This window comes from Platalea leucorodia (genome assembly GCF_965183815.1).
Source record: "Platalea leucorodia genome assembly, chromosome: Z".
Lineage (NCBI taxonomy): Eukaryota > Metazoa > Chordata > Aves > Pelecaniformes > Threskiornithidae > Platalea > Platalea leucorodia.
In genome coordinates, this window is record NC_138858.1 from 54,518,484 (window position 1) to 54,624,690 (window position 106,207).

At 45.7% G+C, this 106,207-nt stretch overlaps 2 protein-coding genes across 3 annotated transcripts; both read right to left on the minus strand.

Annotated features, from left to right (window-relative positions):
* Window positions 1-30,375: 30,375 nt before the first annotated feature.
* Window positions 30,376-48,396, minus strand: FKTN (fukutin). Its single transcript, XM_082337240.1, has 10 exons — window positions 48,328-48,396; window positions 47,952-48,133; window positions 46,611-46,670; window positions 42,978-43,181; window positions 41,198-41,475; window positions 39,597-39,729; window positions 37,774-37,903; window positions 36,520-36,653; window positions 35,469-35,596; window positions 30,376-31,406 (listed from the first exon to the last, which is right to left on the minus strand). Exons 2-10 carry the CDS (start codon window positions 48,054-48,056, stop codon window positions 31,193-31,195), a joined length of 1,386 nt encoding a protein of 461 aa, XP_082193366.1. The 5' UTR covers window positions 48,057-48,133; window positions 48,328-48,396; the 3' UTR covers window positions 30,376-31,192.
* Window positions 48,397-52,671: 4,275 nt separating this feature from the next.
* FSD1L (fibronectin type III and SPRY domain containing 1 like) lies at window positions 52,672-83,121 on the minus strand. 2 transcript variants are annotated; one of them, XM_082336605.1, is made up of 13 exons: window positions 83,033-83,121; window positions 78,465-78,560; window positions 77,494-77,625; window positions 74,046-74,167; window positions 68,720-68,841; window positions 64,533-64,742; window positions 64,100-64,198; window positions 62,222-62,348; window positions 59,550-59,582; window positions 55,737-55,834; window positions 55,010-55,261; window positions 54,592-54,680; window positions 52,672-52,808 (listed from the first exon to the last, which is right to left on the minus strand). In XM_082336605.1, the coding sequence occupies exons 1-13, from the start codon at window positions 83,045-83,047 to the stop codon at window positions 52,689-52,691; spliced, it is 1,515 nt and encodes a 504-aa protein (XP_082192731.1). In that variant the 5' UTR covers window positions 83,048-83,121; the 3' UTR covers window positions 52,672-52,688. The 2 variants fall into 2 exon arrangements, with proteins under 2 accessions (XP_082192731.1, XP_082192732.1); XM_082336606.1 differs by lacking the exon at window positions 59,550-59,582.
* Window positions 83,122-106,207: the final 23,086 nt, after the last annotated feature.

The window sequence follows — 106,207 nt, forward strand, 5'->3', positions numbered from 1 at the left end:
CGGAGCTGGAGAACCGCTGTCCCATCTGCCTGGACAGCTGGGAGGAGGCCAGCTACGTCCTGCCATGCCTCCACCAATTCTGCTACCCGTGCATCTTGCGGTGGGCTGAGAGCAAGCCCGAGTGCCCCCTCTGCAAGAGAAGAGTGCAATCCATCATGCACTCGGTGCGCGGGGACAACGACTTTGAGGAGCATGTCATCCCACCACCTGCAGCACCACCAGCGGTGGTCGACTTGGCCGGAGGAGCTCCTGGACACCCAGGCTCCCACGATCTCCATCGCCCTGCAGCATCCCAGCCATCAGCTGCGGGGCTGGTGCCCGGGGCTCCCGTGGGCAGCCTGCAACCCCACGTCTGGGCGTTCCTCTTCCGCGAGCACCCAGCTCTGCTCCGGCCCGTGATGCTCTGGCTGCGACAGGAGCTGTGGCTGATCTTCGAGGGTGACGGCTGGGAAACATCCTCAGCACAGAGGCTCGTCCTCTCCATCCTGCAACTCTTTGGCCTGGACGAGGAAATCCTGTGCCGGCTGCTGTGGCCTGCCCTGGGCGGGCACACCAGGAGCTTTGTGCGCCGGCTGGTTGACACCATCGTGGACTGGTGCAGCGGGGAGGCCCGACATCGGATGGGCCTGGAGGACGGCCGTGGTGCCGAGGAGCGGGAGGGTAGCCCCGCAGCTGCCCCCGGCTCCGCTGCCTCCCCAAGGGGGTCTCCTGCCCCCAGTCCAGCCCCCTCCAGCAGCCCTGAGAGATCGGAGGCAGAAGAGCTCCCCAGCACCTCATCGGCTGCCCTACGTGGGGGTCCCGGCAGCCCCCGCTCTGCCCCCGTTCCCACCCGCGGGGAGCAAGAAGAGCCGCAGCAGGACCCGGAGGAGGCTGTGCCCGGGCCCTCCACTCGCAGCCGGGGCAGCGAACGCTCTCCCGGGGGGCCCCGGCGAGCCCCGAAGAGGAGGGCCGGCAGCCCTGAGGCCACTTCACCTCCGAGCAAGAGGCCACCGCGGGAGGGCCCAGAGGAGGCTGTGCCTGGGCCCTCCACTCCCAGCCGGGGCAGCGAACGCTCCCCTGGGGGGCCCCGGCGAGCCCCAAAGAGGAGGGCCGGCAGCCCTGAGGACCCCTGCCAGCCCCCCAAGAAGCCACCCTGCCGTGGGTGACACTGGGAGGCTGCCCGAGGGGCTGGGCAAACCGCATCTGCACCGGCAGATGGGGCTCAGGCTGGTGGGCAAGAGATCCCGGTCCCCTAAATCTAATTCTTGTGAAAGAAAAGAAAAGAAAAGAAAAGAAAAGAAAAGAAAAGAAAAGAAAAGAAAAGAAAAGAAAAGAAAAGAAAAGAAAAGAAAAGAAAAGAAAAGAAAAGAAAAGAAAAGAAAAGAAAAGAAAAGAAAAGAAAAGAAAAGAAAAGAAAAGAAAAGAAAAGAAAAGAAAAGAAAAGAAAAGAAAAGAAAAGAAAAGAAAGGTGTGAAAACTGCAGAAAAAGTCTCAGTATTGCGACCAATCGCCGTGGCGTTGCTATCCCCACCCGTGCTGCTTTCTGCCCCTTTCTTCACGTGTCCACTGAGCCCTACTGCCTCCTCCGCCCAGCAGCCTTGCAAGCTCGGTACAGCGCACGGAGAGCGAGCACTGCGGGTCAGGGACAGAGCAAGGGTTTCCTGATGCATGTCAACGCACAGAAATGGCAATGCCGTCAGGCCGCTCTGTCTTCTCCTCTCCGCAGAGTCTTTCCACACGTGTGGGTGGGCGTGCTTCTTCCCAGGAAAGGGAAGAAACGTGCAGTTTATTCTTCTCTTTGGTTTTGAAAACCAATGCCTGCAGCCATGAAGGCCATGCTGGGGGGCTTGTTCTGACGTGGCCGTGGAAAAGCTGTACGGTTCACCGCCAGCAAGGAGACCAGTAGGCTCTCAGTAGTAGTCTAGGTGTAATTCGTAGACAGTACAAGAAAAGAAAGGATTGAAGACCGCAGAAAAAAGCCCCCAGCTTTGCTAACAATAGGACAGGGTGGGATGTTAATGGCGGCGGCTTCTGCTTGCTCGCCTTAGGGTCTCCCTGGCACCTTGCTAGGATTTGCTAACATGCGTTCAGTTCTTGAGTTCTTGCCCTTTCCTCGTCATCCTCTTTTTTCTTCAGGATTGAGATTAGATCTGAGTAGCATGCACGCTCCTCAAGTCCTGGGACGGTTTTGCGCATTCTCCAGCATGCCGCACGCCTCAGGAGCCTGCAGGGTCTTTGCTGCACAGTACCACCTCTGCTTGTGCAAGGGGACAGTGCACGGTGACCAGGTCATACCCCTCAGCCGAGTCTAGCGGTGTCGCAGTGCCGACATACGCTCCAGGCCCTTTCCTTGCACATCTGCAGCGCATCCTTTCTGCTCCGGCATCCCAGGCGCTGTGCAGAGAGGGCGGCTGCCTAGAGGGCAGCACGGAGATGTCGTCTGTCCCTTCCCAGTGCTTAGCAAGTGGCCCCAAAGCTGGGCAGGATCTGCTCTGCCCAAGGCAGGAAAATTAGTTGACAGGCTGCTGCTGGGAACGGTACCCCACCAGCCTGCTCGAGCTTTCCCCGGTGCAACACGGCTCTTCTGCGCTGCGGTTTAAACCTAGTGCTTCTGCTTTACCACAACAAGGCTTCAGCTTTCCTTGAAACCTCTGGCTTTTCCTCTTGCTTGGAGCAAGAAGAAACCAATTGCTTAGTCTGTCTGCAGAGGTCTTTCAGCAAAGGCCCCTGTCCTAGACACGTTACGGGCAGGCTCTTTTACGCAAGACAGCGGGGCAGCAGGTTCAGGAATAACTCCTTTTTCCCAGTTGCCCCCTGCCAGCTCACGCTGACAGCGACCAGGCGGAGGTAGGCAACTTCCCTGTAAAAGACGGGAGGATTGCAGACAAAGGCGGCTGCAGGCGAAGCATGGCAATTAGAGGCTGCTGGTGGACTCGGGGCCCTGACTCCCAGGGTTCTAGGAGTCTCGAGCCTAGTCCTCGCCGCAGTGCTCTAGTGGCAAGCGTCCAAGAGCAGAAGACACTGTCCTGGACACACGGTTATAGGCAAGGCTAAGGGACCTGTGCGTTAGACAAAGGGGTGTATGAGATGCAGAAGGGCACAGATTGTTTAAGGGGCTCCCACCTGCATCTGCTGCCTCTTGCCTCCAGCGCCTGGAGCAAATCTTTCACGCACAGATGAAGACCATGCAAAGCCCTGCGTAAGGCCATGGCCGACACTTGAGTTTGGCATCCCCTAGTTCAGGGTGCCTTGATACCCATTTCAAGCCTCCACTCTCCAAAACGTTCTGGGGTTGTGGGGCTTTTTTATCAAGGCCAGCTAAAAATCAGGTCCCATTGTAAAGCTTCTCTCGCTCAGCTGCGCCCATCAACACAAAAGGCGGCCCAAGGAGCGTACAGCAAGCAGCGCCGATGCTATGTCAGTCGAGTAGTCCTCCGGGAAGCAGCTCTTTTCATGCACATCTCTACAGTAAAAGCTCATACGCGGTATTTCTAGCAGCTTTATTTCTTACTGGAAGAAGGAACAATTGGGTAACGCTTAAAAAAAGAAAACTCTCAAACACAAGTGAGCTTCAAGAGCGTCCCGTGAGATTTCATTTCGCCTTACCCAGCTGTAAGACGGCAGCTGTCTTACTCTGTGAAGCCACCCTAAGTGGTCCCTTGTCTTCACAGGGGTCAATTTTCTTCCTACTTGGCAGCCCAGCAAGCCCAGTTTTCATTCACGCCAAATCCTCTTTCGCTCTGGCACTGCTCCAAGGGATCTTCACTACCAAATACCTCTTCGGTATGTTGTCCTCCTGCAGTACCTTGGCTTAGTGTCGCGGCCAACACAACCTTTATGCCAGCGGGGCTTTCTTCCTTACCGGCAAGGCTCAGCCTACTTTCAGTCTGGCCGGCAAGGTCTGCCAGCGACTTCTACAGAGTCTGCCAAAAGTCACTCCTGTCAGCCGCATTCCAGTTTTTGCCAAGTTTTTGATGAGACCCATCACCATGGGAAGGTCTGCTCCAGGACCCCAGCGCTTGGCTGTCAGGAAGACACTGCTCCCAGCAAAATCCCTTCCCTTCCCTTCCCTTCTCTTCTGTCCCAGATCACTCCAAGGGCCTTGGGCGGACTCTGGTCAGCATCTGTAGAACCGCAACAGCATAGCATCACAGAACCATAGAATGGGCTTGGGTTGGAAGGGACCTTTCAGGATGACCTGCTCCAACCCCCCTGCCACGGGCAGGGACCTCTTTCGCTAGATCAGGTTGCTCAGAGCCCCGTCCAACCTGACCTCGAACACTTCCAGGGATGGGGCATCCACAGCTTCTCCGGGCAACCTGTTCCAGCGTCTCGCCACCCTCGCAGTAGAGAATTTCGTCCTTCTCGCTAATCTAAATCTACCCTCTCTTAGCTTAAGTACAGACCCCCAGCCTGTGTCGATATTGGGGATTGCCCCCACTCGGGTGCAGACCCTTGCACGGGGCCCTGTTGAACTTCACGAGGTTCACTTTGCCCCACTTCTCAAACCTGTCAAGGTCCCTCTGGGTGCCATCCCTTCCCTCAAGCGTAGCAGCTGCACCGCTCAGCTCGGTGTCATCTGCAGGCTTGCTGAGGGTGCCCTCAATCCCACTGTCGATGTCCTTAATTAGGACATTGCACAGCACCAGTCCCAGTACAGACCCCCGAGGGACGCCATTGGTTACTGATCTCTCTTTGGACATGGAGCTGTTGGCTGCGGCTCTCTGGATGTGGCCAGCCAGCCCGTTCCTTGTCCGTCTCACAGTCCACCCGTCAAACCCATAGCTCTGCAATGTAGCGACAAGGATGTTGTGGGGGGACCCTATCAAAGGCCTCACAGAAGTCAGGAGAGATGCCACCAGTTGCTCTTCTCTTATCCACCAACGCAGTCCCTCCAGCGTAGAGGGCCACCAGATTAGGCAGGCCCGATTTGCCGTCGGTGAAGCCACAGCCTTGGCTGCCTCTAATCGCCTCCCTGTCTTCCGTATGTTTCAACATGTCTTCCAGGAGGATCTGCTCCATGATCTCAGCAGGCACGGAGGTGAGGCTGACTGGTCGCTAGCTCCCGGAGGCCTCCTTTTTGCCCTTTTGAAAAACGGGCGTGATGTGTCCCTTTCTCCCTTTCTCAGGGACTTTGCCTGACTGCCACCGCTTTTCAAATACGACGGAGAGCAGCTTAGCGACTACAGCTGTCCGTTCCGTCAGGACCCTGGGATGCACCTCATTAGGTCCCACGGCCCTGTGTATGTTCACATTCCTCAGGTGGTCTCGAACCTTGTCTTTTCCTACAATGGGAGGAACTTTGTTCCCCCAGCCCCTGCCTTGAGGTTCAGAGCCTCGAGAGATGTGGGAGGAGAGATTACCATTGGAAGAGGGGGCAAGAAAGTTCCTGAGTCCCTCAGCCTTCTCCATGCCAGTTGGCACCAGATCCCCTGTCTCAGTTATCATCGGGGGGGGGGGGGGGGGACAATTTCTTTTGTCTTCCTTTGGTGACTGACGGACCCGTAGAAGCCCTCTTTGGCATTCTTCGCATCCCTCACCGAATTCAGCTCCAGCTGTGCCCTAGCTTTCCTCATCCCACCCCTACGCTCCCAGGCAGTGTCCCTGTGCTCCTCCCAGGGTGCGTGTCCCTGCTTCTGCTGCCTGCGCATTTCCCTCTTGGCCTTCAGTCTGACCAGGAGGCCCTTACTCAGCCATGCTGGTCTCCTGCCTTCCTTGCCCCATTTCTTGCAGATGGGAATCGAGAGTGGTTGTGCTCCAAGACAAAATAGCTTTAGATAGCTGCCAGCTCTCTTCTGCTCCTTTATCCCAGAGGGCAGTTTCCCACGGGGGTCCCATCCACCAGTTCCTTGGAGAGCGGAAAGCTTGCTTTCCTAAGCTTTAGGGTCCTGACTACGCTTTTCGCCTCGATCGCCCGTGTCTCTCCAGATCACAAATAGGGAGAAGGACAGTTCTGCTCTCGCTTTTCTCCCTTCCCCAGCTCTGTCCGCGAGAGGCCATCTTGCTGCAGCATCAGGCTCCGAGACACCGGAGGGAAGATGAGACTACGATGGGTTATTTCCCCAGCCAATTCAATCCACGGTGCTTTTTTTCATTCCTAGGCGCTCGCCACTGGAGCAGTGACAGAAAGATAGCTTGGGACTCCGCAGGAGGTGACAAGGTATCCATAATCATGTTGAGGGCCAGGGAAAGGGACAGCACTGTGAACTTTTGGTGTTACGCTGCCTGACGCAGAGAGGGATTTCTCTAGTCTGAGGTCTGGCAAGCGCAAGTTCTTTGAACTCTGGGAGCCAAAGCCTTGGAGTCCTCAGACTGGATGAGAATCACTGCCAGGTGATGCAGCTGTGCTGATGCAGAAGTGATGCAGGTGTCCACGCAGGGCTGCGTATCAAGAGCTCTCTACTGCAAAGTCTCCTGATCCTCTTTCCGCTCATGATCCCCCAGCGCAAGCTGAGGTCTGACGGGGAAAAGGCTGCACCTTCTTCCCAGAGCGCTGGGGCTCTCTGGCTGGCGCTGTGTCCCCCCATCGCCCTGCAGACTCCGAGCGGGGGAGGCCGGGCCCCTTCCAGCCCCTCCCTGGCCCAAGAGGCATCAGGAACCGAGCGCAAAAACCCGTCTGGAGAAGCGACGGCCTCCTGCGGCGTCTCCACGGCGGGGCAGGCGTGCAAGCACCTTCGGGAAATGGACACGCAGAGCTTGGGGCTGGAGGCATTGGTCTGATGGCTCTACAGGCAGGAGAAAATCCCCAACAGCGAGCCAAGTCCTCCCCGTGGGAGGAAGCAGGGGAGCCCGGAGCTGGCCAGCGGTGCTGGGGTGTGGGGAGAGCCTGTGGCACTTTGTCCCACAGCCTCTCAGGGAGGCTCGAGGCGTTCCCGAATGAAGCCTCTTGCCACGTGTGCCTGGAGATGCCTGCCACGGCCAGAGCGAGCTGACGGGGCCCTGGGAAGACACGGCCGAGGCCTCGCTGACTGGCCTGAAACACCGATGGCGAGCACGAGACGAGAGGTGGGGGGATGGAGTGGGCAGTGGCGTTGGGGTAACCCCAGACGCCTGTGCCGGGGCCGCAGCGCTGCCGGGGCGAGCACCGTGGGCGAAGAGGGCCTGGCGTGACCTCCCCAAGCGATGGGTTCTGAGGTCACCGAGCGATGGACTGTGATGTCAGCTAGCGATGGACTATGACGTCCCCGAGCAACGGATTGTGACCAGGCGTCCCTCGCTGCTTATATTCGGGCGCGGAGTCTCACCCAGCCGGCTCGTGCCCACGCTCCAGCTGAGCGAGTTCGCAAGGTCTGGAGCGCCGTGCAAGGCTGTTGCTGGTGCTGGTGTCGTGCTCAGGCAGCGGTTCACTGCAGCTCTTGGTGCCCGACCCCAGAGCCGTCAAAGGATTCTCCCCGGCCGTGGCAGGCTCAGGCAGCCGGGACAGCCAGGAGGCGCGCTCGCGGCAGCAGAGGTGAGCTGTGCGGGGAAAGGTCAGCCCGGGGCGGGGAGGTGGGAGGGTTTCCTTCTTGAGGGAGCTGGGCATTTCTCGCAGCCCTCCCTGGCCCAGCCACTGACCGTGGCCTCTCCTCCCTTTTTTAGCGCGACACCGGCTGCTGCAGCGCCGGTGAGAGGCAGCGGCTCGACACCGCCAGCTCTCCCCAGCCCACCGCAGCACGTGGAGAGCATGGCCACGGAGCTGGAGAACCGCTGTCCCATCTGCCTGGACAGCTGGGAGGAGGCCAGCTACGTCCTGCCATGCCTCCACCAATTCTGCTACCCGTGCATCTTGCGGTGGGCTGAGAGCAAGCCCGAGTGCCCCCTCTGCAAGAGAAGAGTGCAATCCATCATGCACTCGGTGCGCGGGGACAACGACTTTGAGGAGCATGTCATCCCACCACCTGCAGCACCACCAGCGGTGGTCGACTTGGCCGGAGGAGCTCCTGGACACCCAGGCTCCCACGATCTCCATCGCCCTGCAGCATCCCAGCCATCAGCTGCGGGGCTGGTGCCCGGGGCTCCCGTGGGCAGCCTGCAACCCCACGTCTGGGCGTTCCTCTTCCGCGAGCACCCAGCTCTGCTCCGGCCCGTGATGCTCTGGCTGCGACAGGAGCTGTGGCTGATCTTCGAGGGTGACGGCTGGGAAACATCCTCAGCACAGAGGCTCGTCCTCTCCATCCTGCAACTCTTTGGCCTGGACGAGGAAATCCTGTGCCGGCTGCTGTGGCCTGCCCTGGGCGGGCACACCAGGAGCTTTGTGCGCCGGCTGGTTGACACCATCGTGGACTGGTGCAGCGGGGAGGCCCGACATCGGATGGGCCTGGAGGACGGCCGTGGTGCCGAGGAGCGGGAGGGTAGCCCCGCAGCTGCCCCCGGCTCCGCTGCCTCCCCAAGGGGGTCTCCTGCCCCCAGTCCAGCCCCCTCCAGCAGCCCTGAGAGATCGGAGGCAGAAGAGCTCCCCAGCACCTCATCGGCTGCCCTACGTGGGGGTCCCGGCAGCCCCCGCTCTGCCCCCGTTCCCACCCGCGGGGAGCAAGAAGAGCCGCAGCAGGACCCGGAGGAGGCTGTGCCCGGGCCCTCCACTCGCAGCCGGGGCAGCGAACGCTCTCCCGGGGGGCCCCGGCGAGCCCCGAAGAGGAGGGCCGGCAGCCCTGAGGCCACTTCACCTCCGAGCAAGAGGCCACCGCGGGAGGGCCCAGAGGAGGCTGTGCCTGGGCCCTCCACTCCCAGCCGGGGCAGCGAACGCTCCCCTGGGGGGCCCCGGCGAGCCCCAAAGAGGAGGGCCGGCAGCCCTGAGGACCCCTGCCAGCCCCCCAAGAAGCCACCCTGCCGTGGGTGACACTGGGAGGCTGCCCGAGGGGCTGGGCAAACCGCATCTGCACCGGCAGATGGGGCTCAGGCTGGTGGGCAAGAGATCCCGGTCCCCTAAATCTAATTCTTGTGAAAGAAAAGAAAAGAAAAGAAAAGAAAAGAAAAGAAAAGAAAAGAAAAGAAAAGAAAAGAAAAGAAAAGAAAAGAAAAGAAAAGAAAAGAAAAGAAAAGAAAAGAAAAGAAAAGAAAAGAAAAGAAAAGAAAAGAAAAGAAAAGAAAAGAAAAGAAAAGAAAAGAAAAGAAAAGAAAAGAAAAGAAAAGAAAAGAAAAGAAAAGAAAAGAAAAGAAAAGAAAAGAAAAGAAAAGAAAAGAAAAGAAAAGAAAAGAAAAGAAAAGAAAAGAAGGGTGTGAAAACTGCAGAAAAAGTCTCAGTATTGCGACCAATCGCCGTGGCGTTGCTATCCCCACCCGTGCTGCTTTCTGCCCCTTTCTTCACGTGTCCACTGAGCCCTACTGCCTCCTCCGCCCAGCAGCCTTGCAAGCTCGGTACAGCGCACGGAGAGCGAGCACTGCGGGTCAGGGACAGAGCAAGGGTTTCCTGATGCATGTCAACGCACAGAAATGGCAATGCCGTCAGGCCGCTCTGTCTTCTCCTCTCCGCAGAGTCTTTCCACACGTGTGGGTGGGCGTGCTTCTTCCCAGGAAAGGGAAGAAACGTGCAGTTTATTCTTCTCTTTGGTTTTGAAAACCAATGCCTGCAGCCATGAAGGCCATGCTGGGGGGCTTGTTCTGACGTGGCCGTGGAAAAGCTGTACGGTTCACCGCCAGCAAGGAGACCAGTAGGCTCTCAGTAGTAGTCTAGGTGTAATTCGTAGACAGTACAAGAAAAGAAAGGATTGAAGACCGCAGAAAAAAGCCCCCAGCTTTGCTAACAATAGGACAGGGTGGGATGTTAATGGCGGCGGCTTCTGCTTGCTCGCCTTAGGGTCTCCCTGGCACCTTGCTAGGATTTGCTAACATGCGTTCAGTTCTTGAGTTCTTGCCCTTTCCTCGTCATCCTCTTTTTTCTTCAGGATTGAGATTAGATCTGAGTAGCATGCACGCTCCTCAAGTCCTGGGACGGTTTTGCGCATTCTCCAGCATGCCGCACGCCTCAGGAGCCTGCAGGGTCTTTGCTGCACAGTACCACCTCTGCTTGTGCAAGGGGACAGTGCACGGTGACCAGGTCATACCCCTCAGCCGAGTCTAGCGGTGTCGCAGTGCCGACATACGCTCCAGGCCCTTTCCTTGCACATCTGCAGCGCATCCTTTCTGCTCCGGCATCCCAGGCGCTGTGCAGAGAGGGCGGCTGCCTAGAGGGCAGCACGGAGATGTCGTCTGTCCCTTCCCAGTGCTTAGCAAGTGGCCCCAAAGCTGGGCAGGATCTGCTCTGCCCAAGGCAGGAAAATTAGTTGACAGGCTGCTGCTGGGAACGGTACCCCACCAGCCTGCTCGAGCTTTCCCCGGTGCAACACGGCTCTTCTGCGCTGCGGTTTAAACCTAGTGCTTCTGCTTTACCACAACAAGGCTTCAGCTTTCCTTGAAACCTCTGGCTTTTCCTCTTGCTTGGAGCAAGAAGAAACCAATTGCTTAGTCTGTCTGCAGAGGTCTTTCAGCAAAGGCCCCTGTCCTAGACACGTTACGGGCAGGCTCTTTTACGCAAGACAGCGGGGCAGCAGGTTCAGGAATAACTCCTTTTTCCCAGTTGCCCCCTGCCAGCTCACGCTGACAGCGACCAGGCGGAGGTAGGCAACTTCCCTGTAAAAGACGGGAGGATTGCAGACAAAGGCGGCTGCAGGCGAAGCATGGCAATTAGAGGCTGCTGGTGGACTCGGGGCCCTGACTCCCAGGGTTCTAGGAGTCTCGAGCCTAGTCCTCGCCGCAGTGCTCTAGTGGCAAGCGTCCAAGAGCAGAAGACACTGTCCTGGACACACGGTTATAGGCAAGGCTAAGGGACCTGTGCGTTAGACAAAGGGGTGTATGAGATGCAGAAGGGCACAGATTGTTTAAGGGGCTCCCACCTGCATCTGCTGCCTCTTGCCTCCAGCGCCTGGAGCAAATCTTTCACGCACAGATGAAGACCATGCAAAGCCCTGCGTAAGGCCATGGCCGACACTTGAGTTTGGCATCCCCTAGTTCAGGGTGCCTTGATACCCATTTCAAGCCTCCACTCTCCAAAACGTTCTGGGGTTGTGGGGCTTTTTTATCAAGGCCAGCTAAAAATCAGGTCCCATTGTAAAGCTTCTCTCGCTCAGCTGCGCCCATCAACACAAAAGGCGGCCCAAGGAGCGTACAGCAAGCAGCGCTGATGCTATGTCAGTCGAGTAGTCCTCCGGGAAGCAGCTCTTTTCATGCACATCTCTACAGTAAAAGCTCATACGCGGTATTTCTAGCAGCTTTATTTCTTACTGGAAGAAGGAACAATTGGGTAACGCTTAAAAAAAGAAAACTCTCAAACACAAGTGAGCTTCAAGAGCGTCCCGTGAGATTTCATTTCGCCTTACCCAGCTGTAAGACGGCAGCTGTCTTACTCTGTGAAGCCACCCTAAGTGGTCCCTTGTCTTCACAGGGGTCAATTTTCTTCCTACTTGGCAGCCCAGCAAGCCCAGTTTTCATTCACGCCAAATCCTCTTTCGCTCTGGCACTGCTCCAAGGGATCTTCACTACCAAATACCTCTTCGGTATGTTGTCCTCCTGCAGTACCTTGGCTTAGTGTCGCGGCCAACACAACCTTTATGCCAGCGGGGCTTTCTTCCTTACCGGCAAGGCTCAGCCTACTTTCAGTCTGGCCGGCAAGGTCTGCCAGCGACTTCTACAGAGTCTGCCAAAAGTCACTCCTGTCAGCCGCATTCCAGTTTTTGCCAAGTTTTTGATGAGACCCATCACCATGGGAAGGTCTGCTCCAGGACCCCAGCGCTTGGCTGTCAGGAAGACACTGCTCCCAGCAAAATCCCTTCCCTTCCCTTCCCTTCTCTTCTGTCCCAGATCACTCCAAGGGCCTTGGGCGGACTCTGGTCAGCATCTGTAGAACCGCAACAGCATAGCATCACAGAACCATAGAATGGGCTTGGGTTGGAAGGGACCTTTCAGGATGACCTGCTCCAACCCCCCTGCCACGGGCAGGGACCTCTTTCGCTAGATCAGGTTGCTCAGAGCCCCGTCCAACCTGACCTCGAACACTTCCAGGGATGGGGCATCCACAGCTTCTCCGGGCAACCTGTTCCAGCGTCTCGCCACCCTCGCAGTAGAGAATTTCGTCCTTCTCGCTAATCTAAATCTACCCTCTCTTAGCTTAAGTACAGACCCCCAGCCTGTGTCGATATTGGGGATTGCCCCCACTCGGGTGCAGACCCTTGCACGGGGCCCTGTTGAACTTCACGAGGTTCACTTTGCCCCACTTCTCAAACCTGTCAAGGTCCCTCTGGGTGCCATCCCTTCCCTCAAGCGTAGCAGCTGCACCGCTCAGCTCGGTGTCATCTGCAGGCTTGCTGAGGGTGCCCTCAATCCCACTGTCGATGTCCTTAATTAGGACATTGCACAGCACCAGTCCCAGTACAGACCCCCGAGGGACGCCATTGGTTACTGATCTCTCTTTGACATGGAGCTGTTGGCTGCGGCTCTCTGGATGTGGCCAGCCAGCCCGTTCCTTGTCCGTCTCACAGTCCACCCGTCAAACCCATAGCTCTGCAATGTAGCGACAAGGATGTTGTGGGGGGACCCTATCAAAGGCCTCACAGAAGTCAGGAGAGATGCCACCAGTTGCTCTTCTCTTATCCACCAACGCAGTCCCTCCAGCGTAGAGGGCCACCAGATTAGGCAGGCCCGATTTGCCGTCGGTGAAGCCACAGCCTTGGCTGCCTCTAATCGCCTCCCTGTCTTCCGTATGTTTCAACATGTCTTCCAGGAGGATCTGCTCCATGATCTCAGCAGGCACGGAGGTGAGGCTGACTGGTCGCTAGCTCCGGAGGCCTCCTTTTTGCCCTTTTGAAAAACGGGCGTGATGTGTCCCTTTCTCCCTTTCTCAGGACTTTGCCTGACTGCCACCGCTTTTCAAATACGACGGAGAGCAGCTTAGCGACTACAGCTGTCGTTCCGTCAGGACCCTGGGATGCACCTCATTAGGTCCCACGGCCCTGTGTATGTTCACATTCCTCAGGTGGTCTCGAACCTTGTCTTTTCCTACAATGGGAGGAACTTTGTTCCCCCAGCCCCTGCCTTGAGGTTCAGAGCCTCGAGAGATGTGGAAGGAGAGATTACCATTGAAGAGGGGGCAAGAAAGTTCCTGAGTCCCTCAGCCTTCTCCATGCCAGTTGGCACCAGATCCCCTGTCTCAGTTATCATCGGGGGGGGGGGACGACAATTTCTTTTGTCTTCCTTTGGTGACTGACGGACCCGTAGAAGCCCTCTTTGGCATTCTTCGCATCCCTCACCGAATTCAGCTCCAGCTGTGCCCTAGCTTTCCTCATCCCACCCCTACGCTCCCAGGCAGTGTCCCTGTGCTCCTCCAGGGTGCGTGTCCCTGCTTCTGCTGCCTGCGCATTTCCCTCTTGGCCTTCAGTCTGACCAGGAGGCCCTTACTCAGCCATGCTGGTCTCCTTGCCTTCCTTGCCCCATTTCTTGCAGATGGGAATCGAGAGTGGTTGTGCTCCAAGACAAAATAGCTTTAGATAGCTGCCAGCTCTCTTCTGCTCCTTTATCCCAGAGGGCAGTTTCCCACGGGGGTCCCATCCACCAGTTCCTTGGAGAGCGGAAAGCTTGCTTTCCTAAGCTTTAGGGTCCTGACTACGCTTTTCGCCTCGATCGCCCGTGTCTCTCCAGATCACAAATAGGGAGAAGGACAGTTCTGCTCTCGCTTTTCTCCCTTCCCCAGCTCTGTCCGCGAGAGGCCATCTTGCTGCAGCATCAGGCTCCGAGACACCGGAGGGAAGATGAGACTACGATGGGTTATTTCCCCAGCCAATTCAATCCACGGTGCTTTTTTTCATTCCTAGGCGCTCGCCACTGGAGCAGTGACAGAAAGATAGCTTGGGACTCCGCAGGAGGTGACAAGGTATCCATAATCATGTTGAGGGCCAGGGAAAGGGACAGCACTGTGAACTTTTGGTGTTACGCTGCCTGACGCAGAGAGGGATTTCTCTAGTCTGAGGTCTGGCAAGCGCAAGTTCTTTGAACTCTGGGAGCCAAAGCCTTGGAGTCCTCAGACTGGATGAGAATCACTGCCAGGTGATGCAGCTGTGCTGATGCAGAAGTGATGCAGGTGTCCACGCAGGGCTGCGTATCAAGAGCTCTCTACTGCAAAGTCTCCTGATCCTCTTTCCGCTCATGATCCCCCAGCGCAAGCTGAGGTCTGACGGGGAAAAGGCTGCACCTTCTTCCCAGAGCGCTGGGGCTCTCTGGCTGGCGCTGTGTCCCCCCATCGCCCTGCAGACTCCGAGCGGGGGAGGCCGGGCCCCTTCCAGCCCCTCCCTGGCCCAAGAGGCATCAGGAACCGAGCGCAAAAACCCGTCTGGAGAAGCGACGGCCTCCTGCGGCGTCTCCACGGCGGGGCAGGCGTGCAAGCACCTTCGGGAAATGGACACGCAGAGCTTGGGGCTGGAGGCATTGGTCTGATGGCTCTACAGGCAGGAGAAAATCCCCAACAGCGAGCCAAGTCCTCCCCGTGGGAGGAAGCAGGGGAGCCCGGAGCTGGCCAGCGGTGCTGGGGTGTGGGGAGAGCCTGTGGCACTTTGTCCCACAGCCTCTCAGGGAGGCTCGAGGCGTTCCCAAATGAAGCCTCTTGCCACGTGTGCCTGGAGATGCCTGCCACGGCCAGAGCGAGCTGACGGGGCCCTGGGAAGACACGGCCGAGGCCTCGCTGACTGGCCTGAAACACCGATGGCGAGCACGAGACGAGAGGTGGGGGGATGGAGTGGGCAGTGGCGTTGGGGTAACCCCAGACGCCTGTGCCGGGGCCGCAGCGCTGCCGGGGCGAGCACCGTGGGCGAAGAGGGCCTGGCGTGACCTCCCCAAGCGATGGGTTCTGAGGTCACCGAGCGATGGACTGTGATGTCAGCTAGCGATGGACTATGACGTCCCCGAGCAACGGATTGTGACCAGGCGTCCCTCGCTGCTTATATTCGGGCGCGGAGTCTCACCCAGCCGGCTCGTGCCCACGCTCCAGCTGAGCGAGTTCGCAAGGTCTGGAGCGCCGTGCAAGGCTGTTGCTGGTGCTGGTGTCGTGCTCAGGCAGCGGTTCACTGCAGCTCTTGGTGCCCGACCCCAGAGCCGTCAAAGGATTCTCCCCGGCCGTGGCAGGCTCAGGCAGCCGGGACAGCCAGGAGGCGCGCTCGTGGCAGCAGAGGTGAGCTGTGCGGGGAAAGGTCAGCCCGGGGCGGGGAGGTGGGAGGGTTTCCTTCTTGAGGGAGCTGGGCATTTCTCGCAGCCCTCCCTGGCCCAGCCACTGACCGTGGCCTCTCCTCCCTTTTTTAGCGCGACACCGGCTGCTGCAGCGCCGGTGAGAGGCAGCGGCTCGACACCGCCAGCTCTCCCCAGCCCACCGCAGCACGTGGAGAGCATGGCCACGGAGCTGGAGAACCGCTGTCCCATCTGCCTGGACAGCTGGGAGGAGGCCAGCTACGTCCTGCCATGCCTCCACCAATTCTGCTACCCGTGCATCTTGCGGTGGGCTGAGAGCAAGCCCGAGTGCCCCCTCTGCAAGAGAAGAGTGCAATCCATCATGCACTCGGTGCGCGGGGACAACGACTTTGAGGAGCATGTCATCCCACCACCTGCAGCACCACCAGCGGTGGTCGACTTGGCCGGAGGAGCTCCTGGACACCCAGGCTCCCACGATCTCCATCGCCCTGCAGCATCCCAGCCATCAGCTGCGGGGCTGGTGCCCGGGGCTCCCGTGGGCAGCCTGCAACCCCACGTCTGGGCGTTCCTCTTCCGCGAGCACCCAGCTCTGCTCCGGCCCGTGATGCTCTGGCTGCGACAGGAGCTGTGGCTGATCTTCGAGGGTGACGGCTGGGAAACATCCTCAGCACAGAGGCTCGTCCTCTCCATCCTGCAACTCTTTGGCCTGGACGAGGAAATCCTGTGCCGGCTGCTGTGGCCTGCCCTGGGCGGGCACACCAGGAGCTTTGTGCGCCGGCTGGTTGACACCATCGTGGACTGGTGCAGCGGGGAGGCCCGACATCGGATGGGCCTGGAGGACGGCCGTGGTGCCGAGGAGCGGGAGGGTAGCCCCGCAGCTGCCCCCGGCTCCGCTGCCTCCCCAAGGGGGTCTCCTGCCCCCAGTCCAGCCCCCTCCAGCAGCCCTGAGAGATCGGAGGCAGAAGAGCTCCCCAGCACCTCATCGGCTGCCCTACGTGGGGGTCCCGGCAGCCCCCGCTCTGCCCCCGTTCCCACCCGCGGGGAGCAAGAAGAGCCGCAGCAGGACCCGGAGGAGGCTGTGCCCGGGCCCTCCACTCGCAGCCGGGGCAGCGAACGCTCTCCCGGGGGGCCCCGGCGAGCCCCGAAGAGGAGGGCCGGCAGCCCTGAGGCCACTTCACCTCCGAGCAAGAGGCCACCGCGGGAGGGCCCAGAGGAGGCTGTGCCTGGGCCCTCCACTCCCAGCCGGGGCAGCGAACGCTCCCCTGGGGGGCCCCGGCGAGCCCCAAAGAGGAGGGCCGGCAGCCCTGAGGACCCCTGCCAGCCCCCCAAGAAGCCACCCTGCCGTGGGTGACACTGGGAGGCTGCCCGAGGGGCTGGGCAAACCGCATCTGCACCGGCAGATGGGGCTCAGGCTGGTGGGCAAGAGATCCCGGTCCCCTAAATCTAATTCTTGTGAAAGAAAAGAAAAGAAAAGAAAAGAAAAGAAAAGAAAAGAAAAGAAAAGAAAAGAAAAGAAAAGAAAAGAAAAGAAAAGAAAAGAAAAGAAAAGAAAAGAAAAGAAAAGAAAAGAAAAGAAAAGAAAAGAAAAGAAAAGAAAAGAAAAGAAAAGAAAAGAAAAGAAAAGAAAAGAAAAGAAAAGAAAAGAAAAGAAAAGAAAAGAAAAGAAAAGAAAAGAAAAGAAAAGAAAAGAAAAGAAAAGAAAAGAAAAGAAAAGGTGTGAAAACTGCAGAAAAAGTCTCAGTATTGCGACCAATCGCCGTGGCGTTGCTATCCCCACCCGTGCTGCTTTCTGCCCCTTTCTTCACGTGTCCACTGAGCCCTACTGCCTCCTCCGCCCAGCAGCCTTGCAAGCTCGGTACAGCGCACGGAGAGCGAGCACTGCGGGTCAGGGACAGAGCAAGGGTTTCCTGATGCATGTCAACGCACAGAAATGGCAATGCCGTCAGGCCGCTCTGTCTTCTCCTCTCCGCAGAGTCTTTCCACACGTGTGGGTGGGCGTGCTTCTTCCCAGGAAAGGGAAGAAACGTGCAGTTTATTCTTCTCTTTGGTTTTGAAAACCAATGCCTGCAGCCATGAAGGCCATGCTGGGGGGCTTGTTCTGACGTGGCCGTGGAAAAGCTGTACGGTTCACCGCCAGCAAGGAGACCAGTAGGCTCTCAGTAGTAGTCTAGGTGTAATTCGTAGACAGTACAAGAAAAGAAAGGATTGAAGACCGCAGAAAAAAGCCCCCAGCTTTGCTAACAATAGGACAGGGTGGGATGTTAATGGCGGCGGCTTCTGCTTGCTCGCCTTAGGGTCTCCCTGGCACCTTGCTAGGATTTGCTAACATGCGTTCAGTTCTTGAGTTCTTGCCCTTTCCTCGTCATCCTCTTTTTTCTTCAGGATTGAGATTAGATCTGAGTAGCATGCACGCTCCTCAAGTCCTGGGACGGTTTTGCGCATTCTCCAGCATGCCGCACGCCTCAGGAGCCTGCAGGGTCTTTGCTGCACAGTACCACCTCTGCTTGTGCAAGGGGACAGTGCACGGTGACCAGGTCATACCCCTCAGCCGAGTCTAGCGGTGTCGCAGTGCCGACATACGCTCCAGGCCCTTTCCTTGCACATCTGCAGCGCATCCTTTCTGCTCCGGCATCCCAGGCGCTGTGCAGAGAGGGCGGCTGCCTAGAGGGCAGCACGGAGATGTCGTCTGTCCCTTCCCAGTGCTTAGCAAGTGGCCCCAAAGCTGGGCAGGATCTGCTCTGCCCAAGGCAGGAAAATTAGTTGACAGGCTGCTGCTGGGAACGGTACCCCACCAGCCTGCTCGAGCTTTCCCCGGTGCAACACGGCTCTTCTGCGCTGCGGTTTAAACCTAGTGCTTCTGCTTTACCACAACAAGGCTTCAGCTTTCCTTGAAACCTCTGGCTTTTCCTCTTGCTTGGAGCAAGAAGAAACCAATTGCTTAGTCTGTCTGCAGAGGTCTTTCAGCAAAGGCCCCTGTCCTAGACACGTTACGGGCAGGCTCTTTTACGCAAGACAGCGGGGCAGCAGGTTCAGGAATAACTCCTTTTTCCCAGTTGCCCCCTGCCAGCTCACGCTGACAGCGACCAGGCGGAGGTAGGCAACTTCCCTGTAAAAGACGGGAGGATTGCAGACAAAGGCGGCTGCAGGCGAAGCATGGCAATTAGAGGCTGCTGGTGGACTCGGGGCCCTGACTCCCAGGGTTCTAGGAGTCTCGAGCCTAGTCCTCGCCGCAGTGCTCTAGTGGCAAGCGTCCAAGAGCAGAAGACACTGTCCTGGACACACGGTTATAGGCAAGGCTAAGGGACCTGTGCGTTAGACAAAGGGGTGTATGAGACGCAGAAGGGCACAGATTGTTTAAGGGGCTCCCACCTGCATCTGCTGCCTCTTGCCTCCAGCGCCTGGAGCAAATCTTTCACGCACAGATGAAGACCATGCAAAGCCCTGCGTAAGGCCATGGCCGACACTTGAGTTTGGCATCCCCTAGTTCAGGGTGCCTTGATACCCATTTCAAGCCTCCACTCTCCAAAACGTTCTGGGGTTGTGGGGCTTTTTTATCAAGGCCAGCTAAAAATCAGGTCCCATTGCAAAGCTTCTCTCGCTCAGCTGCGCCCATCAACACAAAAGGCGGCCCAAGGAGCGTACAGCAAGCAGCGCCGATGCTATGTCAGTCGAGTAGTCCTCCGGGAAGCAGCTCTTTTCATGCACATCTCTACAGTAAAAGCTCATACGCGGTATTTCTAGCAGCTTTATTTCTTACTGGAAGAAGGAACAATTGGGTAACGCTTAAAAAAAGAAAACTCTCAAACACAAGTGAGCTTCAAGAGCGTCCCGTGAGATTTCATTTCGCCTTACCCAGCTGTAAGACGGCAGCTGTCTTACTCTGTGAAGCCACCCTAAGTGGTCCCTTGTCTTCACAGGGGTCAATTTTCTTCCTACTTGGCAGCCCAGCAAGCCCAGTTTTCATTCACGCCAAATCCTCTTTCGCTCTGGCACTGCTCCAAGGGATCTTCACTACCAAATACCTCTTCGGTATGTTGTCCTCCTGCAGTACCTTGGCTTAGTGTCGCGGCCAACACAACCTTTATGCCAGCGGGGCTTTCTTCCTTACCGGCAAGGCTCAGCCTACTTTCAGTCTGGCCGGCAAGGTCTGCCAGCGACTTCTACAGAGTCTGCCAAAAGTCACTCCTGTCAGCCGCATTCCAGTTTTTGCCAAGTTTTTGATGAGACCCATCACCATGGGAAGGTCTGCTCCAGGACCCCAGCGCTTGGCTGTCAGGAAGACACTGCTCCCAGCAAAATCCCTTCCCTTCCCTTCCCTTCCCTTCTGTCCCAGATCACTCCAAGGGCCTTGGGCGGACTCTGGTCAGCATCTGTAGAACCGCAACAGCATAGCATCACAGAACCATAGAATGGGCTTGGGTTGGAAGGGACCTTTCAGGATGACCTGCTCCAACCCCCCTGCCACGGGCAGGGACCTCTTTCGCTAGATCAGGTTGCTCAGAGCCCCGTCCAACCTGACCTCGAACACTTCCAGGGATGGGGCATCCACAGCTTCTCCGGGCAACCTGTTCCAGCGTCTCGCCACCCTCGCAGTAGAGAATTTCGTCCTTCTCGCTAATCTAAATCTACCCTCTCTTAGCTTAAGTACAGACCCCCAGCCTGTGTCGATATTGGGGATTGCCCCCACTCGGGTGCAGACCCTTGCACGGGGCCCTGTTGAACTTCACGAGGTTCACTTTGCCCCACTTCTCAAACCTGTCAAGGTCCCTCTGGGTGCCATCCCTTCCCTCAAGCGTAGCAGCTGCACCGCTCAGCTCGGTGTCATCTGCAGGCTTGCTGAGGGTGCCCTCAATCCCACTGTCGATGTCCTTAATTAGGACATTGCACAGCACCAGTCCCAGTACAGACCCCCGAGGGACGCCATTGGTTACTGATCTCTCTTTGGACATGGAGCTGTTGGCTGCGGCTCTCTGGATGTGGCCAGCCAGCCCGTTCCTTGTCCGTCTCACAGTCCACCCGTCAAACCCATAGCTCTGCAATGTAGCGACAAGGATGTTGTGGGGGGACCCTATCAAAGGCCTCACAGAAGTCAGGAGAGATGCCACCAGTTGCTCTTCTCTTATCCACCAACGCAGTCCCTCCAGCGTAGAGGGCCACCAGATTAGGCAGGCCCGATTTGCCGTCGGTGAAGCCACAGCCTTGGCTGCCTCTAATCGCCTCCCTGTCTTCCGTATGTTTCAACATGTCTTCCAGGAGGATCTGCTCCATGATCTCAGCAGGCACGGAGGTGAGGCTGACTGGTCGCTAGCTCCCGGAGGCCTCCTTTTTGCCCTTTTGAAAAACGGGCGTGATGTGTCCCTTTCTCCCTTTCTCAGGGACTTTGCCTGACTGCCACCGCTTTTCAAATACGACGGAGAGCAGCTTAGCGACTACAGCTGTCCGTTCCGTCAGGACCCTGGGATGCACCTCATTAGGTCCCACGGCCCTGTGTATGTTCACATTCCTCAGGTGGTCTCGAACCTTGTCTTTTCCTACAATGGGAGGAACTTTGTTCCCCCAGCCCCTGCCTTGAGGTTCAGAGCCTCGAGAGATGTGGGAGGAGAGATTACCATTGGAAGAGGGGGCAAGAAAGTTCCTGAGTCCCTCAGCCTTCTCCATGCCAGTTGGCACCAGATCCCCTGTCTCAGTTATCATCGGGGGGGGGGGGGGACGACAATTTCTTTTGTCTTCCTTTGGTGACTGACGGACCCGTAGAAGCCCTCTTTGGCATTCTTCGCATCCCTCACCGAATTCAGCTCCAGCTGTGCCCTAGCTTTCCTCATCCCACCCCTACGCTCCCAGGCAGTGTCCCTGTGCTCCTCCCAGGGTGCGTGTCCCTGCTTCTGCTGCCTGCGCATTTCCCTCTTGGCCTTCAGTCTGACCAGGAGGCCCTTACTCAGCCATGCTGGTCTCCTGCCTTCCTTGCCCCATTTCTTGCAGATGGGAATCGAGAGTGGTTGTGCTCCAAGACAAAATAGCTTTAGATAGCTGCCAGCTCTCTTCTGCTCCTTTATCCCAGAGGGCAGTTTCCCACGGGGGTCCCATCCACCAGTTCCTTGGAGAGCGGAAAGCTTGCTTTCCTAAGCTTTAGGGTCCTGACTACGCTTTTCGCCTCGATCGCCCGTGTCTCTCCAGATCACAAATAGGGAGAAGGACAGTTCTGCTCTCGCTTTTCTCCCTTCCCCAGCTCTGTCCGCGAGAGGCCATCTTGCTGCAGCATCAGGCTCCGAGACACCGGAGGGAAGATGAGACTACGATGGGTTATTTCCCCAGCCAATTCAATCCACGGTGCTTTTTTTCATTCCTAGGCAGTCGCTCACAATCTGCTGTTTCATTTATTATTCTGGATGCCTGAGAGAGGCAGCCTCCTGCTAAAACAAAATGGTATCCACCTGCTGCAACTACATAGCTGTGGCTGAAACCCAGACAGAAGTGATAAAACCTCCCTCAGTGCACACCAACACTCAGACTGACCTCCCACAAAATGGAAGAGCTGCCCAGACCCAAAGTTTCATGGCACTCCAGAACATGAAAGTCTTCTTAGGGTCCAAATACAGAGGTGGATGTCATGGTTGCAAGTGTGCCCAGCTGGATTGACTCTTCAAGCCATTAGCCATGTTACAAGAGGAGCTTAAGAGACAGTGCTGTATCTGGGAATCTGAGCCAGATATTGATGTGTATGATGGTATCATGCGCTGTCACAAGTTGAGCGACAGCCTTGCCTTAAGTCTTTGCAAAGGGAAGGTAAGCTTGCTTCCAACGCCAAGCTGACAGACTCAACGGACTCACAAGACAAAGGAGGCTGGACTCTTGTCTCTGCTCGAGGCAGGAGGAGGAATCTTTCCCTTCCCCCTGAAGTGCCCCTGCGTAACAGATATGCCCTAGGTCTGGAGAATGAAGAGACCATGAGTAACATGCAAGACCCAGGAAAGGCTAACCATGCAAAGTTGGTCCAACCACTCACTTGCATGAGAACCAATGCCCCCAGAAAAGTATGTAGGGTGTTAGTAATTGGAGACTCCTTGCTGAGAGGCACAAAAGCACCCGTTTGTCGTCCAGCCAATGTCTCTAGAGAAGTTTGCTGCCTGCCAGGAGCTCACATCCGTGATGTCATGGAGAGGCTGCAAGCCTGGTAAAGCCTGTGGACTCTCACCCGTTCCTACTATTCCAAGTAGGGTCAAATGATGCTGCAACAAGGCAACTCAGAAGTATCAAGAGACCTTACCTTCCTCAGAACGATGTTAAAGGGATTGGGAGCACAGGTGATGTTCTCCTCTATCCACTTCATTGGAGAAAGAAGGTCAAGAAAAAGGAGACGAATTGAACAGATGAATGACTGGCTGCATAGCTGGTGCCATGCTCAAAGTCTCGGCTTCTACAGTCTTGGGCATACCTTTGAGAAACCGGGCCTGCTGGCAGCTGACAGGGCTCAACTGACCAAGTGGGGCAAGAGTGTCCTGGCCAACAAGCTGGCTGGACTTACAAACAGAGCTTTAAACTAGATTTAGCAGGTGAAAGGGATGGCATTCTAAGCACTAGAGAAGAGCCAGGGGCTACTGAGGCATTAGGAAGCAATAGGGAAACACCTGTGAATTGCCTGAAGTGAGTTAGGGCACACCCCTCTAAAAAGGTGATGTGGCCAATAGCCCACCTGAGGTGCCTCTATACCAAAGCATGCAGCATGGCAAACAAACAGGAGGAGCTGGTAGCCACTTCCCAGATGGAAAACTATGACCTTATTGCTATCACAGAAACTTGGTGGGATGAATCACATGATTGGAGTGCTGTGATTGATGGCTATAAACTATTCAGAAGGGACAGGCAAGGAAGGAGAGGTGAGGGAGTTGCCCTCTTTGCCAAAACCAGGATTGATTGCACACACCCCTCTTTGAAGAACAGTAATGCTCAGGTCGAGAGCTTATGGGTGAAAATTTGAGACCAAGGCAACAAAGGAAACTTTGTGGTTGGTGTCTACTACAGGCCACCCGATCAAGGCGAGGAGGTCAATGAAGAGTTCTCTGTTCAACTGAGGAAGCATCATGCTCGCAGGCCCTGATCCCGATAGGAATCACCCAGACATCTGCTGGAAAAGCAGCACAGCGAACTGCAAGCAGTCCTGGAAACTACTGGAGTGTGCCAAGGAGAACTTCCTAGTACAGGTGATGGAGAGCCCAGCCAGAGGAGAGACACTGCTGGACACACTAACGTGGAAGAACTTATCAGAGAGGTGAAGACTGGACGTAGCCTGGGCTGCAACAATCATGCCCTGGTAGAATTCTCAATCTTGATGGGTACAGGATGGGTAAAAAGTAGAGTCAGGACCCTAAAACTCAGAAAGGCAAACTTTCAGCTGTTTTAGGATACTAGTGCATGGGCTCCCTTGGGAAACTGCCCTCAGAGATGAAGGAGTGAATGAGAGCTGGGAGATATTTAAAGACATTTTTCTTAGGGCACAAGAGCTCTCAATCCCAACAGGCAAGAAGTTGGGCAGGAGCAGCAGGAGGCCAGCTTGGCTAAGTCAAGATCTCTTAGCCAAACTAAAACACAAAACCAAAATGCATAGGCAGTGGAGACAGGGATACACATCCTGGGGAGATTATAGGCATATGGCCTGGGAGTGCAGGGAAGGGATCAGGAAAGCCAAGGCACATCTAAAGCTGGCTAGGGATGTAAAAAATAACAAGAAGGGTTTCTTCAGGTACACAGGACAAGAAAGGAAGATGAAAGAAACTATGAGCAAAATGGGAGACCTGGCTACAACTGACAAGGATAAGGCTGAGGTACTCAACAAATTTTTTGCCTCAGTCTTCACTGCTAAGTGCTCTAGCAACACCACCCAATTCACAGAATGCAAAGGCAGGGACTGGGAGAATGAAAAGGCATGGATTTGATGGGTGGACAACTCAGTGGATAAGGAATTGGCTGGATGGTCACACTCTTCGTGGTTGGTGTTGCAGTCAATGGCTCAATTCTGGGTGGAGACCAGTGACAAGTGGCGTCCCCCAGGGTTCTGTATTGGGACCAGTATTATTTAACATCTTTGTCAGGGACATGGACAGTGGCGACTGAGTGCACCCTCAGCAAGTTTGCAGATGACACCAAGCTGAGTGTCAAAAACCTCATGGATTTCAACAAGGCCAAGTGCAAGGTCCTGCACATGGGTCAAGGCAATCCCAAACATGGATACAGGCTGCCCAATGAGTGGATTAAGAGCAGCCCTAAGGAGAAGGACTTGTGGGTGTTGGTTGATGAGAAACTCAACATGACCCGGCAATGTGTGCTTGCAGCCCAGAAGGCCAACCGTATCCTGGGCTGCATCAAAAGCAGCATGGCCAGCAGGTCAAGGGAGGTGATTCTGCCTCTCTACTCTGCTCTGGTGAGACCTCACCTGGAGTACTGCGTCCAGCTCTGGGGCCCCCAATGTAAGAGAGACATGGATCTGTTGGAGAAAGTCCAGAGGAGGGCCACAAAGATGATCAGGGGCTGGAGCACCTTCCCTATGGGGACAGGCTGAGAGAGTTGGGGTTGTTCAGCCTGGAGAAGAGAAGGCTCTGGGGAGAACTTATAGCAGCCTTTCAGTACTTAAAGGGGGCCTACAGGAAAGATAGGGAGGGACACTTTATCAGGGAGTGTAGTGATAGGACGATGGGTAACAGTTTTAAACTGAAAGAGGGTAGATTAGATATTTTGGAAAAAGTTATTTTCTATGAGGGTGATGAGATACTGGGAACAGGTTGCCCAGAGAAGCTGTGGATGCACCCTCCCTTGAAATGTTCAAGGCCAGGTTGGACTGGACTTTGAACAACCTGGTCTAGTGGAAGGTGTCTCTGCCCATGGCAGGGGGGTTGGAACTAGATGATCTTTAAGATCCCTTCCAACCCAAACCATTCTATGGTTCTACGATTCTATGATTTATCATTAGGGTACATTTTCTTTAACCTTCCTTTTCTGACCAAAGGCTCAGGGGGATCTCATTAATGTATATAAATACTTGAAGGGAGGGTACAAAGAGGAAGGAGCCAAGTTCCTTCCAGTGGTGCCCATTGACAGGATAAGAGGCAATGGACAAAAACTGAAACACAGGAGGTCCCTCCTGAACATTGGGAAACACTTTTTCATTGTGATGGAGCACTGGCACAGGTTGCCCAGAGAGGCTGTGGAGTCTCCATCCTTGCAAACATTCAAAAGCCATCTGGACGCAGTCCTGGGCAACCAGCTGTGTGACCCTGCTGGAGCAAGGGGGTTTAACCAGCTGACCTCCAGAGGTCCCATCCAACCTACACCACTCTGTGATTCTGGGATTTTTTTTCTCAAGTTAGAGATCCATACCTACGTGTAACGTTTTACCCCAATGCTACCTGGCAAACCTGGACTTCCTAAAATAAGCACCATTAATCACTCTTAGGACAGCAAACTAAACTTCTGAGAACAGCACCCCTAGCCCACTAACATTATCCATGTCTCATAAGATAAAGATGTTCTACTGGGTCTCTCAGAAGGCTGAACTATGCAGGCCAAATATTGTTCAGATCCCATAAAAAAAATAAAAACAAAAAACCACAAAAAGTAAGAAAATAAAGAAACCAAAAGGAAGCAAAGAAATAAGAAAATAATTTCCGAAACTCAGTAGGGCCATCTTCCAGGTAACGGCAAGAAGACATGCAATTATAGCATATCTTCTAGACATTTACCGACGAGCCACATTCTTGAAGGCCTCCAGAGGCAGAGATACTACGCCCTTCCACAAACTATTACCCTCTCCTTAAATTCCAAAAGCTTTCCCTGCAGTTCAGTCTGATCTTCCTTGGTGAAATTTAAGCTTCTTCATTCTTGCATTATCAACCAAGTGAACAGGATGGAGTACCTGCCACATCCTTCTCAGCCTAAACAACCCCAGTTCTTTCAACATTTCCTTGTAGGTGGTTTTGTATAGCCTACTATTTTCCTCTCAACACTCCCCAACTGGTCCACCACCTTAACAGGTAACAGGTGAGGGCCTCCACTGATCTCTATACACCAGCTAAAATGCTAAACATAGTAAAAAAAAAAAAACAAACAAAAAAAAAACAACTTTCATCTCACTCTTCCTGCAGATGCTAGCACTCTTTCTACATCCCACTTCATTTCCTTTGGTCACAACATCATCTTATGTTACTATGTATTCAGCTTGTTACCAACCATAGCTCTAAATTGCTTTCAGTTTCAGAACTAACCTGAATATCTTTGCACAGCGTGGTACTGTGTCAGACACATTACTGCCCTGAGTGACACCAATGTCCTGTGCTCCTGCAGTCTGAAGTACAGGTACATTGTGCCCGCTAAGATTCAAGCTAGTTACTCTGACGATAAAAGAAGTTTTAGGGCCAGAAGAGGAACATTATGGGCACCCAGTACGATCTGCAAAACACCAGGCATAACATTTCACCTAGTAAATTCTGGATGAAGTATTAACTTGTCTTTTAAGCTGCAGGAAAGATTTATTTCAGGAAAACAGGCACAACAACAACAGTGTTAGTTTCCCTCCTTTAAGAACAAAACTTTCATTGTCCCCTCCTTTTTTGAAGAGGAAAGCTTTCACCCATGCCCCTTAATTACAGCAGTGACTTGGATTTGATAAGACTCATTCAGCTCATAACTCACATGCTCTGCTGCAGTCTAAATCAATACGACATTCATGTATAAAATTAGCCTCAGTAGAGAACTCCCCATTAGGCAATCTAATACTATTAAGCAAGATTACCAGCTGATGTAAATCAGCTGCTGGTGGATATTTACCAAAACAGAGGATGTAGATCATTAAATGCAAGTGCTAGAAAGTCTTATGTGCTTGCATGCAGTTTTCCAAGTTCCTGCATTTTGTTCTGCAAAACATACTGTGATAGAATTACATGAAGAGAAAGAAAACAAGCTTAAACAGTGAGGTAGCTGCCCCTGAATTTCTTGAACTGCTGTGTGAACTCAGAGAACTCTACCAAGGAGTAATAATGGACAGAACTAAGTTCCTGAAAGTCACTGCACCGTGACAAGCCAGTCTTTGGAAGGAAGGAAGGTATCTATATATTACAGAGATGTTACTCCTTTAACATCTCATTCATCTGTTCAAAACAAACAATTCCAACTGGCAGTGCAAAGCAGAGACTGTTCTGCTCTTGAGTTGACAGACTTTAAGACTTTCGGCGAAGGGAAAGAATTCTTAAGCAGCAAAGGATGCAAACTGGTTTTAACACCAGGAACCAGCATCTCACAGACTGTTTCAAGGGAAAGGGCATAACAAAATCAGCTGCTACTTCTTCATTTGGACAGCAGAGACAGACTCGACCATGTTTTCAGGACTCTCTCCTATCTGTATCATCACAGTTTCGTCTACCTTCCATTTCCAACTTTAAAAGAAGAGTGGGGTGGAACATACACAGGCCCTTCCTCTATCAGAAGATTCCTTCCAGACAGATCAAAAGCATTGGCATCTCCCTCAGGCGCTCACTGCCCTGCGTGGCCAAGCATCATCTGTTCTGTGCAGGAATTACGAGGCTGTTCTACAGCCTCAGTTTGGGTCAAACATCCTTTGGAAGAGCTGCACAGTACTCGTGTTGTAAACAAACACCTTTTTCAAGTGTTCAAGATGCTGTGGTTTCCTATCATTTCCACAGCAGGGTGGCGATTCACCATCACTCCCAGTATAAGCTCTAGTATCTGATTCTAGAAACGTAACCTTTCTTAAGCTCATATACAAACAACGATCCCAGTTTCCATTTTGTAAAAGCAGAAAGTTATTGAAAACTGCTACAGAATCATGGAATATAGGAACTCCCTCCAGCTGGAAGACAGGATTAACTACAGTCAATCCTTAACTACAGTCAGTCTTGGCTGACATTTGTCTGATGCGTTCAGAGACCCCCCAACGTCAAAGGCTTCACCCATTTCCACATGTAAAATACTCCAGTATTCTACGCAGGCAACCTCAATTTGCATTCCTCCCATTTACTTCTGTTTCCTACCCATCACAGAAAGGGAGCACATACATCCCTTCCTTTTTGTAACCATCTTTTACAGCTTTTGAAAATGGCTCTTTATGGTCCCCTCTCTTCAGGCCAATCTACTTCTTCAATCTTTCTTTGCAGTTATTCCAGAGCTTTGAACATCTTGCTACTCTCTTCTCAGCTCGTGGGGATTCCTTGCATGGGTTCTGCTATCTTTAAGTTACACATAGGTAATGTGCTTCATTTGCTACATGAAAATCAAGGTGCTTCACATGTTGTTGTTTAAGACCTTAAATGCATGCCATTAAGAGAATTTAGAAATTACCCTCCTCTCCAGAGCACTTTCAAAATGAAGGTAGTTAGGAAGTTAGGCAGGTAACATGGAAGTAAGAATCCATTGCAGATGAGGCAAGTCAAGAGAATCTAACAGGAAACAAATGCCTAAATCTGGGTGATCCCGTGGGGAATGGTAAGGCTTCAACCTCACAGCATGCCTTCGAAGAGCACCGGTTCTATGATGCTTACACCGCTCCTTGGGACACAATCCGACGAGCAGGAAATCTGCGGTCAGGGCACTGCACAAAGCATGACAGGAAACATGCAGAAGTGCAATGTGTTTGTGCAGTTGCAGGATCCTTTCTTCTACACATGGGCACCTGCCTTATTCCAAGTCTCTTTGTTGTGTCAACGTATCTTTATTAAAAAATAAAAGCTCAAGATACACTGCTTATTGACTGTCTAAAGAAACAGTTCAAAATTCTTCTCTTTGCGTTATGTCACGGTAACTGCACTGCAATGAAGTGTGTTAAATGCTGCCCAAGATGACAAAACAAAGTATGAAACAACATCTTGAGTTGCAAATTAAGATTATCCTTCTTTTAATCGGTGTTAAATATACACTTGTATCTTCTGAAAATATTCTAATCTGAAGAATAACTTACAGGTATAATCAACTATTTAAGACATCCTCCGTTTCAGGGACATGCATTTTTTTCCATTAGTCTTTCCATCTACAAATACAAAGTCAAAGATTTGACAGGATTATAATTTTCTGAGAGTATCTTCTTTTTCACTCCTAAACATCACATTTGAGAAACATACAGGCTTATTGTATGTTATTAAACAAACAAGTTCACAACAACAGAATTCTGAAGACAAAAACCATAAGGGCACTGGCTTTTTTCATTTTAAGGAAAAAATACAAAAGATTCTACCTGAGAAATTATCCCTTATGATGTAATATTTACTTTACCGAGTAAATGGCATTAGGAGGAGTTTACATCTCTCTCTCCTTAATTAGGCAAAGCTAACAGAGTTACCATACCAATTGAACAGCCAGCATGACAAGTTGTTGCCAGAAGCTGAATAACTTACTCCAGTGCTTCAGTGGCAGCAGACCACTGGAACTGAGAGGACTGGCAGGAAAAAGCACGTAGCACACTCCAGGACGAAAACAGCAGGGAAGCCCCAGAGTGCACCCGGAATGATAGAGCAGTAAATCCGCCACACGGCAGTAGCTATTTCATCTCTCCAGAACTGTGCACCTTTGAACTGTACACACAGCCAAAAACTGCAGATCAACAGAACGCAAACCACAGACTCAACCTACCTCTACCCACTGAAAGGTGGAAAAGCTGCGACTCATAGATAGCCTTTCTGCTTTAGCAAGGAAAGAATGGATACCAGTTTGTTGCAAGTAAACGTATGCTCCATTCAGCACCTTGACACTGGTTCACAAACACTTGCTCTGTACCATATATTATAGCTGTAACTCACACCAGAAGCTCTAGTGCCCTTGTCTTCCCTGCACAGCAGGACTGGAACAAACTTGGACACACACGCTCATATGCAAGCTATTATCCCTCTCCAAAATACCGAAAAAGAAAGCTTATTTCATTGACCAAAAGCACAAGCAGAAGCAGGAGGAGAGAGTTGTCAGGCTTCCACTTTCTTCCCATCCAAAGCCTACTGTTACACTAACACTTCACTTGCAGTTATGCTACTGCAAATTTGATGGAACAGTTGGTATTTGTACACACTTCTGCTTACACTTAGAGAAAAGAGCTGCGATTCTCTGTTCTATGAGCCTATGTTAAACAGAAAACTATGAATACTCCCATTTTGATCTACTTGTAAGAAAACAGGGATAGCTATAATTTTCTAAAATGTAGCCAAAACTTCTACATAGAGAACACACTAATTGGGACATCAAAACCAGAATATTTATTTTTTCATGGGAAAGGCATCCCTATGGCATGCACCTTCATGTTCTTAAAAGAGAAAAAAAGAAGAAAAAAGGCAGATAACATTCCCTGTCATAACTGCATGCAGTGGTTAGTTCACAAAAAACCCAACTGTTACCAGAAGATCTCTGACGTGGATAGTTTCTCCTTCCATTCTTTTAGTATTACACCATTAACCAATACCTCCTACATGTAAAGCAGGTGGGTCACACGGGTTCTGTGTAACAAAGATTCCACTCCCAAGAGCAACTTGTTACATACTGTAGGGATACATCAGTCTCCGATCAAGCACATGTGAGGTACTCATACCTCTGGTGTTTAAAAGTTGAATATTCACAGGATCTCCTCTGAAAAAAGAGGAACTTCTTTGGGATTTTTCCATCCTATCCCTCTCTTAAGCTTGAGAAGTGAACAGTCCCAAGCTTTTGATGGTCCCAGGAAAGTCTAAGCCGTCTGGCCACTCTTTACATTTAAGTAGTCAACTTCCCGTATGTTTACTGCAACGCTTCTTCTCTATTCCCTTTGTGCAGCTTTTCTTTCAGCTTCCCTTCTCTTCAGTTGCCACGACCTGCCTTTAATCTTTTCCTTTAACTACCTGGAAGATGCATGATGAAGGTGAAAAAAAAAACCTGTTAAGGAAAAAAAAGGTGAACGCCTCCTTAGGAAACAGATGAGAAGTTATGAAAGGAACAGATCTTGAAACTGTCGGTTTGTAATTTCCTGTTTCCCGAAGGCATCAAGGATAGCAGGCATGCTCTATTAGCAGTCAGGTGGTCAGTAGATCTGAATAACATCGTCCCATTCATCGACAGGCCAGATACCATTATACTGCACGTTGGACGGTGAGCTCTTCCAGTCCCACGTCTTCACAGGAACCTTCCAGTCTGGGCCATAGTTGGCTTCAACATACTGACGGGTTTCACAGGGCACGTGTACCTTGAGTTCTACAAATTCAGTCCAACACAGAGTGAACTTTGGAAAGAGATACCTGTGTCAGAACAAAAGAACATGGTCACTGGCAGAAGACTGAAATACACCTCTAAATAAATTCATGGAGAAAGCAAGCAACTGCAGAGTGGCCATGTTATATTTATAATAATTTTTTTCGTTATTTCATAGCTTCCTATCTATGAAATATTATTTACATTCTGGACAGAGGTGTTTTTATCAACAGTAAGTGGTTAACGTTTGCCACCTGTTCTCAGGAAGGAGCATTTCTAATTCTTTTTCTGCTTATTCCCATATAATTCTGCCACCTATAGGAAATCACTTCATCACTGTTTCTACTTTTCCACTTACAAACTGGATTTAACAGTTACCTCATTTAGAAGGGTGTCAAGAGGATGATACAGGTTATCTGGTAGGGGAGATTTTGAGAAAAGCAGCATTGAATACTGCATTATGAGTCAGGCCGTTTTTAAAAAAAAGTTTTTACCTGTCTTCAATCTTACCAAACAAAGCATGCAATTCCCCTTCACTGCCCACGTTTAAACATGGTGCCAGACTTGGAGTGGCTGCAAAGAATTAAGGTACTGCTGTCACGCTGTACTTTCTGAAACAGTCTCAGCCCATTCAAATTTAAAAAATAACTTATTCTACCAAACTGACCTTGTTCTGTACCTGTTTTTTTCTGTAGAAGGGCCAACATAAGCCTTACCTCTAAGTATGCTTACACCAGTGGAAGTTCACAGGTACATTTCACAGTTTGATGAGAATGACATCCTATAGGAGCCCCGTGTCAAGAGTTGATGTGTTAAACAAGTAAATACCAAAGACTATGTACTATTCCTGCAGAGGATCACTCCCACTTCTGAAGCTGTGAATTCTTCCACAGAAGAAAAGTGATCTTAAAATTCCTTTTCACAGGTTAAAATTAAAGCATAAGCACTTACACCTTTTGAAAAAGAACATTGAAAGATTTGTGCATTTGCATGAATTAGAAACCCTGTGTGCCCCTCTAAGCATAAAACTGATTTTATTTCTAAGCGCTGAGCAAACAGTTTCAGAAAATAAAATAACCTTGCTTTTATGCCTTAAATGGAGGGAGAGAAAAAAGTGATCAAGCACTTTTGGATATATATCCAGAGATTACTTATTAGTTCCAAACTAAACTAAAAAGCAAAAAAACGCCAGCTACCAAGGGGAAAACACAGTAAACAAACTTTATTAGTTGATCTATAATCATCAAATAGCTATTATTTATCTGTTATTAACCCAGAAAATTGTTCATCTATCAGAACTGAAGTGGGTGTGCACACGCAAAAGCCATCAGCAAACCACTAAAATAATATATCCTCCGGAGAGTGAATTCTGAATAATAATTCTAAGGAGAACCAATGGATAATTTAAATAAACTCATCTGCAAATTAAAAGGTCAGCTGGAAGTTTCACCAAAATAATTACTTAACTATTATTAATATCAAATGTTTACATTCACTGATGAAAAATGTAGCTTTCAGCGATGCTTCACACTACTGGAATCCTTGCTCATTGTTTGTTCATTCCAAGTGGCTGGGATAAGGCTATGTACTCTTGTACATATACACTGCTCACCATTTTTTCTTCCAATTTCAGTCTCATCAATCTTTGGACATAAAAGTACTGATAAGATTTTATGGTTACACAAAATCCTCTATGTTAAGAACCTACAGAATTAACTCATTTTAAGGATTAAAGCATACAGTATAGATTTGATTCACAGATTCAGTTTTTGTAAATACTTATTCTCTGCTGAAGAATGCAACCGTCCAGCATTAGTTTTGTAACCAAACAGGAGGTCTCAATTGCTGTAACTCCAAGACAAGGAGCATGTACACACTTGCTTGTGTCTGCAATGTTGAGGAAGTATTTGTGTACATGAAAATGCAAACCAAACAACCAGACTTGTGAGGTTTAGAAACGAGCTTTCCAAGGAAACAGAGACTAAAAATGACTAATGAAAAATATTTTAGTCTCTAAATGAGAAATACTTTCATTCTTCATACTTTTATTTAGCAAGATGTATAGAAAGTATGTCTGTGCAAATACATAGCTTTCTGAAGAAAATGTCTTTTACCCTTCATTTTTAAAAACATAAATATCTTGGAATAGAACTCCCTCCCTTACCTGTGATCATCTAGTAGCAACCAATATCTCTTCTGATACCACATAAACAACTGGTGAGATTCCTTTATTCCTAATTCCTAAATTGTTAACATGGACTTAGGATTCTGCATGATCAAACAACCACTTCTCTTTTGACTGACCTCCTCACTTTACTGTCCCCCAGAATTTTGAAAGGACTGAAGACCAAGCAAAATTGAGGGTCATTCTGGTGTTTCAGGCCTACAGATCAAGCATGCTAAATCATCACATCTTACAGCTAAAAAGCTGTGATCTTTTTTCGCTTTCTGAGAAGGTATTTGGAATAATATGTATCTGGAATTATTTGGCTAAGCTTTCTGAACAGCCATGTTCTGTCAGGGCTTGGAGCCTTTATCATGGTAAACAAGCATTTTCTTCCTCCTTTTCTGTATGGATTAAGTAAACTATGCCTAAGAAACATCAGTTCAGAATTACAGGCTTCTTTACACTGCTATGTCTAAGCAAATTAGTTCTTATTGAACTAGAAAGCCATGTTTGTAAACTTTGAAAAAAAATTACCACCAAAAATAAGTACTAGGCTACAAGAAAAGGAAAGTGGTTTATGAAAGCTGGAGTTCCAAAAGAGCTGTAATATCCTAGGATACAGGAGCTGGAGCACAGCACAGGTTCACATCTACCTTCTATTCTCATACATTGGACCAGTCACATCAAAGGGGGGACAAAACAGCTCTCAAGTACCTAAGGTCTGATGCTACAAGGGAGTTTTGAAGGAGCATGTCAACTCCACTGGCACAGAAACAGCTATTGCAATTTAGACACAACAGAAGCACAAAGAAAGGAAAGGAATTTATTTATCAGCTTCCTCCTCAGAATGCATCACACAAAACCCTCCAAAATCTTGTACGGAAAAGCAGACATTAAGCCTGCTTTGGAAAACCATAAAATTGTTGCTGTATTCTAAGAAAAACAATCTGCAACATAGCACATTTTCTGTGGGAATATTCCAAGAATTCTTCCGTTAGTCTCTTTTCTAAGTGTGCCTCTTGACCCTCGTCATCAAAATATCTTCCCCAATCTCTGTTTATCACTTCAGAACAAAGATAACTAAGACAAGGACTCAGACATTATCACCATCTGGATGACAGTGTACACTGAGTTCCCATTAGCTAAATACAAGCAAATGCAGTTCAGGCAAAATATGAAAGATAATGAAATCCTATAGAAGTCAAGAAGGTTTTCAACTAGTCTGCAACGGTCTCCTTCTGAGTTAAGGTGGGTGATGGAAGGAAACAAATGTAGTTATCAAAACCTATATTCAGTTTGCTGAGTAGATTAGGAAGCTGTTGCACTTATTTGCTGATTTAATACTAAGAGGTATGAAGCAAGAAATGTGAGATCCTACTTAAAATTCCGTTTTCAGAACATGCACAACAAGGTCTGCAGTAGTCATCTGCGCTGCTGTCACAACATTACAGTCAATAAAGTATTCCAAATCATTACCACAAAATCCAAAACTATGGGGTTTACTTTGCAAGGACAGTTGAGGCTTTCTGCCATAACTATCTGTCATTGAGACAGATGCCTAAGGATTCATTCTTTACTGCAAAATTAGTTTGTGCAAACACAGTTTTAGAGACTTCTTCCTCATCTTAGCTGTTTGTTTAACTCAGAGCTTGTCACAGCCCAGGTAAGATCTGCTTGATACATGACATGCCAGCACCGCTTCTGATTTCACGAGGGAATTGACATTTGACAAGCCCAGCACCTCTCTAGGAAGGCCCAGTATTGTTCTCTTTCTACTTCTCTGGTCTCAAAGCGCAAAATCTCCACTGATTCTCCTCTGATAACTGCCTTTTCCACAAAGAGCACAGACTTTGCCAAGCAATAACACAACACACAAAATGCCAACACTAAACACTAATTTCTTCAATTTCTTTCCTATTAGAGGTACAAATCCAGTTCATACTTAAATTTCTTGCCCGATTTGGCCTGAGTTCCTCCATTCCATATGTGGTCATCCTCTTCATAGAAGAAGAAAATATCAAGTTTCACATCATCTTCTCCCTGGAAAGAGAGTTCCAAGCTGTCTTCTACCTGCAAGACAAAAATACACACTGTATATACTCATAAAAATACAGAGCTACTTATGTCAGCAGGTTTTGGAAAACAAATTTATTTTGGTCAAGTATGCAAAATGACTCCTATCCTAACTGAAGAAAATACACTAATTCTGCGATTTTTTTTTTTGATTCCTTGAAACACTGGAAATTTTCTGCACCGCGGTGGGACTACCTTCTCTTTCTTCCCTTTAGCTCCAAAAGCTTCAGCACCATCTCCTTGTCCTCCACCACAAGCAAAATAATCTCAGTGAATAAACACATGATTAGTACGTGTCTTCATTTAACACACTTCCTCTATGATAAAACACTCACTAGCACCAGTAATGATATTATCACTCGAACTGTATTTATTCCCGTACATGAACATATTCCTGTAATTGTGTTTCTTCTCTCTACCATTCTGCAGCTTACACTCTGAAAAACCTAAACAAAGATCCACATAAGCTAATAATGAACAAGCCCAGTGCCCACCTCAAGCCATCCTTCCCTTTCTGCTAGTTTTACACACAGGGCTACAGATAATCTCAGAGCCATCACCAATCCTCCTGTGTGACAAAACTCATCCAATCTCAAAGACTAATTCTACCTTGATTCTTAAGATTCCCTAGCACCACTGACACAGATTAGACCCCTTTAAAATTTATTAAAAGCTTCTTCTGAGGTGCAATTCAGACTCCCCAAACAGGGCTGAAGCTATTAAGAAAGGTGTTTTCTCATACACTGTCCAAGAAAACACACAAAAATCAACAAGATTCTATGTTTAGGTAAAACCCTAATGAGTAAACGTCTGCCAAGGACACTTCAGATACCCACTTCTACATAAGTGATTTGCGTTTATACTCAAACTTATGAGCCTACAGAAAGACACATGAAGCAAATTGTTCACTATCTACACACCTTGCCAAATTTGTGCTTCAGTGGTAACCCTGCTTTCTGAAAGGCTGGAATGATATCTGCTTTGTAGTCCCTTATAAAGATTCCCAAATCCACATCTTTGCTGTGAGGAATGACATTGCACTGTCTATACCAGCCTGAGGAAAAAAAAAAAAGGGGGGGGGGGAAGGGGAGGGGGAAAGCTAGTTAATTCAGGGACATGAGAAATATATCAACAGAACAAAAGCAACATAAAAATGAACTGCCATAAGGTCACCAGGCAGAGATCTTTGAGTTATCATAAACCATAAACAATACTTCTGCCTTTCTCTAGTATGAAATGAACCACATCGAAGAAAACAAATATTACTGCACTGACAGCTAGCTATTTCCTCCAGAAAGCCAAGAATTAGAGAGAAAACACCAACTCTTTCAAAGATAAAATATCTGCAGTTTTCTAATCTGTCTTTAAAGAAAATATATTCTTTATCTGGGCCCAAATCTAATCAGCAATGAACAGTTAGGGGACTACAGCTGTGCTTTTAATTTGAAACTATTATTTTAAACAGTATCTGAGATGTTAATCACCTTTCAAGCACCATTGCAAAACAGTAAAACACATGGGACATCCTTTTGTCTGCTTCATTAAAGCAGCTTTTAATAACTCTTCATTCAGAAAATTATCAAATGTGCACACACACGAGTTTTCAAAACCTATTTCAATAATAAAAGAATCTTTACCAGTGATAAGATACTACTTCCACCTTTAGCAGAATTGAAAACTTGCAGTACATACTCTAACAGGCTGACATTTTATTAAAAGGATGTGTTTTAAAATAAGTAAATAAATGTAAACTATATTTTTAAAGTCAGCGATAAGCACGAAATTGTATGGGAAGAAAAAATCAGGTGAGAGTCTACATGAACAGCAGAAATATGTGCCCATCACTGTGTTTTCCAACTGGCACTTCAGTAAATTCTAAGCCACACAATTTAGGGAACTGCTGATTACTTTCTAAGAGTGATCAACACAGGTAATTGCTAACAACATTAAATGCTTCACTGGAAATTCGCTCAGCACCTCAAAGGCTCAAGTTTCTAAAGAAAAAGCATTTTGTCAGGAGCAAAAAGGCCTATTTCAATACAGCTAATGTCACATATTACCTTCCAACTTGGTACATTTAGCTGCTAACCTCAGCTGACATCATAAGCAATAGAAGATGAAATGTTTAACATTTCAGATGAGTTTAAAAATGCAATATAACACAAATGTTTTACCAAGGCATGTTCCACTGCTCAGCCAGAACTTTACTCCTAAGTTATTCAGTGTCAGGGCAGCCAGATGGAGCAAGGATTTTGCTTTTTTTCTAAACTCCACTGCATCAAGAGAAGCATCATCAGGATACAGCTGGAAGGCAAAGGAAGATAAGCAAGCTATTGCCGAAGAGCAAACTTGTCCCTTCATTTTTCTGTGTCCTAAGAAAAAATGACCTTTAAAAATGGACTTAACTCATATCTGGGCAGTATCTGTTTTCACATGTACAGCCCAGTTTGAGAACATGCACTAGAATGACAAGTTAAAATTTAAACTCTGAAACATCAACCTGCAGTTCTTCCAAACTAGCTGAATGTAAAGTCACAGTAAAAGAGAATAAGAATAGATGTATTAGACACTGATTCTCAGCACTTGGCAACACCACAGATGAACCCTAGTTCTGCATGTGCTGAAGCCAATACCCACAGCCCAGGGGAAAACAGCGACAGAATTAGTTACTTCCAGCACATTAGTTTATTTGGTGCCACCATGTGTTACAACTGGATGTTGACAACTTCTGCCATATAGTAGAAACAATGTGAACAGAAAATCATGCCCATCTTTCTGGTACAACTGTGGCAAGATCTTCTGTAATGCAAAGCCAAAAACAACATGGCAGTCTGGGCAAACATTACCAAATCAAACACAGGAACAACGCACCACTCAGCGTCATGACTGATTTCATTAAGAGCTCTTGGGCAACAAACAGTTGAAATGAATACTTACTTTTCAAAACAGATGCCAGCTGCTTATTTCAACATTAAACCTCCAGCAAAGTTCAATATACCTTCTGGGGCACATTTTCTCTGCCTGTGGCAATTCCTGCCTGGAGGTTTTAGAGCTGAAGTGGAGCATGCTTACAATTTCTGTCCTGTACAGGTGCAGTGACAACACACAGGTACCCTTGGGTATAGTAGTTGTCCTGTTACACGCACAGGGAGCTACAGCCTACTAGGCTGAACAAGGATGGTCTTCCCTTCCCTGAGAACTCCCTTCCCCAAGACCTCAAATGTCTGAAGAATGGAACCTCTAGTGTCCTCTTTTTTCCTCCTTCCACAAAATCAGATATGGCTCAAATTCAGTCACCTGATTCTGACTCCACAGTCTTAATTGTGGTAACTCTTGACCAGTTTATATCTTGGCCCTTTTCAAGTTAGGACAAAATGCTCTCCATACTGCAGCAGAAAGTTTTCTACCATCTGCTATATCAGGTAGCAATATTTTTAAAATAATGCTCTAAACAGTGGTGAAAACATTAGCTTACATGGTCAAAAAGCAATGAAGTAAGTAATTTTGGAATGAATCAAATAAACCGAACTAGGAACATGCAACTGCAGTGCATGGTTCAAAAGAATATAACATGAAATATTACTCAGAACTTTGAGAATTGCCATAAGGAAGACTTTCAACTATAAACATACACAAGATCTTAGACTTATTTACATGAATTTTACTTATTTACTTATTTAATATTTACTTATTTACATTTTCTATTTAACAGTAGCAATGTGTGAAAACCATGGACATGCTGGTTACCTCTTATTTCCAAAGTTTTGGAAAATGAAAAAAAATGTCCTCAGAAGTAAAAAAGACAGACCATGATTTTCAGTTAAAGTTTTAGTTTTATTACCACTTACTAAACTCTGTGCATTGAGTCTCAGAGGCTGTATTTAGCTTTATGTATGCAAACAGTCCCACATCTAGGTAAAGAACAATGAACTGTTTGTAGGTTTGGGTCAATCAGTGAAAACATACATCTCAGAGACACTACCTGATTACCACTAACCTGAAAGAAAGCCCGAGCTTCTCTGTACCTACATTCAAGAAATCTAGAGTGTGACATCTGTTCTAGAAAACTGGATGGATTTTTTGGAATTTGAACTTTTAAGTCATCAATGGAAACAAGCAGAAGTTCTGGCCTGCAGGGAAAGAAAGATGACACATTACCCCATTCAATTCCTTTACAAACTACAGGACACTTTTTCATCTAGCTCAAGTTAAAATCTTAATGCATACTACTGGCAGTGATTCCTCTGTCCAAATGCACCCAAAACCAATTATAAAAGAAGAACAAGAGCTTCAACAAATTCCTCATACACTTCCGAATTTTGTTTAAAAAGAAATTCGATGCCCATAGTTAGTCAGACCACTGATTCCTTTACTGACTCATGATGTGCACCGAATCTGTTCAGAGCTGTTGTTCAGTGCATTTGAAAATTCAGGCTATTTATTTGGTTGTCTAAAGTACAGCATGCACTTAAGAACCAAATTTTACCCTGTTCTTTGAAGCTATTCACATTTAAAATTTAAAAACTGTTCAGCCTTCACAATGAATGAAATGTGATATTTAACAGCTTACACAGTCGATTTCAAATGTTTAGGCACACAACCGGTACAGATTCCATGTTTTAAAAGGAAGAAAGAATGATGTCAATTTTAAGGAAAAAGTTAAACAGATTTATTTTGATCTGTGAAATTTTTGGCTGTTTTTCTCTGACTTATGACATATATACATACCCTACAGGAACAATGTTCTCAAAGCCTAGCGGTATGCACTTAGTTTCAAAAATAGTGACAAGATTTGCCATGATCTGTATTTCCAGAAATGCTGCTATTGAAAGCATTATAAAAAAAAGCAGACATTTACAGTAACTCTACCAATGTAATGCAAAGTTTAAGCATAAGGCTATGGAAAAATAACACCACCAATTCAAACATTTATGCAAGAAAGGAGTCCCCTCAGCACGTTAAGAGCATGGGTTAGACACAATGATTGGCACATGTCTTTGTGGTACAAATATCACCTCTCTTTATTCATGTTCTTTAACACTGGTTATTTGGACTATTATTGAATGGATTTCTGTTGCTTCCCCATTTCATTTAATGTTCCATATCTGTATTCAAATTTTGGACACATATCATTATAGAAAGAACACCAGATATGTATCAGCTAGTACTAAGTTTCTTTCTACTTCTACTTTACCCCTGTGTTGATAGCACAGATGGCTATCAACAGATTTCAAACTTTTAAACATATTAATGGCAAACCACTGACTGTAGCAGAAGATCCTCTGGTACATTCAACCTCAGTCATGACTATTTCTTCTTCTCCTCTCACCTTTCTGCCTGCTTCGACCTGGCTACACAGCAATTTACTTCCTCTAAAATGTAGTTCTTAATTTATAAATGGTGGGAAGCTCTTCTTTTCAGGTAAACAGAACTGGATTTACCTCCATACCTTAATTTACCTGCACTTTGAGAGCTGAAATATACACGAGCTAAATTTTACAATCTGACTTCAGGAAAGAGAGTAATTTTATACACAAGAGAAAGGAGTTATTTTGGAAGTGCCATTATGGCTTTTTGCCTCCTCTGTTATGAACTCACTTTTCATACGCTCCAGGGTAGCGACCAAAGTGGAGTTTCCGGAAAGGCACAAACTTTCTGTCCATATGTTGCTTGAGCCTCAGGGGGCCATGCCAGAGATAATTACCACTCCTCTCATAGAAGACCACCAGGTGAATGGCATGAGATGCCAGTTTAAATATGTAGTGCAAGGGTATTTCAATCCCAGACAGGTCATCCATCCCATCCAAGCGGGGGTCCTTGTTTATAATCTTTAGCCATTGGAACCCCATTTTCTCAGCAGTTCTAAAAAGGCCCACCTGAAAATGAGAGAGAGGGAGAGAGAGAGAAACTAAAGATCAGAGAAACCAAAATTGAATGCTAAATGCTTATTATTAACTGATTTTATTCCCAATTTTCATTTTCTAATCAGACTTAAGCACAAACTACTCAAAAATTTCTAAAAACTTAAAGATCAGCAACCACAAGCAATTCCAACCATGGTATTTCCTTGTCTTAAATTTTGTCCCTCAAATTATTCAATAAAACAACAAATAAATGTTGTAAGCCGTGCTTGGACTAGGTTTGCTCCTTGCCATAGCACCCTTCTCTGCACCCTCAAACTGTTCTCTCAAGTTACACTTGTGCCGAACTTGGCATTTTTAAGTCCTCGAATAATGATACCACTAATACAAAAACGATTACTGCAAAATCTTCTTTTATTATGTACATAATAAATTTGTCTAAATCTCACTAAACACCGAATGTTGCACTAGGTAACAGGCTTTCATATTTCCATAAAAAAAGGGAATGAAATTCTGGCTGATAAGAAAAGAACCAATCAGCATCTGAAGACCCTTTCAGTTACTCCCCCCCTTGAAGTGTTTTATACAGGCATATCAGCTTCTCCTCTGGATGCTACAGATACTATCAATGAGCCACAAAGGAATGGGGGGATGGATTTATGTTAGTGTGCTGCCACACAACCTTACTCTCAGTGTCTTTAACTCCTTTACAGCTACAGGTAAAACAACTCCCTGATCAGAACCAGAGTGCCACCACTCTTCACTTGAGTGGGACTTCTGCAGTAAAATAGTCACAGACCATTTTAGTCTTCTGCTTTTTCTTAAAAAAAAAAAAAAAAAAAAAAAAAAAAAAAGCTGTTTGTCACTGGTATCTTTAGTCTGTATAAATTATTCTAATAAATGTTTCCAGATGACACTTAATTGATGGAATTAATCTTGGATTCCATTTTGTCCATCACATAGTACGCCTCTATTTTTAACACATCCGTTTAAAAGTCTCAGAACACCTAAGAAAAGCAGAGATACCAATACACTAAGTGACAAAATAAAATGGTGTTAAGTACAAGGATGTACTAAAAGAAATGTAAACCAGCAGACATTGATAATCTTTCTAGCCTGGTTACATCAATACCTGCATTTCCTCCTTGATAGATCCCCAAACTCGAGATTTATTACAGCTGTATCTACATTACAGGCTTAACATTTTCCTTCTTCCTTTCTAACAGACCACCTTCTTTTTTCTTTTTGGTGTGGCCTCTTACTACAAGTGTTTATGAATATTGCAGACAGCTTCTAAAAACTTTTAGTTATCTGTAAATGACTCTTAATGTGTCCAGGCTAGTGCCTGGATACCTTTTATGTTAAAAAGAAAAGTTTCCTCTACCAATACCTTTATGAGATTTCCTCGCAATGAATTCAGAGGCCTTGATACAAACATGAAAGCATTATGTCACAAAATCATAGAACTGCTGAATGCATTACAATACACAAATGTGAACTGAAGAAAAGGCACTTACTTCATGTTTCCAGGTTTTGTCCAGTAGTGCAAACGTAGTAAAGTCTCTTGGAGCACAAAAGTACTTGCACTCTGGACTAGGACCATTAGGAGAACTTCTGATCCGTTCAATGTCTTTATCAACCAGTCCCAGAATCAAAGGATCGATCAAATACACCGGTATATTGTGACTGGATATTAAACCTAGGAATTTCCTAACCACGTGCTGTTTGACAGAGGATAAGATTAGAAGTTAGAAACACCATCTTTAAGCATACAAAGGTTAATACCTTAATGCTCTTTGACAGAAGGAAAGAAAACCCAACCCACTGACAGAAGGAAATCTTATCTCCCAATACTTTTTCTGAGTGTGTACTTTACTTCCATGAACAAGTGTGGAAATGGAAATTTTCTCTTTCAGAAGAACAGGCTGCTCTCAGGCTTACCAGATCTCTAAAACTAGAGGAAAAAACTTTCAGCTTTGATTATAACTTTCTACAAGTTAAAGCACTCTAACACTAGAGTGCTAGACCTGAGAATGGACTCTAGGCTAAACTCGAGACTCTTTCCAGCCCTAGATTGAGTTAGAAAGCACTTGAATCAACTAGAGATTACAGGATCAGCACATGTGGGTGCTGAGGGAGCTGGCTGATGTCATTCCGAGGCTGCTCTGCAACAGCTTGAAAGGCCACAGTGGTCAGGAGCTGTTCCTCAAATCTGAGAAAAGGTAAATCTCATGCAGTCTTCAAAAAGGAGTATCTGGGGAACTCTGGTCACCTTAATCTCAGTCCCCAGGAACCTTCTGGAGCAAAAGCCCCTGGAAAGTCACATCCAAGCACATGAAGGACAAGAATGTGATTGGGAAATCCAGCCAAAGGCAAACTGCACCTAATCAGACTGACTGCCTTTGAAGAAATCTGTGAGCAAGGCAAGAGCAATGGACACTGTTCATACCTTGACTTTAGCAAGGCTTCTGACCCACTCCCAAACGGTATCCCCAAACCTCAGGCACGATGTCTGCTGTATAGGAAGGGTGATTCAGTGAGAAGGTAGGAAGTGAGTGCTATCCAGTCTTTGGATACTAGTGTACCCAGGGAACTCAACCATAGCAACATTGCATAAGGGGTTAAAAGCTGTAACAAGAAGGTCCTGTGGCTGGTGAGAGGATTTATTAACTTGACTCAGTGAAGAATTTTGATCAAGTACATTTAAATGTCCATGGCACACAGAAGATTTACAGCAATCACAGCCAACCTGCTATTAAAAATGTAGCTGATGTACTTAACTGTAACAGCTAAATTTAATGACTTGAAGTACCATTCTACTTAGAAAAAAAAACATTTGCTTAGAACAGCACTGTCAGGCTCTACGTCTGTTACATCTCAAGGTTTCCAGAAGAGGTGCGATAAGGGAAAACAATGGCCTACTGCCCAAGCTACCTGTTGAGCAAGCTGACCCTGGCTTTCTAACTGAAGCTCTAACCTTCCTCCTGTCCGCTGCTAAGTCTGCTCAACAGACTCCACAGGCCAACCTCCAATTCTGGCATGGGGCTTCCGCTTCAGAGCGGCATGAAAACGTGAATGAAGACAGAATGTGGATCAACAAAGAGAATTTAGGCAGCAGCACTACATGTGCTGCACAGGCAGAGGCAAGGCTACGCTCTTAGATTTTAACTATATGGAGCTGAAAGGTAAGTGATGTGCTAACATTATTTCTGTAACTAAAACTAGCAGATCAGACTGATGAACATGAAGCAAATCTGTGCAAAAAGACCTGCTTCCCCCCCGTCACTTTGTGCTGATTTTGGCTGGGATAGAGTTAATTTTCTTCATAGTAGCTAGTATGTGGCTATGTTTTGTATTTGTGCCAGTGTTGGTAACACAGGGATGTTTTTGTTATTGCTGAGCAGTGCTTACACAGAGTCAAGGCCACCTCTGCTTCTCACCCCACCCCACCAGCAACTAAGCTGGGGGTGCACAAGAAGTTGGGAGGGGGACACAGCCAGGACAGCTGACCCCAACTGACCAAAGGGATGTTCCATACCATATGACATCATGCTCAGCACATAAAGCTGGGGGAAAAAGAAGGAAGGGAGGGGACATTCGGCATGATGGCATTTGTCTTCCCAAGTAACCATTACACGTGATGGAGCCCTGCTTTCCTGGAGATGGCTGAACACCTGCCTGCCAATGGGGAGCAGTGAATGAATTCCTTGCTTTGCTTGCGTGCTCAGCTTCTGCTTTACCTATTAAACTGTGTTTATCTCAACCCACCAGTTTTCTCACTTTTACTTTTCCGATTATCTCCTCAGTCCCACTGGAAGGGAGTAAGCGAGCGGCTGTGTGGTGCTCAGTTACCGGATGGGGTTAAACCACAACACACTTCTCCAGGGAAACAGAGGCTTCTAGCTGACACTTAAATAATTGGTAGAAAGACATGGTGGTGATGTCAAGCAGCTAAGAGAAATGTGTTCAAATAGGGTATTTTGGACCCATCATGCAAGGACTCTGAAGAAAGCCTGAAGTGCAACAGGTCCCTGACAGGACCATGGAGCATTCTGCTTTTTTACTAATGATCCTGTAAGATCAAGGTAAAGCTTAATGAGAACTCTGTCCGCAGACAGGCAGATGGGAAGCTCACTGTGACCATGTCACCTAACACCCAGTAGGTGGTTCCACGAGGTGCCACTTCCAAAAATAGTGAGACATTCCTGGTGCAAGCAAGCAGTCCACAGAGCAGTTGGTTTGGATCATTCCCAAGAACAGCTCTTAACCAGAGCACCTTTCCTCTTGCTCAGCAGAAAAAAGGCTATTTAAAATAGCTATTTTGCTAACTAGCAACATTATCCTATTGCATTCAAAGTGAAAGGCAGACAGCTCCCAGGGCACCTTTCTCTTTAACTGTCTGTGCTGTTCTTCCGCTGGGAGATCTGTTAACAAAAGACTTCTGTAAAAGTGTTTCCAAACAAATGATAACTGTAAATATAACGGAGCTCCTGATTGCCCGAGGCAAACATGATGTTTTGTTTGCAGTCAATCCTGCAAACCTTAATTAAGACACAACAAAAAATATCCCATTTCAAGTATCTAATGGCACTTCTAACACTGCTCCTGAACACTGGAATACAGCAACCAGTGAACGCTGAAACGTAACATTTTCCTGCTTGTGAAGAGCTTTATGACCCAACATAAGCAAGTAACACAAAACACTGAGCAGCAGGTTAAACAACTGGAGTGAGCAAAGAGGTATTCTGTGACCTGAGACTTGTAGCCGATTCTTTTACCATGCTACTGACTATCAAACAAGCTGCATGTCAAATAAGACAATCTTTTCAATACTCAGTCTGAAAGAACACAAAAGCCTGGATCAAAACTTCTGTATCAGAAAGAACAAGTTTTGCTTCTTAAAATATTAAGAACACTACTAAGGACTGCATAGGCAAAGGCTGCTAAGCTGTAACCATTTCTCAACTCCATTTTAAACTCATGTTTTGAAACACTCCATAACTTTACTCAGGGAAGAAAGTATCTCTTAGTCCTTAATACTTGAAAATCCTCAGTGAAGAGGAAAGAGAACTGGACGCTGAGTTTGCAATTCCGTGTGAGTTCTCCGAGACTTGCAGAAGACCTGTATGAACCAATGATGTTGTACATACCCATCTAGTGCTGTCCTGGCCTGAGTGGCTTCCTCGGAGTTTTGAAAAAACTGCTCCATTCTATCAAAACCAAAGAAGGGGAGGAGGAGGGAGAAAGAAAAGAAAAAAAAAGTAAGTTTCAGTTGAATCCTTGCTTGGGACTTCTTAACAGGACATTCAGGGGCATTTATCCAGTTAGCACTTTATAATTATGGCTGTGGTTATACCTCTGGTTACTCAACTACAATACTGAATGTGAAGTCATAAACAACTGCTCTGCCTTAGCGCATTTAGAAGGACAACGCAAGCCTTGGGGACTTACAGACATGCAAGTATTGCATGCTCAGGCCTTGGGTTTCTAAGTCAGTGTGCCAGTAAATGTAAATATAGGAAGATGACAAACACTGTTTGAGGACTATGCCTCAGTCTTTCCAGATGTAATCCTAGAGAATTAAATTTGAAAGAGTATACTCATATCATAAAGCTCAGTTAGTGGCTCAGCTTTCAGCTTTTCAGAAGTACGAAGAATTTCCCATTCACAGCCTTGCTGTTTAAGATCAGAAACTGTAAGAAAGAAGTCAAAGGTTGCGGTACCACCTAGCACTAAGACTGCCTGCATTTATTGAGAATGTCCTCAAATAAAAGAAAACAAACTCAGGAAACATGATACCTACGCGGTTCTTCTGTAAAAATAAAACGAAGGTATACAGTTGCAAGGAGTTCCTTTGTTGAATCTGCACTGCAACTGTAAACTATGAAGCCATCAAAAAAACAGAGTATTTCATTTACAGTAACATTTATCTCTTGTTCTGTTACAGAAAATCACACTCATCTAAACATTCCACGGGTGGTATAAAAGCAGGATTTAATCTATAACATCTAAAAAATTATGAACACTGAATCACAAAGCGCTAAGACAACTGCGGAAAAAGCTGGGTTTTGTTTTAAAAGCACCACTGTTGAAAAACCTGCAACCAAGAAGTGCTGCCTTCCTTATTTCTTCAGAAAAGCTTTGAGACAGCGCTTGGTTTGACTTTCACTGTCACTTAACAAGAGTAGGAGGGCTTGTGAAGACTAAAAGCCTTGGTGGCTTGAACCGCAGCTGGGAACACCGAGGGGCATTTCATCTGAGGATCAACGGGACACAGCGACTTGAGTCTCGGGCTGAAACCCGACTGCACCCCCCGCCCCCAGAAAGCGGCTCGGGCTGCCCGGCCGCTTCATGCCCATGCCATCGGGATCGCTAGCCGTATGAGGGGAGTTTGGGGGTGGCATTAGCGCTGCTAAAGGACTCCGAAGAGAGCAGGCGTTGTACTCGGCTACTCCACAAAAGCAAGCCTGTGCAGGACAGCGCGCTCTTACCTTCTGCGACAGGTAGAACCTGTAATAGTAGAGCTGGAAGAGGAGGAAAACCAGGCTGCTCAGAGAAAGGAGCCCCAAGACCACGTTCTTATTGATTTTCTGCATTAGTCTTCGGGGCGCTCTCGATCACCGCCTGGAAGCAGCGCGGCGTCGCTCATCTTCTCCGGTCTCGCAGCTCCTCCCTGCGCGCCGGCAGCGGAAAGCGGGGCGCTGAGCAGGCCGCGCCGCCAGCCCGCCGGCTGCAGCCAGCGGGCCCCCACCGGCCGCCGCGGCGGCCCCCGGGAGCCCCGCGGGGACCCCGGGGATCGGCCCCGCCCCGCCCGGCTCGCCCCGCCCGGCTCGCCCCGCTCCCACCCGCCGGCCCGGCCGCCCTTACCGCGCTGCCGCTCCCCGCCGCCGGCAGCCTTTCGCGGCGGCCGTAAAGCGCCGCCCGCCGCCGTGCGCGCATGCCCGGCGAGGGCCGGCCCCGCCCCGCCCCGCCCCGCCGGAAGACAAAAGGAGGACAAGTCAGCCACGTCAGATTCCAAACCTCTTTATCAATACAAAAAGCTCGCGTCACACACACGTCAAAGACATCAAAATACTCCGCGGGCTGTAAGGCAGCGCTGCCACCCGGCGCGGGCAGCGCGAGGCCGCCCTCCCGGGGGGCGCTCCGCAGGGGTCCCTGAGGGGCGGCCCGGGGCCGCTGGGCGGGCCCCGCACCGCGCCGGCGCTGCAGGCCGATGCACGGCGGCGGCGGGGGCAGCGGGCCGCGGAGCATCGCCCCTGCCCAGCCCGGGGCCGAGGCGGGGAGGGAGAGCCCCCCCCGGCGTCCCCGGCCAGCTGGGCCGCGGGAGCCGCCCCGTTCAAGCGAGGCGGGGGCGGCAACCACCCAGAGACCTCGCTGCCGCTGTCTGCCAAACCACGCATCACCTTCCTAACCTGTGATCCGTACCAGACTGAAACACAGTATAAAGCAAGTCGGGTGTTCTTCCTGAGGGAACCGGTTAGCGTCCCCAGTCTTAATATGAAACGGCAGCAACATGGGAGAGTGCAAGGGGGGGGGAAAAACACGATTGGTACGTTAACCTCTACGCTTTCTGCTTAGAGGATGGCTGAAGAAACAAACCTGTCACCCTCTGCCATCCGTATTTGGTATCTGGAGAAGCACCTATCACCTTGGATGCTTTTAAATCATCCCTTCTGAAATCAACATCCCTTGTTGCAGTTCATACAGCTTTCCACAGAAACAATGAAAGCTACAGTCTTCTGATGTATTAAGAACTTAAGGGAAACCTTCAGTTCCTCACAAGTTATTCTGAAGTTATTTTAACTCTGAAAAACTACCAGTAATCAGTATTTTAAAAAAAATTAACAAAAAAAAAAAATCTCATTTTGGTCATACAGAAGAGAATTCTTGTCTAGCCACCAAACAGCATCAACTCCAGAGCAGGCAGGCTCAGAGAGGATTAAAGTCACCAGGCATATTAATACATAGTGTTAACTACAGGGCAAAACTACAGACCTTCAGAAGGTCTAATCCATTGCCAAAGAACAACCTCTCCAGTCCCTGAAGTAGATTCCCCTGGGAAAACGTAACTTCACAAGCTGCATGCATCCCTCTCTAGCTGCACATACAAAGAGTGCATCAACTGCAACAAAGTATCACCAATATACCAGTACCAGACAGACACTAGCTCAGAAAAGAGTCCAAAAAAAAAAAAATCTAAAGTGCTTAAGGCAATTCTTCATATCCCCATTTACTAAAAACAATTGGACTATCTGTTAGCAGCAAAAATTTGACATCTGTGCAAACTATTATATAACAAATTCATCCTTTAAGGGTAAAAAGTCACATGTTAAGTTCATCTAGGACATCAGTTAAACTAAAACTTGCAAGTCACAAGTCACAGTATCAAATACTTCAAGCTTCCCTCTAAGTGTTAAAGAAAAATTACATTTTTACATTGTGCATATCAAATTTACCTTGCAGGTTGCACTACATCTTGCTAAAAAACCTTCATAATTTAAATGCTCTTATGTAGGGTTGGAGATTACTCATGGTTCTTTCTCACTATGCATTAACTTATTGTAAACATTCCCTTTCCTTCCAAAAAGGGAAATTTAAACAGGAGCTGTAGCTGAGCACCTAAGATCAAGCCGACGACTGGGCAGTGTGAACAGGTACTAGCCTATTTCAATGTCTGTTTACCACAGTCATTCAATACAACAAGTCTCGGAACAAGAGGCATCTGCCTTAACCCTCCTCTCTCTGAACAGCACCAGGGTCCAAGCATGCAAGTCTCACTCCCTCACATACCACTGAATTCATAGCAGCTGAGACCCTAGAACTCCCAGTCAGGTGTTCACTGCAGTAAAAAGGAAAGAAATGAAGAAGAAATATTTGAGATTACTACACAGACGTAGTAATAACATGGATAATAACAACATTTGTAGATAATGTGTGAAACAGATTCAGACACTGTTCATTTCAAGACCCAAAACACTAAACTGGCAGAGGAAGGTACAGTTAAACTGGGATTTGTTTTGCACGTTCCTCTGCAAGAGATTAGAGCTGGCTTTGTTCACAATGCAAATGTTTAGAGATGTTCAAGTTCCAGATACGAAATGAACATTAAGGGCTCAACTGTCCTGTCGACATCATATTTCTCAAGAGAAACAGAACTTTCTAGAGCAGGTATTGAAATTAAGAAGAAAAATTTAAGTTTTACACCGAACATCATAACCAGTTTATTACGAGTTATTTCAAGGAATTTCTCCTCCTCTTGAGAAATCCTGATGGACACAAAGGACCCATTGATACTAACAAGATTTAACATGATTAGATGGTCATGTTTTTACAGACTAAAAGATACAAAGAAGAAAAAGTACCATGGCCCTGTAGGAAAGGAGCCAACTTATTATGGATCCTAACAGCATGAATTTGAAACAGTTTTCAGGTGATATTAGGAAAAAATCTTCAGTTAGGAAACAGTTGATTCAAATGTGTATCTGAAAATTATTTCTAGGCTCCTGGACTTGATCAGAGGGAAGAAAGCAGGTTTAAATAGTCTATAACATACAAGTCATTCTCATTGAAAAGTTGAGATTTTCCATGAAGAATATAACATGATTTTTTTTAGTTCTCCCACTACTATGAATCATTCTACTATTGTTACTAAGCTTCCAACTAGGAAGTATGATGATGGAACACCCAGGCTCATCATTTCTCTTGATTTGTGGATGGAAGCATATTACCGCAGATCCAGAAGCAGATCATATGTTAGCTGGCAAAGCATTTGCTCACTCTCCGCTTTTTTCCTTGCCCTTAAAAAAGGGAAAGGCATTAAGCTGAAGGCTACAAAGACATCCTTTAAAATATGATCCTCTGAAAGCCATTCTCATAGCCACATATACATGGCATATGGTACAAGCTAGCAAGATAAGAGTGGGATGCTATATATATATAGCATATATATATATATATATATATATATAAAAAAGCTACATTTCTGCTGGATAAAGAAATCATGCAATTTTTAGACTTCTCTGGTTATCCAGAAAGTTCCAGGAATCCTCACTAGGGTAGTCAGAACAGATAGCAAAACTTCATGCCTGGGCTCAGAGGGTACTGCCCTATGACCAGGAATTTACTGCCGCTTCCACTCAAAGCCAGCTTCGATATTGACACAGGTGTTTTGAGAAAGTCTTAGCCAGCCTTGAAGCTGGCTTGAGAAAAAGCTGAAAGATGTTCTAGCAACAGCCCCTCACCTCTTCTCCAGGCAGATGCATTTGAACTGAAGCTCTCACACCCTTGCTCCCAGTCTCAGCTGCACTGCAGCTCTGCTATCAACAGAAAAAGACGTAATTTGTCATTTGCATCTGACGAACAATGTGAATTGCCAATTATCAGAATCCAATTAGAATAATGCCACAAAACTGGAAAGCCAAGAGATGACCCAAAATTAAGAGCTTCTGAGAGAGCAGTACCATGCTGTATTTTTTTAAAAAGCTCTGGATTTTTGGTTCTGAACCTCTTACCTGAAATACTTCCTAGGTCAATGGCTGGCTATCGTAATGCATCTTCATTAAGGACATAAAAATGTTTTTAAATACCTGTAAATTTTTACATTTTCTGTAATTCATGATTCACAGGAGCCGCACTCTAAATATGATATTTAAATGAGTTTCTCATGGGAAATAGGAGGATTTTGTATCAGAAAAAAAACACAGACTGCTCTTACTCTTTCTTCATATCAGGCCTACGACTTATAATATTCTTTTGAAATCATACTGCTGTGATATTTTGCCAGGTTAGGCTAGCAAATCAATATTCTTTTGAAATACATGTTTGATATCACAAGTTCTAATAGGAAGCCCAGTAATAATAAAATATATAGTCAAGTAATTCGTGTCAGGAGAGCTAAGAAAATGGTATTTGTTATATTCTTCATAGAAAAATAATATTCATAACAAAATTAATATTCAAGCCCATAACAAAATGCTTAAATACAGTATTAGAAAAGTATGTAGTTACAGCTCTTGATTTCTCCACTTATTTTTCAAATAGGCAACCATTCAGTTTTCTGTCTGACATTTCTGTCTAACACTTCAGCCCCAAAACTTTGCACTATCAGTACCCAGGCTTTAAACAGCAGTAGATAGCAAACCCAGTTTAATCCAATGCTCACAAGCTTCTGTGAGTAGCAGCTACACAGAAAAAAACCATTCAACAATAGAAATGTTTAATAGACATTACTAGGCAATATTGTTTAGGCTGCTTGTTGAACCGCTCAATCCATTTTCACTTTTCTGGAGCATTTTCACAGCACTTGGCACCTGCAACCCAGTACTGACTGTAAGTCCACCACACCAGATCTAAGGGAGAAAAAAAAAAAAAAAAAATCAATATTCTGAACATTATGAAGCATCTACATCTCTCTTCTCCTGTCCCACAATGGACGTAACACAAAACTTACCCTGCAGCTCACTTGTTTTCTCACTTGCTCTCTAGTTGCAGCACTCCGTAAAACATTCTAATTACACAGAAGCTAATTTTTAAGACCATAAAGTCTAAGATGCTTCACATACTATGCTTTATGACTCTAAGTTTATAAGCAAGTCTAAGATCTAACACTAAAAGATTTGATCCTAATAGGAAAACTTCTTTGAAGGCTGATGTGCTAGCAGCAAGTATTTAGAATGACAATATTCTCACTATGTATCTGAAAGCAGTGCTTAGTTTTAGCATGACATGGCAGAATTATGCCAATGTAAACATAGTACCAAAAAAAAAAGTTTTGAGAAGCTTCAGGTGCTTCACAAGTGCCACTGACCTCTATTCTACAACTGAGTTACATCAAATAATGTATCTCCATGTTTATGAATAAGTTTGAGAGCTGTAATTAAGTAGCTTGTCATCTTTACTTTAAGTGTTCAGGCTAACCCAAGGAGTGCCTATAAGACTGCTATCACTAAGTACTAGGGGCTGTATGAGATACAGACTAATAGGCTGAAGTGTGGTAAGCATTTCCGTGGATGCCTTAGGAACTGACTTAATGAGTCAGCCTTAGCAATGCTAGAGGGATGACTAACACATGTATCCCAACCGTTCTGAAGCTATTCCGTTCCCTGTATGTTGAATGGGATCAGTAAGGCAACTTGCTTAGTCACCTCCAAATAAATAGCTATTAAAAATCCCAACTCCTATTGTCAGTACATCTAGCCAACAGTAGAAATTGTGAAACGAATTCTGATACAAGTGAAAAATCAGGTGTTTGGAAATGCTAGATGTAAGGCTGCCTGGGCAAGTTACTACTTTTCCATTCCTCCTCCATGCCCAAAAGAAGAATAACTTTATAAAGTGTGATTAGGCCAATTAAAAACTATCATGCTCTGTTTTCTATGGGCTGAGTTACAAGAGGCTAGAGATCAGTGTCTAGGCAGCTGAGTTGTCAGTATGAACTGGCATGCTAGCCTCCTCCGGATTCTTAAGTTTTCCTAGACCTATACCCTGCTCCCAAAGTATGATGCACTTTATGGCACCTTATAATGCAGCTGAGGTCTCCAAATCTATTTACCGAACAAATTACTTAAATCATTAAAGGAAAACCAATACGCAGTAACTAATCCTTTTCCTGTGCATGTTTTTGCAAGGTTTGAGTCTTTAGAATTGCAGCAAGTTTTCACTGATTACCTTAGAGCCACAAAAAAAGTTATGCAGACCAGTGAAATGACTGGCAAGAAAATCCCACTCAGTTTTTAAAGATTTGAAAGCTAGAAGTCTTGTGTCTGAGAGGGAAGCACCTGGTGGTGCTCAGTCTCATGACACCTGCTCTGACAGCTTGCAGCATCTTGGGCTCCCATCTGCATCAGTTCACATCAATTATTGTAGCAGGCTCATCAGCTACCGGAATGTGTATTAATTTACCCTGCAAAAGTTTAATGACTTTTATTTACATAGCTGAGACATCCAGGTGCAGAGTTCTCCTACTACAGTGCAATTATAAGCACCACATGAAATCAAAAAAAAGTTAAACATTTTTAAATATTATTAGTCAGCCAAAAACAGTGCTCCCATTTTCCTCCTTTAAAAAACAAGTAAGTCTTCAGTAAACTGAATTCAGTGCTAGAAACTGAACAAAATTTTATAGATACTGACCATGAAGCCTGGTAATAACGGCTGGGTAAACTTTGTTCTGAAGGTGTGTAACAGCTTCTTTGAGTTTGCATTATAAAATGTGAGCTGACCTAAGAGAGGCAGAAAACAAGTTGAAATACACGTTTAAATGCTAGTGCTGTGCAACTTCTTATAAAATTGATTCTTTTCCAGGGAAAGGTTTCTAGAACACACTAAATACAGTCCACACGACTAAAATTCTCAGTTAGTCGCTCTGTCACATAGATGAACCCAGGTCATTTGACATTACAAGCACTATTACACAAACAGCTCTGGGCCTTATTTTCATAAGGGACTCTATTAGTCTGGAAGTAACATACTACTTTAGCCTTGTACTGCTTCAACTTGACAGGGATAGCTAACTAAGTTTTTAGGTAAATCTCATAAGATTATAATTTACCTCCATCAAAGTCGCAGTATACTCCTATTCTGTCTGGAACAGGTATATCAAGAGTCTTGGTTTTATTATTATGTTTTGCTGAAAATGTGGTTTGCAGCCAGTTGTTGACATGGATGCACCAGCTTGAATTAGTCTTTCCCAGCTGGTCAAACTTCCCCAGGTTTCTATACGTTACTCCCACGCTGTAGGATTTGCAGTCCTTCTGGGCTCTCACCTCCCAGTAATGCTGTCCACTTTCAATAGCAGTATCTCCTACCAAAAAAAGAAAATACATTTAGTTACTACAATTAAGTGTACCTTACAATGCTTGCTTCCTTATAGGAACCGGTGATGTCTTCCCCGTTTTATTTTAAGGTGAAGGCTTAGAAATAAAAAAAATCTGAACTACAAGGAACAAAAAAAAAAATGTACAAGAAAATAGACTATAAATATAAAATAGAATCAAACAGTTTTTACTTACCCTCATTGAGACAAGATACATTTAACATTGATTCACATTTAATAGCAGTGAATGTCAGTCACTAAGAGCTTTGTAATAAAGAGCTTCAACAGACTTGAAGACACTTGCTGTATTACAAAATTTGGGTGCTATATAGGCAAAACTACCTCTGTGCAGGACAGCATCAAGTACACAGCCTTGAACAATCACAAGTTTTCCCTCAAATTCTTACCTAATGTGCCCTTCCACAGCATTACACTTGTAACAGAGGTAAAAAGTTCACCTTACCCAACACTGTGTATGATTCACCAGTAAAGTGATCTCTGCCAGCCCTCGGTAAGGATCTCGTGCTAACAGATGTCCTCTTTGGAGACGGTCCACCACTTCTAAGAAGAAATGAGCCATTCAAGATTAGGACGCAATGACAGAAAGGCACACTCAAACAAGTTTTCCCAAGTCAATTAGGGTGCAATAAACATACATAAGCTATTGGAATGATGCATTAGTTCAGCCACTTAACACCTCTAACAGTACGCATGCACAAGAACTGAAAGAGAAGAGATGACAGCCAGAAAAAAAATACAAGACATCGTAACAAACAAGTTCAGAGGCAGCTGAGAAATTAAACAGGAGGAAAAAAAAGCAGATGTGTGGCACATGGTTTGAATGAATGCCTGTATAAAAGTGTTTCGCCTATACTATGCAGAACCTTAGAAAATTCATGTTTCTGGTTTTCCACATAAGATTTCTCATAAGTCTTGTAGATCAACTACAACAATCAGATAAGTATGAATACACTGCTGATATTCAAGGCCAAAATGCCTAATTTTCACTAGAATGTAGATACCAGTGAATGGGAAAATAACATCAGTTATGTTAAAGGTAGGTTTTTCAGCACATGTATGGCTTGTGTAAGCAATAACTGAAATCCCAGGAAAAAGTATAACCCAATGAAGAGTGAAAGGAATAAAATTGTGATAATTTTATTTCAAAATACACACACTGAAGATGATATAAAGCCCAAGAGTGTTGAATCTAAACATAATTTATACTAAAAAAAGATGACGTGAGACTTCCACAGTTTCATGTCTCACAACTCTCCTGAAAAAAAGAAAAAATCAAACACCAAAAGTACATTGAAGGGTGGGGATTTTATTTATGTTAACTCTATCAAACACTACAGAAAAGAAAATTGTGTCAAAACACAATGTGCTGAGAAGCACAGAGCAACTCCTCGACAATCATTATAAAATTTACGAGTCTAATCCCAATCAAGGAAGGCTTCGATTTTCTAATCATACTTTTCAAAAGCATTCCCAGGAAGCAATAGCAAAATAAATGAAGACACACTTTGCTCTGGAGAATATTCTAATGAGCAATCAGTTGCATAAAAGAATAATTTTAACCTAATGAGGTTTTCAAACATTTTACCTCAGTTATGCCCCCCAAAATAATTCCTAGCAATTTAACCATTAAACAAAATGAAGACTATTTGCAAATTACAGTGATTATTAAGTCTCAGTAGCCAGGGAACCACGTCTGGTTATTGTTTTAAAGGTGATCAGTAGCAAAGGATTTTAACTCCTCAGAAATAGCTATGCAGTTTGAAGTTTAATTTCACTGACAAAAAATGTTAAAAGTACAAAATCAGTCTGTGAAATACACATGTGAGAAGTCATTTTCAAATCCTCATCCTCTGTAGTCTATCATAGATTAGCCTTAGCATTACTACACACTAAACAAAATTTTCTCTCCAGCTTTCCCTTCAGCTACCATTTGGTAAAGTTAATTGCTACTTAAATGTCCACTAATACAGTGAAGTTTAGCTCGTTTCCTTTCTGATTCATTCAACACTGATTTCAAGTTTTCTGGAATTGTTCTCAAATACCATTTCATAAAGGGTTAGAAAATGTCCCTTTTGCCTAATACTTTCATTAAAATAAAGTCACATAGGAATCAAAAGCTGAGTGGTATTAAGCTGTCATACATAAGTATGCTAGAATCTCTGGTCCATCTTCATGACTAAGTTTGGTTTATTCCAGTTACAGAAGTCTACAAGAAATCACAATGAAAAGGTTGTCTGCTTTAGCACTACCATTTATCATATAAATTTGACAGTACTGATGAGATGACAGCTACACTTCTAAACTGCTTCCAAGAGTTACATGAAGGGGGTAAGTGTATATCGTGCGAGTGCACCACATGAAATGCTTTTGAATTTTGTTAACATGGAGGAAGCTGTAGTTTACTTACCAAAGAAAAAGGTAACAAGTGATAGCATGAAAAAAAGCAAAGCCAAGAATTAAAGCATAATTTTGAGGGGAAGCATCACTCTGCAGATTGCATCTTGCTTCAAGTGCATCAAAGATCATTCACTCACACTTCCAAATAAAGCTGCTGAAATTTTTCTATTAGATACAGTATAAATGAGTTATGCAGAAAGCAATGTGGCCATTTAGAGAATCATCATAAGAAAAATGCAGGTGCTTTGTTCGTATTTTCTCAAAGTTAGAAAGACATTTAAAGGTCCTCAATACCATTTATTTTGTTCAAGTCTTCTGTAAATGACCACCACATGTGCTTTGCCCACTCAAAATCTAACAGCCTTTGACAGTTCAGACAACAACATTAAATATTTGGTATAAAAGTTTGAAAAAACAGTTTTGGTTTGTTTTGTTTGTTTGTTTCCAACCCCGCCCCGTGCTTAAGTCTCCTTTCCAATAGGGAAAGGAAGGAAATTTTATAGCAGAAAGTCTGTTTGGTGCCCCTTTTCCAATACAGCAGTTTTCATTAGCTAGTATAGTAACTGATGTGTTTCTTCCACTATTCAGTGACCAGATATTCTCATCTTATGGTTAGGGTTGTTGCCTCCAGCACTGCAGTTAGTCTCAGTTTTCTTATTCATTTCAGCAAATAAAACATATTCCAAGCAATATGTATTCTCTTTTGGAGAAGAAAGGTCAAGGAGAGATATCAGAAGTTATCCATGGAGGGATATCAGAAGTTACCCAGAGGCTGTTTTCTAGTCTAACAAATACGTTATAGATCATTTAGCATTTTATTGCCATCATGTCTTTCCAACCCTTGAAAGCTTTACATTAGATGTTTAGAACAATTATACTGCAACTTTTTCCACCAGCTATGGAGCTAGCTTCAAATTTTCCCTCTAATGCAGAGAACGTCACACACATACTCTTAACAGAGAACAAAAGCCTCCTGCAAGAATCAAAGCTCATCTAAATCTCCTGCTAGAAATGGTCAGCCTGAGATGCCAAGTTACACATGTGACCATGTCCTTCTACCAAAACAAAGGCCAGAACTAGGGAAGTTCTTTACTGACAACTACAAAGAGAGACCAAGGTTTAAAACTCCCAGAGTTTGTTGAGCAGGTACTGATATCTCCAACACAGCTTTAAAACTTAGTTTAGCATAAGTTGATATGCTTTGTGTAGTAAGGCTATTGACACTCAACAACTTCAAAAGCTTGTTTCACCAACACGAACTTCTCTTTACTGCTGACCACAAGCCAAAGATATATCTACCTGATGGATGAATACAGAGGAGTAAAACCTAAAAGAAATCAGGAACTTGGGCATTTGTTTTGGTCCAGGTAGATGACATCTGTTGCTCTTCCCTCATCCACCAATGCTATAACCCCATTGTACATGGCCACCAAATTTGTCAGGCACGATTTGCCCTCAGCGAAGCCATGCTGGCTGTCACCAATCACCTCCTTATTTTATATATCATATCCTTATTTTAGATATACTTTATATATTATCTCCTTATTAATGTATCTGTAAATAACAGGGATCTTTGTATCAAAACTAGAATACATAATGCTCTTCCAACCATTGCAAATCTGGTCTCCCACACACTACAATGCATCCTTCCAGGCAGATTGTTTTCCAGTCACTGGAAAATATATACATAATCTCTATGAATCCAAATTAAACTTCAAAATAATTTTTAAAAGCATATGTGTCCTGCTACTGATAAAGGCTATTAGATTTATTTCTCACTACATCAAGCAAAGTAAAGTAGCATAGACTCCCAACAAAATTAGGTGCTAGATCCTAGGAGTAAGAGGTATATTGTCACCTTCTATTGCTCTTCAGCAGAGGATTCTGGCCACTGTTGACATAAATAAGTAGTCATTAAACAACTGCTCTATTACTACAGAAGTTACCCCCGTCTTTAAGATGCCACTAAAACTTACTCTACCATGCTTCTGGCAGTATATGCCTATAGGGAAGGTGTTTGTTCATAAATTATCTCAAGCAGGGCTCTTCATACTGAAAAGCGCATGTTGAAAGTCAATTAATTGCCTTTGAGGAAGAAGTAACCAGCTCTGTGGACAAGGCAACAGCAACAGACACTGTTCACACCTTGACTTTAGCAAGGCTTTTGACCCGTTCCCAAACCTCAAGAGGTGAGATACAAACTGGGTAGTGGGCCATAAGCTGTGTACAGAACCAGTTGAACACCAGGCTCACAGCTATGGATAGTGTTCTCCAGATGAGAGAACGCCACACAATAGGACAGGCTGTGGGACAACTGAGGGAAGAGCAATTCTGCAGAAAAGCAGTAGGGAGGTGACAACAGGTGGACAACAACAGTGGACAACACACTGCACTGTGCCCTTGTGGCAGAGGTGGCCAACCACATCCTGGGCTGTAGCAGTAAGACAGCAACCAGGAGGCCAAGGCAAGCAACTGCTCCTCTCAATTTGGCACTTGTCAGACTGAGCCTGAAGTCCTGCATCAAGGTCTGGCCTGCTCGGGACAATACACTGACATACTAGAGCAAGTCCAGTGGAGGGCCAACAACACAATTAAGCTACTGGAGCACAGGAAGACAATTGGCTTTGCTCAGCCTCAGGAAGACAAGAGCTAGTTGTTGTCTTTAACAATGTAACAGGAAGGTACACAGAAGATTGAGCAGCCTTTTCTGAGAGGGGTGCACACTGATAGCTGAGAGGCACCTGGTACTCATTGCACCACAGGAAATTCCAGTCAGATATCAGGATATTCCTCCTCTCCTATGAGGGTGTTCTGGACTAGAGGCCCAGCAAGTTAAAACATTCTTCATCCCTGGATACAGTCAATGATCAGCCAGAGTAGACTGATCTAGTGATGTTCTTCCAACCATATTTATTCAGTGATTCTGAATAGCACAAAGCTAAGTGCTTAACACTCAACAATCTACCAAGAATTTTGTTGAAGTTGCTTAAGAGCTTTTCCTAGATGAAATTAGTTGGTAAATATATTCAGGGCTACCACTTTTACAAGAGTTATGTTCCACTATCCATTATCTTTTGCTACTGGCTTGTTTTACTGATACCTTTTCCTCACCAATGACGGTTATGAGATAAATTCAGACACCACCTATAGTACCGATTTTATTTAATCTTACCTTTTTCAAAAAGACAAAGCAGCCATGTCTTTCCTTATATTTTATAGTAGGAAAGTTGTCTATTCACCAGTATTGACCTGCAACACTACTAAACATAGAATTACATTGGGTTGCTTGCTGACATTTACCTTATCTATTGTATTGGGTTTACGTGGCAAGGTTTGGGGGGGGGGGGGGGGGGGGGGGCAGCTGCACAGGTGGCTTCTGTGAGAAGATGCCAGAAGCTGCCATCATGTCAGACAGAGCCAGTGACAGCCAGCTCCAAGATGGACCATTGCTGGCCAAAGCTGAACCACTCAGCGACTGTGGTAATGCCTCTGTGATAACACATTTAAGAAAGGGTAACAAATGCTGTGCAGGAGCAGCTGGGAGAGGAATGAGAATATAGCCACCGTGCAGCCTGTGGAGGACCTCACATGGGAGCAGGTGGATGGGCCCTGAAGGAAGCTGCAGCCCATGAGAGCCTGCGCTGGAGCAGGCTCCTGGCAGGACCTGTGGACCCGTGGAGAGAGGAGCCCACACTGGAGCAGGTTTGCTGGCAGGGCTTGTGACCCCATGTGGGACTAACACTGGAGCAGTCCATTCCTGAAGGTCTGTACCCTGCAGAAAGGGCCCATGCTGGAGCGGTTCATGAAGGACTGCAGCCCGTGGAAAGAACCCTACACTGGAGCAGGGGAAGAAGGTGAAGAGGAAGGAGCAGCAGAGAAAACGCATCATGAATTCACTGCAACCCCCATTCCCCCTCCTCCTGCACTGCTCAAGGGGAGGAGGTAGAGAAGTCAGGAGTGAAGTGGAGCCTGGGAAGAAGGGAGGGGTGGGGGAAAGGTATTTTAAGATTTCTTATTTCTCATTATCCTACTCTGACTTTTGATTGGCGATAAGTTAATTTAAATTTCTCCAACTCAAGTGTTCTGCCCATGACAGTAATTGCAGAGTGATCTCCCTGTCCTTATCTCGACCCACGAACCTTTCATCATATTTTGTCTGCCACTGTCCAGTTGAGGAGGGGAAGCGATAGAGCAGCTTGGTGGGCACCTGGTGGTGAGCCAAGGTCGACCCACCACATCTACAAGTTGTTTCAGTACCTTGAATGATACCCTAACAAATGTATTTTAAAAAGAACTAAATACCACTTAATGATTAGGACACATTTCTAACAGCTTCCATAAATAGCCTCCACATCTGTGTGACATGGCAAGGGAAATAAAAAATTAAGATTTCTTCCAGAAAAAGATTTCTGAATGAAAATTCCTTTGGTGCTTTAATTCCTCAAGTGCTTTAATTCCCCTTGTCCTCTTCCCTTAACTGCCAGTGAGACATCCCAGACAACATAAGCATTTACAAAATAAAGTTCTTACCTGCTTTTATTTTCCTTCCCTTTTATTTTTTCTTGGCCTTTGCCTCCAGTAGGATCCCATTCAACATAGGTATCTTCAACTTTCAAGTTTAGATGAGATGAAGTACTGTCCAAACTGAACACAAATGCTGGTCAAGACAAAATGCAAAACAGTGAAATGGTATAATGCTCTCTCCCAACAGCACCTATTCATAGAAAATGATAGAAGCAGTAGTAAGATTGTAGCAGAGTACTATTCGACTTAGTAGAAACATCAGCTTTTTAGTCTGATGCTTGTAATCAAGGTAAGGAGCCCTTTAAATAAAGCCCAACTATCTACCTTCAGTGCATAGGTTACATCAAAGTAAGTTTTTTCATCTTTATAATGCTGCAGTATCAGCAATTAAATTCAGCTAGTGCTTTCTGCCAGTTACAGCCTACTCCCTAGATCATTACAACCATGAATGATTTAAAAAGGTATGCTTATTTTCCGTACCTTGCAGCACCGATTCTCCAGCAAGGTGTTTATGATTAATAAGGACTGCAGACTTGGAGAATACTAAATTGACAGGGTAGCACATACAGGCAGACAAGAGCTGAACTGTGAAGTCAACTGCAGAACAGTAGAGGACGCATGCAACTAGAAGAGACTTGGCATTTGTTGCAGCCAAGTCCTTCATCCAAGAAAACAAAACTAATATAACATGCCAAGTTCCCTAAAGATGTTTATTTACAGGATATTCTGTCAGCGTCCTAATACCATCAGATATTACAGTCTGATTCTGAAAGAACGTGTATGTGAGATTTTAAGAGTTGAGAGCTCAACAGTACACAAGTCTAAAAAACAATAAGGTAAATGCATGCATAAGGATACTGAGTTTCTATGGGCTGATTATTAAAGAAAGTGAACTAAATGGTCACAGAAAAAATGAAAATAATATGGGAAGCATGGTAACTGCCCAAATAATCAAAATCAGAATTATTTTTCTGGTACTGGAGTAAGGAATGTAAGTGGCTATTAAATGGATACTATATATCTGACAATGAGTGTTGCTTAAGAGTATTAAAATAGTTTTAGAAAAGTTACCAGAATGCCCATCAGCTCATTCAAATTCCATATAGCTTTGGTTTTATGAAGTAACATTCACAAGTAACAGAATTTATGTTTTAATTATCCAGTTCATATCAGTCATTTTGCTCTTTACACTACAGACTTGGCTATAATTAAAGCCTCAGGATCATTACCTCCACCACAATAGTTAAGACTTGTGTTCTGTCACAAAACATCACTTCCATGAAATTGTTCTTCTAGTTTATTTACAAAATGATGTTAGGAAGCCATCATCCTCAGACCAACTGATTTCTAACACAATGACTTAATAACTTTAGCAATTTGGAGCTGCCTATTCTTTGAATATTGACAGTGATTAGAATCTGCAGCTACTAAGTCAAAACTCCTTTTCAGCGCATTCTATTTACAGAAAGCTATTACCTGTCACATGCCAAGTACCAATAACCAGCCAACTACACCAACCGTTTAGATGCCCTAAAAGTCCTACTGATGCTAAGCCACAACGTTTATCTTCTCTTGCTATATGTTGGTATGATGTAGCAGCACATAATACTGACAATCCACAGTTCAAAACAAGCAATGTCAAGCTCTGTTGAAGAAAGTTACATTAGTAACTCATTCTTAGTATCTGAGTGCTAAAAGTCCAGCTCTGTGCCAATAAGCTTCTTAATCCTTTACAGAAATGGTTGTTTTCCTTTTCACTTAGGAAACATGTTTCAGCAGTGCTCATGCAGAAGCAGACTTAACACACAAGTTCATATATGAAGACAGAACAGTAAGCACAGGGTTTTCACTACATCTAAGGTTATAGAGTCTTTCAAATTTTACCTTTGGTTTCCAGAGTCACAGGATCAGAGTATTCTCCTGCCACAGCTTTGTTGCAAGCTTGTACTCTAATGTTCATGTATTTTGTATCAAATTTCAGACCTAAAAAGGGAATGTTTAGAAGCTTGAATTGATATTAATTACTGACAATTTTTACAAGACTAAGATCTATTCCATGTAGCTGTCCTCCATTTATCTCAACCCGCAAAAAAAAAAGCATAAATATCAGTATGAACTTAATTTAAGACATGATTTTTTACAAAACCTTTTGACAAAAGTTAAAATAAAAGGCAGAGCCATTATTGTACAAAGTACCCAAGATTAATGTGAAAACAGTGGAAGCTTCATTACATACAGGAAAATGGGTATTTTGCAAAACTTCCAAGCATAAAGAGTTATATCAATATTCTTGGTTTTGAAGTATAAAAACATTTACCTGATAGTGTATATTCATTAGCTTTAATATAGTCTATCAGTTCCCAACGCTGTTCATCTTTTACTCGAGGAAGCCCATCAAAGTTGGTTTTCCTATACTCCAGTACAAAATGATCAATTCTGCTGTCTTCTTCAGGCATTCTCCACGATACTGTTATGCAGTTATCAGCAACCAGACATGCTGCTAGATCTATCTCCGGAGCTTTAGGGACTGCAGAAATACAAATATACAGATCAGTTTAAAGAAGAGAATGAATGGAATATTAATTTGTTCTCCTTGGATTTACAGAAATTGCCCTTGGCCCGGTAACTCTCATTCCTTTCAGAGGATCTATTCCATTAGCAAAGCATAATAGAAGACTAGGCATATCGCTTTCACTTAACATGCATTTTACAAAAGAAGAAATACGCATTAGCTCTAGAGTGAACATTTGCATCACATTTTCCAGATGTTTGTTGTGTCAGGAAGTTGGGGTGATCCCCTTCTGGAAGCAGTAAGAAGGACATGCTAGAGTAGAGTGGACTTACAATTATGAACCTACATTTAGAATAACACTACACAGGAAGAACATTAAGAAGTAAACTTTTATTTCTGAGTCTTTGGAAGGTAAGTACAGCTGCAGCCCTCAAACGGAATCACTTAAGTTTACTTCCACCACTACAGATAACTAACAGTGTAATAGTTTCCACTAGCCAGTCAGCAGTTACCTAGTTTTCTTTCCTGTTCATCCTGTGTCTTGAAAGAAGGGGAAAGAATTAAAGAATTCCTAAGATTCACTAAAGAAAAGACTGAAGTTTTGCTTATAGACAATAGAAGCCTATTTCCGTGAAATCAAAGAGCACTTAAATCACTGGAAAATGTTTTTCAAAAAAAGGCATTTTCATACTCTTCATAGTGTTCAAAGTACATTCAAGGAAGACTTCTGCTGAAGGAACTGATAAAGATTTTTTTATTGTTTGCAGTTTTTGGAGGAAGAATATGCAAAAGCTCTTCCTTTGTTTCAGCATTCACAAAAGCTTGAAATAGATATAAAAGTGGCCTGCAAGTCAATGCATCAAGCAGGAATATCAAAAAAGTACAATACTCATGGATCTGTGGAACTGATAGATCTGCAGATTGTTTGTCAAAAGTCATCCCTTTCCATAACACAGAAGCCCTTAACTGTGTTGTTCTGTATAGTTATGTCCCAGTGACCAAGTCCTAATTACCTACAGGTTGCCTTTATGCAGCTGAAACAACTATTTCTTGAACATATTGTTAGCTATGATTCCCCTCCACAACGACTGATGACAATCAGAATCACATTAATTATGGCTGAGTCATTTAGAGATGTGTAATTCTACTATCTAGATACAAACACCTCCTAGCTATAGCAGGTCCACTAGAAGCAGAAGGCCTTGTTTGCTTTATGCACACTACTTCACACCTTCCTACACCTTCTCTTCATGATCTGTTCAAATATTTTAACCTAGCACTATTGAAACACACCCTTTTACCCCTCACATCCCTGCAGTTTAAGCCAAGCAGGAATTACACCGAAATTGGTGGCATAGGTTTAAAATGCTTGAGAACAAAAAAGCAGCATAGAAGAGACCGAAAAGCAAAAGTATTCAAGTCTGTACTGGTTTTGGCTGGGACAGAGTTACATTTCTTCATAGAGACTTGTCCAGTGCTATGCTTTGGATTTGTGATGAAAACAGTTTTGATAAAGCAGGCTGGGGGTGCACAAGAAGTTGGGAGGGGACACAGCCAGGACAGCTGACCCCAACTGACCCAAGGGATATTCCACACCATATGACATCAGGCTCAGCATATATAGCTGGGGGAAGAAGAAGGAAGGGAGGGACCTTCAGGGCAGTGACATTTTGTGTTCCCAATTAACTGTTACACATGATAAAGCCCTGCTTTCCTGGAGATGGCTAAACATCTGCCTGCCAATGGGAAGCAGCCAATGAATTCACTTATGTGCACAGCTTTTGCTTTACCTATTAAACTGTCTTTATCTCAACCCAAAAGTTTTCTTCCCTTTACCCTTCTGATTCCCCCCATCCCACTGTGGCAGTGGGGAGTACGCACACAGCTGTATGGTTCTTAGCTGCCCGCCAGGATTAAACCACAACAAATTCTCAACTCTTCATCACATGTATTTGCCATCAAATTTCAAAGTCATCCAACAATAACTTGAGAATAACAACAGTAAGATCCCTTCTTAGACAAAAGAAAAAATTAAGATGAGGACAAGTATTTCAGAACATATACCTGTAAAGCTTAGCTACCTACCCCAATTATTTTTGTCATGGTATAAGATACCAGATAAAGAGGCTTCCATGTGTTTGGACTGACCAAGTCTTCAGCATAATTCTGGCAAGCAGTGTTCAAATGCCTGCATTACCACAACAACAAATCTGTTTTCAACTTCCCACACTAGGGCATTAATATTTCCTGGTGTATGAAGGTCTATCAATGCTCAGCACAATTTTGCCTGCAACAGTTTGAGCTATCAGTATTTGGTGTCCCAGTAATTTGATAGCTTGACACTACAGTAGAAGAAAGCAAGATTGATACACAGACAGATAATTTTCCTGTTTACAAATCAAAGGCCCAAACAATTTCCTACGTATTTGATAAGGAAAATGCATGTATAAGATGGGTCATATTAAGTAATATCTTCACCTAGATATAAGACTTCGTTCATGCTTGCCTTTAGATCTTTACACTCCCTTTCCTGCTAAACAGGTGCACTGTGATCAGCTTACCTACCTTGTTTCCTTATCTGTGAAATACAGAGCAATGATTGCCACCCAGAATCTAACCCAGCAGGCAGCTAAATGCCACACAGCTGTCTGCTCACTCCCCCCACAGTGGGATGGGGGAGAGGATCAGAAAAAAGGTAAAGCTTATGGGTTGAGATAAAGACAATTCAATAGGACAGAAAAAGAAGGGAAAATAATAATAATGATAAAAGAATATACAAAACAAGTGATGCACAATGCAATTGCACACCACCCACTGACCAATGCCCAGCCAGTTCCCAAGCAGCGGCCCGGCCCCACCCCCCGCCCCACCCCCCCCACGCCAACCTCCCGCAGTTTTTTGTTCAGCATGACATCATATGGTATGGAATATGCCTTTGGATCAGCTGTCCTGGCTGTGCCCTCTCCCAGCTTCTTGTGCACCTCCAGCCTCCTCACTGGCAGGGCAGTATGAGAAGCTGAAAAGTCCTTGACTAGGGTAAACACTACTCAGCAACAACCAAAACATCAGTTATCAACATTGTTCTCATCCTAAATCCAAAACACAGCACTACACCAGCTACTAGGAAGAAAATTAACTCTATCCCAGCCAAAACCAGGACAGACTAAAAGGTGAATTTCTGCCTAGACACTGCTAGCTGACCACTAAGGAATAATGTTCATTTACTACACCTGCTACCACATACTGTATCTCCAGCATACAAGATAAACAGGCAGAAATGTAAACTGATGCTACCAAGTCTTTAACAGATTTGGATTAGTGACCTAGAGACAAAAGAATTTACATCCCTGCCAGGAGTATTCTTGTCAATATATTCTTGGTATCAGTCAAGGGCAAAGTGGTTTAAATAGGAAAGCAACATGAATAAAGACACATGAAAGACATAGTGGAATACTGCACCTAAGTTTACTTTTGAACAGTAACAAATAGGTGCATCAATACACATTTTGTATTATGGTAGTATCACTGCCCTAGTAGATTATACCTCTCTTGCATTTCAGACCATATCACCACTCTTGTGACATATTAGCTTACAGTTCCATGCATAACACTACTGCAGATGACTAGGACTTCAGAGTGTCACTAAGCATCAAGCTAGCAGGTACAGTCTTGAGAAATTTAAGATAACTTCCGAAAGTACAGAGGAACTGACAACTCAAGAAAAACATGGTCTGGAAGACTCATTCTCACTTCTGAGATCAATGTTATTTTCTGAAATGCTATATTATGTAGATTTTGACACGATAAAACTAGAAAACTCTTTTACCCTCAAGGTATTCAGCTTAACATCCAATGAATAATAATGAATTTAGGTACTCTGAAAAATCTGCTCATTAGGGTGTAAGAGGTATGGTTTTGGTTTGTTTGTTTGTTTTAAATATAGTAAGTTATTCAAGTAGTAACAAATTAAACTCACTGCATACAGTTTTTACCTGGCAAAAACTTCACAGCCTGGAGCATGCGCCTTTCCAGAGCGAAGTCCACCATCAAATGAGTCATACTATCACTGACCTTTGGTTTCAGAGAGATGCGGAATGCTGAAGCCATTGTGACTCTAAAGTCAAGAAAGCAGCATTAGCAAAATGGATTTTGCATTGTTTAAGTTCTATAGCCATTTTCAAAAACAGCAATCAGATAATCTGTATTGTTAATGTCAAACTGTTAGCCAAAATACTGATCAAAGATCAGAACATTTTTCTAGTAGAAAACTGTTTACCATTTAGGACAGACTCCAAAAGAGAGAGTTTTCCTAATGTCACTGTCTCAAAGAGAATACGGTGCTATGTCCCAATTGTTCCATATTACTAGGCAAAGAAATACTAGAAGTGACTACAGAAGAGCTTAAATGTCTTTTACTAGTGAAAAAAAACTTGGATAGGAGACAAAACTCACACACCACTTCACACAAAATCAGGAAGTATGAAAAATCTAAAGCACTGCAGAATCAGGATCACATTTTTATATACTTAGAAATCTGAAACTTAAACCTTTAGTTTAGAAAGGTCCAAAGACTTTTCTGCTCGACAAGATCCACTCATTACCTCCAAAGTGCATTTTCACGTGTTAAATATTGCTCAGAAGGCATTTATAAATAGCAGTGAACAAGCTGAATATTCTGATTTCATATCTACCTCTGATCTTATCAGAGGATGAAGAACCATTTAAGTTGCAGACACTCTATTGCTTTGGAACATGCAAGCATCAGATCAGTCTTACAAGATACACTGAAGCACAGCTCCCATTTCCACTTTTGAAATCTTAGCTCAGTCCTTATTCTGAATACTCCTAAGACACTCCTGTACTCCATTAACTACACCACCAAAAAAAAGGAGAATAAATCTCTTGTATAGTTCTGTCACTCTGAAGACATTAGGCCACACAGCAGCATTTGAACAACATTGATTCAGACAGCACACAGGTCCTAACTTCTCCTTTAAAAAAAAATAAATTCTTAACTAGAAAGTAATATACACACCACAAAAGAAAGTCAACTGCAAACAGTTGTAACCAATTTACACCCACAGATCTGTGGCACCTTTACAACACCTAATAGCTCACAGGAAGTGATACACAGTAAGTACTTCACTAGTATTAAAAGAGATTGTGTGCTAACTACAGGTACATTAAAGAATGGTGAAAAACAAAAAATTCAGGTAGTGAAGAAGGGGGAGGAAATACGAGGTTGAGTATTAAAGTTATAGGCATGTCAAGAGTGACAAGCATTACAATTTTGGGATATAATACGCATCATAAAAGATACAGGTCAACTGATTTCCCAAGACAGAGCTGACGTTCTGAAATTCAGTATGGGCTGCCGAGCAGATTCCGCTGCTTGGCCAGATGGGTAGAGTAAATCTCTCCTTAAGGAAGAATAATCCTCTGATTAGCAGTAAGAGCACACTGAGTAGTCAGCTTCAGACAGCTTTTTAACTTCTGTTTAGGGACCGATCTTAGACAAGAGAACCATCCACAATTGATTCAAAAGGATTAGATCACACAGCATTTCAAGAAACTACAACAGTAATAGGATGCTTATTACAGATAAAAAGTATTAAGATTCCTATCGCTGCCACTATCCCTCTGATTTGTTAAGGACACTAACTCTTTACCCTTGGAAAAGCAGAGATTAATTTGTCTAGCAATTACTCATTTTACACAAAACGTGATAGAATTTAGACAATCACACCCTTCCTTGAAAACCTGTAAATTGAAAGTCATCCTGTTTTGTCCAGAAGAGCAGCATATGCTGGAAACACCCTGTGAGCTGTCTTTCAAAATATTATGCACATTATAGTAAGTTTTCCGAACCAGGAGGTCAGACTCTCAGAACGTAGTTATCATTCTTCCAACTGAAGAAAAATTGCCTTAGCATTTATTTTGAAACAGTGAAGTTTTGCTTTCTAAACAATAGTTGGAAGACACAGTTCAAAGAAAAGCTACCAGAAATAGCAATTTCACTGACATTAGTCAGAGTGATGTCACCAGAAATATTTCAACAGCTACAAGACTTTTTCCTTCGGCTGGGGCTGCATGGCTAGAAGGCGCGTCCCCTGGGTGGTGGATAGGGGATCCCTCTCTGGAGGGTGCACCGGATAAAACTGAAGAAGGTGCCGCGAACCAACGCAGCCTAAGGGAAGGCCACCCTGACAGAAAAACCACTGGCCCTCCAAGTCATGGGGGTTGGGCAGGAGGCCAACTACCTCCTCCCGGAAAAAAAAAATAAAAAGTTGCAGAAACGACGAGCATCAACTCGGAGATGGAGAAAATCAGTAATGAAGTGAGGAGGAGGAGATGGAACTGGATCGGTCGTGTCTTGAGGAAAAAACCAACAGAAGACTGCGCTGTGGCCCTTGGGACTCCAGAGCACGCAGCCGCAGACCGATCGAAGTGGAAGAACGATGCTCACGCCTTGTGTGCCTCCTGGCACTGAGAGAATTCAGATTCAGATTCAGACAAGACTTTTTACATTCAAATGGAAAATTAGCTAGCAAAAGTCTGTAAGTACTGAAAAAAACAACAGATTTTCTCATAAGTTAAAGGGGCAGAGTCAGCCTGAAACATTGTTAAATTTCAGCCATCAGGTATTAATAATAAATCAGAATTTTATTATTAATAATATTTAATTATATACCGTATTACGATATACTTATATATACTTAAAGAAATAATAATAATAATAGCAGCTGCTGCAGAGGTCTACTTCCTTGCACTAAAAATATCTTTCTCTTTATTAAGGTATGAAAGGCCAGCAGTCAGCAAGGAAAAACACCACATGAGAAGCACAGAAATTTTTAGTTCTCTCGAAAGTTGTGATGTCACAACAAACACTTAAGAAAGAGTCAATGAATTTGATTTAAGCTGACTATGACCCTTTCAACGTAAACGCATTTTCAAGGATAAGATTAATTCAAAGACACAAAAGCGATAGACTTTGTACTGTACCTATCTTTGATCTGTGTGGCAGCCTTGATGCACGTCAGGGAGAAGAGAGAGAAAGTAGTTAGTATTTCCATGCAAGTATCAATGGCAGTAACATGCAAGAAGGCTAAGAACAATCTCAGCTGTATTGCTCAGATTTGAAGATCAAAATGAGTTTAACATTTTCATCAAAATAAATTTTTCCCATAAAGCATGTTAATAGTACTGATTAGGACTGCAACAATGTATCACCTGGGAAAAAACTGATCTCAAGAACCACACCAAACCAACTCCAAATTACTCAACTTCCTGGGTGTGACTTTGTCTCTTCAGATTTCTCTTAATCAGTTAAGTTACTCTCTGTCACATTTTAAAAAAGCTACACAACCAAGTCAGTAAAATTTAACTACCATGGTATTTTCTGTGAAACTATAAAGTCCTTATTAGTGGCATGTAACCATACTTGACTTGTTTGGCTATATATCACAGGATGTATATGCTGACAAAGAAGAAAAAATAGGACTTGCTTTAACTTTTCCTCTGAAAGTTATTGTACTATTCCAACAATACTTCCTAAAAGGCTCTCTCCCTATGTCACTATTCAAAACCACAGAACACAGTTTTTCCCAGCATTTAAATGATACCACTGAAGCAGATGCAGAAGTGGTGATGGCATATTTCAAAGATAAACATTAACTACCATTTGGAAAGACAAAATCCCTGTCCTTCAGCAAGAGGAACTGCAAACCTAAGACAAAACATGATTGTTGAAGTAGCGATGGCTTAGTTAGGTCTGTCGAATCCATGCTTGGAGTTAACATTGCTACTTCATCTAGTTGCTATTCAGCTGAACTACTTTCCCTTCTAAAGAAGGGACAAGAAACATCACATGGCTTCCCAGTTTAAAGTCAAACAAAAGTGGAGGACTTCCAAATTTTCATTAAATACAAAGCACACTCAATGAAAAAAAAAGTTACAGTTGTCCCTGCTATAAAACCAATATACATTCCTAAAGTGGGAAGCAGGAAAAAAACCCTAAGTGTTTAGAAATAATTTAACTTAAGAGGTAGCTTTGTTTTACCTCAAACCAAAGTTATTGTAGGAACTACTGACGGATTTTCTGACATGACAGTTGTAGACAAAACAGAGCTACTTAAAACCAAAATCCTTCTTCATAACCTCTACACCTTGTGGAACATGTGGTAGCCAGGACCCAATGAACAGTCTTCTGCAAGACAGTCATGGCTTAACTCCTTTGAATTTAGTTTGTTTCCAGGCTGCTGACAACGAAGGCTATCAGCCCATCTCAGATGAGCTGCCCAGCACTGTCAAATCACATCCTATCTAACCACTGAACCCTCCTGTGCACTGGCATTCATGTTCTTTTGACTTCCAGGTAAGCCAATTCAGTGAACAAAGCCACCAAAAATCTAACATAGAAAAAAAAATTAAAATAATCTTAGTTTAGTCTTACACTAGTTTCTCCTGAACTGATTTACTAGAGGACCCAAAGAAAATTTGTGCCAATAAAAGAGAGTCAGGGCTCTGAGGATTATTATAGCAAGCCTAGCATGCTGAGTCAGTGTATATGTAGAACTGTTTTATTAATTTGTAAGTCTATTCTTCCAGTTAAATACATGTTGCCTTACTTACAAGTCTGTTGTGGTAAAGTACACATTATTTGTATTGGAATCACAATGTGAGGACCAAATCAGGCTCTCGCCTACACGATATACAAATGCATTAGAAGGTTTTGGAGAATAGAGGAAGAGTTGCCCTGAATTCAGCTTCCCAAGATCTTTCAGGATAGCTATAAAGTTCAGGGTGGGAAATTAAAGATCCACAGCTTGCATGAAGTTCTGCAAAACAAACATCTTGCCATCCACAGATGACTGCAGCTAAAATACAGAGACTCTCTGCAAGCGTTGTGTAACAGCACTGAGCAACTGACAGGTCACTTACCATGGCTTTGAGTGCTGGCCATCACACATTTTGTAAGTCTTGGTTCAGTTTTAGAGATTAATTTCACCCTCACTTTTTGGGTTTGCTTACCTAGCATCAGTGAAAGTTTGCTTAACACTGACAGTTGTCCAGGAGAAGGCATTCCTTTCCCTCCCACCCTCACTCTAAATAAGAAAAAAACCCAACTTATTTTATTAGAGACCGCATAAAAATTCAAGACTATAGTGCTTGACTTGGCCTCCTCAACAGAGCATGAACTGTATTTTTATATGCCTCTCCATCCTTACTGTCATTATTCCTGGTAAGTTTGCAGGGTCCAGTACAGTAATGCAAAGGATATTTCAAATTGAGACAAATACCAACATTTGCCTTACGCACATCTGTTCAATGTTTTCTACCTTTAAGAATTCCACAGGGTCCTTTATGTCCAGTGACTGTGCAGCAAGTTCCAGCAGCTCTTCAGAACTCTCTAGGGCAGTACTACACTGGCTAAGCTGATCCTGAAGCAAAAACAAAAAGAATAATTTGATGCTCTTATATTAAAAAAGTGGTTTAAAAACTACCAGTACCAGAACTACATGGCTTTGCTATGCATTTGTAACAACATCGCATTAACTAGAACTTCACTGTGCTTGACAAGTGCACAGTGATAAGTGGCACATCCTATAAATCCAAAGGGGAAAAAAATTGGATAGGTGGTGAAGCCTGATTTAAAAGCCGATTTCATTTTAAGGCCTGTTTCCCCCAACATCAGGATTTCAGAAGCAAAGAAATGCTTCTGTCTATGTGCACTACAATGTCTATTTACAGAACTGCACTTCATCAATGAACCGATACTGTTTAATGTAGCAGTAGCCTTGAAAAAGGCAATTATTTTATCCCCAACCAGCTCTAGAATTGTCACAAGACAATCCTGAAAATCAATATTGCTGTATAATAAATGGGGATAGTAGAGGGTGGGGAGCAGAGGAAGAATGGCAGGAGAGGAATTTCTTTCAGGATTACCTAAAACTCTAATGAGTAAACTACTATTCCCAGTATATAAAACAGCCCACAGAGAACTTCCGGTATTACATACTATGGGTATATCCCGAAAAAGATGAGTTTTGAATACACTGCAGGATCCTAAACATACTGTAGGTTAAACAAGATGTGCATTTTAAACCTGCCAGCAGCTTTTGCATAGCCATTCAACCTACAGCTGGTTTTGTACTCATGTGATACTTAACTGTAATATCTCAGAACAAGTCAACAGCAAGTAATTATTTTTCTTTAAAACAATTCAGGAAAGACAGCTTGCTCTAAAGTTGTCACTGTCTCAAAAGCAACCAACAGTTGCATCAACTTCAAGAACAGACCTGTCTCAAGCACTTCAGAAGTGTAACTAGTTTTGGCAAGTGTGGTGAGTTGACCTGGGCCAGCTGCCAGATGCCCCTCAGATTTACTGTTCAAGGATAAAATAGCAACAAGGAAACAGTCCAACAGCTAGAAGTTTGTATGCAGTTTCCAGATAACTTCTGAAGCATGCCATTAATACAAGTTGTCATTCATCTAATACAGCTGCTCTCCTCTTTGGAGGACATCCAATGCTGACAAACTCACGATATACCATGATATTGCCAAAATGTCCAAGGCAAACACCTCAAAAGAGAGAAGCAAATGCCAGAGGCATTTTCAGACAGCTTTGCAGAAATGACACAGTAACTGGATGCTTCCATTAGCATCTTATTGAGATGCATCTGCATTTTGGAGTTAAAAATAAATACTTCAGTGTCATCAAAATACACCGCTCCAAAATGAAGCAATATATTTTTCAAAGCAAGGGTTTAAGGAAAATTTCTATTTTCAGCCTTACCCTCCAAAGAAATTGTTTGGGAGGGATCAGTCTAAATATTAAATCCTCATCCTTTTCCACCATTATGTAGCCCCAATATTTTAAGGTACAGCTTATTCTCAACAAGAGCATCTAGTCAACTGCAGAAGACAGCACAAGCACTTTAAGACGACAATAAATTAAGCAAGTCCATTCCTTTAAACAGGATGTTTAGACCTCACTCAAGTTCCTTGGTTTCCTCATACAAAGCTAATTTTCAGTTCCAGTCAAAGATAATGGCTTGCATTAATACCTTCAATGCAACAGTTTTCATATGTTAGTTTGGTTTGGTAGATTGGCTGTTGGGAAAAGCACTCTTGGAGTGCCTCAGTGACAGAGGAAGCCTGGTCTGTCATCAGGTAAAGAGAATGTCCTTTGGGCCTTCAGTTAGAGAACAGCCTCAGCTGAAAGACAAGTAGGGCACTTAACAACTGTGCCAGTGATCTGTAACATTCCACTTGTCCTCATCCTCTTCTGACTAAGTAGCAGCTCAGCTGTTCAGCACAGACACCAGGCAGCAATTCTCGATACAGCTGTACCGCACTGACAAGCTTTCAGAAGAACTTGGTTCAACCATACCTGAGCTTGATCAAATTAGATTATCTATCAGGAAATGAACAGATATTAACAGAATTAACAGAATATTTCAATGGTCAAGTCAAACTGCCAGGTGAGTAGCTATCAAAACAGTTTTCAGTTCCAGAATCATTTCTTGCGAGACTAACTTTAGTTTTTCTTCACTAGAAGGCAGAATAATTGATACATGCCACAGCTGAATTTCTCCTGTGAGCTGTTCATTGAGAAGCACCGATTCTTTAAGCATTTAAGTCCTAAGCGTCCCTGAATGTGGGCAGATTTCTATCTGTTGAGAAACTTCAAAAGGACTTAAAACAGATATATGGGGAGAAAGATTAAATTGGAGGTGGAAAAGTGCACTTATGTGCTTAACTTAAACTGTGCACTCAGAAGTTCTGGAATGTTTTACACCCAGTCGTTACATATGAACATAAAACAGACCTTATAATGAAGTCTGTGGAATTTGTTCCAGGAAACTGCTCCTAGAACTTCTTCAAACTGACTAGACACAAGGACGAACAAACACCTTCCTTATTGCTTTGCATAAGCAAAAAGAACTAGACAGAAGAATGCTGCAACTAGGATCATTTAAAGAAAAAAGCAGGAGAAACAGCTTCTGCTTAAAAGATTTAACTGTGCTTTGGCCCATGCAACTAGACTTTCTGAAAGCTAGAGCCAACTTGCTACACGCTACTGGAAAAACATAGATGTTACATGTGTTTCAGGAAGTCACATTTTTGTTTCTGTTTCTCCGAAACCCATTGGAAAGATTCTCCTGCATGAAATCACGCAACTACAAGCTGGTGAAGTTCACATAGTGGGTTTAGTAGCAGACACCAGCGTAACCTGTTCCCAAGCAATTCCCATATGTCTTCCAGTGCGCTCATAAAATTTGCTTGATGTTAACAAGTGGAGGATGGCCGGTTCTGTCAACAGGAGACCAGCCTTTGCGCGTAGGATACCTGGCGTGATTCTCGACTGTAAGTTCAAGCTTGAGCAAACCACTTAGGCATGTCTACAGGTCCAGATGCTCATATTCCAAACTGGAGAAAGAAACCAATTTCAGTCCAGAAGCTGTTTGAAGGCAGCAAACATATCTAAGTCCTGCTCCTGTGCAGCCACTCTCCACCTGTAAGCTCTACAGGTAATACCACTTCCTTTCTACATAACAATGTTGAGAACATAAATAGGCTAGAGACCATGAAGTACCCTAGAAGAAAGGACTAGAGCAGTACTTATATCAAAGAAAATATTTACCTTACACTTACTGCATTTCTTGCAATGCTACCAAAATCTCACTTTCAGTTGAGATTTAAAATTGCAGTTTAAAACTGCTTCTGCTCAGCTGCAAAAATTTACAGATGTAGTTATAGTTACCTGCAGAGCTTGAATTTTACGAGCCTCTTCCTGCTGAATAGTGCTAGCCATACTCGCCTTCATCTCATCCAATATAGAATACAGACCATCAAATTCTTCATCCAACTCGCTGATTGCATTAGAAGAGTTCACCTGAGAAGAGAATTGAAACTGCTGCAATTTGTATTGGAAACAATGCAGACTACTCTTTTAGGCTGAAAGTCACATTGTTTGCCCAAACATGCTTTGCCATGACCACTAGATACCTTGTGACTGCTCCTCACCTTATCAAAAGGGAAAAAAAACATTAGGAATGATGGACACCTCCTAAGCAGACTTTACATCAGGACACTGTAGACTGAAATCCATGAAAATTCCATGATACTCAAGCTTGTACAGAACCAACATACTTGGCAACTTTGTTCCATGCCAAAAGACCTCGATTTCCCTCTCACAATTACATATGGATTGCTAGACGTTTGCAAGGAGGTAGTTACCCAGTTCCACATTAAATGGTTTCATGCGATACTAAAAACTGCACTAAAGAGGCCAGCTTAAAGATCTGCTGGATGACTTACTTTAACACAAAACAAACAACTTATGGCTTATTGATAGGCTAAAGGAACCTAAACTTCATCAAGCCCAACAATTTGCAGCTACTGAAAAGAGAAAGAGCAAAGAATTTTCTCTCAAGTGTCAGGATGGTCTCATTTTTCAGTCTGCCAAGCAAAAATGTCTTGCATCAAAATCCAGATTCTCTCTTCCACAGAAATCAAATCCTACAATAGCTTTTTGCATGAAAAGCAAAACCACCATACCTTTCAACTACTGACAGACTTAAATAAAACGTTTTTCTATCTGGTTCCTACATGAAGATGTATTTTAAACTTGACTCTTATAGCCCATCCCTTACACACTATCCAGTTTGAGACTGACAAAACTGGAAAGTTGCTCCCCTCTCAGCTACAACCTATGAGCCTTAATATATATACCTGAACATTTTTTATTGTATGGTTCAGCATGTCAATGAAGTTGTGAATTTCATCATTTTTGTTCGCTAGAGTAGAGACAATCCTTTGCAGAGTCTCCTAGAATTACAAAAACAAGTGAGAGAAGTTGTAAAAGAACCTTGTAATGTTTTTAAACATCACCATTTCAACATATATGGAAATTCATCATACACATTCCAGTTGTGGTGAATTCAAGTCTTATTCTGATGGAAATACATTTTGTTAGAAAGGAGAAAAAGTATCAATGGTCTAAGCAGCATTCCACCAAACTAAGTATCTCCAGTTGTTAGTTTAAGAGAAATCAAGAATCAGTTTTATGATACGCCACTGTTTCACATGTTTTGCTACCCATGTTACTGCAACTCCTAAGGCACCCCACTCCACCATACACAACTTCCCCAGATGAGAAAGAACTGCTTACACAACCAAACAGAGAGCGAATAAAGAAAAAAAACAGCTGGTAAAAGTTAACCCAGAAGAAAAATTAGCATTTTCCATTGCCAAAAGAAGCTAGTGTTAAATAACTAAGCTGACAGTTTATTCTAGATACAGAATAAACCTGTAACAGTGATTTGTAAACTTATTCTACGAGTGGTAAAACATTCTGGCGAATAATTTATATATTCCAATTAAAAGTGACCTCAAAGAGGAAAGCTTACTGATAGCCAAGAAAGAGAATCAACATTATATCTGTGGTGTACTACTCCAGGTATTAAAAGGCACTAGATTCAGCTTACAAAACACATACTACGGAGGCAAAACTGTTAAGCACATCAAAATGTATTTTTAAATCAAATAAGACTACCAAGTCTAATTTTGTTCAGTAGTCAGTCACATATTCTAAGAATTTGACAAAAACACATCAATACTTCATACTTAAAATGAAGCCAAGTTGTATAATTAAAGCTCAGAGCATACCAGCATATGTAAGTAAAAATAAAGAACAAGGTGAGGAGGTAACTAAGAATTTTCTGTTATTTAATTCAGGCTGGTTGATAATAAGTTCTAGAAACAAATCTGACTCTAAAATGCTAGATTTGGCTCTTTAAAAAAAAGTAAAGTCTATCTTAATTATAATTATGACATTATTAATCAGTTGGACTCAGAGTTTCAAGTTGCTCAGCTTAACATTGTTACTTGCCAACATTTAGGAAAATGAGGCATGGGGAGCTAATAAGCACACCTTAAAAACAGCCAGACCACCAAAAAGATGTTGCAGAGGTCCCTCCCATAAGCAATTTCTTAATAACCATCTACTACATTTGCTAAAAAGCAAGAAAAATATTTTACCCATTCACAACATCTACAGCAAACCTCGACACTACGTCCCATGTAAGGAATCCCTCCACTAGTCCTAAGCCATGCTCGTACCTGTTTCTTCTGACCCCTTCCCTCAGCAGTTCTCAATGAATCTGCAGTGATGCATTTATTGGTACTCCGGCCCATTCCCTGTTTGCATAGCATCATGCTCACAAAGTTAAACCACTAGCAGAGGAAAGTGAAGTTTCACTGCTTTTACCACAGGTGGTGTGATGGTGTTACGTAAGAATATAACGGACTGGCTAGCAATGACTGAAATTGAGACTCCGAGGAAGAGAAACAAGACCAGATTGGCTTCTTTCAGAAGCCAAGGGTATAGCAAGTCTTGATCACTTCATCACAGAATCTTTTCATTGTCTGGTTAAAACTGAACATGCTTAGAGACAATTTTGTACGCATTAGAATGGCAGATGAAACACCATTGTCCAACCAGCTGCTTCTGCACTCACTACTGACCAGAGGCAATTGTTTTTGCATGTCAGACAGCCTGCAGTTAAGCCTGAGATCCTATAAACGTAACTGTCAATTCGGATGAACAAGAAAACTCCCAATCCTCTTTCAGCTAGGATTTTAGGGCTTACTCAGCTGCACCACATGGAAAAAAAAAAAAATTAGTCTTCTTGTACATAGTACTGAACAATGGTTTTGGTTTCTACAGCTACATACAATTAAAGGAAAAGATGTACATGCGAGGAACGCTTAGAAAGCCTTTACACGGCCAAATACATGGCAGCAACTGGAAGATCGCCGTCAAACAAGGTTTTCCACTACATCTAAAGTTAAAGTCAACTGACCAAAAAGGGATCAGTACAGCTCTTTTTAAGTAAGCTACCAATTTCTCCAAACAGAAATTGCACCAGGTTGGGTCAAACTCAAACAAGTTTAGAGACCTTCTACACACGCAGATGCAAGAGGCCTAAAAACATCCACCAGCAGTAGACAGGATTTTTCTTAAATGCTAATGCACAAGTCACCAGAACAGAAAGTCAGCTTTTAGGAATCACTAACATATAATATTTTCTAATGTAATTTTCTAACCACTAATATGTAAATAAATAGATTTTCTTCCAAACATACCAACACATGGCAAATTCAAAACACTGCACTGTTGCCATTTCTTCCTTTAACGGGAATTTCTGAAAAGTCACTACCATTACATGTAACGGAAAGGGTGGTAGAAAAATTGCCAATGTAAGCAGCAGTTGAGGCTTACATTCTAAGCTACTTCATAAAAGAATTACAACAGCACCAAGCTCAGTAAAGCTTCTTGGTATTTCTACACTGAAGGAAATTTAAATCTATTGCCCACTGATGGATGCACTATTTCGTAGAATCCTATCACAAATAATTTTTGTTTAGTTTTCTCTCTGGCTAGCATGTGTTAAGTCAGGTCAGTTTCAAATTCATTTTCAAAACATTATGACATGTTTATTACAGAAGTCATTTTTGTTGCTATCAGTGAGCTTCATACTGCTATTCGCTTTTGTGTCCCATTCTTATTCTCTGAATCTAATACATTCTTTGCAGAAAAAAATGCATGGCATTCATAAAGCAACAGTGTAGATGCACAAGGGATGAAGAACATAAAAGGATATGAAAGAGGACAGGAGGCCCTGCAACATGTGGTGGCTTGTAGTCTTGCCAGGAGCATAAAAGCAGACAATATATCCTTCTTTGAATAGTTAGTAACTAACATCACAGAGCACCTGTTGAAGCAGATGGGCACCTCATAAAAGTTAAAGAGTAAGCTTCGATAAACTAAACAATTACATCAGTTCTGTTTACGAAGCAAGTTATCAACTTGCTCAAGATCATACTTAAGTCTTATGACATGACTGGATGCAGAACAGAGTTTCTGAAGCAGCCTCAGGCCTAGGACAAAATCCTGCGTCATACTAACCTTCACGTGCAGATCAAATTTCAAACAAGAGGACATACTTACTTAGCCTCCATTAATTTAATCTTCTGCACTTGTCCACACGTTGAAGTTGCCAGAGTTTGAGGGAGTACTTAAGACAATACAGGTGACAATAGCAAATTAACAAAGTATTGCAAAATACACAATCAACTGCAATTTCACTACCACATTCAGAACCTCTGAGCAGCACTGAAATTCAAGTATGATCAATGACATCAGGAACATCCACCTAGAGCACCCACAACAGCTGCAGCCCTTATTTACCTCTTCTCCAAGAGACTAATCTCATATAAAGCAGGCAAAGGCAGACAGACTCAAATTCACATAGTATCTACCAGAAGCACATTTTTTGGGGCATTTCACATCTCACCTTAGAAAGCATAGATGAGTACGAAGTGGCAGTGCACAAACGCTTAACTAAAATAGTGAACATCTGTAAATTTCAAGCCATTAGGAGTACTAGTTATCCAGACCCTACTCACAAACCAGTTTCCAAGTTAAGGAAAAGCCCAGCCTTCACAGAGGCAGTAACAGAAGCCCTTTTGGAGTGCGAGACTGAAAGCCAAAAGGCTGAGTCAGAACTTTTTGCAGAGAGTATCATTTTTAGAAAGCCCAGCCCTTGGCCAGGCACATCTCTGCTCCTCGGTGATTTCCCTCAGGGTGCAGGTGGCAAGTAAGGGAAGGAGGGAATTACAGGGCAGCAGCCATAGGAAAAAAGAAAAAAAAAAAAAAAACCAAAACACAAAACAACTACAAAACGCTTTTATGAATTAGTCCCCTTCAACACAGGATTACATCAGTGGGAGACAGAAGGGCCAATGTACGCACCATAATTACTTATGACAGGAACACACAATGCGAAAGAGCTCTACACCCGAGCCGTGCTTCATTAAGATGCGGCAAGGGCAGCGGCAGCGCCGGCACCCGAAGCCAGCCGAGACGGGGGTGCCCCCCACGCTGGGCGCCCCGCTCCCCCGCCCCTCCGCAGGGGGGGTCCCCGAGCGCCCGCAGCAGCCCGGGGCGCGGGGCGAGCGCCCTTCCCGCCTTGCCGCCCTCCCCTCAGGCGGCCGCTAACGCTTAACTTCCTCGGCCGCTGCCCCTCTCCTCAGGGAGCCAGGCCGAGCACCAGGGCAGCGCCGGCAGCCCGGGGAAACGCCCCGCCTGCCTCCTCGGCGGCTCCCGGCGGCACCGGCACAGCCAGCTGAGGGCGGGCAGGCCCGCCTTCCCCCCGCCACCGGCCCGGCCCGGCCCGGCCCGGCCCGGCCGCCCGCCGCGTCCCGCGGGGAGGCAGGCTCCCGCCGCCGGCACTCACTCTCTGCTCGTCCATGATGAGGGAGGGGACGACGCCCGGGCCGGCGGCGGGGAAGGACGGTTACGGCCTCCGCCGCCACCGCGGAGACCGCCCGCCCCGCCCCCGCGCATGCGCGCCGGGATGCGGCCGCGCCGCCTGCGCATGCGCGCCGCGCCCCGCTCCCTCCTCCCCCGTCCCCCTCCGCGCACGCCGGCGGCACGTGCGCCTCGCCTCGCCTCGCCTCCCCGGGAGGGGCCTGCGGGCATGCGCAGTCGGAGGGACAGCCGAAGGAGGGGGAGGTGCCGGGTTCGAGTCCCGGCACCGGCTGGGCGGCGGGGGCCGGGCGGGCTGGCGGGTCCCCGTGGCGGTGCCCCCGCCCCCGGGCCGGGAGGCAGGGGCTGGAGCGCACACGCCGCCTGGGTCAGGCGCGCCCCCACGCCCCGGGCGGCAGGGGAGAGCAGGGTCGCCCCGCCCCGAGGCCGGTGCCAAGCTCGGGGGGGGGGGGGGTTGGGGGCGAGCACCCCGAAACCCTCGGTGGCCTCCGGGGGAGTAGCGGGCCCCGGGCCCAGCGCAGCCCCCGGCGCTTGGCTCCCGCTGCGCCTGGCCGGGAAGCGGCCCCGCCGCGGGCGACGCCGTGCAGCCGGCAGCCGCGGGCGTTGGGTGCGGCAGCGGCAGCGGTAGGTGGCACGTCGTGTCGGGCCGTGCCGGGTTACCGGTACGGGTGAGGTTAGGCATCCTCTAGGGCAGCTTCGCTCCACCTCAGAGCTCACTAATCCAATTTAAAAAAAAAAAAAAAAAAGAAAAATTGTTTTGCTGCAGCGGGGGGAAGAAATAGTAATTTCATAATGGTGACATTTTACAGAGATACAGCCACAAAACAGCCGCAGGGCTGAAGTGTAGCTTTGTGGCTTTATAGCAGCTCTGAGCGCTGTGCTGATATTAGAAAGCAACACTTTTCACTCCAGGCGCACAGCAACGGGAGCCCGCTTCTAGCGTGGAAATTTATCGCCGTGGGGAGATTTTGCCACCTACCAGTGAAGGTATCTCTTTAAAGGCGTTTATGCCTCTCTCAGCCCTGTCTCGCCATGGTTTTGACTCCTCCGTTGGCAGCCCTGTGCGAACGCAGGGCAAACGCAGAAGCAGCGCGGTGGTGGGACCTGCCCAGAGGCGTAGCCCCAGGCCTCCCAGCTCCATCCAGAGGTCTCCTGGGGCTGCGTTACCCGGCACGGGCTGGGCCTTGCCTGCAGTTTGAACGTTTATTGTGTCTTCCAGGTACCTGATGTCTTATTTATTCCAATTAACACCCACAGCCTGTGCTAGCAGTTTCCATTTGAAACCTCGGTTTGAAAGAACAGGAAGAAAAATCATGTATGGTCATGCCACACGTCAGGCTGACAAGAGGCGAGGAGCCTTACACCTGCAGGAAAAACACGTACTGCTGGGACCAGGACATGCCCACTGGCTACCTGCGGCAGCGGGTCTGGCTCTGCCTTGCACGCCTGCTGATTTTGCTGGTCCTGAATAGAAAACGCCGACAGCCTTTGGCTTGAGGAGGCCCCATAAATCCCTTGGAGTGGTTTCAGAGCACAGGGCGTGGCTACTGCTACAGAAGTCGGCAGCCTGCAGCTGCCGGGGGACCTGGCTGGTGGTGGCGAACGGGAAAGCTGTACGACCAAATGCTAATGGGGACTGCTCCGTTGCAACCCATCTGGCCATCCTCCCTTCATATACATCCTTTCTGTTTCATATGAGACTGGCAGCAAGGGGTTTCAAAGTTGGCGGGTGGTTTCATCTTCTTAGTGATGACATCCTTTCAGAACAAGACCTACCTATCATATCTTCCTGAGGGTAAAAAACACGCTAAAGCTTTTCAAGAAGACAGCTATGGCTCTTCAAATGAACTTAGTAGCAACATTTCTAAACACAACTTCTTAGGGAAACTGCAGACTTACCATGACCGTAACTCCATGAATCAAAGATAAGAGGCATCAATGCTGTTTTCCCTGAACAGTTTAGCAACAAAATACTAACGTTCAAAAGGCTTTTTAATGCCTTGGCCTGGGAGAGAATTTGGCAGCTGGGTCAGAAGCGGTGCCTGTGCTCAGACACCCGGGGTGCCAGTAACGCCAGCCTCAGGAAGGGGAGCTCATTTGGCTCTGTGTTGGGGTGGGCGGTTAAATTGACTTCGGAAGTTGTGGGCTCACTTCTTAATTCCAGATCTGCATTATGTGGAAAGATTCAACCACACATCTTCCTATATGCTTTCTCATTTCAAAACTGCAAATGCAAGGGAAGGATCACCATCGGGAACTAATTCCATGTTTTTATGGGTTCCTTCAGCACTGTTGTGAACATAAATTGAGAAACAAAATACCTGCTAAGAAGATTTTCTCTGGAGTTGTTCATGTTTTTTTCTTCCATGATGGGAGATTTTTAAAAGAGGAAGGACTGGTGAGAAGAAATATTTCAGGTTATTAGAATTGGCCTAAAGGAACTTGTGATGACGTATTACTGCTTTATATTTCGGGGAACATGGCAGGAACATTTGCGGATCCCTGGCAGCCCTTGGGAACCTGGGTCCTGGACAAAAATCCTGTTAGGTAGGGTGCTGGACAAGCAGATGGTCACTAAGCTAATGTATGAGCAGAAGCGCTGCTGGCAGGATGCTAGAGGGGATAGAGAATATCTTCTAAGTTAAGGCTCTTAGCCTATTTTAGGCCAAAAAGAAGTGTCATTAGAAGAAGACTCAAAGGAAATGATGGCAAGAAGTTCGAGGACGACGAAACACTTCAGCTCCCTAAAACAAGAATGGATCAGCTTGGGTAATCACAGAATAATACAAGTAGAGGTTGGATTTAATCTGTCTCCACACAGGATGGTAAATTAGACACATCTATTTATCAAATTTGTCTTTAAAACAGAGGTTAGAAATTTAAGGAAGGACTTTGCCCCAGAGCAACTCTCTCCTGGCACCAAGCGTACTGCTTCCTTACAGTTTAACACCTGAAGCATGAAGCAAGATTTAGCCTTACGTGGCCACCTCCTAGGAGCACTTACTATCTTGAAACTCATGAGAATTGCAATATTAGTATTCTTTTCTTCCAACTCCAAGTATAAGATTATGCCATTTTTGTATTTTCTTCAAACAAGAGTTGGACTGCAGTACCTAAATTTATTTGCGGTGCCAGATAAATCTATGTATCATGTGAGGAGGAGACAGCAGGTTGTTGCATTTCTGTATGGAAGAAGGCTTGGAAGTAGTTAAAACTGATACTAAAACTCCGTCTGAGAAACGAAGCCAGCCAAATAACAAGGTAGAAAGACAGCCGTGGATGGCCTTTCTAACACAGTATACTTGCTTTGTGCTGGCTTTGAGAAGGGCTGGACGCTGTGACGACTGCTGCAGACATTGGAGTTGCTTACATGCAACTTGGTGTGGCTCTGGCACCCCTCTCCTTGCGCAGCTCAAAGTCACCATGACCCGTTATTTTGAAGAGGCCTTCTTTTCATCTCTTGAAAAAAACAAGGCAGCTTACTCCCACCATTGACCTGGAGTCCTTTTGTGCTTTTGAGAGTGTGTGCGTGGGCATGTACCAAAGCAAGGGGCGAGTCCCAGACAAACTGCCGCAACAGGCTCCGCATTGATGCAGACTTTTCTTGCTGCATCTTTTTTTTTCTTTTTTTTTCTTTTTGAGCAGAAGGTCAGGAACCACCAGCACAGTCAGTCAGTCAGAGGAAGATCAGTGGAAAAGCAGAGAAGCCTGCATGCCTCGGTGTATGGGACCTGGTCTGCCTGAAAAATCTAAGAACAATAAAGACTTCCCTGGCTTTCCTCCCAGCGAGCTACCTGAAAATAGCAGGCCTCGATAGGAGGGGTTTCGTGGGCCATGCCCATGGCTTCCTGGGAGTCACTGCGGAGGTTGTGACAGCGCTGCTCCTTCTGTGCTCGATTATCCCTTCATTACCTTGATGAACACCAAAGCCTCAGAAGTCAGTCTGCTGATGGCTTATTATATTAAATATAATTACTGCAGTGTTTCTATCATGACTCAAGAAAATAAGATTTATGCAATTTACTGCTCCCCACTAACAACCTCTGAACTGTTTGGTTTTTTTGAAACAAAGAAAATATTAGCTGCAGTTAAAGACCTGAGCTGAGAAATTTTAATTAAAATGCCCCCTGGTATTCCCAAACTGGTAGCGGTGTGCCTCTCTCAGAGTGTCCTGCTTCATATTGACAACAGAGGACAGTGGGCAAAAGAAAACAGGCTTTCCCACTGTTCTTTGAATCAGTTAGTCACTGCACTGAAGGAAACACAGTAAGGTTTTATTTTTGCGCATGGAGAGAACGCTGTGGCTATCAAATCTGCTTTATTGTTTCAACAGGCTCTGCAACCATAGAATTAAAATGTGCACACAAACATTGCTTTGAGACAAGAACTGTGTGTTATATACGTATACTTAGTATAGCAGGGCTTTGATTTTTGATGAATTTTCTTAGTAGTCTTCCAATTAGAAAGCAAAGAGAGCAAAATGTGTTCTGAGACTTGAACAACTGATTTTCCTCCCCTGGAATGCACATTAAAATCTACTGCATTGCTGGTTTTACACACACTAAGGCATTCTTTTAAAAAAAAAAAAAAAAAGAATTAAAAACAAACAAACAAAAAAGAACTGAGACTTGAATTGCCCTTCACTTAATACTTTCATACCAGTGTAAAAGTAAGGTGTCAAATGAGGTTTTGAAGCTTTTTAAATAATATTTTCCTCATTTAAAGCACTACAAGTCAATGGTGAAGCTGTCTTTAGTGGCACTGAATTGCAAGGTTGGAGGAAAGGAGTTTGGTGTGATTGGTGTAAAAACCATCATTGCCACTTGGTACACAACGAATCAGGATAGGCAGGATGAAATCTTTTTCACCCCAGCTCAAACTTGACATCATCACTGTTAGAGAAAAGCTTGGAGCCTGAATCCATTAGGACACCAGGTAGCAGAGTGCCTGTGCTGGCTCCCTCTTCCTTGTTCCATGCAGTCTAGAGTTCAAGCCTTGGGTATTTCTGAGAGGGAGGAAAATAAGAAAAAAAAGAAATGTGGCACAGAGCATCTCCTTGATCAGCCACAGCACTTGGATTTGGAGGTTTTGCTGTTTGCCTGTGTAGAAACCCGACTTCTGTGGGCATGGTTAGCTGGGAAGGCGATGGATGCACAACAGGCTCCCCAGCAGGCGGTCCTGTAGCTCAGGGAGGGGAGTATTGCCAGCCTGCCAACAAACCGCAACCTCTTCCAGAAGACCTAAAACATTCTACCCTGTGCAGCTTAATTTTGTGGTTTCAGTGAAAGGGCCTGTACACGCTCCCAGTGCTCCACATGTTCTTACAAAGGTTATTATCTGCATGTGCTCCAAAACCTGCTTTAAAAAATTTCTGAAAGCACAAGAGAAAATCATACCTAAGCTAATCAGTTAGACACCTTGTGTTCTTCTCCAGAATACCTTTTGCTGTTAAACTCCACATTTATTTTCTCTCCCACTTCTTATTCCCATATCCGTAAGTTTCATACTCTCAATATTGCTACCATGCGTGACTCCCCCACGTATACCACATACTGTTGTGCACCCATATTTTAAGTCAGTTCCTGCGCCCATTACTGTCAGAGCATATTTCCCTTGGGGCAGGCTCCTAAACACCCTGGCTCCCAGCCCATGCCGTGGTGCCAGAAGTATCACAGAGACGCTTGCAGCTGTGCCCTGGGTCACAGTCTTGTGCAGATCAGTAGGGCGATAATAAAAACTGTATGTGGCTGCAGAGGAAGCTGAACAGAGATGGGTTGTGCACATTTTGGGTACACTTAAGCCTACAGAAAATACCCCTTCATCGCCACAAATTATCACAGAGCTCATGATAGCTAGGACTGAAAGAAAATAGCCATCCTCCATCCCAGGAAACAGGCCTTACATTAAAATACAGGAGCTATGGGAGTAATAAAAGGGAGCATCCCAAGCCCAGTAAAACCAGTTCTGGTCACGGCAGGCTGTTGCCCTGTGCTCGTACCAGCTCTCCGGTAGCACATCAGTGCCTTGGCATGGCACCAAGCTTGTGCCATCTCTGGGACCCTGCCCCACTGTGAATTTTGTTTTCCTGCTGTCATGGTTTAACCCCAGCTAGCAACCAAGCATCACACAGCTGCTTGCTCACCCTCCCCCTTCACAGTGGGAGGGGGGGGAGAATCGGAAGGGCAAAAGTAAGAAAACTCATGGGTTGAGATAAGAACAGTTTAATAATTGAAATGAAATGAAATGAAATTAAATTAAATTAAATTAAATTAAATTAAATAATAAAATAAAATAAAATAAAATAAAATAAATAACATAATAATAAATATAAATTGTAGTGACAAGAGAAACAACAACAAAGAGAGGAACAAAACACAGGAAAAACAAGTGATGCAACCGCTTCCACCCCACTGACCAATGCCCAGCCCATCCCCAAGCAGCAATCACTGCCCCCCAGCCAACTCCACCCAGTTTATATACTGAGCATGACGTCACATGGTATGGAATAGCCCCTTGGCCAGTCTGGGTCAGCTGTCCTGGCTGTGCCCCCTCCCAGCTTCTTGTGCACCTGGCAGAGCATGGGAAGCTGAAAAAGATATACACCACTCAAATAAAGCAGAGCCAAGGGAGTTCATGAGAGCTGCTGGAAAGAAATGAAAGACCCATTACATGAAAAAAAAGTTAAGTATATTGCTCAGGAGTCACCCATCCATGAAGCTGAAGGCTGAGTTCTTTAAATCACATCATTTTGTCAGTTTCTGAAGTTGCTCCTCTCATGCCGAAGCACCTATTGCAATAAGCTTTGACCCATGTCGAAAAGCAGTAAGTACATTTTCTTAGCCACTGCCTATGAAGGCTAGGCCCAGAGCCACACAGTCCAGAAGTCACTTCACATTTTAAAAGCAGATCTTGAGAAGCCCTGCAGCCAGCCAGAAGCAGAATGAAGACAGGCAGAGTGAGGAGATAAACCAGGGAGGAACAGAGGCAGCAGCAGGAGAAAGAGCAGAGAAAGGGAGCTTTTTTTGCATGGCATAAAAGCAAGCACACCTGGGAAAAAAGGTCTGCTGGTGCCTCTTTTTCCAGAAGAGAGTGAAGGAGCAGGAGGTAATAGGAGATGAGGACATACGAGATCTAACTTCCAGGGAGAGATGTGCTGGCATACTCCAGTGGAGAGACCAGTTGCAGTTTGGAAGACAGGGAGCATAATTAATAGGGTTTTCAAGGCTGGCTGTGCTTTGCTGGGCTGTATGGTCGGCTGCACTCCTCTGGCCGTTAGAAGTTAAGGAACACTGCTTTTCCAGCTTGCCACCTGGACATCCCCTTTCCTTGTAAGAGGTTCCCAAACCAAATCGCGGCCAAAGGCTTTCACCCCTGTGGCAGACTGCTGCTAGTGCCAGGGGCGCTGCTGCTGCCGTGCCTGCCTTCAGGCAGCAAGTAAGTGCTGGTGGATGGCAGGGCACGCCATGGAGGATGCAAGGCTCCCTAAAGCTGCTTCATAGCGAGGATCAGCCACTGTCCTCTTAATGGGCTCAAGACCTCCTAATCCTGTTTTTGTGCTGCAGACTGGTTTGCCCTGCTCACCTAGGGCAGGCACGCACTCTGCATGCACTGTTGTCTGGCCACGAAGACCTTGCTGAGCACAAAAGATGTGGTTATATGAAGCCCCTGCCTTCTGGTGGGAAAGTCATCTGGGCTCCAGTGACAGGCAGGTGGCTGCAAACGCCCAGGTGATGGCACTGTGTCTTCGTCAGTCTGATGGCCAGAGGAGAGCGGTGGGTTACCTGCCTGTGATCAGCGTCTAACAGGAATGCTGTAGCTCCAAACATGGTGCATGACCTGTTGTTTTTATCCACTAGTTTGCTGAACAGCGCGGTGGGGGCTGAAGGCTTTGCACGGGAGGAAGCTCTTGCACACACAGACTGTAGCTTGGGCGCAATGGAGCTGGAGGCTGTGGCATGGACAGCAATCCTGGCTCTCCTCTTGGGGGCTGCGGATGATCTGAAAGCTGGAGGAGCGGCTGGTGACAGCCCGACACCTTCCTCGCAAGGACAGCCAGCTCCAATTCCACCCCAACACCACCAGCACACTCCTGCAAATGAAGACATGCACCCAGTCCTCATTCACAACCTGTACTGAGTTTGCATGGCAAGGTTTTGGTAGCGGAGTGGCTACACGGGTGGCTTCTGCGAGAAGCTGTAAGAAGCTTCCCCTATGTCCAATAGAGCCAATGCCAGCCAGCTCCAAGACAGACCCGCCGCTGGCCAAGACCGAGCCATCAGTGACGGTGGTAGTGCCTCTGGGATAACATATCTAAGAAGGCAAAAAAAAAAAACGTGCACAGCTGCGGCCAGAGAGAGGAATGAGAATATGTGAGAGGAACAACTCTGCAGACACCAAGGCCAGTGAAGGAGGGGCAGGAGACGCTCCAGGCGCCAGAGCAGAGATTCCCCTGCAGCCCACGGTGAAGACCATGTTCAGGCAGGCTGTCCCCTGCAGCCCATGGAGGTTAACGGTGGAGCACATCTCCACCTGCAGCCCGTGGAGGACCCCACACCAGAGCAGGTGGATGCCTGAAGGAGGCTGCAACCCTGTGGACGCCCACGCTGGAGCAGGCTCCTGTCAGGACCTGTGGCCTCGTGGAGAGGAGCCCACGCTGGAGCAGGTTTGCTGGAAGGACTTGTGACCCTGTGGGGGACCCACGCTGAAGCAGTCTGTTCCTGAAGGACTGCGGAAGGGACCCATGCTGGAGCAGCTTACGAAGAACTGCAGCTCATGGGAAGGACCCACATTGGAGAAGTTCATGGAGGACTGTCTCCCATGGGAGGGACCCCACGCTGGAGCAGGGGAAGAGTGTGAAGAGTCCTCCCCCTGAGGAGGAAGGGGCAGCAGAGACAGTATGTGATGAACTGACTGCAGCCCCTATTCCCCATCCCCCTACGCCATTGGGGGGGAAGGAGGGAGAAAAATCAGGAGTAAAGTTAGGCGCAGGAAAAATGGAGGGGTGGGGGGAATGTGTTTTAAGATTTAGGTTTTATTTTCTCATTACCTTACTCTGATTTGATTGGTAATAAATTAAACTAATTTCCCCAATTTGAGTCTGTTTTGCCTGTGACAGTAATTGGTGAATGATCTCTCCCTGTCCTTATCTCGACCCACGACCCTTTCGTTATATTTTCTCTCCCCTGTCCAGCTGAGGAGGGGAGTGACAGACCAGCTTTGGTGGGCACCTGGCATCCAGCCATGGTCAACCCACCGCAGCCAAGCAGACCTGTTTCCCTTCCCTACGGTGCCTGACTGCTCTCTAGGGCAGGATGGGCCATGCTGCAACCAGTCAGAGATATCCCGTGCCCATCATGGCCTGCTGGCTCCCTCCGCAGAGTGGAATGGCCGCCCAGATCAGTGAAGCTCCACAGCATGCTCCTCTAGAAGGGTGCAGCTGTTGCCGGAGACCTGCAAAGGAAAGCAGGCTGTTGTGGTCCTCGAGAAAACGTCTGTGCGTTGTGCACGCCTTTCTTCACCGAAACAGCTGCCTGCTGCTAATGCAATTTAGATGTGCCTGGCTTGAAGAGCCCAACATTTGCTGGCCAGCTGGCCAAACGGATAGCTCGCTGATCACTGACAGGCATTTATAATTAATAGTGTTTTTTACTGGATCCTCCTTTGGACACATCCTCTTCTGAAGTGACTGCAGTTTTGCTCAGGCAAATAGAGTGTACCGAAGTTGTTGGGGACATTTGAAGAACTTCGTAAAAGATTTGTATAGGAAAGACAAGGAAGAGAGAGAGGGGATGCGAAGTTGCAAGCTGGCTGTGCAGCGACCTGCGTTATCCCAGGGTTTGTGCCGTATCCCCACCAGCACCCCCAGATGGGTGCTCCCTGTCCCCACCCATGCCCCAGGCTCCCTCAGTCCCTGCTTTTGCAGGCACCTGCCTGTCCCTGTGCCCCACAGCCCTCACCCAGCAGGGGATGCCGAGGGTCCGCACAGAAGAGGACACCATGAGACAGCTGCAGGGACACACCTGCCATTAGAAGAGCTTGCATGTATGTTGGTCTGTGTGCCCAGGATCACGAGGGTCTGCCACCCGCCAGCTGTGGTCTCTCGGAGGAGAAGTGGGTAACAACACGTGGCACTATGCTCTGCTAGTGTCACTAACTGAAGGAAGTTTTAATTAAAAAAAATGCCAGGTACTGAAAACAATGGTCACTTTACGGTGCGCTCGGGTTTCAGTTGAAAGGTGCAGTGAAATCCTGCAGAAATCAATGTGAGTCTCCCCATGTTACCTGAACTGTCTGATCTGTGAAGCCAGTTACCTGTTAGCCTATGTGAAGTGCATAACTTCCTCCTGTCTTCTCAAAGGGAGCACTTCAAATAAATTATAGCATTTAAATTATAACTGGACCCAAAGCAAAACACACTCTAAAACAAAGCTTTAGGGTTTTTTAGATCTGAGTCTAGGCTCTATTTCTGAACAAAATATAAACAGATTGCTGCTTGTATTAATGGTTGTGTTGCCATGCGCCAAGTGCTGTGCCAACGAGGGACCCTGCATCTAGCACTTTCACTTAAATGCTACCTGAAGAATGAAGTTGAAAACCACCACACATAAGGTCTTTGGGTCCTTGTTCAAATCATTTTAGGTGAGATGTTTAAAAGCACTTGAAAGTGCATTTCTGTTCTCCGCTCTGCTTGTAGTGCAATTAAGGTGGGGCAGAGCCAAGTGCAATTTAAATTCCACCAGTAACATTTTGTATTGGAGTGGGACCCCTGGTTTACCAAGCACTATATAATGACCCACCTACACGCAGACAGGAGCTGTGCAAGGAGGTAGCAACACGTCCGCGTTCTCTGTTGCCAGGATTTAGCTACAAAGCAAGGAGAGTAAAGCTTAAAATAGCAGCAGAACTGCAGGGTCATCAACTGATCTTGTAAAAGGCAGGGCAGAGATTTGAAGCTGTTGTCCATCTGTCTGTCTTCACTGAAGTTATCGGGGCATGCTGGAGTTGCAGAATTGAGACAGCTCCCATTTTCTTTTCCCGAGGGATGTTTAAACTGTGAGACAGAAAAATTCAATATCTAGCTTGCCAAAGGATAGAGATAGCTGGGGAAAGATGAGGAACATTGTCCCAGATTGCAGGAGCAAGAGTCGGGGTGAGCAACCATGGCTGTGTGACACCTCAGCTCTGAGCTGGAAGAGCAGAGAAGTGTCGTGGAGGGAAGATCTGGATGGGGGAGAGGTGAGGATCACACATGGTGTTCAAGGCTGGGACCAAGGGCTTGATCTGGGAAAATGACAGAGGACAGCAGAGAATTGGCGGGAGGCACAACCAGGGCGATGCTTGGGTGAGAGTGTGGGGGAAGAGAAGGCATGTAAGGCAGATGGGGAGAAGCAAAGATGCTGAGCATATGGGCAGCAGAAGCACAGACTGAGTTTTACCTGTGGCATGAAGATCTCCTGCCTGTTCAAAGAAAAGAAAAAAATAAGACTGCAGTAATTGAGGCAAGGTAAAAAAGGTGATTCAGAGGATGTGAGCCTTAAGGACAAGAAGAGAATTACAAAAGGCTTGAAAGTTACATTTCTGCACCTCTGTGAAGGCAGTGTGTGCCCCCTTAGGAGAGCAGCAATGGATGATGGATCTGACCCCTTAACTTCCGATATCTTGCAGGGAAGTCTGGCTGCACAGCCAAAGAAGATTGGCAGCAGGAAAAAAAACACACTACGGTTGGGCATGATGAGCCATAACTCTACTTAAGCACAAGAAGCTGGGGAGCAAGAAATGGGTGTTCTGACCCGGTCCTACCTTTACTGTAAGTGAAACACAAAGGGAGCAGATCACCTTTGCCCCGAAGGCTAATTTCCTGCTACCTCTCGGAGAGCACTGACCTCTGGTGCATTGCCTTGGGTCGCACTCTGATAAGCTAGCTGAAGGAGGCAAGGACGGGAGCGGGGGGGGGGGGGGGGGGGGGGGGGGGGGGAGGTCGGGTACGGGCAATGCCAGTGCTGGGCCAGTCAAGAGGCGAGCTTCTTATCTGTTCATGCTCCTTGCGGCGCTCATAGGCTGGGTGAGACCAGCGCGGAAATCACGCCAGGTGCCTGGACCACAGGCTGTTGGGGGGCCAAGTCAGCCCTCCCTTGGAGGAGGAGGGAGGTGGGGTCGCATGCACCATTAACATCTGTCAGAAGGTCATCGAGCTGGCAGTAGTCCTTTAGCTAAGAGGGTAGCAAGCCACACCGCACTGCTGGCACAGCGGGGAGCCCACCCTCGGGACAGGCTCAGAAGGCAAAGGGGGCACCGAGATAACAGGTCACAGGAAGGGTCGTCTGAAGCCGTGCCACCTAGCTGCAGCACCGCAGCTCATCCCAGAACAAGGCTGTCCCAAACTGGAGCTGGTCCAGGAGGTGCCTTTGAAGACTAGAGACTTCATTGCACCAGCGTTATTTTAGTTGCGAAAGATTTCATGCCATGGTCTCTCAGGAGATGAACGGCCGTTTGCTGGTTTGTTAGAGCCCTGGAATAGATATAAAAGGGAGCAGTTTGCTCTTACAGGAGAAACTAGAGGAGGAAAAAAAATGTTGCAATTTCCTTTCAGAGAGCTGCACTCGGTCTCCAGTCAGGACAGTGGAAGCACCATTGCTGGGGAGCTTCCAAGCCCAGGGAGTGCTGTGCATCTATGCACGCTATGGGAAGCAGTTGCACATTGCCAGGGCATTAAATTAGATTCCCTAATGAGCTGTGAGATGCTAGAGAGATCCAGCAGCCCCAGCAAACTCCATTTTCTAGGAGCTCACTGAAATAGTCTGCGGTGAAACAAGCATGGCCGTTTTGGTTTCCTGATCTTCATGCATAGGGGAAAGAGCAGGGCTGTAGTGCCCCAGAGGAATAAATATGGCTCAGCGCATGCCGAGTTGAACCGAATGCCGTCATTTATGGAGGATATTGGAGAGCTGAGCGTGCAGCTGGACGGCCACAGCACTTCTCCCGGCTGAGGTCCGTGGGGGGGAGCTGTGGGCAGCCTAAAACCTTCACAGCCAGCATTTGGAACCGTGCACTCCTGGCTGTGCTTGGGGGAAGGGTACGACACAGAAAATTTGCTGGTCAGCACAGGTCTGAGCACAGCGTTCTGCAGAGAAATTCCTCCTGGTGACAGCCCGCGATGAAAATCACTTGCTGACTTCTTTGTAACGCTGCTTAATTGAACACACAATGAGTTTCAGGGAATATGCATTTCCTGAGGTGCTATTTTGGTGTCAAAATTAGTCTATCAGCAGCCTGTTTAAAATGGGGTTATGATGAAGCACCGATCTTATTAGCTAATTGTGCTTGCTAGTCTATGATTGTTTATTTCATGGCCAAATTACAATGGTTGGCTCATGGGCTCTACAGCCAGAATACTTTTAATTCCCACTGGATTTCATTACTGTGACTGCAAAGGAAGGAACAGAATAGCAGATGAAGCTGTTACTGTTTAGGCTCATGATCCTGCCTATGCCTTGTACTGAGCTGTGTGCCCTTAGGCTGAGCAAGTTGGCAGGGCTCATCTGGAAGAGTAAAAATACAAAATTTGTATTTGTCTAGGCTTTTTTAATACAAAAAAAAAATTTAACCCTTTGGCTCAGGAGCAGCTGCTCTTTTTTGCAAAGAGTAGCCTACTTCAGTGTGAAGTGCTTATCATTTATAATGGTTTTTACTAGGTAACCTGCACGAGCACACCATAGGTAGATCTGCATATATGCGACATGCTTAGTACCACTTGCCTGCTGTGCTACCGCTATCACAGCAAGATGCTGTGTGTCCTGGCCCGCAGTGGTGCATCATTTCTTACCAGACCTTCTGTAACAGTTTTTCTATCAGAACAGGCAGCAAGGATAGCTTTGCCTCCTTGCAAAAGTAAGACACTCAAGGGAGGGTCTCTCCAGAAGCCCTTCTGCTGCAAATCCAATGATACTCAGACTGCAGGGGATCATCTGTCTTCATACAGTTTTCCCAGACACCTCCATGCAAATGCTTAATTCTAGCCAAAGACGACCTAATTCTTTTTAATTGCCGGCAGCAGCAGTTGTATTCACCCAGGGTAGCTGCAATTGCTAAAGGCAACCACAAATACCCACCCTGCAAAGAAACGCACTGCTGGCATCCCTCCGGTAAGTGAGGCAGGGGTAATGCTCTTGGATCCCCTCTGAGCCTTCCTGCAGCCCACTTCTGAGGAAGGTCTCTGTATTCCGGCATCTCATTCACTGCTCACTGCCTTTTCCATATTTAGTGGCTTTTCCATTGCCTTTTCCCGACTTACTGCCTTTCTAGGCTGATCCCTCCAGACGGGTTGGATGGAAAATACCTGCAAGAGCTGAGCGGGGGAGGACGTAGCTACCCGGCGCTCTGCAGCCTGGACACTGAGCAAGGCTTTGCCATTGCTGGCAGTTCACCCCTGTTGACTTCCTGCCCCTGGCTCAGCAGGTCCTCAGTCCGTTCCCCCCTTCCTCCCACTGTCTTCACTGTGTCATGGCTGGGGCCCTTCTGGAGCCCCAGCACGGTTTGTGGCCACCTATCACATGTTCAACTTGCTTCAAACAACAGTGTCCTCGCCCCCATGGCTCAGAAACTTGATGGGCACTTTTTACTTGTCTGGTGCTATTTTTAAAGTAAGTGCAAATTATGATTACGGGAAGGTTGTGGCCCCTGGCCTATGAACACAATGATGTGAACATAACTGTCAGGTTTGTGTATAGCTCTCCTACATCCTTCATTCAAGCTTTGCTTCCTTATTATTTCTCTCTGAAGCTTAACAGCTTTTCAAGCTGTGTGCATCTTCTGGGAAATTCAGACCTGCACGCTCTTGTGCTAGGTTTTTTGTGGAGCAAATTCTATTCTGATAAAGCTCTCAAGCTTCCTCTTCATCCTAGACAGCCTGAACCTCAGATGCTCTTCTGGCAGGCTGGTCTCCTGCTGTGATGCAGTACAGGTCCTTCCGAGGTTTCTTGTCCTCGTGTTGTCTCACGGTGAATGGATGCAATACCAGAGAGCTTTCAAAAGCAAGCTGTGGTGCTTCTTGCCTGGAGGCAGGACTTCTGTGCTCATGGGAATGAGGCAGTCCTCTGCAATCCTCCTACCAGGCTTTATGAAACAGGCAGCAAACTCACGCTTTGAAGTCTCTTTACTTTCTCTAGCAATGTTCCAACGTTAGGTATTCAAGTCAAGTTTTGCTGTTGTCATTAGGGGCAGTGCAATTTGGAGAGGTTTGGAAGGGACCCAGCGGGGCCTTCCAACAAGGGAATTTTTCTTCTTGCAGGCTCTTGTAGTGGTGTTCCTGGCCTGGGATTTGAGACATCTTGTTTCAGTCCAGTTCTGTCACAGAGTGCTTGGTGCATGGTTTGCTTTCAGTTATCAGAGGCTTAAAACAAACAAACAAAAACCCTGGGTTCTCTCAAGCTATTCTCCTGAGCCCTCCCGGCCTCCTTTCTGGGGCTGGACACTGTTACCATTCTTGCCGCTCCGCCTTTCTGTTGATGAAAAGTCAGGGCAATGAATCCCCGCACTGAAAAACAGGGGATATGGAATCACAACCTCTGCCAGGAAAGCTTTCACTGAAACCAGAAGTGTCGGAAAGCAATCAGTAGATGACTTGTGGCGAGAGGAAGTCAGGATGACATGTATCTAATGAGCTACCGAGGCCCACTAAGGGACTGGAGGGGGTTTGCTAGTGGTGGATTGAGTGTTTAGATATTTAAGCATCAGAAGAGGGATGAGTCTCGGGTGCCCATGTCTATATCATTTCCCTGATCTGTCATAACCCGCTGGTCGCCCTCCTGCAGAGCTGCAGATCCCCAAAACTCCCTCTCCAGAAGCATGTCCAAGCTTTGCAACTTCCACCTAATCCACTGCCCCTTGCAGCTGCAGAGAGGCGTTTTCACATCCCAACTTCCCCCACAGCCTTACCTGCCCCTGTTTCACTCACTTTTCCCTCCTCCTGCAGTACCCGAGTGCCGACTGATCCTTAATGTGCTCACCTTCACCTTAATGTGCTCACCTTCACGGCATCCCCATCTGCGGGGAAGGGGAGGCACGACAGCGAGTGATGAGCCTGGGGCTGCAGAGGAGGCCCATGGTGGAGCTGCAGTGTGTTGGCCCCAGGCAGGTGTCCACATCTTTTGAGCTGCCCCTCTCTTACCTGGAAGCCTCTGGAGAAAAGGTGGGGGGACGTGGCCAGTCCCACAATCAGGAAGGGTGGCCAGACCACCCTGCTCCGTCTGACATTGCAAATGCCTACTGAACATTTTTTGCCCGAGGTTTGTATTTTTGTATTCCTCTAGGACTTAATATTTAAAACTAGAATACAGCTAAGAGCTGTCAGAAAAGTAATTAAAATCAAGGGATATCTTATCAATGTTTCTGGGACTGTCGCAGACTCTCACTCTTTTTTTTTCTTGGCAAGGCACAGGGTTCAGGCCTGTGATTTCTTCTAAGCACTGCAGTGTGAAATACCTGCTCACCCATTTATTTGTCTCCCACTCGATTACTGTCAGCTGAGGTGGCTAGATAAAACAATGCACTAGCTTCTGTCACAGGCTTTATTTCTAGCTTTGACTGCTCTATCAACGGTCTCGGAAAATCTGCCCTGGCGCTGGATTTTCTTCCACTTCAGTGTATCCAAGGTAAACAAGGACTGAGCATTAGATGGATAGTATGGCAGTAGATGTCAGAAAAAGAGAAACAGCCTTTTTAGGTGCTCTGTGTGCGGGAGTGCAAGCTCCATCCATTTCACACATTCATAATTTAAATAGTAATTAGAAATTCTAAATAATCTCTCCCTGGGCACTAGCTAATCTTCATTAAACATCTAAATACCAGCCACTAAAACTGGGTCAGCTCCTCAGTGGCCCCCGGTGGGAGGAAGGAGCCGTGCCAGACTTCAGCAGCGCAGGATCTGGCCTTGCTGGCTTGGAGAAGGTTTGCCGCCTGCTGAGGGTCGCACCAGAGGGCCCCATCCTCCGCGCGAGGCGGGAGAGCTCCTTCGGCAGCCAGGGACCCGTGCTGTCCTGCAAGCAAGGAGCCTGGTCCTTCAGCTGCGGCGGGGGAGCAGGGTGGCTCGGGGAGCAGGGATCCGAGGCTACGTGCTCGCTGCCCGCAGAGCGTCTGGGCAGTGGGACCGCTCTGTGGCTGCAGGACAAATCCTGCTTTTGCAGCTCCTGTCCTGTCTCCAGGTCTCCGCTCTCTTGCCTGCTAATAGCTTCCTGGGTTTTCTTGCCCACTCCACCCCAGTGCCCTCAGGTGTTCCTTCCACTTCAAGTCCCATGCCCCATTCTGTTCTCCCTGCACCCGCTTCTCTCACTAACCCTCCCCGGCTCATCTCTAAGCCCCTTCCTTTTATTTTTTTCCCTGGAAGCCACAACACTCCTGTTGTTTCAGAGCTGGGGGCATCATCATTGCTCTCCCCAGACAGTGCTTCAGTCCCTTACCCCTGGCAAGGTCGAGGAGAGCCAAAGAGCTCCTGTTCTGCATTCTGACACAGGCAAAACCCAGTGGAAACCAGATGGGGTTTTCGTAACTTGCATGCGATGTGCCTCCAGCCCCTTACACCTCTACTGATGAAGAAGGGCATCTCTGGAGTCTCTTTTGCTCCATGCAACTAAACCTGTCTAGCCAAGCAGCTTCACCCTTAATAAACCATGAAAAAGACACTCGGAGCCATTGGGACACACCTTCAGAGGAACGGCAGAACACTGACATACGGAGCAAAACACTTGGGTCCACAGCATGGGACCCCACCTGTGGGCAGAGGTCCTGTCTGATGGGCTGGCTGGTCCTTTTCATCTCAGCTGTACTGACTGATTTGCCACGGCTTCGGCCTCAGGTTCAGAAGTGAAAGTGGTTCCCAGATAAAAGTACACCATCTTCTACAAATGCAGTGCTGAAGTGGTTTGCAGTAAAGAGTAATACAAGCAAGAAAACATTGTTCAGCTTGGCTTATTAGTGTATTAAAGAACTGGCAATAAAGAAAGCAGAAATTTGCTGTGCTCATGGGAAGGAGAGGAGAAGGAAAGTAATCTTTGCAATTGCACATGCCTCTGCTAGTAAGATTATACAGGTGCTGTTACCAATTGCTTCTATTCACCATTCATCTTCAGCCATCCAGGCTTTATAGAACACCTCTGCAGAACGGGGATCCTGCTTTGGGATGTGCAGTTTGCATAGCTCTCATAAGACATAATGAGATTTCCTTCATCCCTCCCTACTCTGCATTCCCCCGAAGCCATCCATATAAAGGTCCACCTTTGCACTACAAAACCCCATTCACCCTACCCAGCTCAACAAAGCATTAGCATCACAACACTTTCCTTGGCACCAGGACACTGAGAGAGCCAAGCACGGCTGCAGCTACTGAGCTAAAGGGCAGGCACAGAGCTAAGCAAAGCTTGAGCAAAGATCTGGCTTGCTTTCAGGGCCATGAGATAGTATTCTTAAGAGAACAAGCAGAGCTTAGCGCCCCATAGGGAACACACAGAAACATCTTTCTTACTTAAAAAGAAAAACTTTATTTTGATACATTAAAAAATCTATACATTTCTTAGACTAAAATACAGTTTTGCATCAGTATTCTGGCACAATGTCAGTTTACACAGAAAATCTAAGATTAGATCAGCACTGTTAATTTCCCTTCTCTTCCTGCATTCACAGCTTGCAGTATAAAACATTTCAAGTTCTCAGACAACATAAACAGTGTCACATTTACTTTTCCCATTCCCAAAGGAGGTGGCATTCCACTGGAAAAAGGAGCACTTGTTAGTTGATCTTGATTCAATGTAAATCACTAAACCAGTTCAGGGGTTTGACTGCCCTGTTAGAAGTATGAGTGAAAGAGGATGAAAAATTTGTTTCCAGATGAAGCTTTCATGGACTATGATAATGCAAGTACTGTCAAGCCTTTAAAATCTGTTCAGAAGATTTTCCTTTTTCCTTAGGGTAGTTGCTATAATCGGCAACACAATCCACCGTACAGAAATAATTCCTTTCTATAGGTATTGGATTCCACCTTCTTTCTTGCTCTGAAGAGCTCCAGAGCAAAATAAAAGCAGGGCACAAGGGATGTTGCTGTGAGATGTCTGTGAATTAGAATGTGAATTTTCTTAACTACTGTGAAGATCCTGCGGAATATTTTGTACCTGTGAAATCCTGCTCTCCATGGCTCCACCTAACCTCTGGCAGCTGCTTTCTGGCCTACATCAGACACAAACCAACCTTTCTCTTTCCTCCTCCCTTGCTCCCCTAGGAGACACTACCTCATTGACTGCAGCACTGTTTTTCTAATGAGAGATATTCTCCCTTTTCAGTTTGAGCAGGGAGGGACCCAACCAATACTAACACTGGAGCACACACAGTATTTATTTGAGAGTTAAAAATCATTACTTTCATGGGAGCTCCGGTCAGTGCCCAGCTTCGGATGGGTTTCAGGAGTAATCACCTTCCTCATCTCACAGAACCCTTCTGACATACTCCCTAGCTGCCCCTATTTCACTCAAGCCAGAGGGGAGCGGTGGTGCACCCGAGGAATGGTAGCCAGCTACGCTGCCAGCATCTTCCATCACATATTTAGAGAGGCCAGAGCTGTCTTTAAAGTTACTGAAATTGGGCTAGCTCTGCTGAAGTCAGCTGGTACTTTCACTCTGAATTCTTGCAGCCTTGGTTCTAAAGGGAGTCCCATGTTTCTGCAGAAAAGTACCAAATGCTTAAAACACCAAATTCTGCTCATCGTGTTCACACATCACATGACCACTTCAGTGAGCAGGGGAGTAGACTCTGATGGTGTTTGCTGGTTTTCTGCTAGTTCTGTTTTAACCAATCTCTGTTAAATGAATGCCAGATAGTTTAGCCTCCAAATGGGTATTTTTAGATGGATTCGTGCTACCTATTGTCCCTAGAAATATTTTCATAATCCTAATGTCTCTGAAGAGCTTTGGCTTGATTGCATCAGCTTGCAAACACTGCAAGACACATCACAGCTCCATCCCAGACCAGAAATTCTGCCTTTTATACATCACCCACATCACAAGAGACAAGTTTCATCTCTTCTCTCATCTCTCTAAATATAAAAAAAAAAACAAACAAAACAAAACAAAACCTTGAGAACAGTATTTGCTACGGAACACAAGAAATACAAATTTACTAGTCTCCATAATCTCTTGTTATGTGATGGAAATAACAGCAGAGATGAAATAGTTGAAAGAGCATTTAAAAATGAAATATTTAGAGTAAACCTCCATCATCCCTACAAACAAGCTGAGTGCAAGAAATGCTTCAAATAAGTCTGTTGGGTTTTGCTTTGGGAAACACGAGGGTTTTTTCCACAAAGATGAAATAGGATTTCTGTGGTGATACTGTGACACACAAACTGTTCAAGAAACAATGGACTTGCGATGTTTAGATTTAGTAAACAGTATCTGCACAGGCAAAGCCATGATTTAAAAAACAGGGATGCTCTTAGGTATCTACTTTTAAATCTTAAGAGTGTTTCTTAAAACGACAGTGCCATGTTCAATACAGCATGTAATATGCACTCAGAACCAAATGATCACTGGATGGTGATGATGAGTATATGTCTGCTACATGCATTTTATTTTGACTCTATAACATACATTCATAGAATACATCATAACCACTCAGAGCAAACCACTAAAGTGCATGCCCTGAGGGCACATTAAGTATGTTGTCTCCAACACTGGCTGCTCAATTGCCAGAACACTGATACAGAAAGGGCTCATTTCTGCTTTATATCCCCATTTTGTGCTGAAAGAGTAAGAGCTAGCATCCCCTGCTCCCTCCATGAAAGGGAGCACTGTGGAGCAGGCTAGTCGCCTGCTGCTGAAAAAGCCCTTTCAGAAAGAAGTAACCACCCTGAGAAGGTGCTGTACAGAAACGCAGGGAGCGAGTCTTGGATTAACTCTTGGGTAAGTGGACCTGTGGTACTGGGTTAGGCTGGGATAGAGTTAATTTTCTTCACAGCAGCCCATATGGTGCTGTGTTTTACATTTGCGACCAAAACAACATCGATAACACAACAGTGTTTTTACCTGTTGCTGAGCAGTGCTTGCACAGGGTCAAGGCCTTCTCTGTTGCTCACTCTGCCGCCCCAGCAGAGTAGGCCGGGGTTGGGCAAGAGGGTGGGAGGGCACACAGCCAGGACAGCTGGCCTCAACAGACTGAAGAAATATTCCATACCATATAGCATCATGCTTAGCAATAAAACTGGAAGGGGGGCGGGGAGGGAGGAGGGTAAGGTTTTCCAAAGTAGCCATTGCTTGGAGACTGGTTGGGCATTGGCCTGCTGGTGGGAGGTGGTGACTGATTGCCTTTGCATCACTTGGATTTCTTTTTCTTTTTTTCCCTGTACTTAATGAACCGTCTTCACCTCAACGCATGAGTTTTCTTGCTTTTGCCTTTACAATGCTTTCTCCCATCCTAGTGGGGGAAGTCAGCAAGCACGGAGTAGGGGCTTACCTGCCAGCCAGTGTCAACCCACCACAACCTCTAACTGGGTTTTCCACTTTGAGTTCTCCCTTCTAGGACATACTTTCCTAATACAGAAAGTCCTTGGGTTACCATGCCAAGCTAAGGCCACATGTAAAACCCAATCCTGTTTTTGGCAGCTGGGAATGTGAACACAAGCTACTGGAAGGCTGAAGATGCAATTCTAAGCTGGCCATGCCATATATTTACTCTAGCTGTGGAGCAGCACTGAAACTGTAGAAGTGATGGGCTGCACTCCTAACCACAGCAAGCACAGTGATGGAGTGGTATCATACAAAAAAAACCCACCTCAGAACTTCAGCTCAGCACCCACTTCCCCCTCCCATTCAGTCCAGGTGATATCCTGAATCATTGCCTCAGGAAGGTGAGAAGGCATGTGCTAAGATCGGTGGGACAAAGGGGAGCTGACGCTCTGCCACTTGGCACTCCTTTGCTGCAAGAGCAATACAGAAATGAGAGCTAAAAGAACACAAAAAATTCTCTAGGGCTGGAAGAAGCAAAAAGATGACACACTGCTGCTCAGCTTCCAAACAGAACAGAGAGTAAAATGATGTGGAAAAAAATTAAACAATTTAAAGTATGGCATGCTTTTCTTCCTTTGAAACCTAGCTGATCAGAGGCTATGATGCAGACCATCTACAGAAACCAAATGCTGGGAACCAGTAATCCCATTGTCTTGGTTTTTAAACCCCAACTGTCCAGCCTGAATCTCCAGTCCTCAAGCACTGCTTGGTTCAGTGGACTTTCCAAGGAGATGATTTCTCTGTATCAGCTGTCTCACCTGCTCCTCCTGCAGTGTTATTCCCAGTGCAGCATCACACTCTAGTTAGTCTAGACTGCTTCCCACAAAGCAGTCCATATACTGGCTTTAATAACCAGCTGGCAAAAAAAGTATGTAATCCGTCACAACTGGCAGACCCCAGCACCTCTACTGCCAACTGGGGATTTACATGTCAAGCGTTCTTCTACTCCACTATCCCCACTAGGGAAAGAAAGCAGAGTCTAAATTTGTCCTGGAAAGTTGTCTCTTCAGACGTTAGTCTTCTGCTTATCTCCTTGCACAAGACATAGCTGGAAGAGGGCAGCTTGTAGTTTGGTTGCAAATGAACTTCAAAGGACATTCAAAATGGCCACTGGAAAGCCTGCGTGTGGATGGAATGCCTCTTTGGCATGACTGAAAAGCTCTGCATGCCGGATATACACTCAAGAATGGTGCACACAATTTTATTAAGAACTTTATAATGATATAGATTTGTAACTTAAACATTACAACCACCCATAGAAAAGTGTTGCCTGTATCTTTTAAACACCATGTAAATAAAACAAATTTCTTTTTAAAACAGGATAAAATGCTATAAAAATGGTGCACAGTCAAGTCATACAAAAATACAAAATTCGTTTCCAACTGCAGTCCTATTTGCAATTGCAGAGAAAAGCCCCCACCCAGGACTTCCAGTGAGCAGAGAACACAAACTTGTGGAACTGGTCATGGCAGAAATTTGTTGTCAAAATGTGCAGAATCCAAGGCTTCAATCAAAGCGCCTCCAATAACTTCCAGACAAGGTGGAAATTAATTCCTCTGGAAGCAACTGCATACGTGATAAGTCGCTTAGCCTTGGAATCC

Bases quoted from the DNA above. Each gene is read 5' to 3' on its own strand.
- FKTN (XM_082337240.1), bottom strand. From the start codon at position 48,056: ATGCAGAAAATCAATAAGAACGTGGTCTTGGGGCTCCTTTCTCTGAGC. The intron at 46,671-47,951 runs GTAAGAGCGCGC...TGGTTTTGATAG, and splicing joins GGTTCTACCTGTCGCAGAAG to AATGGAGCAGTTTTTTCAAA. The intron at 43,182-46,610 runs GTATGTACAACA...TCTGTCAAACAG, and splicing joins GCCAGGACAGCACTAGATGG to CACGTGGTTAGGAAATTCCT.
- FSD1L (XM_082336605.1), bottom strand. The intron at 74,168-77,493 runs GTAACTATAACT...TTTTTGCTTCAG, and splicing joins GTAAAATTCAAGCTCTGCAG to GATCAGCTTAGCCAGTGTAG. The intron at 55,835-59,549 runs GTGACAATATAC...ATTTCTTCTTAG, and splicing joins CTGCTGAAGAGCAATAGAAG to AAGTGGTGGACCGTCTCCAA.